Genomic DNA, 143,132 nt, shown 5'->3' with positions numbered 1-143,132 from the left:
TTAAAGTGGAAAAAATCTAGGTACGTACGTAGGGTCAAAACTTAAAAGTAGAGATTGAGTTCTCATTTTCTATTAGAAGTTATGAGTGATCAATCGCCTAGTTAAAACCCGCAATGTCTAACTAAAACTAGGAAAACATTCTTCGTCCTTTAGAAATGGGTATATTTGTAAAGTCTTTTTTCTACGAATAGTAATTCAACTCAACTGCACGAGACCAAATCAACAGTCATGTCCGCGTCATTATTACTACGATGGATAAAATCATGACAATGATCTCTCAAGTCCATTTCATCTTTTGCCGATCAAATAAATAAATAAATAAAATGATTTCAAGTCCATTTCCAAGAATAGAAATGGTACGTTCAAAGTAGAAAAGCAAATGCAACTTGTCCAAGCGTGACCGGCCTTAGTTTCACATCATCACAGGCTACAAGATCGTTGGTGGGGCTGTGCAAAGCTTGGAAATTATCCAAGAAAGGGCACGAAAGATACCAAGACAACGAACTGAGAGATATCTTAGCAAATACTATTCCAAACTTTGAGTCAGTCTTCATCATCGATCATGGTGGGCTCGATCGTTCTGCGAAACCGAGTCTTGAGATTTGTCCTGATCTCGAATCTATTGACTATTACATATGTGCCCAGTCAGTGTTCTTATCATGCATAAAACACCACCAAATACTATAGCCTTTGCATTTCATAGTTTGAACGGTTTCGCACTAAAAAACAAGGAAATTTGTACGTAATTCACAATATAAAGACAAGTACTCCGTATAAGATTGTTCAGTAGGGGTGTGAAACCAATCTCTGTTTTTTGGTTGTAGAAAAATTTTGGTTTTTCCCTAACCCCGACCCGACTTACCACACAAGGTGTATCACGTCATCTTCGTAGAATTTGAATCCACAACCTCGGTGTTTGCTACATATAATAAACAATTCCTAAACCAAGACACGTGGCCTTGTTCGTTTGGGGGTTCTGAGGGAGGTTCCTGAAAGTAATGAGTGAAGAGATAGATAGAGAAAATTTGTCGAAAACCGTGCTAAGAGGATTTGAGTCCCCCAAACGAACAAGGTTGGTGATTAATTGGTGTGCTAAAAGATGGATTATCCACTGGGACAAACAGCCCAAGAAATAGAACTCATAATAAACTCATCAGTTAATTAATAACCCTAGGAAATTTAAGGCCCTTAATTAATTCCGCCGTTATTCACCAAAGCGGCTTGATTAATGTCCCATTCTTTGGATTTTCATTGCACACTGTGATTCTGCTTAAGTCACATCATCGATCTATCTTATGAAATGAATAAGTTTGACCTGAAAATATAGGAGCTTGATAAGTGAATAAGAGAAGATAATTAAGACTTCAAATCAGAATCATGCTCCAGTTACCATTAGCCGCAAATCCTGCTGACTTTTGGGGGCTTTTTTATGCTAAATATTTCCGTACAAAAATTGGGTAAAATTCATAATTTTGTATTTTTTTCGATTTCTCTAGTCGAGACGAGTCAATAATATATAAAAGTTTGGTGCGGAACTAACAAATGCGAATTTCTTTGGATAAGGACAAAATAGAAAAGTTCATAACTTTTAGGTTAATGAAAACATCATCTTAGTCTCAGGTTCGAAATCTTTAAAGCGCTATCAATTTCTTTGGGGCCGGTTAATACTTTATAACTTCTTACTGTAATTGGGACCTTCACAAGTGGGCGGTGAGATTGGTCCCCAGTATCAATCGAGGCGCTTGTAAGATGACCCGGACACTTGAGTTATAAAAAATATAGCTTGGCACCAAAACGGACACATTTTAATCAAATGTAGATAAATATAAAGACCAAAAGTATAAGTTGTACTTGACATTGATTAAAGAGTGGAAATCAGTCTCCGACACCATTCCATATTTCATACTATTCAATTGCCAACCATTCGTCTAAATACCTTCAAAAATAAATAACCACGTGTTCTTATGATGAATTTAATAATGATTTCATGAAATAAAATGGGCCTACTTGAATAATATTCTCGTGCTTTTCACACATGACTAATCAAATATCAAATCATACTCCATTAGACCGTATACAAACCATCAAAGGAGATACGTCAAGAAATGAATTCTTATTATAGTGATCATTTGAAGAGTTATTGTTCCATGATTTACGAGTGCTCTGCTATGTGACATTTTGTCATTTTCTACTCTCAGTTAACTACGTAGCGACAAATTTTACGAGAAGAATATTTACGTGTCCGTATTTCTGTTAAATTATCGATAACTAACGTAATGTACGGTCCTCATAATGAGTTTCACTGGGCAAAAGTATCGCGTAGTAATGCTACATGGTGTTCCGAGTGTAACCAATAATTAGTCTTAGGACTCTGCTACAACCATCGACTAGGGGGCCCCGATTTTGCATCGACCACTGTGCGAGGCCCACTCTAAATCTCACACGAATGATATGAGCCCTTCAATAATTTAAAAATAAAAAATCAAACGGGCTTGCGAAAAATCAACTCAAAACAACTCAAAAGAGAAAGCCAAAAATACAAAAGCAAGTTGCCAATGGGATAACCCATCAAGAAAGTTCAAGTTGCTGAAAAGACACAACCATATAATGACAAAAACGAAAACAGATAAAACGATATCATCAGAACTCTAAAAGGTATTAAAAGTCTTAAACCAGTAAATTAGTAGATTATGAATTGACTTGTACCCATAGAAAAAAGAAAATGATGATTTTATTGATATATCCAACAAATTAAGATCACCCACCATCGATCACTAATTCACTGCCACCTCCCAAATCAAATCCAAGAACGACCCACCTAAATCAAAAGTAAAGAAATCTTGTGGGGCCATAAATAAAGGTCTTAAGTCGCTGTTCTGAATCGTCCATTTGCAGGAAGTTTGTATATGGATTAGACTAAATTTTTATTTTTATTTTGGTTTTTTGGGTGGACTTGGCCCAATAGGTGTTGGACTTGGCCCATTAAGTGTCGACTTTGATTGGCTTCTTGCTGATCTTTGTCTCTCATGGGTTTTGAATTGACATAGAATTGATCTTGTTTAGCGATATGATGTCGTTAAATTCTTATTATTGCTAGTTTTTGTAACAATTTCAAAAAAATTTAAAAAAAAGAGTTGCCTTAGTCACGTCCGTGCGTGAGTGAGTGTAAATTGACGAAAGAGTGAAAGTTTCTTTTGAAAACATTTAGAAATATTTGATTCTTAAAGTGGAAGTGAAGAACGAAAAGCATTGAGCGTGAATCGAGAATGAGAACCCGGAAAAGATTATGGGGGTGGTTTTTATAGTACCGTCACGTGATGTTTCAACACCCCTCAACATCCCGCGTTAATGTTACCGAGGAAATCATATATCAACCGATGCCAAAAATAATGTGAATTTAGCTGTGTGCATGGATAATTTCAGTGGTATGATCTCTATCGTCATCTTAAAAGTCACGTGCGTGAGTGAGTCTGAATCGATGGAAGTGTGAAAATGACTTTTAAATCTAACTTTCAAATCCAGATGATATAGATCTCCTTGGATATTCTTTTTTCTTTTTTCCCGTTTCAATTTTTGTCGTCGCTCAAAAATCCTTAATGACAAGTGATTGACAGACAGAGACAGAAGTTGCATTTGGAATTTAATTTGGATGTTTCTCAAGTAAACTCATGAATGGTATATATTCTTGTAAAAATCCATCTTCATCTTCATTCCAAATTTCAAATCAAAATCTGAATTGACAATTTCTAAAAGCATTTAGCTATCAGGCTCGGCCATGAGTTATACTGTTGGACTGGGCCTGGCTTTGGCTTGGACCAAGCCCATCAAGTTCGCCTGAATCCTGCACCGCGTCCAATTTCAAGAACTCCTAACCGCGTCTTCAAAATGACACGGCCAGGGTTGAGCCTGGGGCTTGGGGGCCAACTTTAGACCTGCACTTTAGGGAAAGTGTTGAGAAGAATTCACTGTGCTTGATTCTTTATTTTGTTATTTTCTTTCCTATTTCTTCTTGAACCAAACGAGCGAAAATAGTTTTCCCTTCCCCTTAGTACTTCATCGGACCACACTTTCGCTTTTGGTTATACCGCAACGTGTCTACCTTAATCATATCTGAAATAGAATTACTTTAGAGGCGAACGATGGACAATGGCTCCCTCAAACACAACTAACAAAATTTTGTCTTACTGTGCTAGGGTCATAGAAGCACAACAAGGGCTGGAATTCGAAAATGAGTGCGAATGTCACATAGGGTAAGGAGCAAAACAAGGAACCCTTCTCCCCAGGAGAGGCTCACATCTAATTATTTAGGTGGTGTGACATGAGCTTATGACCTTCTTTTATGTTGGGTCATAAGCCGCTTCAAAGGAGTAATAATTAGATTTCACGTTCGACTTTGCAAATATACTCTAATCATAATATTATTCATGTTCTTATAATTGATAGAGTTACACTCCCTTCTTCAATTTGTCTGAAATGTATTCCTCTCGGATTCCTTCATGTTTTCCTGGTGAAAGAAAGATCCCTAGGAGCACAAAAAATATGGGCTCAAAATGCCGTTGCAGCCCAAACTAAATCAGTGGACTTGCCCTATAATTAAGCCCGAGAGTATTTTCGCCCAACTTTTTTTTTTTCCCCAATTTTTTTCTTAATTGGTAGTAGAATATTACTGGAGTACGAGAAGTTTTTCAGTGCTGGGTGGGCACGGGCCACGTGGTGCCAAGCACGATCTCGGTCCTCTAAACGTATTTTGGACGGCTCAAATCTGTTTGGGTAATTTTTTACTAAAATACCCCCTTAAGCCCAAACAGATCTGAGCCTTCTAAAACACATTTGGACGGTCGAGATGCGTGCTCGACACCACGTGGCCCGTGCTCACCCGGCATTGAAAAATTTCTCCTCGAGTACATTCACAAGTGGAACAGTGGAAGTTTTTGAAAATTAAACCTAATTCAATAAACAACAATTTTTTAAGTAATAATCTCACAATGAAAGAAAATATCTAAAGAACAATTTCTTAGAGAAAGAAAAGCGATGAATTTTTCCTCCAGGAAAAAATTTTACCGTTCGGCTAAATAAGTCATTTGGTTTTTTTTTTTTGTTTTTATTCAAATTTTTTCGCATTTGTTAGTTTTTTGTCAATTTTTTGGAGATTATTGCTTCTTCATGACAAGAGAAATTTAGAAAGTAAAAAATTACGATTGAAATCCAATTTTTTTGAAAAAAGACTAAAAAATTGGTTTATTTTTGTCTTTATTCAAAAAAATTAAGTTTCGATCGTAATTTTTTACTTTTTAGATTCCTTTCGTCATGACGAAACAATAATTCCCAAAAAATTGATGAAAAACTAACAAATGCAAAAAAAAATTGAATAAGGACAAAAAAAATAAGCCAAGTGGCAATACCTTGTTCTCTTCCATTTTCAAAAAGAATTTTTCAAAAAATTCCCTCTAGATTCTCCATACTTTTAACTTTTCTCTCTCTATCTCTTTCCACTTATTACCCCTACTATTTTTCAAAAAAAATTTCAAACTCTAATCCAAACAAAATAAAAAGCCGAACGACCCAATGCATAAAGATGCATAAACTGTTGGATTGAAAATTCTCATTATTGGAAAAAAGTTCTAATAATACAACGTTCATTTGTAATGCTCTTTCATATAATATGGGTCATGTATATGTGAGTTTCCCTCCACGTGAAAGAGGCAAAATTTTCTCTTGTTGTTGATGTTTCGTAAGTTTATCAAATATATCTAGGCTTTTCCTTGCAAAATACTTCTATGGAATGGACCAATTTTTATGGAAGTGCCAAAAAAGAAAGTTGTAAAATTCTTAACTACTACTCCATTTTTTCAATTTTTCACCGGATTTTGATTTTCACGCTCTATTTTTTTCTGATCGAGCTCCATTTTGTTCATGAAGTTACAAACAGCCCATTAGAGAAAAAAACAAACAGCCCCTTAAACAACGGAAACCGACAATTAACCGAACGTACCGAACGGTCAATGGTGGGAAGTAAGGAAGCACAGTAGGCTTCGAAGTGTAGAGTCCAATCTCTCTCTCTCTCTCTCTCTCTCTCTCTCTCTCTCTCCTGCGTGTGTGTGAAATTTGAGAAGTGGAAGATCGAAAATTTGAAATGACAGAAGGTAAGGAATCAACGTCGAGTAGTGCAGTCGGGGTTCAAGATGAGCATCAAGTCAACGACGATCCCGATAATCCTGAGAAGTCTCCTCCTCATTCCCCTAATTCTTCCACTCGAAAGGTCAATCCTCTCTCTCTCTCTCTCTCTCTCTCTCTCTCTCTCTCTCTCTCTCTCTCTCTCTATTTATAGGTCAAGCTTTGTTCTTTTAATTACCAAAAAAAAAAAAGAAGCTTTTTTCTTTTAATTCTGTAAAGTTTTCTTGCCTTAACAGGAAAATTTGTGATGATTTGTTACTTAACTCTAGAGTTTTTAGGATCAATAATGGCTGATGTATTGTTCCTTGTATTGTTGTTCAGGGGATGCCCCGTTGTTTTTGTAGTTGCCGTGTTTTTTGGTGAAATGAAATTACTTACCAATATGTATATATATGTATGTACATCTATACATACGCATCTATACAGATCTACATATAACATATGTATGTATACAGCTCCGAGAATTTTTAACGCAGGAATGTTTTTTAACTCCCGGTTCTGCTAAGGTTCTTATTTCTTATGTAGTCATTTCGGTTTTACGAGACTGGTCATTCTTTTACAATACATCACATTTAATTCAAAAAATAAGTACTTAATTGAAAAATAAGTACTTATTTTGGTTGGTAGAACACAATAATTCAAAAAAAAAAAAAAACTACTTATTGTAGTTAGTGGTATCAATAATATATATACACACAAAATTTCATATGCAAGTATGAATAGTGTGGTAAAATAGGAACAAGGACAAACATAAAATTTTACAAGCGGATACACTAAAAAAAAAAAAACTACTTATTGTAGTTAGTGGTATCAATAATATATATACACACAAAATTTCATATGCAAGTATGAATAGTGTGGTAAAATAGGAACAAGGACAAACATAAAATTTTACAAGCGGATACCATTGTGTCTAGAGACGTTCGATGGATGTGAGCCATGGGACACAGTTGTGTTCTTAGACTTCTTGATTTTATGTTTGTCCTCAATTAGATTTTATGTTTTGACCAAAGTAGGACTAAAGCGGCGCATTAGCTCACTAATATATTTTTAAGAGAAAATTGTGGCGAATAGGTTGACGCAAATCTTTTTATATATTCTCTTCTTTTCGGTGATATGGAGTTTGATCGTCATTTAGAGAGAATCCAGAGCATGATAGTATCTCTAAATGCAGAGTATGATAGTGAGTTGTTCGATCATCTTCTTGTTTGTGTTTCAAATTGAATGAAAGATCTGTTAGTTCTTTGTTTCTTGTATTGATTTCTGTAATTTCCACATGGTATCAAAGCGGGGCCCATTGCACCCCCCATTTTAAAAATTCACACTCCACAACTCCACAATGACAGATCAGTAAAAAGGCTACACGATGACAGACCCAAAAAGAGGTTACACATGACAGATCTCAAACATGGCTACACGTGAGGGGGATGCTAAGGAAATGTAGTCCCACATTGCTTGAGAATGAAATGGGTGATCACTTATTAATCTAAGTTGGGACCTCTCCACTCATTGCCAATTGGCTTTGAGTTGGATATAAAGTTTCCACGTTATGAATACAAGAAACTAAGAACTAATCGACCTTACATTCAATTTGAAACACGAACGAAGAAGATGATCGAACAACTCAATGAACTCATGGCTCTGTATAATTCTTAGAATTTTCTCTCTTACTGAAGGAAAATACACTTTCCCCTTATATATGGAGTTCACTGACCTAAGTCATGACAGCAAAACAAAACTAGTTCCACTAACTAGAGCCAGCTGTTGCAACAAACTAATGACAGTTGTACAAGAGATTAAGAAATTCTGTTATTTAAGCTACTAAGGACACTTAACTAACTAATTGTGTTTAACATATTCTTTTAAGACAAAATTATGGGGAATAGGTTAACACGGATCTTTTAGATAGATTCTCTTCTTTCCGGTGATATGGAGTTGATCGTCATTTAGGGAGAATGCAGAGTGCGGTAGTGATACCAATTGATCCTTCTTTGTCTCTCTAATTTTTAATTTTTTCCATTCTGAGTATGGACTTTGTTTGGAGTATTGTATTTGGTGTTCAATTATGAACTACCTCATCTGATGGGTGTTCATCATTTATAGTGCTGACTGTTGAAACAGAGCCTAAAATAAAAATTACTAATTGCAAGATGAATAAGCAAAAAACAGTTTAGGGTGTGTAGCTGCCACTGTAAAAAATATGACGTGTTGTGACCGGAATCCATTGATATCTTTGCATTCTAGCAATGAGTGAACACACAATCTGTTTGCAAATCTTTCTTAGGAATAACTCGTGCATAAAACAAATCCAACAATATTGAGGATCACAAAATTCAAATGGTTTAAACGACAACATAATACTGACCCATGGCTTTAGTCCTTGTGTTATGTTGTAAAACTATGAGTGAACGAAGAGGTTGGTATTTGACAACATGACACTGATAGTAAGAGGTTTCAGGTTTGAGTCGATGAAGCAATATCAGCTTGCTGTTGGAATTTCTTTTGGGTAAATGCTGTTGGAAATTACTAATTGGTAATTACTATGAAAAAAAGACACCCTTCAACAATGAGTCACTGTACAAAATCCTAAAATCCACCAGACGTGACAGAATTTGGAGATCCATCAACCCTCAACAACAGTCAAAGCTGCCGAGCAAAAAAACAAACAACAGTCAAAGTTGTGGTTGGAGTGCCCCATAATTCAAAAGTACCAGTGAACGAAGAGGTTGGTATTTGACTTTATGACAATTTACGTTGTAAAATGATTTTGCGACTCGACATTCTCTAGAGTCTTGTGACATGTAATTTTTTTCAGAGATGATGGGAGCCTCAAAACTGACATTCATCTACTTCCGAAAAGAACTCACGGTTAAAATTTTGGTGCACTTGCAAGGTCAACTGCTGATTAATCATGGACCATTAAACACTGACTATGCAAATTCCTCTTTGATTGTTGTCACTATCTGGATTGAAAACATAAAACAAAAAATGGTATCGAAGGAAGAAGAAAATTACAAGGCTTACCACAATAAATTTAGTGCCCCCAAAGTATATCAAAGGAAGAAGAAACTGCCATGTCTTCAATATCTCGATATGCTAAGAGTGAGAGCACTAAGGAGGGTGAGCTGAGAGTGAGAACATATCGGGAAAAATTGGAGATGTGACAGTTTTTTTTTTTGTGGTAAAAAGGGATTTTATACCAAAAACAGAAACAAGATACAAAAGAACAAAAGGGCATACCCCCAGCAAACTGGAAACAAAAACAGAAACCAAAAGCAAAGATGTTTGCCTAACTAACTACTAGCTACAAAACTTTCTCCGAGATGTTCCAAGCTCTACACAAGACTCTATTCAGAGGGCTACGGTCACAGTTTCTCCAAGAGAACACTCTATCCCGCACATCCTTAACAATCTGCTCATAATGGAATCCGAAAAACATTGCCTGTTAAGATTGAATCATTCCTAGCCTTCCAGACGTAATACACTGTCCCCGCCATAGCAAGCTTATAGAGAGCAGAAGAGAACCCTTTCTTCTTGAGGTATTGAATAGCCCAGTTAATCTCATGCTCCCACTCCCCTGGACATCTAGTCATGCCAAACAAATGGAGGATTCTCCCCCAGATACAAGCTGAAAAAGAACAGTTAAAAAAGAGATGTTTGTGGGATTCATTCACACTATGACAAAAGACACACTGAGGGTCCACTCTCATCCCCCATGATAACAGCCTATCCTTTGATATCATTTTCCTTTTTTGTCCTTTGATATCATTTCCTCTTGGCAGTTAAAAGGGCAGTTGGTTTGAGGAAAAACACATGTAGCAATGGAAATATTGTAAGTAAGAGTTAAAGGAGTAGTTTGGTTATAGTGTAAACGCGAGTCAGCCTCAAAATTATGTTCACACCAAATGGGGTGTTCCCTTTATAATAGTAATAATAACTACAAATATATGAATATATACACACACACACACGTATACATACATACATACATACATACATATATATATATATATGTATGTATTACGGGGATTGGTGATCAAAAGAGAGCTCCTCGTCGAGTCCTCTGGTTAACCTTCTGCTCGACCTAACTCCGTCCACCTTAGCCTGCACAGGGAGCACACCGTTACGGCCAAACCGGTCGGAGGCCAATTGGAAAGACACTCCGATGGTCTAGTAAGTATGTGCTCAAGAAAGCTAAAGACAGAACTAGGGTTAGTGAGCCAAGTAGAACGTACCTCTCTAGGGTTTATCCTTGTACCTTAACACAGACTCCCATGACTTGCTCTCCAAGTTGGCGCATGCCTGGCACACACGGTAACCACCTTCGGCCTACATCACAAATGACGTATAAGATAAGGTTGTAACCGTTCATGTGCGTGAGCTGTCATCACATGGCCTCGTGCCCAACTCACTCGGCACGTCCACTATGACGTATTGAGCAAGACGGTTAGATGCACGCGGGTAAGCTGGCGCCAGTCAATTGTCCGAACCAACATGCTGAGCCAATATGTTGCTTCATAGAAGATCGAGTTGTGCCCCAAATGGGCATGTTGTCATCTGAGCCACGGTGTTCGAGCCTTAGGACACGGATGACCGAGCATTGAGAACGTCGATTGTCGGGCTTGTCTCCTTGGCGAACGACCGGCCCGTGTCCAGACCCTGATATTTCGGCCCGCTACACATACATAGTTATAAACACACAACGTGCCACACATGCAGGCATACATAAATGCATGTGCGACTAACTTGCATGCCTATCCTGAAGTGGAAATGTCACTTGCCCTTTCCCCACTATAACTTCGTCAACATTTAACAATCCCCAATGTTCATGGTTCTGCTTGTTTTGAATTTCTGATTATGTACAGTTTAACATACTATTCAATCGATCGAGAACTATTATCTTTGGAAATGTATATCCAGTTGTTTAGTGATGTGGGCTTTATTCTTTTCCTATGTTAATATTCACAGTAACTATGCTAATTGCTCATGTGTCCAATGGTTAATTATGGAAGCATATTGTCATTGAATGAGGTAAATTTCTACCAAATTTTGCAAGTTGGTCAAAATATGGTATGTATCTGGATGATGTTACGTTGATCCATGTGACCTTTCATGAACTCATTGTGTCACGGAGTGGTGGAGCCAAATAAGAGAGTCAGGAGGGGCAAAATTGGTTTGAAACAGCAGTAAACCTAAATTAGCACAATCCCTTATTACGTATGACTCTGAGGATAGCACAAAATGCTTTGACTTAAGCACACGTCAAGCAGAATTTATGATAGGTTTAATGCGCATGAGTCGCATGACCACAAAGAACGATGGATCTGCATGTGAGACCATAATGATGGTTAAATGGGGAGTAGAGAAAGAGAACAGTTGATGGGCCTGAGAGAGTATCAACTTCATTGCCACTCTCAAAACCTTTCAAAGATGGGCCTTAGATCGCCCAGAGAGAGTATCAACTTCATTGCCACTCTCAAAACCTTTCAAAGATGGGCCTTAGATCGCCCCAGTCTTCTATGACACTGCGACTAGAAGGCTGTCAAATGTATTTCATCTTGGTAGCAGAAAGTTCTTACTTTTGCAACCTGAGATTTTGTCATGGAGGGTATGGTAACTGCAACTTGGGGAGTTTTTGATCATCAGCTTTATGGGGCCTGTTATACAACTTCTGTCAGGGCCACTCCAAGGCCTCGTATCTAACCTCTGCGCATTTCGTGACATGATGAGTGCAATTGGAAAGCTCCTTCTGAACATTTCCAATTCTCCTTAAACTCCGTATACTCATATGAGGTTTATAAACATTATTAGCAACAATCACCCTTCCATTGCTATACTTTCTCTATAAGCTATTTCTTTGCTGCACTGCTACATTTCCGGCAAATTATTATTAAGGGCTTAACTAAAGAACAACATCCTGAAGACCTTAGCATTACTTGTATGCCTGGATGAATAGTAAAGAACGACGTCCTAAACAAAATGTTTTTGTGCATGTCATATGGGGTTGATGGTCACGTTTGATCAGGCTTGCTATGCTGTTCTCCAAAGCTGGGTTTCAAAGAAGTTCATGACTGGATGGTAATTGACTCACAAGTGATTGACTACTTATTATTGGAAATTTCATTTTCTTTCTTATTGTAACTTTGGTTTAAATTGTGAAATGGCAGTGTGGTTCTCTTTCCTGTAGCTGTTACATTTTTTGTCACGTGGTGGTTTATTCAGCTTGTTGATGGTTTCTTCAGTCCCATTTATGAAAGGCTAGGTATCGACATATTTGGTAAGCCATCAAAACCATGTTTGATGTTCTTCCTTTTGTGATGTTTAGAGGATTCTACTTCATGTGTTCTCAGCTTTGAATTTTGGGTCCCATCACAATGGCCTACAAATGTAATGGACTGTTTCAATGTACCAGTGCCGAAGAAAATCTATGGTGCACAAATTTATTGTGGTTTTACTTTTTAGTAGATTTGGGTTGCGAAATTTAACTCGACGAACTATGAGGGAACGTGTAGCAAGACAATAAAATAGGGGTTAGACAAGGAACATGAAATTGCAGAGTTAAGCTTGCCTTACTGCCTAAATTGAGTGAACTTGTAATTGATTCATCTGCATTATCATTTGAGGAGCTTGGTTGAAAGTTTACATTTGCAAATGATGAAGCATATTCTAACTTAAAAACATCCTTTTTGAACTTGGGAAACATAATTTCCATCAATGTATATTTAGTCATTTTGAAGGTTTTGATCATTTAAAGGCACATCATGTTATGTATAGTGAATGGCTGAATGCATTTCCCCTAAACTGATGGTATTTTTAAGTTATGTATGGATACTCTTGGTTTGTCTTATTGATTCTTGTAGTCTTGCTATTCCTGGTACAGGCTTTGGATTTGTAATGTCACTAGCTTTCATATTCTTTGTTGGTATGTTTGCCTCATCATGGGTGGGTGGCACTGTTTTCTGGCTCGGAGAATGGTTCATAAAGAGAATGCCCTTTGTGAAACACATATACTCAGCCTCTAAGCAAATTACTGCTGCTATTTCTCCAGGTAAAATCTGTTTTTTTTGTTTTGCAATCCTGTTATCTCCCATTGCTAAATTGACTTGTACGATTTATGAGAGCCACATTGCATTCACTGGTTCCCTTTCCGTAGTAAGGATGTACCTCTGTAAAATGCTGTCGCTGGAGAAATAGTTGGAGTTGGAGTGAATCTCTGGTATAATTGTGCCAGCAAATGTTATTTAATCAACATCCTCATCTTGGATGTATTTATTTAAGATTTGTTCTAGGCTTCTAGTTCATTATTGATTTAAATGTTTATGTTTAGAGGTTGTTTTCAATTAGTAAGTGCCTGGTCAGCCTAGAATCTTGGAGTGATCAGATGATACATATACCATATGGCATATGTGGACAAGTTTGTGGAACTTGGCAGTCTTATTGTTCTATGTTGTCTGTTTGTCTGCTCCAGTGACTTGGTATGTTTATGACGGGGTCCAAAAATTCAGGAAATACATGAGATAAATACAAGGTCCACATATTTATGTTTGTGTATGTTTGCATTTTTTTAATTCATGATTTCGAGATAAAATAGAATTTTGAAACGCATAATTTTCTTGTTCCTAGTTTTTGAGCATCCCCATGGACTCTTCCAAATGTTAAGCGTCCATATTGGACAATCACCACTTGGATAAAAGGTATGGCCTTTGGGGTACATGTCCTACATGAGTAGTTGGACATGTACCAGGAAAATATTTTTCTTTTGTCCAGTAGGCATTATAAATAAGTATGAAACCCCATGTTATGAATTTTTTGTTGCCGTGCCATATTTTGGATGAAACTCTCTTTAACACTATGGAGACACTATTTTCCCCTACAAAATCAAGGGACTATATAAGAAAATAAAATAGAACTAGTTGAATCCAACAAAGAGAAACATAGCTGCACCGGTGCCTGACTCTTGGATTCACTTGCTGTTGTACCCGTTTCAAAAGCTTTTGGATATAATTGACGAAGTATTGAGTGACATCTTTTTTTCCACAGACCAAAATACCACTGCTTTCAAAGAGGTTGCAATCATCCGTCATCCTCGCATCGGCGAATACGCATTTGGTTTTATCACATCATCAGTTGTTCTTCAGGTATCTGAAACTTCTACACACGTGATAATTTACGTTACTCTCTCTCTCTCTCTCTCTCTCTCTCTCTCTCTCTGTGCGTGTGTGCGCAAGTGTGTGTATTCTGTTTAATGTGTCTGTATGTTTGGGAGTGGAGACTCTGGAGTTGGTACTAGAGTGTACCCAAAAATGGCCAGATACTGTTATGGCCTGCCTCTTTTCTTATGTTGCTTAGGAAATTAAAAGGTCCTTTAAAGCATCTTTGGATCTACGAATGTAAGCAGTTTAGTGCTCTCTGTTGTTTAGCAGTGAGACTATGAGACCATTCTTTGCTTCTCGGTCCTGAAGTTTTTTTGGATATTTTGGGGGTTCAAGTTTTCTTACCTTCTCTTCAGAAAAAAGAAAAAAATAAAGTACTTTGCTTTGGTGTACATTGCATGGATTCCGTGATTTCTGGCCTCATTTTGGCAGTCTTGATTGGATTCTGTTCTTGGCAACTAGATGTAGAATCCCACGACAAGGTAATAAAGCAAAATTACAGTATTTCGGATTAGGTTTTGTGCATGGCAAAAAAGAACAAATAACGAGTGCATGCATGTTTCTCTGTACTGCTGACCCGTATATTTTCTTGTGCAATGCTAATGCATCCCTATCTCAATTAATGAGCATGTTACTATCCTGCTCTTATAGCCCTGCCTCTACTGACTGGGATAGCACAATAAACAATAAACAAAAACAAGATAACCTTTAGCGAAAATATCTCCTCAACTAAGGTTGTCTCTTCATGGAGGTTATATCTGTCGATAATTAGAATTTGGCATTGTTTTGCATTTTGATGTGATTGTTGATTTCTCTGCCCATAATTAGCATTTGGCATTTTTCTTTTGCTGCCTTTTATGTGATTGTTGATTTCTTAATTGCAGAGAGATAATGGGGATGAGGAATTATGCAGTGTTTACGTCCCAACGAATCACTTATATATTGGAGACATATTTCTTGTTAATTCTAAGGAGATCATACGGCCAAATATGTCTATTGGAGAAGGCATAGGTGAGTTGCTGCTTTGCCGGAGGATACTAAGCTTCCTGTTTGAGTATAGTTATGTTGGTTGTATAAATTTATCTTATAAAAAAAATATTTCTGTTGGTTGTGTGACCTCCTAAGAAGATTTGATTTTAAGGCTGTCCTTCACATTGCAAATGCTATTTCTTTGTCCACTAGTAGCCCATTTGCCATTAGGAATGAGAAAACTTAAGGAGAACGAGAATCTCTCGCAATCGTTTAAGTGGAGAGATCTATATCTCGTGTTGTGATTACAAATCTGAGAGAATTTCCAAGAAAGGGTGAGAAATGAAGACAAAGAAAACTCTCTTATTTGACCATCTCTCATGCTATGTTTTCTCATGATACCTAGAAAACCTAATTCTTCTCGTTTATCCGGTCTCCCATACACGAGAGACTACCATCCCTTTTCTTTTCTTACCCCCTACACCAGAAGGATTGGAAATCAGCTGGTTTTACTCCAATGTTATGACCCCAAAACTTTTGAGCTTGGGCTGAGAATGAAGTGTGCTGCCTCTATATTTCGCAGAGAAATCATATGGTAGTGGTACATCAAATTATTGACATAATTTTTATTGCCCTATTTTGTTATTTTGTTTGACCTTTTGTTTGTCTATTTCTTTTCGTTCTTGCCAAGCAGAGATCATCGTTTCCGTGGGTATGACAATGCCTCAGGTGATTGCTCCGATAGAAAGGATTCCTCGTCAAGATGATACACTCCCTCTTAATAGAATGTTGTAAAATGGAACAGTGATTTCACATCCAACTGATCCACAATCTTGTACATTTCTTTCCAAGGAATTGTTGTGTAGCTTTATATGATTGGAACATTACTTTTGGGGGACATGCACTCCTACCGTATCATTCACCTGGAATGATGTAATATTAATGAACTATTCCGATATTCTCTCTCTCTCTCTCTCTCTCTCTCTCTCTCTCTCTCTCGTCCAGGTTTTTTGGGTTCGTTTATTATTTTGTTCTGCAGTAGTGTGTAAGAAGAGTTGACTCTGCCGAGCAAAAAAAAAAAAGAAGAGTTGACTCTGCAAATTTTTAGCTACTTGCAATGTAAATTTTTAGCATCCACGGACCCTCTGGTCTAGATTGACACTTTCAGTTGCTCGGTATTTTCCCATGTTCAGGTTTGTGGACAATTCTTTCCGGATGCATTTTGAATTCATGTACAGATGAGGAGGATTCGGAACTAATAGTTCAAGTAGAATTCGAGATTTAAGTTGAAAGCTTTGGACTTGTGGTTTTCAAATTCTATTGTAAATTTGTGAATGCCGGGATGTAAGACTCTATTTTATCTATGAAGTTCTTTATTGTCCAAAAAAAATTCTAATGTAAAGAAGGTAGTAATTTGAAGTCATTCCTTTGTTGTTTTAGATCAATGTTTGTTATGTGTTGCACTCTTGATCAATGTTTTGGGCATCATTTGAGGTGGTGGATAATGAAATAGATGAATAGTTTGTTTAAATTATTTTGTTTTCTATTACATGCCAGAGCAGCTGGAGTAGCTCAGATGGTTAGAGCGTGTGGCTGTTAACCACAAGGTCGAAGGTTCAAGCCCTTCCTCTAGCGTAATGTTTGAGTTTTTTTATTTTTATTATTTTTTTAATTTTTATCTGTAAACACAACAAACAATCAATTGCTGTGTAGCCTCCAAATACAGAATACTCCATATCAATACTATGTTCATTTTATTTTACATAAAAATTCAGTCATTCGAATTTTCGAACACAAAAGACTGGGCAAGTTGATTGAACATCCATGGGATGACATACAACGAAGCAGATAAGGAGTCAAAGGTACGATGTTCGGCAGGGACTGCCATCAGACCTGAACCTCCGCCTAAAGTTATACCCATTAAATTTTTTTTGATTGAAATTAAGTATCCTTGATGTTTTAGGACAGGGTAGAACCAGAGAGGAACCAATTACTAATCAAGGAACTAAACCCAAAATCATTAAGAGATACTGCACCACGCCGGGAAGATAAGACTTGGGGTTGTATTTTTGATGTGGTAACAGGGTTCAACTGCCATCTGGAACCAATCTTCATAAGCATCAATGAGAATCCAGTAATAGCACAGTTGAACTACAACCACCAAACATGAGAGAGAGAGAGAGAGAAAATTGGGTAATGACAAGAACGCAAGGAATTGTGACCACTTAACAAATTCATTTATAGCACAAGCTAGTCTTGGATTACGAGGAAAAAAATTGTTTATCCGACCCTACAAGATACAAACAATGATAAAAAAATTCTCACATGGATGAGAAAACACTCCGTCCCCCTTCAAAATGCAATAATAAAAAGATGCCGCATTTGCAAATGACAGCTTCGCCTGACATTAAGGTAGGTCTAACTGGTACATGCACAAAGAAGAGAACAAGAGTTGAAAGTACAAAAACAAAGAGCAATCCACCACTGACGGAAAACTAATAAACCACAGTTACAAGAAAAGTGAGATTAAAAAAACGTCACCACAGGCACATAAACATCTTTTGATCAACCCCGCGCTACTCATTACCCAATTAGCTGAGCTGCGTCCTAAATGGTCTGCAATTGGGAAAATGAGATCCGGATGATTGCATCTCCAAGGGAGGTAGCATGCTTGCAAACAAGGGCTTCAGTGGCCTGCTCCTCATTTTCAAACAGGACAAGGGCCTGCTTCTTACCGTTCATCTCAAAGAGCTTGGTGTTGACGATGGGGCCATGTTCCTCTAGGTGGGACACAATCTCCTCCTCAGTGACATCCTGGGGGAGAGTGGACAGGTGGATCATTTTGGTTGGTGAACAGCAGTAACGATAATTCTTTGCTGCATTGCGGTTGAAGCGGTTAAGATTTGAGTTGGAATACTCATGCGTATCTGCACCAGTCGTGATGGTTGCATGCTTTGAAAAGTTCACCTCCAAACGTTTCCCAAACAGCATGGCACCCTAGCAAAAAAATTATTTAGTTTTTCCAGGAAGGAAAGTTCCAAAACAATATAGTTCTATAAAAGTTCGAAATTGAAAATAAAGAGTTTATTCAATGGCAATAAGTTTGTGTAGTATCTATTTGCGCCCCACTATGTGAGCCTTCTTGGATGTTATTCAACAATACTCTCGTAGACCTAAGCATAAAAACTGGTGCCAGTTTGAAGTTATATTTTTCCAACAACTAGATGTTTATTTTGCAGTACTTTCTATTTACTCTTTGCCTATTAATTTTAGTACCTCCAATTTTGTATAGGATCTATCCCTAGTATTTCAATTCGACTCGCCAATAGATAGAGATATGATATAGGTACATCTACTCTCTCCTTTCCGTTTTCCTTCTTTGTTTTCTTTTTACTGTCAGTGTTCAAACCTGTTATCCTTAAAATGCTTAATTATGTCTGGTGAGTGTCTGTAACATTTGTGTTATGTTGAATCAGCCATTGCAGTAAGTCTAAAATGAATTTCTACTCCTTACAACCTCTAAAAAATTTCAGCAATGACGGACGAATCACATAGCTGTTGGAGTTTCTCGTCATAAAAGAACCAATGGTTTTATTCCTTGGATTGGTTAATAATGTTGTGTGGTTGCTCATGTTTTATGTTGAATGTAGGAAGAATTAATTGCGCTTGATTGTCACCCCATATAACCTTTAGCAAAATCAAAATGTTACAATTAGAATTGTTGGCTACGAAACCGAAACCAAAACCAAAATCGAAATGCGAACAAAAAAAATATTTCGAAGTTAGCGAAACACCTTACTTCGTAGTTTATACATACTGCTCCCTAGTTATTGTAAAGATGAGGACCCCAATTTCCAAAGGCTATGAAACCGAGGAATAGCTATTGAGCACACTAGATCTCAGAAAACATTGAATGATCAAGACAAAAGTCAACTCTTGTTATCTCCGACACTGACAAACACCATGAAACAGGACTGTCCCAAATCCCAATCACTGGACACAAGGTAGAGATATTCTCACATGCCAAACATCAAAGTCCAGCAAGAAACTGAATTTAATCCCACAAAATAGAGAAACATGAATGATATAACAAACTAATGAAAAGAAAAGCAATGAATATCAGAAAAATCAAACCTTTAAGAAGTGCACTGCTAATTCAGCCTGGAAGCCATCACCCATCTGAACTAGTGCATGATCTGGTTTATTGCGGAGAAGTTTGATTCTCACAATGTTTCCATAGATGGAGAACAAGTTGAAAAGTTTATCCTCATCTACTCTCTGGGATGAATGTAAAATGATAAAATAAGACATGGCCAATATGAAGGTTGGGTGAGTACCAAACAGTTGGGTCAAAAGAAAAGTTGTATCCCTCCCTTGAACCCAAAAACGAAATGAAAGAGGCTAAAGTCTTCACAGTTAGAGAGACTAAGAGAGAATGAGTGAGAACTTACATCCGGATTTAGGTTAGATACAAGCACAGTGCATCTGTCATTTGTTCCACTTATTCCAGGCGGCAAACCTCCTCCAAAAGCAGCTGCAATAGCTGCTGGATCGCCCATCTGAACCAAGAACCAAATAAAATTCAATTTCCATTATTGTCTTGCAGACTTTCCATGCACAACGGATTACCATGGAACAAGAAGAAAATACTTCGCAGATACCAAGCCCCTTAAGGAGAAAATTGTTCCAAGAAGCAAGAAAGATGAAGAAAACCCAAACCAGAGCCAACCAATAACCATCCAACAAGCCGCAAGATCTAGAAATCTCCCAGTCAAAAATCTCAAACTCCCCATTTCCCTAGAGTGCATTTTGTGATGATGAATACCATCACGGTTAGAGCAGGTGTATACCAAACGTGAATACATGGAGCCAAATCCACACAGGGAGCAAATCTTTCAAGGGCTCTGGTCTAAATATCCCATGTGGATGTTTCTCCAGGTACGAGGCATCATATGTCCCTCAAAACCCCTAAGCAATATGGCTATATGCATCCAGAAAGTGGATACGGCATGGTTGATGAACCAAACTAAGCGTTTTAATTGGGTCAACAACATGAATCCTTTTCCAAGAATGGGCGCATTAAGTTTGCTTTCCGCACGAGATGTCGCTATTATTTAGGGATGTAATCTAATAAAATAGATTTCGGAAAGATAAAACAAAGTGTTCTTATTTCCAACCATGTAAGGCTAGAAATATATCTATTTCCATCACATGTGAGCTTCTTCATCTGCCAAATACCCCCAAAAATTTCAAGGACACAAGTGTCCATCGGGTAGCAGTATTGGACTCATAGCCCATACCATTACCCTTGCCACATCGTTGGACAAGGTCCTGAAGATTACACTGAGGGAATTGAGTAGCTTATCTAACACTAGTTTGAGTATGAGAATGGTTTGCCACCAATCAAGAAATCATAGAATATGCTACTTCTTTAGGTGCACGGTTTGTAAGAAGAAGAGAAGCCATCCTGTAGATGTCCAAACAATGCCTCAAGATGCAAGACAATGCCCCATCTCCGAAGAAACATCTCAGAAGGGACCAACAATGATGAGCAATACAAACCTGCGGAAATCCAACTGAAACACAGAAAAAACAAATGTAAGAAGTCAGAATTTTTTTTAAGCATCAAAAAGAATTATCGAAAGAGAACGAGCAAGCAATGATAAAATTTCCAAAGTCAGTACCTGCTCTGTTCCCTGAAGCTTGAAGGGCGTACATGCTTCCTGCATCTCCATATCCACCCTGGTCCTCCATGCAACATACACAGATTTAATATCATTCAGCAACGGGGAGGATGAGACATGCTACATCAACAGAATGGAAGAAAAATAACAGAGATACTGGAACATACTTGTGAGGATCTTCCCTTCTGCTCTGAAGGCAATGATGGATTGGTAAAATCCCTATACAGAAAAAAGATAACTATTTCATTAGCAATGGGATGATGCAATGAGAAGAAATGATTTCAAGCAAAATCCAAAGGAAGGAAATCGAAAATTAATGTAGCTAGTAACGGGGAACCAACCTTGAGCGATCGTTGTTGTAGTTCACTTGTAGCTCATCAAGACTGGACCACAAGGGTCAGAAAGTGAGTGATACAATAACATAAGGAAAATCAAGAGAGTAGACCCTCCAGCACAAACATACAACAGAACAGAAAAATAGCAGGAAGGTCTAGAACCTACTTCGAGAACTGAACATCCAACTGACAGCAACCATCATAAATATTACGCCCCTGCAAAGATTCTCAAATTGTTAACTTTCAGACGACGCCAAAGGAACAAACGTACCTGAAACAATCTTCTCACATCCAAAAAAAGTGGAAAACAGTATACAAGACAGACCTGAAGAGAGCTCCTTGCTGAGATAGCATTTTGCCGTGATTGATACTGTATAAGGGCTTGAAAACCTGCAGAATGTGCACATATCGGATCAAATATAGCTGACAATGTAAAAGTGAAAAGCTTCGCGAAAATCTTTTGGTGGTGAATAGTATCTTGTGTTACTTTAAGGTTGTGATCAAATATACAGAGTTCACAAATTTCAAGAAGTATGACATCCATTAAAACGGTAACTAACCAGAACCATTACACATGCAGACCAAGACAACATGCAATATAGTAATCAAGTTTCAGTCAAACAAATCATACTAACTTACATCCTAATGGTTTAAAATGAGACGTCAAATTAACAAAAAAAAAAGAAGCAAGAGAAAGAAAGAGAGAGAAAGAAAACTTGAAGATGCTGACCAGCTGACTTCTGGAATGTGACGATCTTCTCCACAATCCCATGAGGAGAAAACACTTGATGCAGCACTTCCACGGTTATAGGGTATAGCATGTGATGAATTGTAACTAAGAGAATTCGATTAGGCTGGGAATCCAGAGTGTGCACCACAGCAGACCAGCATAGAGACAAGAGAGAGAGAGAGAGAAGATAATGAATAGAGAAGAATAGATTGAGAAAAGGAGAACGAATTACTGCCGTATTTAATATAACTCCCCACAAACAAAAGTAGAACTAAAACAAATTATAGATGCATAGGGAAAGAAAAAGAAAGCGTTACAAAGTCAAGGGAAAGAAAGAAAGCAAAATTTAGTTGGTAATGTGCATTAGGGGTTGTCATGTGCGGTGTAACTACATTATTATCGTGAACATATGAATATCTAACATCTATCAATGCACAAACATGAAGATAAGGTATTTGCTGAATATGTACAAGAGGCCAGTGTGATAGGTGCACCAATCTAACAAATAGCGAGCCACCAAGGAAAATATTGTGCACATATTGAGCGGTAGAAGTGTATATACTCACCCATTTACACGCCCATCAGAGTATATGAATGATAAACTCAGTCAAAGGAATCATAGTTTTAGTTCATTGTTAGAAAAAGTTCAGAAAAACTAGGATCAGAAGGCGAAAATAGTTCAGATGAAAGGTCATTTGGTCATGCAAAAATCTGCACAGCTAGCCGGAAAAGGTCAAGCACAACTTTTTCCAAAAAGGACGGCTCCTTCTAGACCAACTTTTTTTCACATGTTATGTGATCAGTAGACCAATTCTTTTCACAAATGCCATCAATTCCCAACATCACAACACATCGTACAGATAACTAACCTCATCCGCTCGGCCCTGAGAATTCTGCTCCATAGTTGTAAGTTCCTGATGTGATGAGAACTGGACATAAACATTCCTTCCCCTGTATGTCACCATAAGAAATTTGAACCACTTGAAATTGAATCAAGACAAAGCGAACGATTCCTGTCTCAAAAACTACACAGAAGCAGAAGGTGTTCCCAAGAAGGTGGAATATACTTACTACAGAGCCCAAACCAGAAACATTTTTTTGATACCTTATACTAGGCTGAACATTAGCGTAGAATTGCATTGCAGAAACAGCCGAAGGAATATCTTGCATTTGGAGGAGTGCCTGCAGACATAGCAGTTATCATTACATGTAAGTCCTTTGATTTGCTTAAGTTTGGACATACAAAGCTTTCTCTAGTCTCTACCATATAGCACTGGGAAGATAAGGGGAAAAAAAAAAGACCTGATTTTTTGCACGAAGCATCACAAGCTTGGTGACAACCCCAAATGGCTGGAATATCTGAAGCAAGTCGTTCTAGTAAAACATAGTAAGCTGTGTCAGCGTAAAAAACAAAAAAAAAAAGAGAAATCACCAAAACATAGGGCGCACGCACACTCGAACAAATATACTAGTGAACCAACATGCCATAAACAACCACTCGTTAGAAAACACTAATAAATAGGACAGCAGCGAAACACCATTGAGAATAACTCTATGATCTTTCTAGCAATCTTTTGTGTAACTGGAATCAAAAGATGACCCCAAATTCCTTACCTAAGCAGGTAATTCTCCAATTTTTTTTTACCAGATCTATAATATCCAAAGAAGTTTATGCAATTTTCGACACTATCACTTTAACGTATTTATTTGGAGTCACCGACCAATATTACAGGTGAATAACATAAACAACAGTCTCGTGTTGAGATCCCCGTGTTCAGATGATTTCAATACCTGTCATCTTCTACATTTGTCAATTAGAGAAAGAAAAAACAGTGAGGATAATCTTCGTATTTTAGAATTCTAGCTTTCCTCCCCACACCCCTTCCCTCGGCGTTTCAGGTAGGCACGTTAACTTCTTCGTATAAATTCTTATTGGTCTCTTTTGTTGTTGTAAAACAGATTCCATGCAGAAGAAACATGTACTAGCAAAGGCCTGAGCCGAAGTTCAAAGGTAAAAAATAAAGTTACAAACTTTCGAAAAGAACTTCAAAAATTTTGTGACGGAAACGTCATGAATTTTTTTCTACTTTCTCCTGCTTTCCCCTCATCCTTGGGCCCTCCCAAACTGTTGTATCATCTATCTACTTAAGGTTTTGAAACTCTAAGGATATATCAATCCATGAACCCAAGAGGCAACTGGGGTAACAGCCACCCTAACTTAAAAAAAGCCCACTAATTACAGTAGTACTAGTTGTGTAAATTTTGAATATTTTAAGTTCGCTTTTCCAACGAATTAGTTTTGACCAATTTTATCCTCGCCGCCTCACGGCATTTTATTTTCCAACTATATAGGTTATATCTGCAATCGCCACCCCAACTTAAAATACCACGTCCATCTTTAAGGAGGCTCCCACTACAGGTTCTGTAGAGGATAAGATACACACAACATTTATGGAGAGATTGTTTCCATGATTCGACCCCAAGCCACCAGAGATGCTAACGGAAAGCATTACCTTTCGCCCACACCACCTTTTAGACTAACGGATAACAAATTAACAACGCATATGAATTAATTCCTAAATCTAGTAATCTATCCAGATGCTAAAATGGAAACATTTGTTTCCTGTAACATTCTTTAAAATCCGATTCACGATCTTCCATTCCTGACAAGTGACAACCAAACACACTGCCAAGGGTTTTAGGACTTTTCTGTTGTTCCTGTAACATTGTTCCAACTACTTGGCAAGTTGGCAGTTTTCTTTGCTTAAAAAGGATCGATATGAAACAAATTTAATTGTGGACTAAATGCAGAAGGCTAATGGATACACTCAGGTTTCTTTTTCCCTAATTTGTAGATAAAAATAAAGTGCAGGTCGAGAGGAGCTGTTACTTTCCTCAAGGGTGGAAAACTTACCATATCAGATTTAGTCATCGTGGTTAATATTAGACGAACATGTTAATGAACATTTGCGGGTGTAACACAAAAGCAAGGTATAAGTTCCCAATTGCTAAATGCTAAAACAAAGAACTCAACGAACGCTCTACTTACATACAGCCACAGAGGGAAAAAAGACATCATACCTCAGAAATTTCATGTCCCACATTGCGCACATGAATGACTTTGGATGGCTCTGTCATTTTACACGAAACCTGAAACGAACAGCAATGAAAATAATAACGACCTCACGAGAAACAAATGCTTGTCACCGCCTACTAGGCTGTTGGTTAAGATCACAAAAGTGTGTTGAAATACATGACAAGTGTATAGAAATAAGGTGTATAGCACCTTAACTACCTTCTTGTGCACGGTTGCTAGTATAATCGCTTAGAACTACCAACATCCATTACCATTATCTTATAGAGGGAACACATCATAAAGGGTGCGGAGAAGGAAGGGGAAAAAAAACAACCAGCCCAAATTTCTTTCCCTCCTCTTTTCTATCTTCACGGCACAATTTACACGCACATAGCGTGAGTGACCGGGCGTCTAGTAAAGTACAAGAGAGCAGAAGGAAAGGACAATATATGCCAATTGGGGAGCGAATAGGGACGGAATAAAAAAACGCCGCAAAAGTATTTCATTTTTTTATTTGGAAACGTTGAAAAGATCTCTCAGAAACAAATAGAAATTAAATCTTTTTTTTCCCGTTTTCTAATTCAAATCACAGCAGGCTTACAGCGTGACACAATCCACCAATTAGGCGCGCCAAAGAAATAGAATCGTAACCTAAATCCACGGCAAGTGCTCGAGAAAACGAACGCAGCGGGTGTCAGTGAAGCTCGAAACCCTAGATTCGAGTGAGTGGACAGTGAAGCGTCAATCATGGAACTAGAGAGAACAGAAAGAACTTACCTGAGTGACGGGATGATACGGAGAGAGAGAGAGAGAGAGAGAGAGAGAGAGAGTTAACGAGCTAGCCTAGCCTCCACTGTTTGAGTTATCGATTTGACCTGTTTAAAAGGAAGGAGTAATTAGCATATTGCCCCCTTTACTTTGATTGGTAATGAGTTTGATTCTTCGACTTTGATATGTGACACTTATGTCCGTTTTATCAGATTGAAATGAAACAATGGTGGTGGGTGAGGGCCGTAAACGAGCCAAGCCGAGCCGAGCCTTGTCAAGCTCTAGCTCGGCTCATTTATTAAACGAGTTAAAAATTCAAGCTCGAGCTTGGCTCGAGTTTTAACGAGCAGAACTGAGTCATTTACTAAATGAGTCTCTTTAATTGAGCCAAGCAACTCTTAACGAGCGGAGCTTTTGACGAGCCAAAAACTCGAGCTCGAGTTCGACTTGTTTACTAAATGAACCGAGCCAAGTTTGCGAGTTGCTCGGTTTGTTTACAGCCTTATGGGTGAGTAATTAATGTGGGTTAGTTGGGGTGATTGTGGCTATTTATGTTCAACGATTAGTTTAAAATCACACCCAATTACACACACCACTCACATGATTTGTGACCCTCACATACACTAGGAGGGTAAGTGTGTGTTAGGGGTCACAAATCTCGTGAGTAGTGTAAGAGTGTGTGTAGGGGGCGGGGTTAGATGCACCCGTAACATTAGTGCACATAACAACCATGCTACAACCACACCTAACTTATTCATTCAAATACACACCCACTCACATGTATATTTTGAGGGAAAATTTCACACAAATTGAATTCCTCTCCCGAACTATCCTTCGCTCTCTTTTATGCTAGCGCTCTCTCTCTCTCTCATTGAATCGATACTGGAAGAAGCTCGAACAACTTAAAGGTAAAAATCTCAGAAGCAAAAGTCTTGGTTAAAAATTGGCAATCACTCATTTGCCCTGTTTTTGTTGTCTATATTTATTGATTATTCTTCTCATATATGGTTTCCAAAAACATAAATTGCCCTCATCTTAGCAATACAAAGCTATACTAAAGTTACATATTATAGAGATATACATTTTACTCCAATAATCATATTAATATTAAGATATCACAAAGCTAATTAATAAAACCATGACAAAAGGTGGTTGCCAATTTTCAAACGAGGCTTCTGCTTCAAGATTTTGACCTTTTTAAGTCTGTACCAATGTCATCCGAGTTTCTTCTAATGTCATTCTAACGAGAACAATCCAGCAGAGAGAGAGAGAGGAAGAGGAGGAGGATAATCAGGGAGAGAGGATCTTGATTCAGGGGGGAAATTTGGGTTCAACAATTTGGGGGAAATTCCCTAAAAATAGTCTGTTAAAATTTAGGATCTAAATTAAAATGAAGTGGATTCTTTTTCCAACCCCTGCTGTATATATAAGATCCGTACATTTTATGTACATGGAATTTGTACCATTATCATTATTACCAAAAAATCTATTGATTCCGGATCCTACACAATTTTTACAAATTACAGTGAGGGTAATGTTCACTCTTTTTAAAGCAGGGTGAACATAATTATTCTCCTAAAGGATCTATAGCTATATAACATATAGTCTCATCTATAAGTGACAATGAGTGTCATTGGTTCACTACTAAACAAGTTATGGTGGTTGAGAGCTCCTCCCGAGGGAGTTAAAACTCTGATTTTCCTTTTCCAACCATTATATTAAGCAAAAAAAAAAGAAAAAAAAAACAAACTCTTGAAATGTAATTATTTTTTAAAATACCATCTCTAATCGCGTTTCTTGTAACACTCCGTCCCACATCGAAAGTCTACATCGATTATCTTGGGTATATAACATATCTTGTGAGCTATTACCAATATCTCGAGCTTAATCATTTTGGATCAGGTGTGATTTGTGGATCAAAATCAAGATGCTGGAAGTGATCTCCTTGGGCATTACATTTTTCTTCTCTACCCCCACTTTTAGAGGAAAGATGAATTGTCCACCTTCTTAACTTGGTTATTTTTTCTTGTCTATATTTTCAAATAATTTGAGTGCTATAAATTCTCTGCAAATCTATCCATATCGAAGATAGTTGAAAGTGAGGTTCAAGGGGAAAATAGTATCTCTCCATTGCTACTGTATAATATAAGCCAAAGTGCAAAACAAGTGATTAGAAAAGAGAAGACTGCATTTTATTTGCCAATTTTTGGCCTATAGCGTAGCTTGCAACAGTGATCCTACTACAGTCTCACTAAATGATAACATCCTTTCCTTTTTGGTGGTTCTTTTGGAAATTTTGTGCATTTAAAACGTTTGGAAATTTTCTTTTTTGTTTTGTTTTGTTTGTTTCCCTTCATTTCACGCATATTTTTTGAAAAAGAGATTTTTGAAGGAAAAAAAAAAGTTTATGTTAGAAATAGTTCAAAAAAAAAAAAGCTTTTCGAAACAAAAAACAGTTTTTCAAAAAACACACTTTGTTCACTTAAAAACTATAAATACAATTTTGAAAAAATTGTATTACACAAATAATTTTGAAATTTTAAAAACTATAAATATAGTTTTTAAAAAACAGATTTTGTGTAAAAAACAGTTTTATATAAAAGAGTTTTGAAATTTCAAAAATAGTTTTTTGAAAAACACACTTTATATACTTACAGTTTTTAAATTTTTTGAAAAAATTGTTTTTTGTAAAAAAAAAGTTTCTGGAAAAAAAAACAGAAAAAAAATCTAAAAGTTACAGTTTTTAAAAATTATTTTTTGAAAACATTGTTGAGAGAGAGAGAGAATGTTTTTGTAACGACCCGAATTTTCGACCCAAACTTTTTTTAATATAAATTTATATTGTTAAATTCCCAATCCAATAATTAATTAGATTGAATAATTAAAATATATTATTATGTGTACAATTGATATTATTTGCACCATTGTATAATATATATATATTTAAATTTTAGATATACAGGAAATCAGGGATTCATATTCATCTCTTATCTTTTCTATCTAAACCCTAGGTAGAACTCTATTCAAACTAACTCTCCACTTCTCTCTCTCTCATCATATATATACACGCGTCTAGATACATTCTCACCCTGTACATACATGCGTCCACATACATTAGAATTAAACCCCCCCCCCCCCCCCCCCCCCCCCCCCCCAAAAAAAAAAATTGTGGCACTTGTCCCCTATCCTTTTATCATTATCAGTATTTTTCTCCTTCCCCATTCCACCACTTCTACACTTATCCTTTTACTTTCTTACTATCGTATTCTCTCTTATTATACATACCCACATAAATTCGAAAATTGAATACCAGTATATTATTTCACTCACAATTCTATTGTTGAGTTTAGAATAGAGAGAGAGAGAGTTGTGGTCGTAGGTGTGTGCACACCGTGAGTTTCGTGGGCACACCGCCGCTGCGGGCCCTGTCGAAGTGCCGCCGGACGCTGCCTCGAGATTTCAAAACCACCACGGCGATCTACAGACACCGTACAACACTTATTCGGACTTAGAATCGCGTTTGAGGTAGTTTTCTAGAAACCCGAAACCTAATCTGCATTTTAATGGAGTTAGGACTTAGATTTAAAGTTTATTGAAAATGATGACCTGTTGTTAAATTGTTAATTTATTTTTAGTCCTATTTATATTAAAATTCAGTCCAATTGTGCTGGAATGATTAGTGTTATACCCTGTGAAAATTTATGATCGTTTAACAAGTGTTTGATTGTGAAATTATTATTGATGATGCATTGTTGATTTGTATTTGAGTGGACGTTTACGTGTTTAATAAATTATTGGGGTAGATAAATGTTTATGAAATATTAACAAGAATATTTTACTAGTAAAAATTTATTTAGATTTTAAACAAGAAATATTTTAGATTATATATTAGTTAATCTTTAACTCTAATAAATATTGACTAGAATAGCCTCGCATAATTTTGTTGTTATAAAAATCTCATATTAATATTTAATATAGTTAGTAAATACTAAATTTAGCAATAAAAATTTTTCAATAAAAATTTATTTGTAAAATCTATGAATAATATGAGAGTTAAAGAAAAATGTATAAATAGTAAAAATGTTTTATAAAATTGCTAAACAAGAGAAATAGACTTAATTTTAAGTGTAGTAATTAATTGTTTGCCTGAATATTATTTGTTACTCACATGATTAATTCTATGGCAGGATAAATTTTATCGCAAGGTTATGTGTTGTTGGCATGTTAGTACTTTTAGTTGAAATGTTGAACCGTGTGGTATTTTGTTGTGATTGTAGATTGGACAAATAGGTTCCCGGGGTGGTTACGAGTAGTGAATCATGTAGACGATGATAAGTAAATGGAAAATGGAAAAGTGTTGAAAGTGTGAGTACCGTGTGGATTGTGAATTGAGCCATGGCGATGGTAAGGGTAACCTATGGGGCCCTGTGTTGAAATGGGTTACCTGCGGGGCCCAATGTTGTGACACTAACGTATGATACGCTATGGGAAGTTTCTCTTCGAGGAAGAGAATGAGTCTCATGAGACGGTTATAGTTAGTGAGACGCTAACGTATGATACGTCATGAGAAGTTTCTCTTCGAGGAAGAGAATGGGTCCTATGAGACGGTTATAGTTAGTGAGACGTTAATGTATGATACGCCATGAGAAGTTTCTCTTTGGAGAAGAGAATGGGTCCCATCAGACGGTTATAGTTAGCTTGGGGTAGTGGATGTCCGACCCTAATGTACGATACGTCATGGGATGACTTGATCCTCCTGTTATGGTCTTAAGTGATAACATGCTCGGTACATTAATTAGGTGCGCTCACCTAGAACCCTGGTGCAGGATAAGCAAGAGGAAGGGTGGACCCATGAGATGGTTGTAGTTAGTGGATGTGGGAGGAAAGGATCTGGTGGAGATGATTCTTAGATTACATGTAAGATGATGAATAGTAAAGAAAAAGACGATGTGTTATTATTCTGTACCTTCTGTGTATTATGAATTATTATATTGTTGATCTGCATATTGTGGTATTGAGTTTTAGGATTTCTACTTGGTGAATTATCACTCAGGATACGTTTGTATCATGGCAAATCGTTTGCTTCGGCGTTCAATTTGCCAGAATGTGCAGGATTCCACAGTGGAGCAGTTGATACAGGTGGGACCCCTGAAACGGAGTCTGGGCCAACGTTACTTGGAATTCGTGTCAAAACTAGAGTCGTTCTGGAGTTACTTTTGTTAAATAAATGTACATAGATTTTTGTATTATTTTGAAATTGTAATTTTTGTATAAGGATAAATAGGGGCCTAATAGTTTATAAAATTCAGTGTATTTTAGGGTTAATGCTTCCGAAATTCCTTGGAAAATCGGGGTGTTACAGCTTTTGTGTAATGTTGGTGTACTTGATTGAGAGATAAAATTTGGTTATTGACAAAATATTGCTAGTTTTGATTATTGAAGAGCCAAAATTTAATGAATTGTTCAGAGGTTGCTAGATTTGGTTATTCCAATGTGAGCACTTTTTTGATCCAACATTGCTAATTTTAATAAATTTTTTTTTTGCTTATTCCACTGTGAATGTTCTAATTACAATTAGAATGCTTAAAAATGTGTCCGATGATCATCCTCGGATAAAGCAACATAAAACATGAAAGGAGAAAAATACTTAGATTGGGCAATATCTCTTGAAATGTAGAAAGATAGGTATGCCGGGAAAATTTAAAAAGAGTTCAACACAAATAAGATCTGTGTTGTTAATAATTGGAAATTTAGAGAGATTGTCGAGAATAAAAAAGAATCTTTAAAGAGTTGGCGCATAATTATTGTTTTCATAATTAAGTATATATCTATATAAACACATAAATACAATATAACTTTTTATTTTCTGCCTTACCAAACGCCATAAAATGTTTTCCATGGGAGTGTTTTATTGTCATATTTGTATTGGAGAGGTATTACTTAAAACCAAATTAACAACCATCACAAACTATCCCTTCAAAACAACCCATCACAATTCACAAATAATAATTATGAAAAGTTGAACGTAGAAGGTTATTCAAAAGGTTATTTTTCTATGTTCAAGTGATTGTGCGAATAATTTTTTTTTGGGGGTAAGTAATGGTACAAATTTTTATAATGCCATAACAAATAAATAAGTCTCTAAATATTTCCATCGATGGACCCTACTTTCTCAATAGATTATTTGTTTGTTTACAAAGTATAAACAGCCTAAAAAAATAAATACTAAATCCTCCAAAAATTTGGACGTTACACTTTTTACGACGTAGTTATGTTAGATGTTTAATTTTTTTGTTGTGCTTTTTTTTAGAGGATAATCTGTAAGATGACATTTACTTCCTTTGTCCCAAAATCTTGGTTCTTTTTGAGAGTGAGTATCATTTTTCAATTGAATATATGTTACAATTTATAATCTTTTAGGTGATTTAAAAAACTTTGTATAAAAGACAAAATCCATATTTGATATAAAACATATTATAAATTAGAAGATATAACCAATCATTTTAAACATTCAAAAAAGGAAAGAGGACCAAGAATTTGAGGGATTTGGCTCACCTCCAGTATTGTATAGTCCAATATGCTCCAGTATATGACTGAGATTAAATCAACCCATCCACATTGATATCTACGGCTATACTTTTGACACGTGGACCAGCTTTTTTGCCATCCAAAAAGCCCTCTGTTTTGACCCCTCTGTGGCGACCCCTTTTGCTCCCCGCCAGTCTAATCCCTCCAAAACACACTTTCATTCCCACCGAAATGGTACCTGCACATACACACTTTCATTCCCTCCAAAAAGCTACACACTACCTTTCCGTCTTCCCATTAGATTGTTATGGAAAAACCAGAGCAAAGCAAAGTCCTTTTGACACTATTGTATTTCAACAAATTCAAGAAGAATCTCAGGTATGTATAGAAATAATTCCTGGTGTCATAAAAATAATTTTGTGTTTTGTTAACCTTTTTTTATATACATGAGATTTAGCTGTGCATCTCTTTTCAATTTACCCCAAACAATTATCCTCCTAAACTTGTTAAAGAATAGTACTTGCAGATTTATTCATTCAGAAATGCTATCAGTAATGACCAAAAACCCGATACTCTTCCTGACCTTACGTGTAAAGTAGAGTAATAATTACATTACAGACCAACATTTCCAATAGTTTTAAAACTAATAACAGTACCTTAGGTACAATTCCCCAGAATTTTTAGATATTCACAGTTAGGACTCTCTAGGTTATTCTATGTTTTCAATTTTTATTCCGCATTTATTTTTACACAGTTTACACAGTACCCCAGCCTAAAATTGGTATCAGAGCCTACAGTACTATTTGTTAATTCAAGTAGCCAGATTATCGATCATTATTATTGTTTAGTTTAATTCTTAATTTTGTTTAGTTCGATATTTACTTCTTGTTAATTTAGTTTTATGATTGAAGAACTTTTAAAAGCTATTAGTCCTAGTTTAAGCGAAATCAGATCTCAACAGTCTAGACAGTACATTCAGATTAAAACAGGTTTTCAGTTAATAGAACAGCTTAGTTGTGATTTAGACAAGAAAATCAGTTTGGAGATTAAAAGGAATATAATAACCAGAAATCAGTTTGAAGAGTTTTCGAAAAAATCTCTTGACCAAACTACCCAGATTTTAGAAAAAATTAGTAGATCTAAGCCTCACAAGCAATTAGAAAATTTAGATTACTTTAAGGATTTACATTCAGAAATACTTAAAAGAATAAATAAATTAGAAGAAAAACAGTTAGTTATACCAGATAAATTGCCTTGCAAGCAGGATATAATAGATTTAACCAGTAAATTAGATACTACTCAGCCAAAAGATATTGAAACAGAGATCAGAAATTTAGTTAAAGACCTCAGAGTTGAAGTAGACAGAATAAAACAAGGCACAGTTGAAATCAGAAGAGAAATTGACGAGAAACTCCAGAAGATGGAGATTCTTTTGGAAGAAGTAAAGAAGCTAGCAAATGGAGAATAATCGTGATAGTTTATTTTATAGAATAGCATTAGAAAACTCAGGAAAAATTCAACCTGATCCTATCGGATTGTCCAGTTTCAAACCAACAGGAAGAACAGACGAGACTGTCATTAAGCAAAATAATACTATCATAGAACTTTTAATCAGTCTAAGCCATAGATTAGCAGAGACCTCAGAAAAGATAGACCAGTTATCTACTAGAGTAGATAAACTCCAAGAAGGAAACGCTTTAGAAGCTTTAACCTCTAAAATAAACCAGATTAGTATCTCGTCCCCAACCGGGCACTTAGAACCCAAAAAATCCAGTAGATCTTTACAGAACAATACCCTTTATTATAATATATTTGGCACTCCAGATCCAAACAAAGGAAAGAGATTAGAAATCTCTCAACCTTCAGGAACTCAGTAATGGCATCTAGCAGTAAGACCAAGATTAGTGGAATTCCTTTATTCAATAGAGTATTTGGAAAACAGCCAGTAGAGGAAAATAGAATAGAAGGAATTATAGATCCAGAGATGCAGCTAGACAGATTCAGAAACCATAGCCTAGAGATATTAGATCCAGCAGTATTATATAAGTCACAGAATTTCTTTAATAAAGGAGTCAGAACTTATACCAGCTATCAAGAAAAACCAATCAGTGTGATAACTGAAGATCAGCTAGAAATCTTAGAAATGATTACTCAGGAAAGCTTTAATAAGCTCAAAAAGCTGAGATTAGGTCTTATGCATTTAGGATTAATTACCATAGGAATTAAAGGATTAGCTAGACAAGATTTAGGAACCAAAGTATTAGTTATGATTTTTGACAATAGATTTACAAACCAAGAGCAAGCCTTGATAGGAAGTATGGAATTAGATATGAATAATAACTGCCAGATTGTTTATTGCACACCAGATTTCCAGGTAACCCTGGATGAATTCTACCAGCACATAAGAATAGGTATTAAGGCAAGAGGGTATCATATGATCCCTGATGCACAAAACCTTTTAGCATGTGTAAGCTTTGTAGGAAAACTAAGTAATCACAGTAGCACCAAATATAAACTTAGAACAGATCAAGCTTTAAAAGCTTTGGGTACTAAAGGTATTCAAGTCATAGAAGCCAAAAAATGAGACTCTGAGATGTTATCAGGTCTTGAATGGAAAGTCACGAATTTAGTTCCCAAAACACAGCTTAAGCCCAGTAATAATAGTTTTTACACCAATAGCTCAGGAGAAGTTAATCTCAGATTCAGTAATTACACTTCAGCAGGAGGACATTTAGATGTAAGCAGTTCTATTCAGTCAGAAATAGAAACAGAACACATCTATATGGCATATGAACAGCCTCAGTTTACTTTAGATCAGTTATTCAAATTTAGTGAATCTGACATAATTAAGCTAAAGGAACTCCTAGAACCAGTTTATAGACCAGATTTAGATTATTATGATTACCAGATTTTGGAAGGATATTATACTCAAAAACTTGAGTATGAACATCCAGAAATAGATGATAGTTCTCAGAGACAATATTTAATACAAAATAATATATTTGTCTTAGAAGAAAAGTTTTTAGAATATGATACTAGTAGGGAAAACAATCTTTCAGTCGAAGATATGTTTTGCCACTCAGACCCTAGATCTAGATATTACCAACTACCAGTAGAAAACACAGAAAGTCATATGGTAGAAGTTAAAATGGAAACATATGACAGTACTCCACCGGTATTCCCAAATCAAGTATATGAAATGGGAAACATTCCACTTAGCAGGTCCAGAATTGAGCCATCAGCTCAAGAATTAGAATTCAGAACCTATGGAAAAAGGTTACCAGTAGATAGGGATATAACCCTTATGGCACAAGCAAGCACAGGATTAATGCTAGACATTGCAGCATTTGATCCTCAGTTTCATAAAGCAGTAATAGACAGATGGGAACAGGCCTTAGTTAGAAAACTTTTAGAAATGACCAATTGGCACTCTTCAGCAGAGATGTGGTCATATTGTGAATCATTTTTAGGAGACACAGCAAAAGGAATTGTGGAAGCCTATAAAAGAGACTTTGAAACCCAGTATGCGGCTTTAGTAGCCCAAGGACCAAATGTTTACAACTTCACCAGTTTAGTTAAAACCTTAATTATAGGAGCAGATCCTAATAGAGGAAATACCACGTACCAGAATGTAGCTATTAGACAGTTAGAACAACTTAAGTTACATAAGTGGAAATATATAGTCAGTTTTTGTAATGACTTTATAGCCCTCGCATCTCAAACAGGAAGAGCACTCGATTTAGAAATTAGTGATAAATTCTTTAGAAAACTTCCAGGTCCATTAGGAGAAGAAATATGGGAAAAATGGAAAGTTACTAATGGAGACGAAAACCAGCATTTAGGAATAGGCCCTAGAATTCAGTTTGTTTTTACAGTCTTAAGAGACAAGTGCACTACACTTGAAATCCAAAAGGGCATAAAGAAAAATAGGTTAAACTTCTGTAGCCAGGTCATATATACTCCACAACAGTATGGATATGGCAAAGAAAAAAGAAAGAAAAAGAAAAATAAATTTTATAAATATCAAAAGAAAGCCAGTAAATACCATAAGAAAATAGCACAGACAGGAAAATATAATTATAGATATCAGAAACATGGTTATTATCCTAGAAAGAGATATAGAAAAAGCCAGTCCTACAGTCAAGCACCCAGTAAACAACAATTCAGACCAAGAGCTAGAAAACACTTTAGGAAAAGAGTTCAGTCAACTCAGAATCGTAAATGTAAATGCTTTATATGTGATTCAGAAGATCACTTAGCCAATAAATGCCCTAATAAAGGGAAAAATCAGAGAAATGCAGAAAAAGCAAATCTTATGGCAGAACTAGAAGATTTTGATAATATAGAGTTTATAGAGATAAAGCTAGAAGAGAGTGATACTGAATCAATATACAGTTTGATCAGTACAGAACCAGAAGAGATAAATTTCTTAGAAGAAAGCGATAATAATAGTAGTAGTTCAGAAGATGAACTTCCCAGCTATTTACCAGAATATACTTTTATGATTAAAAGTAGTACAGAATGTATACACCAGTGGCAGCATAATATAGGTTAAGATAGTGAACCTTGCTCAGAATGCAAGGGTTATCCCTTTAGATTATTTAGAAGCATCTGTGAACATTGTAAGAAAAATGTTTGCAAATTCTGTCTCAAGAAAAACTATCAGATAGATAGAGATTTGATAGATTTAAGTGGTAGCATACAGCAACCCGTTTTGAACCAGAATTCAAAGTTAGCACTCCAGGAAGCCAAGCTAGAAGCAGCCACAGTCAGGTTAGATTTAGATAGAACCAAATTTCAGTTTGAAAAACAGGTAGATGAACTAAAAAAGAAAATAGAAATTTTATCCATAGAAATAGAAACCTATAGAATCGAAAACAGCAGATTAAGAAATCAGTTAAGTGAGAAAAACCAGCCCCTAAAAACAGTTGAAGAATCTGAAACTATAGAAGACTACTGCAATATTGTTGAATCGGTCAACAGAATAGGCGAAAATAGTCTCATAGAAATAAATTGCGAGATCTTATTACCAGCTCAAGGAAAGAATCCAGGAAAAATCATAGAAACCAAAGCCATGATAGATACAGGAGCCAGCAAGAGTCACATTAGCCGTGACCTTATCCCAGTTGAATACTTTACTAAACCAGGTTATATAGCTCGCGCAGACCTCATGAATAATACCAGTATTATTTATGATACTTGTCTTATGAATAGCAGTATCAGGTTTACCAACAGACTTCAACAGCAGCATACCTACCCATGGTATGGATAGGCGACATTAATCATAGCTATAAGTTTATTTTAGGATTAAACTTTATAGATAGCATGAATGGCAGCATCACATTTAGCAAACACTTTGTGACGCTTCATAAACGAAGTTTACAGGTAGAAACATTTCATGCCCAGACTTTAGAATCAGAGTTGTCAGCTAAGCGTGGTGGAACCATAGACAAAACAGAAAAAATAGCAGAAGAAAATAGGATAGTAAAAGAAAAAATAGAAGAAGCATTAAGAAACATACCAGACACACACCTAGATTTATATGAAGAAACCATAGATGATACTGTCGAAACAGAATCCGAATGGTTAATGGAAGAACAGCTAGAAGAACAGTTAATCCAGATAGATCAAGATATAATAGACTTTTGTCGAATAGAACATTCTCTATCAGTTCTTGATCACAAAAAGAGAAAAAGAACAAATAAAGATCTGTTAGACGAATTAATCAGGTTAGCAGATGAAACCCAGATTTTAGGAGAAAATCCAATTAAACATTGGAATAAAACCAAGATCTTAGCACATCTAGAAATCATAAACCCAGATTTTAAGATCAGTACTCAGAAAATAGCATACAGTCCCTTAGATATAGAAGAATTTGAAAAACAGATTAAAGAACTACTAGATCTTAAGGTAATAACAGAAAGTACCAGTCCTCACAGAAGTGCAGCATTTATGGTAAGAAATCATGCAGAAGTTAAGAGAGGAAAAGCGCGAATGGTCATAAACTACAAGCGCCTTAATGATAATATTCAGATAGATAGTTACGATATACCCAGCAAGGAACAGCTTATTAATAGTATTCAAGATGCAGTAATTTTTAGTAAATTTGATTGTAAATCAGGATTTTGGCAAATTATGCTAGATCAATCCAGCAGACCATGGACAACATTCACATGTCCTCATGGATGTTATGAATGGATAGTCATGCCCTTTGGCTTAAAAACAGCCCCCAGCATTTTTCAAAGAAAAATGGATAGTATATTTAAAAATTACAATTCTTTCATTCTTGTTTATATTGATGATATTCTTGTTTTCAGTAAGACACAGGATGAACATTATAGGCATCTTAGAATTGTTTTTCAATTATTTTTAGATAATGGTTTAATCATTAGTAAAAAGAAAATGGAATTAAATAAAGAATATATAGAATATTTAGGAGTAAGAATAGGAAAAGGAAAAATTCAGTTGCAGCCACACATAGCACAAAAAATTTTAGAATTTCCAGATAAGATAGAAGACAGGAAAAAACTCCAGTCATTCTTAGGAACCCTAAATTATGCTAGACCTTATATAAGAGATCTTAGTAAGATTATAGGACCCTTGTATAGCAAAACTACCCCGACCGGTCAAAAATATTTCAACCAGCAAGATATTGATCTTGTCAGAAGAATTAAAGAAATTTGCAAAAATCTACCAGAGTTAGACTTACCATTAGAACCTGATTACATAGTAATAGAAGAAGATGCAAGTGAGAAAGGATGGGGAGCAATACTCCTCAGTAAACCTACCAAGTATTCAGCAAAATCAACAGAAAAGATTTGTAGATACTCTAGCGGAAAATACAAAGAAAAAGGAAATTTAGCCAGTATAGATTGTGAAATATTAGGAGTCATTAATGCCATTAATAGTTTCAAATTATGGTTATTCAAACCATTTACAGTTAGAACAGATTGTGAAGCAATTGTTAAATTCCATAAGCTTCTCAATGAGAAAAAGATTAGCACCCGTAGATGGCTTAACTTTGTAGATACAATAACAGGTAACGGATACACAATAGAATTCGAACATATTAAAGGAAAAGAAAACACTTTAGCAGATTACTTATCCAGAGAGATAAGAACTAATATTTCTGATTTTTCAGATGGCATCTTCCAGCAACATAACCAGTTCAACCAGAACAGATCAGAAGTTTTTAACTTTTGGGAGTGTAACTCTCAGAGTTTTCCCTGAACAATCCAGATCTAAATTCAGGTACCTCATCCATAATATCAGTGAGGAACAGAAGTGTCTTTTAGATAATCTTTGGGACTCTCACAAAGATGTTCCAAGATTCTTAGCTTGTTTAAATGCTTTAAATATTTTCTTTAATCAACAAAATGGGTCAAACCCAACCAAAAGATTTTCGTTTTATTGTGTAGCCATAGGCCGTGTTCCAGGAATTTATTCCTATTGGCCAGAAGTTTTAAAACAGATTGATGGAATCCCTTCCTCGACATGGAAAGGTTTTCATACTTTCACAGAAGCAAATCAATGGGCAAATCGCGCCATTGGAAATAATTTTTATATTTCAGAATCTTCTAGAAGATTAAATACTCAAGCAGCCCTTGAGATTGCAGGTTTTGAAAACAAACTTGTTTTCAACCAACCACCTTCTAACCAGCTATTTGCTCAGCAAATAAAATTTTGTGATCATTGCGAAACAATGACTAAAAATTTTAGACTTTTAAATAAGAAAAATCAAGATTTTGAGCAAATCAATCAACAGTTAATCAATAACCAGAGAAGACTTGAGGAAGAAATAACAACTCTCAAAAGGAAGTTGTTAGAATCAGAAAAGGAGCTCAAGAAGATCAGAAGCCCTTTTACCCCACTGGTAAAAGTGAGAAAGCAGTCTTCCCCACTGGAAGATGAAGAAAAGAGTGAGTGGAGTAAGGAATATGATCCTATAGAGCTTTTACAACCAAAAGCATTTACTTTTCTTTCAAAGCTTCCTCCAGATGTTATCAACAATATTCAGCATCTAGCCAGACAAGATAGAGCTCATTTCCAGGAATTCTTATTCTCAGAGCTAATCAAGATCAACCAGAATGAAGGATGTATTCCGGGTCTCACGATTTCCTGGAAAACCCTTTATTTACAAGAAAAAGATGTTGTTCCATGCCCAGAGATCAAACCAACTTGCATTCAAATACCTTTAGAACGGATGACCTGTACTTGTCAACTCATTTACAGCATTCCCATGGCCAACATAGACATGAAGAATTTCAAACCCTTTTATCTTAATTTCAAAGATAAAGTGGTAGAAATTACAGAAGCAACTCTTCTAGATTTTGGATATATTCAACAAATTATATTCCATGACCCAGAAGATACTAACAGATTTGGAAGAAAGATTGCAGCCTGTGTTCTTAATTCCATGGCAGAACAGGGTACAGCAGTAGAAGCGGTAGTGGAATCAAAACTTCCAGAATGGACGTCTACAGGACAACTCATTCCCGCTTACCACAACATTCACATCAACACCAATCCAGCCAATACAATCCTCAGACGCATTTATCACTGCGATAATGACGCCCCATGGATTTGCGAGGCAAATTCAATAAGAAAACAGATCAGACATTCCATTGCCTTTACCATAGCTGAAGGATTTCATTATGATAGTCTATATGACTACGGAAAGGCACCATTAATATGTGAAGATCTATTTCAAAAAATTAGATCTAATGATCACCTCCCAGAATTAAAATTCCATTTTGAAACAGGACATGATAAATTAGTCAGGTATTACTTAGAGCAGAAAGACCAGCAAAAAACCATGATAGCAAAGGAAGATCCATCCATTCCATCTGATAATGGAGAAGAAGAAGATTATGATTTCGATGATGAAGCCATTCATAATCTCAACAACACTATGGAAAGATAAGAAGAAAGGTATCCACCATGACAGACAGCAACCCTGTCATCACATGGGTCGATACTTTATGTAATTTGGAAGTATTTGCCGAAAGCAAAAGATTGACAGACAGCTACTTTCACTATTCCAACCACTCTTCACCAGCTGGACAGCTTTCACTATTCCAACTACTTCTCACCAGCCAGACATAATTAGTTCAGCTACTTTTGGTTACTAGTCTTTGTAATAATAGAAGGACGGTCTTCTTTTTCAAAAAGAAAGTTGAAAGATGTGATGATGCGGGCCAGAGTTCACGCGGCATCTACTATTCTCTTTGAAAAACCGGATCACTTTTCTTATTAGGTTGCCAGTCATGTAACTTTAGGATGGTCTATAAATAGAGTCGAGTCTTTCGATTGTAAAACACGACTCTCCTAGCACTTGAACACTTGCTACCTGTAAGCATTTGTTGCAATTGTAATTGGTCGAGTCAATCTTCAGCAATTGAGTCTTTGTAATCAGCAGTTTGCAATAATATTGTAAGTTTCTCTTCAGTTCTCTATTGTTCTTTAGGGACTCCCGAAAGGGAACACCCCTATGATTATAAACGACATATATACTGTATAAATTATATGCTTGTATTACCCAGAGATTTTAATCCAGTTTTCATATCATGATACCTTAAAATTTAAAATTTTTAAGGAGTAATGACTTCAGGCCTTTAAACCATAAAGCCTTCTTGAGTCTTGTACCCGTTTTGCCAAAGGTGGCGTTGAGGGAGTAGTATTCGGAGGTAGGTTAAGAAGGAAAATAAGAAATTTCTCTAAACAAAATTTTTGACACATAAGGAGAAAATGATAATGAAAAGAAAGATTAATCAATGGGTAATATGATATATAATTTTTACAGTATTCAAGTTGTTTTAAACAGTTCATCTGGATCATGTGGCGGTAAGTACCGAGTAGGATTTACAAATATTTGATCACAAACCTTTTACATACATGAACAAGAAAGAACTTATTTTAATTCATATTCATAGATTAAGAGAAGAAATACATTTCCAGAATTTCTTAATAGGTACACTTTTAAGAACACCCATATATATTCACAGACCTAGATATAGCACCACTCTTACCAGATTTATAAGAAAAGAACAGGATAAGCTTAAAGAATTAGAAAACCAGCTAGCAGAAGCAAAACTCCAGTATCACAGAGCGAGACCATTCCAGAATTAGAACTAAACCATAATAGTTTAAAGCTAAAGGTATAAAGTGTAATTAATTAGAATTGTCTCTACCAGAATCCCTACCAGTGTCTCTACTCATAGCAGAATTGTTATTCATTGCCATAATGAATGACATGCTGAGTATTGATGTTGAATTTGAATCAGAAGCTTCTGCATATGAATGGTATAATAGCTACGCCAAAGAAATTGGGTTTAGTATTCGAAGAGAATATTTGAACAAGGACAAGGTAACTGGTCAGATATGAGGCAGAAGATTTGTGTGTTTTAAAGAGGGTTTCCGGAGTAAAAAACAAGAACCATGCGTGAGGAAGCCTCAAAAAGAAACGAGGACCGGTTGTAATGCAAGAATGACTATTTCTTTGCAAGATGATGGAAAATATCGGATAATTGATTTTGAAGCTACTCATAATCATCCATCAGTAGATCTGTTGTTGTTTTATATATTGCCATCGCACCAGAAAATAAAATGAGACCCAAACAGTTGAAATTAATCTAGCTGATGATTCCGGGATAAAGCCAAAGCTAGCTTATGAAGCTAACTAGTCGACGCGTTGGAGGACGACCAAATCTTTGGTTATCTTCAGCAAGATCATAAAAATTACCTCCGAACCTTGAGAAAGAATGACTTAAAGCATGGGGAAGTAGGGAGCCTCCTGACTTGAAGAATGACTTAAATCCCTCTTTTTTCTTTAAGTTGCAAACAGATGAGGATGATCAAATCACTCATCTCTTGGGCTCATGCTAAAATGGTGGTGGACCCAGAAAGTATTGAGTTTTTGTTGTTTTTTTTCAGTTGTGTTTTGCTCTGTTTTTTCCCATAACAATCTAATTGGAGGGAGAGAAATTTATTTATGGTGGAGCCATGAACAAGTTTTTCTCAGATTTGTGTAATCACAGTCATTCGTTTCTGCAATCAATGGTTGATATTGCTTTTTAATTTTGACCGGTCAAAATTGATTTTTAATTCAGACAGTCTAAAAACACTTTGGACGCACGCAGTTGGATTCCGTAAACCCATTTTCACAGTATTCTTCGTAAAAAGATATTCTCAATTGGAAGACGGTAAGGTAGCGTAGCTTTTTGGAGGGAATGAAAATGTGTATGTGCAGGTACCATTTTGGTGGGAATGAAAGTGTGTTTTGGCGGGATTAGACAGGCGGGGCACAAAGGGGTCAAAACAGAGGGCTTTTGGGGTGGCAAAAAAGCTGGTCCACGTGGCAAAAGTATAGCCGTAGATATCAATGTGGATGGACTGATTTAATCTCAGCCATACACTAGAGCATACTGGACTATACAATACCGGAGGTAAGCCAAGGAGGGAGTACAATATTTGCCTTCAAAGATGAATTTGAAGATTTCTCTTAATGAAAAGGATGAATTAAAAAGAATAAGCTTTTTTGAGAAAACGAAAAATAATATATAAAAAGAATAAGTTTGAGCATAGAGTAATATTGGACAGTAAAAAATTGTGCGTAAGAAAAGTAATCTTATATTGATAGTCGTCTATATATATGAAAATTGTAGATTTGGCAGAACAAATCCATTTGTGGGTGTCAAAACAACTTTGCCAAAATAAATTTTGACCTACAATGTTGTCAAAAGTCAAAAAATAACAATATTGTTGCACCGATTTTGTGCCATTTGCCACAATCTCAAATCATAATTATCGAATTAAATTGAGGCCCTGTTCTGTTAACGATTCTTAATTTTTTAAGTACTTATTTTCCTCCTTACCGGACAAGAATTGATAATAGCCTTTGTTGTCAAATTACTTTTCTGGTAAAAAATGAATTTAAACATTTTAAAATATTACAACTTATCAACAATATTGGCAGACTGACCAGACAATAATTTTTGGAAATTAATCTTATCACTTTCTTTTTTCTCTAACGACATTTTTTTTTCTTTTACATTATAAATCACCAGACACAAAATGGAGTGCCCATAGAGAAAAAGGTTTGTGGCAAAGAACTCACTAATTTTTCCGGGAAACAAAAAATAACTGAAGAAGTGGCAACTGAACAAAGAACCATCATGCGTCGTCCAAGTACTACAACCTTAGATCAGCTAAATCAGGCGGTCTCCGTGGCGATACCCCCGCCATCGTAAGCCCCCCTTCCCTCTCTCTTTCTATCTCTGCAATCCATTCATGTATATATAATGGATCAGAGAAGCAATGCAACGGCAGCCTCTTTGAGCGGAAACTGGAAAAGAACAAGTAAAACTTACTTAGCCCCAACAAAGCGGGCACAGAGCCTGAGCGGGTTTTCAGACCTTCCACATATCTTTCTCTATCCAACTTGCTCAACCACTCACCACGGTAACTTCGCTTCTTCTTAATTCAATTGGGTTTTGTTTCTTTTTAATGCTCTTGGTTTTGTTTCTTGTCAGTTCTTCTGGGTTTTGTTTCTTTTTGGGTTGGGCTCTGTTGCTTCAGATCTGATTTTGTGAGGACCACTTAGTAGTTGGGTTTTGAATTTTTAGCAGAAAAAGTGTGTTTGTTGTTTGGATAATTCTACTTGCACACATCTCAAATTTGGTGACTTCCGCTACACATTTTGACGATCGAAATCGTTCAATTTGTAGGTCTTGGCACGGACATTTTCCATGCCGATGATCGGGTTGATCAGAAATTTGTAGCAATCTTAATATTTTACATTTTCCTTGTTATTATTCAACTAATTTTGTGAGGACCACTTTGCTGATGTAGTAAGTGGGTTTTGAATTTTTAGCAGAAAAAGTGTGTTTGTTGTTTGGATAATTCTACTTCACATCTCAAATACACTTCTCCAAATAGGGTGAGTTCCACTACACATTTTGACTATCGAAAGCGTTCATTTTGTAGGTCTTGGCACGAACATTATCTGTGCCCATAATCAGGTCGATCGGACATTTGTAGCAATCTTAGTATTTTACATTTTCCTTAAGAAAAATGGATCGTTAAAGTTCTTCATGTTATTATTCAATTGGTTTGAATCAACACTTACCGATATCCAATCAATATGACTTTTTGCATGAATGATTTAAGCATCTAGAGCTACAAAAATGAATGGCTCAGATTGTCAAAATAGGTTGTGGGACCTCATATTATTGGTGATGTGTTTGGAAGGTGTGTACGTAGCAAAGCTCATGTTGTTTTGTTTGTTTTATTCTTTTGGAGAGATGAGTGTGTTCTTTTTGGGTTTAGGACTTCGACATAAGCGTGTTTGTGTTGGGTGTGTGTGTTTGGAGTAAAATGTTTGTTTGTGATGTGGGTTTTTGATTTTTTGGAGAAAAAAGTCCGTTTGTGATTTGGGTTTTTGATTGTTTTGGAGAAGTATGTGATTTTGGGCTGTTGTGTGTTCTTATTTATAGATGGATCGGTATCAGAGGGTAGAGAAGCCGAGGGCAGAGATGCCAATTAACGAGAATGAGATTCGTATAACCACTCAGGGAAGGATGAGGAACTACATTACTTATGCTACCACTTTGCTCCAGGTCTCTCTCTCTCTCTCTCTCTCTCTCTCTCTCTCTCTCTCTCTCTCTCTCTCTCTCTCTCTCCATATTTATAAACGAATTGTGTGCATGGGTTGATTTGTGTTTCTTGAGAGCTTCTGTATTTTGTGCTGTTTTTGATGGTTTATATCTACACATGGTCACATGTTTAACTATTTCTTATGACAGTTCCTACATATTCTGTCCTTGTGCAAGCACCTGCCTTTTGATTGGCTGAACATGATTAACAAGAACAAATATCAGCTTTTCTTCTGTTTGATTTGGAAGAGAATGATGAAAATTCCAATCCAAGATATAAGTGTGTGAGCAACTTTTGCGTTTAAAGTTGTCTTTCTTTTTCCTGTGAAAAACCCAAGAAAACACAAGATACTTAAACTCATGAGATAGTTATCTACGAGTTGAACTTCACATTTATCTCAGTTTCTCAATGACTTACTTCTAAGCAAGTTTTTAGGTGTGAAATATGTAGGTTTATTTAGGTAGATTAAAACAACTTTTTCTTTAGGCTTTTAAAAATGAAGAATGTAAAAATGTCCCTCCAAATGTTTAATCCTAATCACACATGCGCAACAATAAAGATCCTTTTGGAAGAGAGAAGAAGGTAAAATCTCTTAAAGATTTCAGTTGCCAATCAGCGAATGTATGGGCACAGGGGGTGATTTTTGGTGTGATAAATATTTTGATTGTATGATTAGGAATGATCACAGCTTGGTAATTACTACTTGGACAGGAGTTGTATCTGATCAATTGGATCTAGATAAGGTAATTGCTAATTGTGACTTAGAGGTAGACTGTTAGTATCTAAGTTACGTAAAAGAATGTAGTTGATTTCTGGTGAGGCACTAGTTTTCTTCACCTTTCTAGAAGAGGTGGTTCGTTGTTTCGTGTTGGTACGCTGCATCTGATCGAGCTTTTGGAGCTCTATACTTATGGAGCTGCTAGAGTTTCACTTAATGCTATTTATGCTTCTTTGATATGCACTTGAAAAATAATAATACAGCACTTCAATTAACTTTTTGACATTTTCAACATTTACCCTTTCGTACATCACAAGCACTTGTCCAGAAAAAGAAGATATTTTGCATGTACCACGAACCAGGAAGGTTAATAGTTGGTCTCTCAGCCTTGATGTGGCAAACTCAATTCCCTTGCGTTGCTTAGTCAAAAAGCAAGCAGGGTGGGGTGGAAGGTGGGGTTTGGGATCTTGCTACAAATTAGGATATACTATGCCCTTGTGTCTGATTCATGTAGTCTTTCAAATCTTAATCGTTATCTATCTTACCTGCTTTGTGTTTTCGTAGGAGAAAGGATCTAATGAAATTGCTCTAAAGGCCATGGGCAGAGCTATCAACAAAACTGTGATGATTGCAGAACTGATTAAGGTGCTGAACTCATCAGTGCCAATTCATGTGTCCTTTTAAATTTGCAATATTCCAGTCCAACTTCCCAAATTTTTTTGTTGCATTCTTCTGCTTATACATGCTCTTAAGACTCAGTTTCTGTATCAGATAAGGATTGCTGATCTCCATCAGAATACATCAATTGGTTCAACGGATATAACTGATATGTGGGAACCGCTAGAAGAAGGCCTCCTCCCGTAAGAAGCGAAACATCTTCTTGTTCTCTTGAACTAATTCATTGCGTATTTCAAGGTTATCAAATTGATGGACTTCTTACTTTGCAGCCTGGAAACTACTCGCCATGTGTCGGTGATAACAATTACGTTGGCAAAGAAGGAGCTGGATACGTCTTCTGCGGGGTAAATTTTACTCAGATTCCTTTTGTAAATTGGTTGCTTCATGTGGTTGTTCTTGAGAATTCTATGAGATAAGTATGTATGCTGTTGACTCGAGGCTTAAGACTGCCTTTTTGCTTTTGGGTAAATCAGCCAAAAAGAAAAATAAAGAGCCCACTAGGTTCGGTTCATGTGGTAATGGCATATATGGTGGCTTTGTTTGCCAGAATAGTAAGCTTTGGTAATTTGGTAAGGCATATCATCTCGAGCCAAATTGCCTATTTTGCCTTTGTGCTTAAAAAGGCAATAGCCCCAGCTCTAAGCCTCTAACAAAATGCAGCTTATGTTATTCAGGTTTGTGATAGAAAATTATTATTTTTAACTACTGGGAGCTGTTAGCGTGGGCTTGCATAGTAGGTTGGGGATATATGTGTGTGGCCGTGGAAGGTTTGAGATATATGTGTATATATGTATATGGCCGGTTCCATGGACACAACAATTAACATAACATTTAACAAAAGTTTTGCGTGGGTTTCATTTTGGAGTCCCACGCAAACGATCGGAACCGTTCGATTTGTTTAGAACACGTTTTTAAGAGTTCCTGTAAAAAATCAACTCATTCGGTTATCGGCAAGCGCTTGATCGGTATTTGCCCCTAAATTTGACAGGATAGAAACTGAATGAATTGATCAAGCCGATCAAGCCCTTGCCAATATCCGAATGAGTTGGACTTTTAGAAAAAAGGGAACTATTGAAAATATGTTTTAAACAAATTGAACGGCTTCGATTATTTATGTGGGACTTCGATTATTCTTGTGATGTTGTGTTATTCGTTGTGTCCATGGTACCTATATATATATGTATATATATATGGGTATGTTTGTTTGTCTGTGCGTGTGTACGTATACATTTATCTTCTTGTTACAACTCTTTGTGGCAAGCTGCTTTAGTTTGCTTTTGCTTGCCCACGAATGGAGCAATGGACATGTTAACTCACTTTACCATTCCACATTAATTGTTGTAAATGAATCAGAGACTGTTCGAATGGGATTAATGAGGTCCTAAGGAATGTGTTTTTCAGTAGATCATCCTATCTTCAAGACCAAGCCCAGCTTGAGGTGTACAGAAGCTTGCCCAAGCCCATTGGAGGCCAACTTCTGGTTCGGGGTATTTCAGGCCTCCCTCGGCACAATTTTCGTTTCGTAACTGCCACTAACTGGGAATATGCTCGGTTTGCCTGGAAAGACTTAACGATTTCTTGTCCTGAAAAAACAAAAGAAGAATGAAATAAACAAAAAATACGTTTTTGTTTTTCCCCTTTTTAGCGTTTCGAGTTTGCATATCTCCAACTGGAGAGCTTAGCTGATACAATGCTACATCATAGCACCCAATTTTAGAATCAGTGGTTCGATCTATGATTTATCATTCATGGATCTTAATAAGATCCTTTCCATTTAGTAGCACCTTATGATGACATAGCCTTAAAGCCTTAAAATGAAGGGCAAGGTTCAAACGAGGAAAGGCTTAGAGAGGATACCTAGGCACCCAGAGACAAGGACGGCCGTACTAAGTGATGAAATGCTTCGGGGAGCTGAAAAGCAGCATAAATTCGGAGATTCATTCTGGTTTTCCTTTTTTCCGAGTAGAGTAGGAAGAAGAAGATCAACTTCCAATTCAAGGCCTCCATGCCCAACACAAGCACTTTGAACACTGCTCTTAGCTTTGATTTGCTAATGGTATATTATCTTCTAACTAAAATGCAGGTATCAACCACCTATTCCAGCTGATCAAGTAAAACCATGGAATGAATATGATTATGAAGGAGGTAAAGCAGTGTTATATAATTGCTTATATTTTATTTCATTCAGGCACTTTTATGATTAGTTCGCTTTGGTGTTTAATCAGAGGGCTCGCCTAATATCCGTGGGAGAGGACGTGGTGGTAGGGGAAGGGGTAGAGGTAGAGGTAGAGGTATATAACTCTGCTTTGTGTTCCTTATTTTGTGTCCTTGTTGTATTCCTTATGTTCTGCTTTGGAGGTAATATCTATGGTGTCTTAAGCAATTCTGTTCATTATTCACTTCTATCTGTGCCAGGCTGCCAGCTTTTCCGTACGCTACAATTGAAAGATGAAAACTACTATGAAATATTTTTATTAGGGATTATTAAATCTTTTAAAGCTTTGAATCAATTGATTTAATGTGTGCATCGCTTTTTCCTTTGTCCTTCCCCCTATTTTTGCCCTCTCAGTAGTGGTTATTCCTAACACAAAGCACCCCTTTTCCATTCATAGAGAAATCCAATTGTCAATTTATTTTTGATGAAATAAATGTTGAACAAACAATAGTCAATATGATTCTTTGAAAGAAAGATCATGAGGTTATAATCAACTCTATAAACTTTTGGTCATCCTACTCGAGGTTCAAAAAATTGTTCATTTTCAACATTTAGTTGTATATAGGGCGGGGTTTAACTAATGTTTCTTTCATTGATATAGACCATAACTTTTTGGAAGTTATAGGTACTCTAGGAGAATAAAAACTCCCAACAAGGCAACAACAATTTAAGTGAAAGAATTTTAAGAGATTGTATGGTGGTAGAATTTAATGAGTTAATTAATGGCTGGTGGGTTAGTTTATATTGTTAGGTAGACTATTGTATGAGACTGAACACTCTTTATGTTGGAGTACCAATCTTGCATCGGGATTAACTTTCATTCATCTTGGGATGGCGTCGACAGCTGTTTTGAAGCATTAACTACATGTAAGTTTAGTTTGAAGGGTTAGAGTAACGCCCAATCACCATAATTTTTGCTTTCCGCAAAACTAAAGGAAGTTCAACTTCAACACTATTTGAGGCTATCGAGTATCAGTGTTCAGATTATTTCAGACCTTTTTCCTTTTCTTTCTTCCATTTTGCCCCAAGATATTCACTTGGTGAAATTGATTCAAATCTTCATCGAGCTAGAATTTTATTTTTCAGTAGATGCAACTCTAGGTGAAACTTCATATGAGTTCAATGACCGGCACTGCACTTAATGGAGTACAGGTGGTAGGCTTGTTATGTGAACATTGCAGGCAGGAAAATAGTCATATGAGTGCGCCATAGTACCATAAAAGATGAGGAAATATTATAAACAAGAGCAACTAGCTTTTTGTTGTCAACCTGTGGCATTAAAAAATAGGTAAAGGCCCGTAAGATATTTGTACAATTGTACCATACCTCCCATTTTGCTTTCTTGAAGTTGAATAAGTTATCCCCCTTTCTCTTTGATGCCAGCAAGATTGCTGAATGCTTGAAGTTGTTCAAGCTAGAATGCGTATTCAAAATTGGCTATTCAAACTAGTTCATTGGCTAAAACTCTGCTCACGTACCTTGAATTAGCGGGTTTGAACTTGAGGGCAACCATGTTGAGCTAAGAATGCCACAATTTCTGTTTCCAATCCTTTTCCCCCTTTTTTTGCTAAGCCTATCCTTCTCTTCTTGACCCCCTTTAAGGGGGAACTAATTTGGATGAATATGTTGACTTAAAAAAAATTTCGCTAAAGATTGGAGAATGTTTGTTTCAGAAGCATTTCTATTTGTTAATCTTCAGTACCCTTTACCAGGCTATATTTCTGCTTTGTGGTTAATATTTCCTTTTCTCGCCGAAATACTTCGACTCTTATTATACAGTGTAACTGTTACGATCTTTCTTCCATAGGTAGTATGAACAATGGGGTGGTAGAGTACAATGGAGACGGTGGGTGGGACGGTGGACGTGGATACGGTGGACGAGGTCGGGGTCAGAGTCGTGGGAGAGGTCGTGGTTACCGTGGTCGTGGAAGAGGATATGGTGGGGGGGACATGCAACAAGACTTCGGTGGTTACAACGGCTATGGTGGATCAGGGGCACTGCCTGCTCAAACCCGGTGTAAGTAAATATACACCTACATTATTGTTTATCCCAGTGGTATATTTTCCTATTTGGTTGAAAAACTTGAGGCATAATTAATCAAAAAAATCTCTGAAAATAGACGTGGGAATCCTGTTATGGGTGGTCTTCCACAAATTCCATCATTCTTGACTTTAGAATAGATTAGATGACAGTGATGACATGCTTCCTGCACCGATTATAACCGTTAGAGCATCGAGATGCTTCAAATGTCAAGAAGTTGAAGGTTTTGTTAGGTAATAAGTACCCCAACACTCTTTGAACACCAAACCACCTATCAAGTTCGTTCTCTCTCTCTCTCTCTCTCTTCAAATTTAACATATGCGTAATATACTTCCAATACGAAATCATACAACAAAGAGTAAGTTGGTATTCAAACAGAAAACGCTATTGGAGAAAACTATAAAGGTAGCAAAAGACTTTCTAATAGAACAACAAAGCTCGAGGAGTCTGTTGTATTGCCCATTAAATCTCTTCAAAATGTAAAGTAAGGTGGCAAAGTACACTTTTTGATTCTACATTATGAGCTATGTATTGGAGATGCTCCTACAAACCTTGTACTAGTTTTGAGGAAGAAGTTTGATACCTTGAGTAAATATTGAAATTGGATACGTGTCGTAGTTACCTATTATCCTCTTGGGTCGGTTATATTTTTGTTTTGTTTGTATGCTATATTAGCCTGCAGGAGGGCTGAATTCTCACTTTTTTGCTTCCTTTCACTGTTCCTTGAAAAAATGTCATCTCTCCAACTTGCTAATGTTAGGATACATGGATTTTTGCAGGGCGTGGGCGGGGCCGTGGACTTGGTTGGGGCAGGGGCCGTGGACGTGGGCGTGGTCGGGAGTTCAGATCAGATGGCCCAGTTCCGGCAGCTGCTTGAGTGGCTGTGAGGTACAGATTTTGGCTTATATCTATGGTTCTGGATGCCTGCTCTGCTGATTATGTCTTGTTCTGAAGATAAAGAGGGGGGGAAATGGAGAAAAATAGTGTATTTCTTTGATTGTAGCGTAGGGACTTTGGTTATAGCGAACTGCTGCGGTTGGCATGTGGCAGCCATGTTTTTGTAGCTTCAAGGTAGGGTAGTTTTCCTTTAAGGCTGACAAAAACGAAGTTGTACAATTTCCTCTGATTTTGGTCGAAATAATAGAGCAGTACATTCTTCTATTCTTGTTTCTAATCTCACAGTTTCGCTTTTTGGAATCAGTAGGTTTCACAAAACTGCTCATGTTACGGTTGATCGTGTTAAATTGTTCTGCGTGTTTGGAATCAGTAGTTTCGCTTTTTGACCCCTAAACTTTTTCAATGAGCAGGTGATAGATCTCTCGATACAATAAAGGGCTCAACTATGAGCCACAATTATGTAAAATCTTAATGGTGAAGAAACTCAAAAGGTATGAAAAGCAGGACTCTGCAAAATCAAAAGGTAAGCAAAGTTATAGGGGAACTTTTTCTTTTTTGGTAGGTAAGTAATGAAGGATTGCCAAACTTTGAAATTCACTGGAGGCATGTATGAACCTAAAAATCAACAAGCTTCATTGGTTCATTTAGCGATCGCTACGTCAATCCAGATTAAAACCTGTTAAAATTCTTTGATTTCTTTTGCACTGACCATATTATCATAATATCAAGTTGATAAAAGGGCGCCTCAACCACCGAATTCAATGTCGGTAAATTAAGACTAGCTTAGGTAAAATGCATGAGATCGAGAGGATTTGGGTGAAGAATGTTGTAGAATTCTTCATATTACATGCTCAATTTCTAAGTAATATTTCGCACAAATAAAGGGCCACTGCCACGCCAACAAATCAGAAAGGTCCCTGAAGTCAAGTCTGTGTTCTTATTATGAATGAGAAACCTAAGATTTTTGAAACTGATTTCCCCACTAAGTAAATTTCGAAAACCGGATGAACAGGACAGAACCGGATGTTTTTTTTTTATTTAAAAACTGAACCGGTTCGGTTTCAATTAATTCAGAAAAATCATTCCGGTTTGATTTCCGATTTTGGGATTTTACAGACCAGACCGAATCAAACCGGACCGGATGTCTACATTTAGATAAAAATTACAAGCCATGGGGCCCGAACTCAAGACCCCAACGTTTATACCCCCTCAGCTTACCACTGTACCATCCATCTAATTGATATAATACGGTATAATATTTATATTTATTACAAACTTAAATGATATTCATATATAACCACAACAAACCCTATAGCCATAACCACCTCAGTTTTCGTTTTGTTTGAAATCCCCAAACTTAGATCTGGTATGAGATGGAGCTCGGTGCTGGCGTTGATTGTTGATGCCGACGAGATGCTGCGTTCTCTCTGGCTCTCTCTCTATCTCTCTCTTGAAACTGAATAAACCGGAAAAACAGGACGGAAACCCGACTGAATTATTTTGACCGGTTCCGATTTTTATTAAATCCCAAATTGAATAACTGGTTCAGTCCCAAAAATTGGTGAAAACTGAACCGAACTGGACCAAATCACCCCTACTAGTTGTCATAAATTATTTGGAAGATGTACAATACTTCTTTACTTACGCGCTTGGCCAAATGATTTTTGATGCATTTTTTATATCACAATTTTCATTTGCAAAATCACAAGGCTCACTCGCGGTGAAGAAATCTATTAATCTATGAATTAAATCACACTTTCAACTGGGAAATAAAATAGAGGGAGATAGCTTTTACTGGTAAGCTATTTTTATGGATTCCACACTTATGAGATAGCTCAAGCAACTATACATGATAGTTTTGTGCATAAGACGTTTCCATTATCTTCACTTGTCATTTGGTAGGGGTATTTAGTGATGGCAATTGACCAACTTACCCCACCGACCTAAAAGTACTTTTGAAAATGACCAGAGAAAAATAAAAATGTTTTCTCAGTGGTGGATCAGTCTAGTCCTCTATGTTTTGTTATTCAAGTGGTCACTTAAAGAGAAAAAGTTCCTTAAATTCATCTGTTGTAGGTCCCGCTCTGCTTTCTTTTTAAATTTTTTTAAAAAAAAGAAGAAGGTAATTTCAAATTTAAATATAACGAAAATAAAAAATATTTTTTTTGATTTTTTTTGTACCGTTTAAAAGATCTCAATGAGATCTATCAAACAAGATCCATATTGATAGTAAAATTATTTACGTAAACATATAATTTTTGAGCTTGAAATTATTATTATTTTTCTAAAACTTTATTTTCTAAGAAAATGGAACACCCTCGTAGTTATTTTTAGACTTTTTTCGGTCCACTTTTCTTCTATTTAAAATTGAAAAAGCAAAAAGGCAAAGCAAAAGTAGACGTCCCAAGACTCAGGTCAAGTCTTTGATCATACCCACCGAATTTTCCAGACAAGGGAACTGTTCTCCATTGAATTTGATGGGCGGAATGAGAAGGGCTATGATACTTTTCGTTTTTCTCGTGTCTCTTTACATTAACGACTTGTCGTCTAATCTGTAAGAGTTTTGTCTTTCATATTTGTGAGAGTTCTCTTTTTTTTTTTATGAGAGTTTTAGTTTCGTCTTTAGGCAAATATTACATCTACAGATCGGGTTCTTTTAGATGATGTTGCTTCTCAACGACATCCATGCCAACAGTGCTCTACTAATCCCGTATGATTTATTTGCTGGAGCAACTCATGGTGGCCGGCTTGTCAAATCTATAGCTTTGGAAGTTCATTGGCGCGTTCATACTTGGTTGAAATTCGTCTGATCGTCTGGGTATTTATATATTGTCTTTTTTCTTGGCTAGCACTTTATCTCTTTTAGCGATTGCTAGGAAATATGAAATTTCTGCAGAATGTGCGTCAGGCGATGCCTGGATTGGGGTGAAAGATATCAACCGCCTTGTTCTTTTCTCATTTTGTATCAATTAGACGGTTAATTTAGCTTTGTTCAAGATATTTGTAATGAATTTTGTATTATAAGTGCAGTTAGGCTTTCATTAATACAATTTCTCATGTTAGTCAATTTTTTTTTTTTTGCATATTTGGGGGCATAGTTCCACGGCTTAGCGTCCCTTGAGCTCAATCAGAAATGAGTGGAGAGCTCATCTAGGCTCATATACTAGATTCGAAGGTTACAACTAACCAATGTGGAACAAACTCTAACACTTCTCTGCATGTTCGATCCTTGACCTGCATGTGTAAAGGTAAACAAAAGATTCATAACATAGGGATCACAACGAATGATGAAATAAGGTGCGCTTAAGGCACAAACAACTGGTTAATCAATTAATAGAATCTTGTTGAAAGTTAGCTCTCATACCATGTTAAAACATCTAACTTAATACTAATTGACAATGCATAAGTGAAGAGGCCGCCTAGTATCATATAATATAAGTTCTAAGAATTACCGAGGTTAGGACTATCTCTACTCACTATTATTGTAACCCATTGATTAGGGATCACTTGGGAACTGTTATTATTGTATCTATAAATACACTAATATTCTCACAAAAGGCACAAAAAAGAAAAAAAAATTATGGTACACTTTTAACCATAGTTTTCTCACATAGAATTTACCTGACCTTTTAGATGTTCCTCTTCCCTTCTTTGTCGTTATGGGATTAATGTTGTTATCCTCCCAGGAGTAACTTAGAAAATGAGGCCACAGAAAAATGAAGAATTTGTGAAATATGGAGGTACGAGGGAAGCAACATATCAAAAACAATTAAGCAATTAGAGAAATGCTAAAATGGCTTAGAAATCTCAATCCTTTTTGTCGATTTTGTGCTCTTGTATCAGTGAATGCTAGTGGGATATCCCAAGTCAAGTCTTCGTATGCTATCGACACAAAAGTCATGTTCGTTTTGGGTCTCAAGTCACAACTTTTTTTCTTTGCGCACAGTCCTCAACAAATTTTTTCTATAATTATTACTTTCATTTTTCTATCTATCTATCCCCACTCATTATCCCAAAAAACATTCCCAAGTCCCAAACATGGTCAAAGAGTTTGATTTAGCAAACAGAACTTGTACACCAAAAATATGAACTGCATCTATAAATACCTCTCCTTTCACTGAAAGCTCCCCACTCCACAACTGCCTATCATAGCTTTTTCTTGTTAAAAACAAGAAAAAATAAACCCAACAATGACGTCCTTTCCAGCAAAGACACTTCCCAACCAGTTCCTTTCATTCCAAATCTTGTTTCTCTTCGTCGTCGTCCTTCCATTGGTCTTTCCCCTGGATTCCACTGCTTTTTCTTCTTCTGCAATTGGGAAAGAAGTTGGAGAAGAAGGAATGCAAGCAATGGTGCTCTTGGCGTGGAAAGCTAGCCTTGACAACCAAAGCCAATCTCTCCTGTCATCGTGGATGCTCGGAAGCAACCACTGCAAATGGATTGGAATTGGTTGCAAAAAGGCTGGCGGAGTCATCACTCATATCGACCTTAAGAGTTATAGTTTGAATGGTAAACTTTCGAATCTAAATTTCTCATCCCTCCCTCATCTTCTCAGCTTTGATCTTCATAACAACTCACTTTATGGAACCATTCCCTCCCGCATTGGTAGCCTTTCAAGACTCACCTATCTTAGCTTGTCCGCCAACCGTCTCACTGGCTCAATTCCTGCTTCTATAGGGAACTTGGTCAACTTAAGAACTCTTTACCTTTATAAAAATCATCTTTCCGGGTCCATCCCAGAAGAAGTTGGAATGCTAAGGTATCTCGTTGATCTCCAACTCTCAACAAACAATCTCACAAGTACAATCCCTGCTTCTCTATGGAACTTGGTCAACTTAACAACTCTTTACCTTCACGAGAATCATCTTTCTGGAGCGATCCCTAAGGAAGTTGGGATGCTAAGGTCTCTCATTAATCTCGCACTCTATAGGAACAATCTTAGAGGCACAATCCCTGCTTCTATGGGTAACTTGGTCAACTTAACAATACTTTACCTTTACCAGAATCATTTGTCTGGATCCATCCCTAAGGAAGTTGGGATGCTAAGGTCCCTTGTTGGTCTCGATTTCTCATCAAATAGTCTCACGGGTTCAATTCCTGCTTCTTTAGGGAACTTGGTCAACTTAAGAACTCTTCACCTTTTTAAAAATCATCTTTCCGGGTCCATCCCAGAAGAAGTTGGGATGTTAAGGTCCCTCGTTGATCTCCAACTCTCAACAAACAATCTCACAAGTACAATCCCTGCTTCTCTATGGAACTTGGTCAACTTAACAACTCTTTACCTTCACGAGAATCATCTTTCCGGGTCCATCCCTGAAGAAGTTGGGATGCTAAGGTCTCTCGTTGATCTCCAACTCTCAACAAACAATCTCACAAGTACAATCCCTGCTTCTCTACGGAACTTGGTCAACTTAACAACTCTTTACCTTCACGAGAATCATCTTTTTGGAGCGATCCCTAAGGAAGTTGGGATGCTAAGGTCTCTCGTTAATCTCGCACTCTATAGGAACAATCTTAGAGGCACAATCCCTGCTTCTATGGGTAACTTGGTCAACTTAACAATACTTTACCTTTACCAGAATCATTTGTCTGGATCCATCCCTAAGGAAGTTGGGATGCTAAGGTCCCTTGTTGGTCTCGATTTCTCATCAAATAGTCTCACGGGTTCAATTCCTACTTCTCTAGGGAACTTGGTCAACTTAAGAACTCTTCACCTTTCTAAAAATCATCTTTCCGGGTCCATCCCAGAAGAAGTTGGGATGTTAAGGTCCCTCGTTGGTCTCCAACTCTCAACAAACAATCTCACAAGTACAATCCCTGCTTCTCTATGGAACTTGGTCAACTTAACAACTCTTTACCTTCACGAGAATCATCTTTCCGGGTCCATCCCTGAGGAAGTTGGGATGCTAAGGTCCCTCGTTGATCTCCAATTCTCAACAAACAATCTCACGGGTTCAATTCCTGCTTCTATAGGGAACTTGGTCAACTTAAAAACTCTTTCCCTTTTTGAAAATCAACTTTCTGGCTCAATCCCCGAAGAATTTGGGATGCTAAGGTCCCTTGTTGATCTCAAACTCTCGCAAAATCATCTTTTTGGCTCGATCCCTGAAGAAGTTGGGATGCTAAGGTCCCTCGTTGATCTCGATCTCTCTAGGAACAATCTAAGTGGCACAATCCCTGCTTCTATAGGGAACTTGGTCAACTTAAGAGCTCTTTACCTTTACAAAAATCATCTTTTCGGCTCAATTCCTGAAGAAGTTGGGATGCTAAGGTCCCTCGTTGATCTCATACTCTCAACAAACAATCTCATAGGGACAATCCCTGCTTCTCTATGGAACTTGGTCAACTTAACAACTCTTTACCTTCACGAGAATCGGCTTTCCGGGTCCATCCCCAAGGAGGTTGGAATGCTAAGGTCACTCGTTGATCTCCAACTCTCAACGAACAATCTCACAGGTACAATCCCTGCATCAATAAGTAAGTTGGTCAACTTAAGAACTCTTCATATTTACGAGAATCGTCTTTCTGGATCAATACTTGAGGAAGTTTGGATGCTAAGGTCCCTCATTGATCTCCAACTCAAATCGAACAGCTTCACAGGTACAATCCCTTCTTCCATAGGGAACTTGGTCGACTTAGCCACTATTTTACTTTCTGAAAATCATCTTTTCGGCTCGATCCCCGAAGAAGTTGGGATGCTAAGGTCTCTCATTGTTCTCGATTTTTCAGCAAATAGTCTCACAGGTTCAATCCCTGCTTCTATGGGGAATTTGAAATTCCTTGAGATTCTATCCTTGAGTGATAACCAACTTACTGGACCTATTCCCCCACAATTGAACAATCTTAAACTTTTGACCATGTTTCAAGTATCTGATAATATGCTCACTGGTCAATTACCAGAAAACCTATGCTTGGGTGGATCACTCAAAAACTTGTCAGCCAACAACAACAATTTCATTGGACTCATCCCCAAAAGCTTGAAAAATTGTAGTAGCTTATACAGGCTAAGGCTTGACGGAAACCAATTTTCGGGAAACATATCAGAAGATTTTGGAATATACCCGAATTTGTATTATATTGATCTGAGCGACAACAATTTCTATGGCGAACTATCTCCGAGATGGGGAAAATGTAACAATTTAAAAAGCCTCAAAATGTCCAACAATAATATTTCTGGAGGCATACCGTCTGCATTGGTGGACGCAGCTCAACTATCTCGAATTCATCTCTCTTCAAATCATCTAGTTGGAGAGATCCCAAAGCATTTCGGTAGTTTGGTTTCATTGTACGACCTTAAGTTGAATGATAACCAACTGTCAGGTAATATTCCTCGAGAACTTGGTCGCCTTGCCAACTTAGAGATTCTAAATTTGGCAGGAAACAAACTAACTGGCTCAATCCCTCAAGAGTTAGAGGACTGCATGAAGCTATTGAACTTGAGTTTGAGCAATAATAAACTTGGGGAACACATTCCTTTTGGACTAGGTCAACTCCATGGACTTGAAAGTCTTGATCTAGGCGATAACTTGTTAATCGGTAAGATACCACAACAGATTGGAGCATTGCAAAGGTTAGAAATGCTAAATCTCTCCCACAATGAGCTCTCTGGATCCATACCATCTTCTTTTGAAAATATGTTTGCTCTTTCATCAGTTGATGTATCCGACAATCATCTAGAGGGTCCTCTTCCTCATATTAGAGCTTTCCAAGAGGCTCCATTTGAGGCACTTAGAGGTAATGAAGGTTTATGTGGTAATACTACTAGATTGAAGGCCTGCCAGCTTGACAGAGTTCCAAGAAAGAAGGAAAAGAAGTTGGTGATCCTAATTGTACTTCCTACTTTTGGATTTCTAGTTCTTTCCCTCATGGTTCTCGGACTTTGCTTGTCTTTTAGTAAGAAAATGAAGAGCACAACAAATGAGCCAAGACAAGTATATAATGAAGATTTGTTTTCAATATGGAGTTATGATGGGAAAATGGTGTATGAAAACATCATTGAAGCGACTGAGAACTTCAGTGCCAACTATTGCATTGGGGAAGGAGGATGTGGTACTGTTTTTAGAGCTGCCTTGCCAAATGGTCAAGTAGTTGCGGTGAAGAAACTTCACGCGTCAACTGATGGTGACTCGGTTAATCAAAAAGGCTTTACGAGTGAAATCAGTACCTTAACAGAGATAAGGCACCGCAACATCATAAAGCTTTATGGCTTTTGTTCACATCCAAGACACTCTTTTTTGGTTTACGAGTTCTTGCAAGGTGGAAGCTTGCGAGAGGTACTAGCCTTGAAGGAAGAAGCAGTAGAGTTTGATTGGAACAAAAGACTTGATGTTGTTAAAGGTTTGGCAGATGCTCTGTCTTATATGCACCATGATTGTTCGCCTCCAATCATCCATCGCGACATATCAAGCAAAAATATTTTGTTTGATTCTGAGTACGTTGCTCACATCTCTGATTTCGGGACAGCTAGATTTATGAAACCTGACTCCGCCAATTGGACTTCATTTGCGGGAACCTTTGGATACACTGCTCCTGGTATGTATATCCATTGCAAGTTTTTCTTCTTGCGCTTTTTTTTAATCTCCAAGTCAACCTTAACATGGAAGTTTTATTTTACTTCTAAACCAATCAAGAATATACCAAGTTTTTGAGCCGCTTATATATTGCTCTATATTCATAGGACAGTGAATTTATGTAATGCATAAAGGTTTGAAGTTTTTGAGCCGCTTTTCTTGTTTTCTCGTATGGGAGTGAGCAAGGTACTAATTTGATAACTGGAATTGACAGGAAGCATATTTTATGGTTTACCCCACTCTCTCATACTTTAGTCTTGTTAATTAACGATTACTCACTATTCGAAATCATGTACCGCCTTTATGATTTTCTTATTCCCAATCAGGTTTCTATATATGTTAATTATAAAGTTTCGGCAATGGGATTCATGTGGCTTATGTTATTTCCACCTTCATGAACTCTACACAAAATTGGAAGTGATTCTGTGCATAAATTTGCAATTTCACCAATGCCTGACATGTAGCATGAGCATAGTTCTCCCCTTCCTCCCATCAAACACCCTTTTTAGTCAAATATTTTCTTCCCCTGGGCATTTTTTTTTGCAGAACTTGCATATTCAATGGAAGTGAATGAGAAGTGCGACATTTATAGTTTTGGGGTATTGACACTAGAAGTGATTATCGGGGAGCATCCAGGTGATCTCATCTCGTCTCTAGCATCATCTTTGTCGTCGTCGTCATCATCAAAAACTGGACATGGGATTTTATTCGAGGATGTGTTGGACCAACGCTTGCTGCCTCCTACAAATCAAGTGGCAGAACAAATAGTGGTTGCAGCAAAAGTAGCATTTGCATGTTTGAATGCTAGACCACTTTCTCGACCAACCATGCAGCAAGTTGCTAGGATGATGTCAAATCCAAGGCCATCTCTCCAAAATCAGTTACACATGATTACATTGGGAGAACTCGTTGGTGCCAACAGCTTCACTTCTTGAGTTTCCTTGGACTTGAGCTCTTGTGAGTTTTTGCTATGACTGCACAATTTCACTTTTCTTTTGTCTGCTTTCTGCGATCTTTTTTGCTTTGTTGATATTGAATAGACATGATATAATGTAAAATAGACTATGTTCATAGAAAAAATAATTGTCATGGAGATGAAAAGAAATACAAGTTCTTTGTGGTTCTAAAATCAACTATTACGGTCAAATAGCCAATTATTTTGGGGTGAAGATTTAAATGATTTGAAATGAAGGGGTGATTTTTTCCCCAGTATATACAGTAAATCAATATACCAAAGAAATACAGTGTAGAGTTTGAAATCAAAACGTCTGTTAGCATCCGCTTAACCCCAAAATAACCTTCCATTCCATTTCCTATTTGACTTTCACCCAGGCACTAAAATTAAGGGGTAATTCAATCTGTCAATATGATAAAGCCTTACATTAGTGGATGTATCCTAAACAATCAACTGGATTTGAGAGGCTCCATTTGAGTCACTCAGAGGTAATAAAGGTTGATATGGTTAAAAAATGGTAATACTAGATTTTACTTTTTACTTCCTGTTTTGGGATTTCCTGCCTCTTTCATTGGTGTTTTTCAGTTTTTTTTTTCTTTCCCTTTGTGTGTGTAGCTTTTTGTAAGAAACTGGTGAACACAGAGAGTGAGCCAAGTCCAATTAACAGTGATAATTTGTTTGCAATGTGAAGCTATTACGGAAAATAGTGTATGAAAACATCATTGATGGAACTTGAAACATCGGTGCCAAACACTGTATTGGGGAGGGGGGAGTACTGTCTATAGAGTTGCCCTACATAATGGTCACATAGTTGCTGCGAAGAAACTTCATGTGTCATCGGATGGAGTCTTTTAGGATTTGCTAGTGAGATCGGTGCATTAACAAAGATACAACCTGAAAATATTATAAAGCTTTACGGATTTTGTTCACATGTGATGCAAGGCACTCGTTTTGAATGGAGGAAGCTTGGGACATATTCTCAGCTTGGAGGAAGAAGCAGTAGAGTCGTTATATTGGATTAAGAGAATGGATGCTGTTGAAGGTGTGGCAAATGTTGTCTTACGTGCACCGCAATCGTTTTCTTCCAATCACTCTTCGAGACTTGTCAAGCAAGAATTTTTTGATAGATTCAAAGTACGTAGCTCACATCTTTGATTGTGGCACCGCGAAAGTCATGAAGAGTGACTCATCTAATTGGACTTTATTTGCCGGGACTTTTGGATACGCTGCTCCACGTACACTTTTGCTGCCTCTATTTTTGAACTCCCTATCTCATTCAGTGTTAATCTTAACTAAACAATAATGCATATGGTAAGCTTCAAATCTCTATACGGCACTGTATTTACCGGACCTTCACAATCGAACTAGGCATAGCCATGACGTCTCTTGAACAGTGATCATTCCTGATGAGGAGTATTGCTCATTTTGTCATGTGGCAATGAGCAAAGTATTGTTAGGGAATTGAACTCCCTATCTCATTCAGTGTTAATCTTCTTAGCTTGGTGTATTTAGAAGTATGGTTCACAGGCTTTTGGATCTCATGACTGAATCTCATGTCAAGTTCTGGACCTCTATCTCATGGCTTTGTACGTCCAGTTGCAAAGTCCAAGTTCTGGATTTCATGGTGTCGTCCATTGTTGAAAACCAGATTACTCTTTTGGATCTCACTTTTGGATCTTAAAGTGAAGACCAATATCGAGAACCAGTTTTTACATTGCTCTGTTTTATTTCACTTTCTCTCTCATCTTTAAACATGGGTCCATGCCATATGTCTTTGATTTCCATAAACCAGTTTTTACATTGCTCTGTTTTATTATTTCTCACTCTCAATTTGAAAAATACCGGCATAATTTGAATTACCCGTGTACTTGATTTGAAAATATATAAGTGGGGATTTTGCAGTAACTTAGTTGCAAATATCCTTTTTGGGCTTTTTCAAATATATGTTTCTTGGTTATGGTGATTATGTGCTAATATATTTCCTTCATAGATTTGTCACATGCTTTATTCACTTTGTAGCTCAAAAGAGATCAAGACATTAATTCTGCTGACCGTTGAGCCATATAAGAGAAAGCATGGAGTAAATGAGATGAACGTTGGTCATTTACAGTAGAAGACTTTGTGGGTTTTTACTCTCGGTTATTTACAGGACAAGTCTTCATCAGAGAGGAAGCCAGATTGATTGAGAAGAAAGAGCCTTCAAAGGATTCAATCGTTCAAACACTCAAAGAATTCAAGTCTGATATATACACTGTAGTTTTATCCTCTTCAGAGAGAGCTTTCACTGTAGAATTTTATACTCTCATTTGTTTGAGCCTACACTTGTAAATCACCCTTCCTTAGAGGGATTGATCATCACCACACTTATCCTACACTTATCCTACCTTGTGAGAGAGAGAACCCAATCCACTGTGTTGCCAGTTAGGATTTGAGTTTCTTGCTTGATTTGAGAAGTGTACGCTCACTAGGTGTGAGTGTGCCAAGAGTTTGAGGAACTGGTCTGTGTGTATCAGTTGGGATTGTGAAATCAGGTCTGCGTGTATCACTGAGTTTGTGAAGTGTCATGGTCTGTGTGTACCAGAAGAAGTATTGTAAAGGGGTGTTGCCTCCTGTAAAATCCAACCCCGTTGTAAGTTTTGAGAACATAGTGGATGCCGGTGATTGTTCAAGGGAAACAATCACTGAAGAGTGGACTAAGCAATTAGCCGAACCACTATAAAAATCCTCAGTCTCTTCTCGTATTTATTTTTTAGTACTTTCATTATTTTGATTATCTGTTTGATTTGCTAATCAAGCTTCTTGGAAAAGAAAAAATTGTCTTATTACAGGAATCGAATCTGTTCACCTCTCTAGGTTTTATCATGTCTAATTTGCTAGTTGCTACCTAGAATTGATCCCACCCTCTCTTTCTCTAATGTATCCCAATCTCTCATACATAAGTTATTGTCAAAAAGATAAAAAGTTGAAAGTTTGAGTTAATGATCTCATCAACTAAAATGCTCTTAGATATTCTTAATTACTAAATTAAATTCTAATGTTGGATTGAAAGGCCGCCTGTAAAAAAACCAGTAAAAAGGAAACAAAGGACCGATGTATGGACACCAAAGAAACTCAATGTTTGGATTGAAATTGTCAAGCAGAACTAAAAAATAAACTCAATGTTTGGGTGTCAAATGGGCGGGTTTGGGCCAAAATGGGTAAGTTGTAAGTGTGTTAGGTCTTTAATAGGTCATTGATCCATTTAGACTCATTAATTATGAGTCTAATTATCCATACCCAACCCAACCCATTTACCTAAAAGCACACCCGACCCGCCCATTAACCCAATTACATACTATATAAAAATGACTAAAATACATATGTACACTAAAATGACCATATTACCCCTGTAAATTTAAAGAACTAAAATACCATGTACACTAAAATTACCATACTATCCCTCACCCCTGTACACTTAATTACCATATTGGTCGCTCTTAATTACCGAATCGTAGCGTATCCAAGTGGCTTATTTTTTGTCTTTATTCAAATATTTTTCGCATTTGTTAGTTTTTTGTTAAATTTTTGAGGATTATTGCTTTGTCATGACGAGAAGAATCTAAAAAGTAAAAAATTACGATCAAAATTAATATTTTTTTAAATAAAGACAAAAAAATTGGCTTATTTTTGTCTTCATTCAAAAAATTTAGGTTTCGCTCATAATTTTTTACTTTTAGATTCCTTCTGTCATGTCGAAGCAATAATCCACAAAAAATTAATGAAAAACAAAAAATGCGAAAAAAATTAAATAAGGACAAAAAACCAGCCACGAACAAGCCAACTTTTCATTAATAAGTTGAAAATTTTCTATTCGATCAGAATCAAAACTAGCCCATTGCGAGATGTATATATCTTCTTCTTTTTTATTCAATTTTTTTTTCGTATTTGATAGTTTTGCGTCAAACTTTTGTGACTTAGTGATTGGTCTCGTCTAGAAAAATCAAAAAAGTAAAAAATTATGATCGAAACTCATAAATTTTTTCAAAAAGACAATAATAAGTAATTTTTTTTTTGTCTTATTGACTTATTTTTATCTTTATTCAAAAAATTGTAAGTTTCGATCAATTTTTTAAACTTTTCCAATTCCTCTCGTCGAAACGAATCAAAAAGTCACAAAAGTTTGACGCAAAACAAAAAAATGCAAAAAAATTTGAATAAGGATAAAAAAAATGTCACTTAACTTTTTAATCCAAACCCTATGCGTGACTACCATGAGAAAAACTTATTCACAGCAGAACGCAATTTCATCAGTCCATTCGCACAATCGATGGATGAGATGTGTTTTTAATTTTGACTAGTCAAAATAATTATTACCGGTCACATTTGGTTTTTAATTCGGACCGTTCAAAATATTTTTGGACACGTGTAATTTAGCACAGAAGAATTGAGAGAGAGAGAGAGAGAGAGAGAGAGAGAGAGAGAGAGAGAGAGAGAGAGAGAGAGAGAGAGAGAGAGAGAGAGAGACCTGGTACCTTCATTCACAATGAAATTTGGTACCTTCATTCCCAGTGAAGTTCGGTAAAGAGATGAGAATTTTTGGTGGGTTACTTTTATGACCCATTGGGTCATTTAATTTGACCCAATTGATATCCAATTAAGACCCAACTAATAATGGGTTAGTTGGGTTTCGACCCATTAATTCTTACCCAACTAATAAATGGGTTGGGTTGGGCGTATTTTTTAGTTGATAGATCTGGGTTTGTTAATGGATCTGAGTTCAAATTGCCACTCCTAAGCTGCAGAAGTATTAAAAATGACAATAAAACACCCCGGCAGTATTTAGTACTAAAATTAATTGGATGTTGCATGGTTTCAATCAAATCTTCAGTAAATAGTAATAAAATCAATAATAACACAAATCATCTTAATTAGTGATTCTAAGTCTAGATGCATGTTTCGACTGGAATTCAAGCTACCTACAAATCGTCTTAAGAAGTTGTTCGCACCATTTAGTTTTAGCGCGGTTTATTTTGAATTCCACGACTTTACTACTCCCTCCGTCCCAAATTGGATGTCAATTTTTGATATCCGTGTCAAAATCAACTCATTATATCTTTTGATATATATCTCAAAAAATAAGCAATATGGATCTTGTTTGATTGTTCTCGATTAGTTCTATTGTACAAAGTTTTCAAACTCATAAAAAACATTATAGATTAAAAGATAAGCGATGAAAAATAACACGGGTTTAAAAAATTGCCATTCTTTTTGGGACGGAGGGACACTCCACTTTATTTTCAAAGAAAGGGAAAAAAAAGATCATAAGAAAATTTTGGTTTGAATACGATTTTCCATCAGGTTGTTCCAAACACTGTTATTAGGCACTACCGAATTACCTAACAAGTAGGCAATTGCTTTCCAAGAAAGTGTATGTACACATAACAAATAGAGTAGTGCTACACATACCGACCACCACCATCCCGAAATAGTACCGACGGCCTTGTCCGGCCCACTCTGGCCACCAGACGACTGATTTGAGCTGTCCAAAAATTCTATAAAAAAAAAAAACCGAGGGGGCCCATGCGGGAATCAACGGCATTTGATGCATGTAGGGTGCTCGATCCAAACACCCCATTTTCGCATATATATGTACACATGTGTTTGGATCGAGCACCCTATACGCATCGAATGCCGTTGATTCCTGCGTGGGCCCTCTCGGATTTTTTTTTTATAGAATTTTTGGATGGCTCGGATCGGCCGTCCGGTGGCCAAAGTGGGCCTGGCGAGACTGTCGGTACGATTTCGGGATGGTGGTGGTCGGTACCAATATCTTTACAGTAACAAATACTTGTATGGAGAAGTACAAAAATCTGCTGATACAAGCACAAGGATAACAAGGCACAGGCTATACTATCTCTGTCCAGTCCATAGAATCCTGTTATTACTGTGACCTCTGACACTAACGGTTGAGAATACAAATAATAAAGTTGTCCCTCTCTAACAGTTTAAGCTTTTAGATGAGTTGGTGGTTAACAATCTCATATGGTATTAGAGCATACAATAAGTCCTGTGTTCAAACCTCACCGCCTACCCAATGATTAGAACTTATACGTGCATGTTTAGCCTCCTTATGGAGGAGAGTCTGGCTATACGTGAGGGCATGTTACGAAGGATAGCTACACGTGAGGGGGTGTGTTAAGAATATAAATAATAAAGTTGTCCATGTCGATCTCTCTAATAGCTTAAGCTTGTAGATGAGTTGGTGGTTAAGAATCTCATTCTAATAAATATAAACTTCTGTAGTGGATTTCGGGTTCCTTGCTGATTTTAAGGATAGAACTTTACACCAAAAGAGAATGTGGACATTAGTTTAAGAAAGTGCTGGTGGATTTCACTGATATTGCAAAAGCTGAACATCCTCTCATGCATGATGCTCCATTCTTGCCTTCTTGGCATAATTAATGAGCAATATGAACTCCCAAGTCAAGTCTTTGCATCAGACAATTACTGACATGGTACCAGAGGACAACGTTTGAGAAATTTGGGAGTAGATGAGAACATGTTAACTGGTCATTTACCAGAAAACCTGACTCTACCAATTGGACTTCATTTGTAGGAACCTTTGGATACACTGCTCCTGGTATGTATCTCTATTGCAAGTTTTTATTCGCCCCTTTTTATTATCTTCAAGCCAACCTTAACATGGCAGTTTTATTTTAGTTTTTAAACAGTCAAGAATATAGCAAGTTTTTGAGCAGCTTATATATTGCTCTACGTGCAGAAACACTGAATTTACAAAATGTATATAGGCTTCAAGTCTCTTGAACTATGAACATTAATGATGAGGCTTTACTCGTTTTCTCGTATGGGAGTGAGCAAGGTAATAACTTGATAACTAGAACTGACAGGTCCCTTATTTTTTTGATTTATCCCACTCTGTCATACTTTAGTCGTGTTAGTGCGTAATTGGAAACATGTACCTCCTTTATGACTTTCTTATTCCCAATCAGGTTTCTATCTTGTAAAGTTTTGCCAATGGCATTCACGTGGCTTATGTTATTTCCTCCTTCATGAACTCTACACAAAACTAGAAGTGATTGTCTGCACAAATTTGAAACTTAACCAATGCCTTAAATAGCAAGAGCATGGTTCTTTCTTCCTCCCATCAAGCCCCTTTTTTTATCAATTATTTTCTTCTGTTGGGAATTTTTTTTTGGCAAAACTTGCCTATACAATGGAAGTGAATGAGAAGTGAGACGTTTACAGTTTTGGGGTGCTGACACTGGAAGTGATTATGGGGGAGCATCCGGTTGATATTATCTCGTCTCTAGCATCATCTTCGTTGTCCTCATCCTCATTATCAATTGGAAATAGGATTTTATTGAAGGATGTGTTACACAAACGCCTCCCGCCTTCTACAAATGGAGTGGCAGAACAAGTGGTGGTTGCTGCAAAAGTAGCATTTGAATGTCTGAATGCTAGACCACTATGTTGACCAACCATGCAACATGTTGCCAGGAGGATGTCAAACCCAAGGCCATCTCTGCAAAATCAGTTACACTTGATTACATTGGGAGATCTCGTTGACACCATCTGTTCTGTAAAATCCTAACTTTTGAAATTTTAGTCGTGTGGTCCGAATAGGAACTGACACTTTAATTTAATTCGAATAATAAGGACAGGCTAAGTGAAGTGTATCGTGGTATAAAAACAAAATGTGAATTTCAATTTATTTCATAAAAACTATGGGACAATTATGTTACATCTGATACACGATACAAATCACGTGACGTTGAAATCTTACGTTTAATATCGGACACCGCTGTGATATTCCTCATATATTTATTAGTCTATGTTGAAATTTTGGGATTTTTCGGAGACTAGAATTCAAACGCCTTCGGACAGAGTTCGCGTTAACAGAACGCGAAGTATGACGTACGCGTGTCAATAAGAGAAGGTAATAGTTATCATTAGGAGTAATTAGCAACTTAAAAGACAAACAAAGCTAAAGAATAAAAAGGGAATGGTAAATAGAGAGAGAGAGAGGGCTTCCTGTACCAATACTCCCATCTGAGATCACCGCTCGCCGTTCCGACCAACGTTGCTGGAAAATTCCATGATTCTCTCCTGGTAATCTTTGAACTCATTCCCTAATTTATGTAGCCAGGAAAATTATTACACATGATTATTGGAGTAATTAGTTCACACAAAACAAGCACACACGCACAGTGCACGACGGGTCGGAAAGTGGTGGCCATGGCTGCAGGCCACCCCGATTAGTCCTCCTTATTCCTCTACCCTATCTCTTTCTCTTCTTGCGTTCACTGCACCCTAACTCCTGGAATTGTCACACAAGCGAAACCTCCTTTTGGCAAAGAGTTTGGTTTCGGAACTCTCCGCCATTAACTGATTCAAGTAGATTATTTGTAGATGTTACTACTACTGTTATAAGCCCTAAATTTAAGAGATTGAAATAGGAATTTGATTAAGCTAATTAAAGGCCCAACTAAAATCCTACGTGCCTATCCTAACAGATTGTAGGAATTCTATCTTAAACTTGTGCGTTTTTGTACCCATGGCTTCAGAGGAAATAATAGGTTAAGCATACATTACTTTCATATTAGAACTGTAAAAACTAGACCATATGCCAACCCGACAGACTAATTGAGGAAATTAAGATCAAGTACTACAACAAGTTGAATTGTGGCAAGTAGTAATTCGTAATACATTTTGTATAGGTTCCAGAGCATTGGACTAGCTCAGTGTGCGACAAGTTAGACGCAATCTTTTTGGTGAGTTGCGCATACCTTAGTTACATGTATTTTCTGAAATTTTGGAATGAGATGCCATTGCTTGATTTTGTTGGAAAATATGGAATTTGAACGTCCTACTTGGTTTAATTGATGTTAATGCATGCGATGGCTGGTTTATAAATCTTTTGAGTTTCAGATAAATTAGACCATGGCAATATGTTTTGGTAACTTGAATTTTACCCGTTGCTAGTACATGCTCGTGATAATATGATTAATTTGAATGTTGTCCCGAGCGCTAGGGGACGGGTAAAGATACTAGTGGCGTGAAGTAATAAGGTAGGAGATGCAGCCAGACATCACCGGGTAATGATATCTTACCACTCTTCAATGGGGTCGCTCCCCAACCGACTGGCAAAAATACCATTGAATGCTATTATTGCTCAAAGTGCAAAAGTTGAAAGAGAAATAAAATGAAAAGGGTCCTTCTCTTGGACCGAAGAAATGAGCTTTAGAACAAAAATGCATGTACTGGATGGTCAATGAAATATTTGAATTGTTGCTTTGAATGTGGGGTATTTCCATGGTCAAACTTGTAACTTTGGTATACGTTTCTCACCCGAGCTTCGGCTTATGAAAACCTTTTCCAATTTTTCAGGTTAAGGTAGATAGCAAGTTGTGGCTGAACAAGGTATTAGAATAACAGTGGAGAATCGTGTATTGTCTAATGGTTTGTAATTATTATACTTGTACACCTAGAAGCTCTGGGATTATGTTATTTATTCTACGCTTCCGCATACTTTTGCTTATATGGTTTAAAATGACAATGATGCTAGAAATCCCTAAACTAGAATATGAGCAGGCCTTCGGCGGCTTAACACCCGCTTGGCCGGTCACGCCTTACAAGGTAGGTTTTGGGTTGTGACAGAAGTGGTATCAGAGCATTAGTTTACTAATTTTCTTAAAACCCAGAGCTATTGGAGTCGTCTACACAATAGTTTCACTAACTTATGTGTCATATGTGCTTTATTTGCTCTACCTTTAAGTTAATCTCATGTTCAGAAAATTTTATGGTCAGTGAACGTTATTAAGTGAAATGACCCTTAAGGGAGGTATTGCATATGATTCACTCGATAATGGCAAATTCTGACTGATCTCTGGAAATGTTAAGTTACTCTATGATGCTAACTAACTTGTAGATGGAGAGCCGACAAAAAATAACCTAGAATACTTTTGGCACTATGCCTTGATTCGCCAACGATCCCAGACTTGGCTCCATATGCTGAAGAAGGCTCTTGCGAATATGGATGATGTGAACCATTAAAAAGTAATCATAACTTACATAGAAAGGAAGGAATAGACTACGGATAATTATAAGGCGTGGGTCTTAGAAAACACTCAGAGTTGAGATGTTATTTTATATCCAACACAAGATATGAGATAGAACATTAAACTGTTACGTGGGCCGAAGTTTGAAACTAATCGATCAGAGTTCTCAACGGAAGCGTAGGTATTGAGTGTACCTCTCCCAAGAATCTAGAGCTACAAGATCACAATCATTATAGATGAAGCCTATTCGCTTTGCTCATTGTGTCAACTGTCAACATTATTAGTAAGTCCTCTTGACATAAGATATTTTTGTTCGATCTTTTTTATGACATACAATATTTCTCTTGATTGATGAATCTCATTTGTTTCATTGGCTTCACCTCCTCCTTTGGGTTCTTGTGATCAAACATGAATTTGGTGGGCACAAGTCTTTGCCCTCTTGATTTGTGCAACTTACCAATACTGTGGTGCACTGATAACAACTACGGGAAGAATCGAAGGACAGAGCTATGTCTCAAGTCAAGTCTTTGCCCTCTTGATTTGTGCAACTTACCAATACTGTGGTGCACTGACGACGACGACGGGAAGAATCACAGAGCTATGTGCAAGGGTGGGGTGCCAGCGGCCATGGCACCAGGTAGCTTTCAGATAACATGATTCATACATGTATTTGATACATAGACTAGTCTACCTTGTGATGGAACGGACAAACGGCAGTTTGATGTGATCTTTTCATTGTGAAGAACTTAATATTTCAGTAATCAGAGCAATATTGTAAAAGTATAACACTTAGTACTACTTAGCCAGTAGCCAATAAGAAATTACCGTTAGTCAAGCTAGATTTATTAGCTTGGCTGGTGGAGTCAAGTCTATATCACAACATAACCTTGAAGAAATGGAAACAATTGTATTTCTCTTCCTTAGTAAAAACCTTACCCAAACCTTTACCTATTCTCGCCAATCTCCGATGCTCCCCGAGCTTCTTCAAGATCTAGTAGATGCACCATGGACTTCACGCCTGATCTCCGGATTCAACCGGCTCCGAATCAATCTCCAAAAGATTCGGCCTCAGCAGCAAATGGCATAAAAAACCACAAACAATGAATAGATGAATGATATGATGTGAACGTGATCTAAAGAACCGGAAAGGCGTTGAAAGATTGCGAGAACTAAACAAGAACGGGGGTTACAATGCAAACTGTAATCTCCCTCACAAAAGTGTCATGCCCCGCCCCTTTATTTCTTTACTAAAAACCAAAATCTCTCTCGCCTCCACAGAGAACAAAAAAAACAGAGTGCAAGCCTTTCTTTTGCTCTTTAATAAAAAAACAAAACTCTTTACGGGGGGTAATGGCCTCCCTGCTATCCAGCCCCTTTTTTATACCCTATATATATCCCCTTAAACGAAAGTCTTTAAACGACGCATAAAAGGAAAACCAATTTTCGGACCCTTTTAAAGAAAATTGATTTAGGATTACATATATAGGGAAAACGAATTTTCAGAGAGATTTTATACGAAAGACAAACGTGTAGAGATAAGATTTCTAATCTTGGAAAAAATATGCATGATGTGCTGTGTAATGCTTTTATCTCTCACGCAATTGGATCGATTTTGCCGCGGTCAACTTGGCGTGGATAAAGGGAGGAGCATCAAGCAAGAAACTACCCCATAAGAACCTACCCATTACAATCAAACGGAGTCGATATAACAAAGATACCAATGAAGGTTTTGTACAACCCCGGAAAATGTCAAAATATCTAACATCTCCGGCTCAATACCACCTGGAATAGGCCAATTGTCAAATCTCAAGACCTTGGAGCTGAACCAAAATCAAATAGGTGGCCCCATCCCGAAGGACATAGGATTGCTCATTTCTCTTATTGAGCTCACTATACATTCAAACAATCTCTCTGGTCCAATTGCTACTTCTATTGGGAACTTGTTGAACTTAACCACTCTTTTCCTTCACCGCAATCATCTTTCCGGGTCAATCCCCAAAGAAGTAGGGATGCTAAGGTCTCTCATTTATCTCAGACTCACAAGAAATGTACAATCTCACAGGTAGACTCACAAGAAATGTACAATCTCACAGGTACAATCCCTGCTTCTATAGGGAACCCAAAATTCTTTGTGTCTTTGACTATATTTGATAACCAACTTACTGGATCTATTCCCCCACAATTTGAAAATCTTACATTTTTGGGAGCTTTTTACGCAAGTGGTAACATGATCACTGGTCCTTTACCGGACCTATGCATACTTGGATCACTTCAAAACTTTACAGCCACACATAACAATTTCAATGGACTCATCTCCAAAAGCTTGAAAAATTGTACTCCCTCCGTCCCCTTTTTAGAGTCCATTTTGTAAAGTTAATAGGTAAAAGTTGGTGCATTTTCTATTTTGCCCCTAAAAGTAGATTCCATTTTGAAAAGTTAGTGAGTAAAAGTGTAATGATGATGTCTCTATAGAGGGTAAATAGGAAAAGTGGAGGTAAAAGTTGATGTGAAAGGTGTACTGATGATGTCTTTTTAATAAGTTAGAGTTACAAAGCAGGACACTTAAAAAGGGACGGAGGGAGTAACAGCTTATACACGGTAAGGCTTGAGGGAAACCAACTTTCGGGAAACATATCAGAAGATTTTGGAATATACCCGAATTTGGATTATATTGATTTGAGTGACAACAATTTCTACGGCAAACTCTCACCAAGATGGGGAAAGCGTAAAAATTTAACAAGTCTCAAAATGTCCAACAATAATATTTCTGGAGGGATACCCCCTGCATTGGCAGAGGCAACTCAACTTTCTAGACTTGATCTCTCTTCAAATCATTTAGTGGGAGAGATCCCAACAAAATTCGGTAGTTTGGTTTCTTTGTTCGACCTTAAGTTGAATGACAACCAACTATCAGGTAATATTCCTCCAGAACTCGGCCGCCTTCCAAACTTAGTGACTCTAAATTTGGCAACTAACAAATTAAGTGGCTCAATCCCTCGAGAGCTAGGGGATTGTATGCGGCTATTGAACTTGAGTTTGAGCAATAAAGGACTTGGGAAAAACATTCCTTTGGAACTAGGTCAACTCCATGGCCTTGAAAGTCTAGATTTGGGTGAGAACTTGTTGTCAGGTAAAATACCCGATCAGTTTGGAGCACTACAAAGGTTGAAAATGCTAAATCTCTCCCACAATGAGCTTGATGGTTTCTTACCATCTTTTTTTGATTGTATGTTGGCTCTTTCATCGGTTGATATATCTAACAATCAACTGGAGGGCCCTCTTCCTCATATTCTTTCAAGAGGCTCCATTTGAGTCACTCCGAGGTAATAAATGTTTATGTGGTAATGCAACTGCTTTGAAGGCCTGCCAACTTCATGGGGTTCCTAGAAAGAAGGAAAAGAATTTGGTGTTACTGATTTCTCTTCTCTCTTCTGGTTTTGGGATTTCAAGTTCTTTCCCTCATGGTTCTCGGACTTTGCTTGTCTTTTCGAAAGAAAATCAAGAGCACACAAATGAGCCAAGCCAATTAAATAATGGAAATTTGTTTGCAATATGGAGTTATGATGGCAAGATGGTGTACGATAACATCGTTGAAGTGACGAAGAACTTTAGTGTCAAATATTGCATTGGGGAAGGAGGATGTGGTACTGTTTATAGAGCTACCATGCCAAATGGTCAATTAGTTGTCGTGAAGAAACTTCACGCATTATCTAATGGTGACTCATATAACCAAAAGGGCTTTAAGAGTGAGACCAATACATTAACAGAGATAAGGCACCACAACATCGTAAAGCTTTACGGATTTTGTTCGCATCCAAGACACTCGTTTTTGGTTTATGAGTTCTTGCAAGGTGGAAGCTTGGCAAATGTACTTGCCTCGAAAAAAGAAGCAAAAAATTTAGATTAGAACAAAAGAGTGGATGTTATTAAGGGTTTGGCAGATGCTCTATCTTATATGCACCACGATTGTTTGCCTCCAATCATCCATCGCGACATATCGAGCAAGAATTTTTTGTTTGATTCACAGTACGTGGCTCACATCTTTGATTTCGGGACGGCCAGATTTATGAAGCCAGACTCTTCAAATTGGACTTCATTTGTAGGAACCTTCGGATATGCTGGTCCTGGTATATTTCTATATTGCACTTCTTTTTTCTCCTTTTTATAAATTTCCAAGTCATCCGTAAAATGTTTATAACTCCTTTCCGACTAGCAAAGCCATCCTTAAAATGTTTATAACTCCTTTCCGACTAGCAAAAAAAACATCCTCCTTCATGAAGGGTATAACTATTAGCTTTTTTATTGTAGAGTTGAACAAACTAGCTAGAAGTTTGAATATAGGAGAAGGTTCTACTCACACCATATTTCACACAATTTTTGACACTACATCTCAATCCTCTCTCTCTCTCTCTCTCTCTCTCTTTTTATTTTAAATTTTATAATGTTTATAACTTTTTTAGTACATGTATATTTTTTACAAAATTTATATTTTGAAACTTACTTGTGAGTGGAACCCTCCCTTGAATATATGCGTAAATGCGAAACTTAATTAGCCAATGCCTGAAATGCGGCATGAGCACGGTTCTCATTTCTCCCGTCCCATCATACCCTTTTGGCAAGCATTTATTTCTATCTCTTGGACTTTGTTAAATTGTGTATTTGGTGTTGGAATCAATTGTTTCTCATTGAAAAATAAAGTCAGGATACAACCACACATATATAGGAAAATGACACAACCTATTAGGAAAGAATAAATATGAAAAGAGAATGATTATACGCAATCCCAAGATTATGGAATTGAGATCTTGATTGATTGTTTCATTGTGCGGTGCTAATTGATAGTTGCCCTCTTTTGCATAGTGTCCGCTAATACTCCCCCTCAAGGTGGAGCATGGAGGGACAAAATGCCCAACTTGGACCGTAGATGACCGAACTGGTCGACCCCCAATGCCTTGGTGAAAATGTCTGCTATATATCTGTTCAGTAGAGGCAACGTGACTAAGGTGAAGGAGCCCTTGTTGTACCCTTTCCTGAACGAGGTGGCAGTCGATTTCAATGTGTTTGGAGCGCTCATGGAAAACTGAATATCGGGCAATGTGCAAAGCAGCCTGATTGTCGCAATATAAGGTGATGGGTGATGAGAGGGAAACTGCTAAATCACGGAGTAAAGTGTGAAGCCACAAGAGCTCGCAAGTGGTCGAAGCCATGGCCTGATATTCAGCTTCGGCGGAGGATTGGGAAATGACACTCTGCTTTTTAGTGCGCCAAGAGACGGGGGTGCCACCAAGAGTAATAAAATAACCCGTAGTCGAGTGACGAGTCATAGGACAACTGGCCCAGTCGGAGTCAGTGTATCCAGTGAGAGTGAGATCAGAACCGGTAGGAAAGAGGAGGCCATGGGAAACGGAACCTTTGAGGTAGAGTAGAAGAAGAGTGGCAGCATCAAGGTGAGGGACCCGTGGGGTGTGCATGAATTGGCTAAGCATATTAACAGCGAAAGTGCTATCCGGCCGCAAAATGGTGAGGTAGATCAGGTGGCCAACAAGACGGAGGTAGGAACTCGGATCCGAGAGGGGTTCACCAAAATCGGCTGTGAGTTTGAGATGCTGCTCCATCGAGGAAGAGGCCGGGCGGCAACTGGATTGACTGGCATCATCGAGGATGTCAAGAATGTATTTGCGCTGATTAATAAAAATTCCTGTTGCAGAGCGGGCGACTTCGATGCCCAGAAAATACTTAAGCTGTCACGCCCTCGATTTTCAACATAAATTAACAATACCATTTGAAATACAAAGTCCTCCCAATCGTACGAACAATACCCCAAAATACAATACAGTGTACAATTCCACAAACTGGTCTACAAATAGCATCTTCTAAGATAGGAATTTCATAACAAAGCGGTTTGTTTTACAAGAATCATAAAGTACTCTCCAAAATAGCTTTACTCGATAACGTCTGCATGCACTCCAAATATTCCATGACCATGACCTGCAATGAACCTGAAATGGTAGGTTGAGCAAACACGCGCCCAGTAGAGAATTCTATGCGCAAACTATATGTAAATTTGATGAATCATGCGCCGTGAATGAGTGAATATTGACAGATTGGCCTATAGTACAAGTGACTACCTACAAGCGGCAAGCTACAGTCGAAGGGTCCTAGACTTCATATAAAGGTCACTAACCATTTGGTTTTTTAACTAAGTACATTAGCAAACTCACGTCGTTCCACATTTGTCTATAATCAATTCATAAACATCTTATTATTATACCTACGGTACTACAATCTTTCTCGTGTCCACATTGATATTAGTCAAATCCTTTTATTGCAAAATCTTTCCTTTTAATCAGATATTTCCCTTCGATAATCACTAGGGTCACCTCGGGTCTAGTTCCCTCGAGCGCAGGGTCACCCCGAGTCTTTTCCCTCAATAACAATAATCAGTGGGGTCACCTCGGGTCTAGTTCCCTCGAGCGTAGGGTCACCCCGAGTCTTTTCCCTCAATAACAATAATCATGGGGTCACCTCGGGTCTAGTTCCCTCGAGCGTAGGGTCACCCCGAGTCTTTTCCCTCAATAATGATCACTTGGGTCACTTCCCACGTCTTTCATAATCAATTTTATCATCAATCATCCCAGGTGTCCATATCATTTCCTAAACATAATGCTACGTCCTACACAACACCTTAACCCATAACGTCTCTGTGACATTTTACCCACAATGCTCACCATGTCTTACACGTCGTTCTAACCCGTGAGTAACTCTATAACCTTCCACCCACTAGTATCGACATTCAAACGTAAAAAGACAAACGCCATTTGAAACTAATTGTTTAACGAATCAAGAGGACAGATGGTCCTGCTAGACATCCTTACATTTACCCATAATACTCACTACGGCGCCCATATAGTCTACGGTACTCCTAACCAACTTAACGGTATGTTTTCCATTTACAAGGAAACTAACGATGCTTAACGATTGTTCAATGAGTGGAAAAGTTCAGTGAATCATTGGAATGCAAATAGCCAAGTGATCAAAGAATCTTAGAGACTCAAATAACTGTTTTAGGCCGTTTTACGGAAGTACCGGAAGTGAACGAGGTTCGAATAATAATAACAGAAGCAGAATAAATCAAGTTGTGCCAAAAGACTCAGAAGACTGTGTAGCACATTGGAAGGCCGGGCGATTAAATATCTTGCCCTACGACAAAACAATATGCCGCACGAATCAATCAATATGTCGGACAAACAAAAATGCCGTACGGCCATTCGAATAGTTGGTTTGCTGTACGATAATATAATATGCCGTACGACGGAATGGAAAATGCCATTCGGCCCTTTGAGAATCCTGATGAGCAGAACAATTTCACCATATGCCTCCCTTTTTCTTTTGAAATCCAAGAAGCTCTACCGGTAGGAGAGGAGTCCTACCGGTACAAAATAAATCCAGAGAAGCCACCAAATTTCATCGCCAGAAAACACCGAAGTTCTACCGGTAGGAAAGTGGCTCTACCGGTAGGAAATGAGGTCAGAAGAGACACGACTTGAACACAAAGATTTCTACCGGTAGGGAGGGAGTTATACCGGTAGGAGGCCATTTCTACCGGTAGGGAAGAGGTTCTACCGGTAGGAACCTGGAAATTTCGAACGACTTTTCTCAATTCAACAGATTCTCGGAAAATGCCAATAAATGATCTTAATAACAATAATAAGCACGATCTGACCGCATAAACATCGTATTCACGCATAACTTGTGCAAGAAATCCCTACTTCGAGTTTGGAGAGCAAGATCCCCAAGATTAATCAAGCTTTGACTCCAAGATCTTCAATCTCAACCTTGAACAGCTCCCTCAAAGCAAGACCCACGAATTTTTAAGCTTGAATCGCGTTTAGAATACAAATTGGAGGTTGGATTATAAAGGTTCCAAGTGATTTTGGTGGGTTTTTGGTTGAGAAATGGAGAGAGTGAGAGAGAGCCGAATAGAGAGAGAGAGAGAGAGAGAGAGAGAGAGAGAGAGAGAGAGAGCCGGCTGAGATGAGAAAAAAAAAGAATGAGAGAGTAAAGTCTCGCCTGGAACAATTAAGAGAGTGAGATGGGAGAATAATTTCCTACACTCACACCTAACACACACACATGCACCTGTCACCTAATTACCCTTATATATTCTCACTAGTTCGCGTTTAATTCCAAAATAAACATCTACGACATTCTCTCACGTGTAGCCCGTATTCTAACATTTTATAAGACTCCGGAAAAATTAAAAATAAAAAAAAATAAAAAAATACAGATCTCTACATAAGCTTGCCAAGATCTTTTAACTGAAACTGACTTAACAGGAACCCCTGTAAGCGACGGATAGAAGCCAAATCGTTGCCTGTAATAAGTAAATCGTCAACATATACGAGAACAACGAGAATATTAGAACCAGTTTGCCGAGTAAAGGAGTGGTCAGCTTGAGATTGTTTAAACCCAGCAGAAAGAAGGACGGTAGACAGTTTTGAATACCAATTGTGGGATGCCTGTTTGAGCCCATAGAGTGACTTTTGTAATTGACAGACACACGTCTCCCCCTGTCGGCCATATCCCGGAGGAAGGGACATGTAAACATCTTCGTCGAGGTCACCATGTAAAAAAGCATTGTTAACATCTAACTGGTGTAAGGGCCAGTTGCGAGCAGTCGCAATAGCGAGTACACAACGGACGGTGACCAACTGTGCAACAAGAGCGAAAGTGTCATGATAGTCCAACCCCTTGACTTGAGTATAACCTTTGGCTACCAAGCATGCTTTGTAACGTTCTACGGATCCATCTGCTTTTAATTTAGTTTTAAAAACCCATTTACAACCAATCGGTTTTTTGCCAGGAAGAAGAGGGGTAAGAACCTAGGTGTTATTGCTTTCAAGGGCATGGAGTTCGTGAGAAATGGCATCGCGCCAGTGTGTTTGCTTGATGGCTTGACTATAGGAAGATGGGTCATGCAAATGCGATAAAGCCGAAGGAAAAGCAAAGTGAGATGGGGAAATATGTGAGTAGGAAATAAAATCACTTAACGAATAGACCATACCTAGAGATTGTGGTGGAGTAGTGGTAGAGGTAGCGGTGGCAAAGGGAAGTGTAGGACAAAGGTTGTCCCGAAGATAACCCAGAGGGCGATGAGCTCGGGATGGTCTAAAGGGAACAGTTGAGGAGGAGGGTTACAAGGAGTTGGCGTGGAGGTCGGATGGGATGGAGTGGGTAGGGGGCCAACGAGGGGTTGGACTGAGGGGCTGGGGACGGGTTAGGGGAGCTGGATGTGGAGACCCGTATTTAATTTAATTAGTTTTAATGTTTATAAATTAGGAAAATGAGAAAAGTAGCATTTATGTGATTTGGGGTTAAAGTGAAGGAATTGATTGTGGAGGGGTACAATGTGTAATTTACATATATGTGAGTATATATAGGAGGGTGAGAGAGTAGGAGATCATTTTCTCCTCTCATGCCTCTCTCCCGCCTCTCTCCTTCTCTCTTGCTCTCTCTCCAAATTTCACTCAAAACCTACCAAAACAACCTTCAATCCTTCACCCTCTACGCATATTGTGGTCCGTATTTCGCCGGTTGGAGCTCGGTGGAGTCGAATCACTCTCGGTTTTGATTTCGAAAAGCTAGGGCTCGTAATTTCTTGGGTTTCATTTTTTGGCCTCGAGGTAGGGATTCTACCTCTCAATATATGTAATAGTAGTGTTTTCCTTGCCTTGAATCGTGTGCTTGATTGGTATAGTTGTTGTTGTGGTTGAAATCCTCGAAATCTATTGTAAATCTGCTTGAAAGCCATCTGTATCGATACGGCCCTTAATTTGTATCGATACAACACTCTCTGGACTGCTTTGAAGCTCACTCGTATCGATACTTATTAAGCTCGTATCGATACGGAGAGCTTAGTGACAAATTTTGCTGTTTTACTCCAAACCCTATTGTTTTGACCCCCGATCATTTCGAACTTGTTCTTAACATCACCAAATCACTCCATAACATCGTTAATCATATTCATTGAGTTCGTTGTGTATCTTTACATCCCTTGCCACTGTTCGGTAAACTTTGACGTCGATTATCACATGAGCTTCGATTGAAATGAAATGACATGTTATGAGAAGATGAGAAGTTTGAACCCTTGTCGACACAACGATGAACATTTAGGACCTATCGACGGGTAGGTGCCTAGCAGGGGATATCGGGGTCCCATAATTAGCCCAGCAGAAGCTAATGCTCATGTTGAATACTCAAGGCCCAACTTTCTAGGTGGGCACTTGGCAGGGGGGATCGGGGTCCCATAATTAGCCCGGCAGGAGCTTCGGCTCATGACACACGATGCGAAATGACATTGGACACACAGAAAGTTGAAACGGTTAAAGGTTGAGGTGTATACCAAACTTCGTATCGAGTACGTGGGATTGTTAAGCCTTGGCTATTGTCTGTTATGCGGTCTAAATCCCGTTCTTGCCTTGTGATCATTCTTGCACTTCTCTTGCATATAATGTTTGAATAGAATTTCCTACTGGGCTAGTATAGCTCAAGCCTATTATCAATTTTAGGTACTAGCACAGGGCAGCAGCGTGCATGGTTGAAATGCTTGGATGTGGAATCACCTTTGACAGCTAACGATTGAGGAGTTACTTAGTCATATTTGTAAACTTCTTTTGGAAGATGTATTTGTAACTCTAATTGTAAATCTTTTGACTATGGAATATTGTAACCCTTAACTCTTGGATATTCGATTCTTATGTTAATTTGGGCCTTAGAGCCAAAGATGTAATATTTTGGGAACTATTGATTGATGGAAGCGTGAGTAGGGAAAATGGGAAAGCTACGTCATTTTGGGTATCATACGAATTATCGTGAGGTTTTATTTATGGAAATCATTTATGTTTATGTTGAAAATCAAGGGCGTGACACTAAAGGTGGGTGTATTGGAAATAGGAAGAGTGGGTAGTAGGGGTGGATTAGGAGGAGTGGTTAGTTGGGGTGGACCAGGAGAGGTGAGAAGTTCGAGTGGGTAGAGCTCAGTGAGACTATGGGATGGGTTTGCGGGGGGTGGAATATAATGGGGGCTAGTGGTGTGGAAGGGAAAAATATTCTCAAAAAAGGTGACGTCCCGAGAGATAAAAAATGTGTTCGTGTCGAGATTAAAAAGGCGGTATCCGCTGTGGCAGGGAGGATATCCCAAAAACACACAAGGGACACCGCGGGGTTGAAATTTGTCGCGGTTGACATGGGATTTCTGAGCATAGTAGAGACATCCAAAAACAAGTAAGATTTTGTGATTTGGGGCTCGGTGATAAAGGTGTTCAAATGGTGAGACATTTTTAAAAATTTTGTGGGAGTGCGATTAATAAGATAAACCGCTGTTAAGACACACTCACCCCAAAATTTGATGGGAAGATGGGCTTGGAAATGTAAGCAGTGTGCCACATTTAATAGGTGACGATGCTTACGTTCAGCAACGCCATTCTGTTGAGGGGTATCAACACAAGTGAGTTCTTGTAAAATTCCATTATCATGAAATAATTTTTGAATGGGACGAGATAGAAATTCGGAGCCGTTATCAGAACGGAAAAATTTAACTCCGGCATTGAATTGTGTTCTGACCATGTTGAGAAAAAATTCGATTTTGGAAAAAGCATCTGATTTGTAACGCAATAAATACACCCAAGTAGTACGTGTGCAATCATCAACAATTGTAAGAAAATAACGTGCCCCACATGTAGCCACCCCAAATGTCAATAAATATTCGATCAAATGGAACAACACTTTTATTGAGAATAATTTCAAAAGGTAATCTAGTATGTTTCCCACGCAAACAGGTGTCACAAGGACAAGCATTATTAGTAGGGTTTTTAACAAGAGAAAGAGGTAAACTAACAGGTGCGGGATGACCTAATCTTTGGTGCCATAGGGTGGAGTCATCGGTTGGAGCTGTGAGGGCAGTGGAAGGTGGTGTGCGGAGGTAGTACAAGCCATTGCGTGCCTCACCCGCTCTAATCACAGTCTTCGACTTCAGGTCCTAAAATAGGCAGAAAGTAGGAAAAAAGAAAACAATGCACTTAAGGTCATGGCATAGTTTTTGTACAGATAATAAATTGAAACAAAAACTAGGGACATGCGATACATCAAAAAGAGTAATGGAAGGGGTGACAGTTATAGTTCCTGTATGAGAGACAACATGAATAGAGCCAGAGGCGGACCGGATTGGCAAAATTTGATTGGTAACTGTATATGAGTTACAAAGGAATAGATGGGGCGTCATGTGAGAGGAAGCCCCACTATCAATAATCCAATCATGTGAAATAAAATTGGTATTACCGGAAAAAAAATGCAGATGAATGTTCGTAAAAATCATGTGCTTGGGATGCTTCTGTGGGGCTCAAGTGGGGATTGAAATTCATGACAGACGATTGTGCTGCATAATTGGACTGGTTAGATGGTGGACGCGAGGGTCAGTTGAAGAACTAATCGGGGTACCCAATGAGTTGACCCCGTCTGGTTGCAATGTGTACAGTAGGCATTGGGATCTTTGCTTCCCCGAGTGTGTGGTTCCTGCTGGATGTCCCCTCGTGGAGGATAAACCCCACAACGGCTATCTCCCCGTGGCTGATTGGAACGAGTTATAGGTAGTTGCCAAGGGAATTGTTGTTGTCGGATTGGAGGGCCTGCATAGGGAGGCTGTCGTGCTTGAGGAGAGTTGAAGTTTTTGGGTTGGTTTTGTTGGTAGGGCCACTAGTCATGAGAGTTCTGCCGTTGGTTATTGTTAGAGATGGACCGAGACGGCTGAGGCCCAAACCTTTAACTCATCATCGCGGAGTCCGCCTGGATTGGTTGAGTAGTCGTTGGAGGCATCTTGGTTTGTTCTTCCGAGATCAATACGCCGTAGACCTTCCCAATGTCGGGGGGCGGGTCCATGGCAAGGATATGAGTGCGAAGGACATGGTAGGGTTCATTGAGGCCCATTAAGAGTTGATAGACTCGTTCGTTTGACACCCTTGTTTGCCATGCAGCAGTGGTGTTGCATGTGCAGGCTGGAAGGGGAGTGATTGATTGCATCAAGTTGGTCCCAAAGAGTTTTGAACTTGTTGTAATAGTTGGTAATGTCAAGATTAACTTGTTGGAGATTGGTAATCTCCTTCTTAATTTTGAAGATGGTGGCGTTGTTGCCTTGGGTAAATCTGGACTCAAGATAACGCCATAGCTCATACGGTGTGCGGCAACTTGTTAGGCTTGGAGTGATGGTGTTGTTGATGCTGTTCAATAACCATGAGAGGACCATTATAGAAACTCGTTTCCACAGAGGTTGAATATCGGGATCTGCGGGATAGGGTAGGGTGTTATCAATGAAACCCAATTTATTTTTGGCACAAAGGGCCATCGTGATTGAACGGCTCCAGGACCCATAGTTGGTATGGGTTAGGGCAATATCAACAAGAGGTGTGTGGGGGTGATCGGCTGAATGAAGAAAGTAAGGAGAGGAGATATCAGAAATAAGTTTCTGAACCTTTTCTTGTGCCTCAACCATGTCGGTAAAGATGACTTTGAGGCTGAAGCTATCGAGTTCTTCCAGTTCTATGGTGGTTTTAATTTCGTGGGTAAGGCAGAGTAAGAGAACGTAGACCACACTTTGATACCTTGTTAAATTGTGTGTTTGGTGTTGGAATCAATTGTTTCTCATTAAAAAATAAAGTCAGGATACAACCACACATATATAGGAAAATGACACAACCTATTAGGAAAGAATAAATATGAAAAGAGAATGATTAAACGCAATCCCGAGAATATGGAATTGAGATCCTGATTGATTGTTTCATTGTGCGGTGCTAATTGATAGTTGCCTCTTTTGCATAGTGTCCTTTTTGCACAGAACTAACATATACAATGGAAGTGAATGAGAAGTGCGACGTGTACAGTTTTGGGTTGCTAACACTGGAAGTGATTATGGGGAAGCATCCGGGCGATCTCATCTCATCTCTATCATCATCATCATCATCTGCGTTGTCATCATCTAATGGATAGGCGATTTTGTTGAAGGACGTGTTGGATCAACGCCTCCTGCATCCTAAAGATCAAGTGGCAGAACAGGTAGTGGTTGCTGCGAAATTAGCATCTGCGTGCTTGAATGCTAGTCCAGTGTCTCGATCAACCATGCAACAAGTTGCTAGGAAGCTGTCAAGTCCAAGGCAATCTTTGCAAATTGAGTTCCACCTGATTACATTAGGAGATCTTCTTGGTACCAAGTGCTTCACTTCTTGAGTTTCCTTGAACTTCAGCTCTTGTTGATATTTTTAAACGCCGGTTTTTATTTTTATTTGTATTTTGACGACTTTTCAATTTCACCCTTGTTTAGTGTGCTTTCTACGATCTTTTGTGCTTTGTTGATGTAGAATATCAAGATATGATGTAAAATAGACTTTCATTCAATAAAGGGTAAATTTCACTGATCTCCGCTGAGATTTCTGAAGAAAAAGGAGACCTCCCTTGTAGTTTCTGAAAATGCACTGAACTCATATAAGAAGCTCCCCAAACTACTTTCATAGCCTCCTCTTTAGTTATATGCCAATAATTACTCAAAAAAGAAACGAAGGGTGAATGAACAAAAAGAGTCATCGGTAATTTTTGGTTAGTTTGAAGATAGAAAAGGGGGTGAATGTACAATGTATGCCTCTTCCTTGCAGACTCTTCCTATGCTTCTCTTGTTAAGGATGAAAGAATCCTTTACCAATCCAAAGTTTGTAAGAAGGTGAAAATGATCCAATGTACACTCATGAAGATGGTCTTCGATGTCTTTGAGCTACTACAGGAATCCAACCACCATTTAATCCTCTTGAAACGCCGCAACAGTTCCACAGTTGACCTGGATCTCTATCAAGTGTGCCTTCTTCTGCTTCAATCCCTTCATTTTCGTAATCTGCGACATCCCACAATCACAACGAGCATACTGTAATCCAAGTGTCTCTAGAAATGCTAGAGTGAAAGGCTTCCTGTAAGCACAAAAATACAGAGCAAATGAAGTAATGTCACGCAGATGTTGAAGCAAGACATCAGAATGTACATCAAAACTTAACCAGAAGGTTTAAAATTCGACAAGGAAATAGGCTATGGGGTTCTTAACATTGCATGATTGTATCCAATTCAGTTTCTCTTTGTTTTTTCTTGGAACAAGTTGGTTGCAGCCAACTCTTAATAGAAAACTATATTTCTTTCCCACGGGCAACACTGTGTTTGTCAAAGTGATTTATTAGTTTGATTTGATTAAAAAAATAATAATCGCATTTGTTAGTTTTGCGTCAAAATTTTATGAAAATTGCTCATCACCTATGTTTCACAAATCTAAGGCAAGAGTACAAGCGGGCTGTTAGCGACAATAATTGTAAAGCAACAATCACATTGTTAGAATATGCTTCTGACGGTTTTGGTGTCGCGATTTTCTACTTGATAAAAGTAAAACAAGAACAATAGTAAAAAAAAAAAAATGAAGAAGAAGCAGGGCACTTCAACGAATTGCTGTCCTGATTTTCTTTAGGACCCAAACATTTATCCGACACGAAGAATTTTTCAGTCCTGGGTGGATACCACGTGGTGTCTGCTCAGTACATCCGGGCCGTTCATTGCGGTTTTTGACGGTTCGGATTTAGAGAGAGAAAAAAGACAGAGAGAGTGGTAGGGTGAGGAGATAGAGGGTTTCAATATGTGTCGTCCAAAAGTGCATTGGACGGTCCAGATGTGCCGAGCGGGCACCACATAGGATATATACACCCAGCACCGAAAAATTTCTCGACACAAAGAGTTGCATCAAGTCTGAAACAGGCCCCGACTTTCTTAATGTGTAACATTATTGAGAAAGCAAAATTAATTTCCAGAGAACAAAATACAGGACCCCAAGTGATATTATTATTAATTTTTTTTGGAAAGGATCGATGTCATGGATATTAAAAAAGATTTGAAGATCAAAATACAGAGATACAATACACAGAGAAACATAGAGGGGCATGTACCCGACTCCATCAAATAACTCCGTAAACAATCCCGGAAAAATAACTAGTGAAGTTGGTTGCTCACTTCCTCCTCTCCCCCGTGGTGACCAGGGTTCGAGTCCCAAGAGGGGGAGGGCTTTGGGGGCCAGGGCTATGGATAGCCTCTGGATCCTCCTGTGCTAACCTAACACCCCACTAACTATACAATATGGCCAAAAAAAAATAAAAATAGATGCGATTGTCTACACGGCAGTGAATGTTGGTAAACTGTTAGGGGTAAGTTGCCATTTCTGGCCATTACTACCCCACAACAAACTATCTAGGACACATCCACCGAAAAGGCCAATTGCTACATCTTACAGAACAGCCATTCAACCAAACAGCTGCCGCCGCCTCCGCACATGACGAGGAAGAAGAAACAACCGCTGACGAAGACTGCCGGCGACCTGCATGCACGACCACGGCAAAAGCTGGAAAACCACTCCGAAATCCCAAAATGCAGCCGAAAGCAAGCAAATTTATTATCACACCACCGTCACCCACCAGATGTGGAAAAACCAGACTGGTACAGACACCGGACAGGGGAGACCCCTTGAAAGGTTCAGAATTGAAGGATCAATAATGTTGAAGATTCCAGTTCTTCCCAACTGCCGTGTAGTATGAGTTGTGGAAACACTTTCTTGACTAAGACCTTTCTTGCACAATGGTGTTTTGGATCCCGTTGTGGACTTACGGAAGACCCACTAACGCGTAAAATCGGAAGGGACAGGAACGTGTAAAATTGGATGGGACAAGGAACAGGATAGATTAGGACTAGACAGGGAGCCTCTCCCCGTTGGAGGGGCACCAACTCTTCTCATGCCCTTCCTTAGTGCGGATTATAGCCATCGTATCCTTTTGATTATCGATTCTTCCGCGAGGAGGACACGTTGCTTTTTGCTACGAAAACTAAAGCATCGGGTATTTGAGTAGTTACAAGCTCTTCAAATGAGTAGTTCCATCAGTATTGTTCTGTTTCTGTTAGATTACCTCCTTAATTAAGATACAGTGACTTCTGGCGTTATATATTCATATAGTACGACATAAGAATGACAACTTTCAGACATTTTTCTTCCTATGTGCATTTAAAGTTACTGCTGTACAAATTTGATCATGCCAACCTTAAATAAAACCACAGCCCGAATAGCAAAGTTGTCTATTATTTTGATTTCCACTGGGAAAAATTATAAAGCCTAAGGCCCTAAACTCGCTTCCAATGTCTTGGATGGGAAGCATCTAGTTTTAACTATTAACAGTCTTCTGAATCAGACAAATTCTCAAGGTAGTTTTGGTTTGCCCATTTGTGGATAAATATCGTGTCGTAGCTTCATTCCACGAATGAAACTCTTGATAGGACTGAATAAATGGTTTTCCTACCTGCAGTTGTCAAAAAACAGTTTGGTTCAAGTCCAAACCTCTTCCCTTCCGCACCTCTTTTCCGATCGAATTTCGATGATCCGAGCTGCTCAATGTGATCAGAACGTGATTTTAAGGCACAATCAAGAAATCGGCAAAAAATATGATCGGAAAGAGCTTCATTCGAACAGTTTTTGTTTGTATTTTATTGAACGGTTCAATAAAAAAACTGCTCAAATCAAGCCCTTCCCAGTGTTTTTTTTGCCAATTTCTCACGTGTACAATTAAAATCACATTCTGAACATATTGAGCGGCTCAGATCATCGAAATTCGATTGGGAAAGGGGAGGTGTGGACGGGTGTGGACGGGAAGAGGTGTGGATAGGAACCGGACTATGTCAAAAAATGTCACCAATGGTTGGTGAGTAATTTAGTTTTACAACAATAACAGTGATGCATCTCCTTACCACAACTTGGAGTACGCATTGTTCTCTTGCTAGAGGTGTACTATTATCTATGGTGCCAAGGAGGGGAACTTGTGAATGCCTATTTAAAAATGCATTATCACGAGTAAAATAGTGAAAGGGTCTGTATTGTCCCCCAAATCTGAATTCTTTGCGAGGGGTTTGGAACTCTCATTAACCCGACCCGATTCTGATCCAGTCTTCAGGTTGTGCACAGATTCCTCCATGTTGATAGACTGACAAAAGTGGAGACTGAAAATTCATTCATAAATTTCAGGACATGGGAATATGGGCACAAAAACGCCAAACTTCCATTTACACCCTGTGATAAGATCGTGGCTCATCCTTCGTGTTCTCTCCCTTGAAGTGATTTGCCTAGGCCAGATCATTATGAGTCATTTTTTAGCTGTTTTACCTAGCTGGGTTGGGCATCAAGAACCAGATTGATGGGTGACTTGTCTGGTTGTCAGGGTCCAAATATGCCAAGGGATTGATAACTGCACGATCGAACTATGGCTAGGCAAGGGAAGAGTGGCATGGACCCTTTCTAAGGGGATTGAATCAAGTTCAAGTGCCTGATTTGGTAGCTTGAGCTGTGCGACTGATCTTGCCCGCCTTATCCCTCCCTAGAAATCTTCAAAAGAAGACCGTAGATGCGGTCAAAATCGTCAAACCTAAGGTTGGGAAGACCTTTTGACTAAGCACTCATGGTCTGACACGTGGCAAAGGCTTACAAGATTAGGGGTTGCCCAGCTGACCTTTAACTCAGAATAGGACCCGTTGACCGACGAACCCAAAGGAGACACCCGGCAGGGGTCCCGCGGAATGTTCCCGGGAGCGGATCCCGCCCAGGGGAAGCCGCATAATCACGCTAGAAAAGCACTGGGGGAACATCTAAGGTTCATGCAACATTTACAGAATACAACCTAAAGTTCGTCAGCCCTCATCTTGCGGCATTTTTCAGTTATGTTAGAACACCAAGCTCTCTCTCTCTCTCTCTCTCTCTCACACACACTTGACTTCATCATTGTCATCAATATATCTCAATTCGACCTATCATTAACATTTTGTAATTTTCTTTACGTTTTTGCCGGAGTGCAAATTTTTGTTTGTCTCTACGCGTCTCACAATTAATTTTAAAAACTTTCTTCAGTCAGTTATATCATTAGCTTTTCATTGTCTACGAATCTTGTCAACCCATCTCTTTTTTTGTAACCTCGTATGACATGTTATTTAGCCTTTGAAATTTCTCGGGTTGGACCTTAAAGGCAATGTTCTAATCGTCATTTTTCAGGGCTCTGTCTGAAAAGCAGAACGATGATCAGGGGCTGTCCAAGAGACAATCCGTCTGGGGAAAAATACCCTCATGTATATATTTTGGACACGGACACCTCCTAACCTTTAAAAACGCCCACAAACACCCCCTCATGTATTACCGTTACCCAAGTGAACCCATTCCGTTGGATTACCATTTGTTTCAACGGCACATGCCAGTATTTTTGGCATTTTTGAGACAAAAATACCCTTGAACGGATCTATATCTCTCTCAACCCTTCACTTATGCTCATTTGTCATCTTCACCTTCCCCCAACCCCGCTCTTCTCTCTCTCTCTCTCTCTCTCTCTCTCTCTCTCCACCTTCCCCCGACCCCGCTCTTCTCTCTCTCTCTCTCTCTCTCTCTCTCTCTCTCTCTCTCTCTCTCTCTCCCCCTCTCCCTCTCCCTCTCCCTCTCTCTCTCTTCCCCCAACCCCGCTCTTCTCTCTTTCTCTCCCCCCCCTCCCTCCCTCTCTCTCTCTCTCTCCACCTTCCCCCAACCCCGCTCTTCTCTCTCTCTCTCCCTCCCTCCCTCTCTCTCTCTCTCCACCTTCCCCCAACCCCGCTCTTCTCGCTCTCTCTCTCTCCCTCCCTCTCTCTCTCTCTCTCCACCTTCCCCCAACCCCGCTCTTCTTGCTCTCTCTCTCTCTCACTCTCTCTCTCTCTCTCTCCTTCCTTACGACTACCATGGAAGCTGCCAACAGCAGCACCAAGGGCATTGGCAACCTCACAGACATAAGACCTAGTTTCACTCTCTCATTCGCACACTTTGAACATCCTCGCTTCTAATTCCTAGGGTTTTCATTTTCAGCAACACTCCCATGTCTTTCGAATGGAGATTGCCGCTGTTTTTATAGCCCTATCCAGGCCCCACTCTGTTCCATCTCCACCCTAAATCCTAACTTTTCTTTTAAAAAAGAAGGAAAAAAAAAGTAGTAGTTTAGTCACGTGGTTTGAATAGGAACCCGACACACTGTATGAGTTATACAACGTTGGGATTTTACCTTAAAAATCCGACACCGCCACAATGACCCTTAAATTATTATTAGTCTGTGTTGAATTTTTGGAATTTTTTTCGGAGACTAAAATCCAAACACGTTTGGTCTAGTTCGCGTTAACGGGACATGAAATTTAATTTGCTGAGTCATGGGGATAGTAACAGGTGTCTTATTTTCATGTTGTACTTCCATGTTCCACCGAAGTACATATATATATACTAGTAAAAAAGCACGTGTGATGCACTTGAAAGCTTGGCCAAATAATATCATAGAATCTCAGTATTATTGTTTTCCTATTACTACCTTTTAGTCTAGACAATGAAAATTTTCTCATTCAACCTTGGTGTGAGAAGACACCTCTTTGATAGTGCCACAGGTGTAACGGTGTGAGGTTTTCATATTTTTCTAATCTAATAATTCTCAGTTTCCTATCCAATTAACCTTTCCATCTAACAATTGTCTGCTCCAATTAAATAAGATGCTAATGGAATTAAAAACTTTTGAGCTATAAGTCAGATTCGGAAATCTACACATGTAACAAACTGTGTGTAAGAAACTATGGAGTAATTAATTAACCCAATGTATAAACAGATTCGGGAGAAAGTAAGTAGATAGGCAAACAACTCAAACAACTGCTAATTTTTTCCTAAGTAACGTGCAACCAGATTAGAACACGAGTAGTAAACGGAAAATATAACTCACAAATGCCGACACCAAAGAATACGAAGTAGATCGAGTCCAATGATGAATCACAGTGTCCTTAAAGCAGATTTTGCCCTCGCCAAGGTGCTCCCAATTCTGGACGTCCGCTTCCTAGGATGCAGTGATCTTTACGCATGCAAATTCAGCACTTTGATTGCGTGCCCACGAACTAAAACTGTGCAGAACTCTCTCCGACTCTATATGCAAAGTGTATGTGTGCTCTGTGGATTTTGGATGCATGAAATGGCCAGATACAATCTGTTTAAATAGGCAGACAAGTGACTATCCGAACAGGTACGACTTTGTTCACAAAGGGTCACGCTTGAACAGTTGCACTGGTTTGGAAACTGACTGTTGCAATGGTTCAAAACTCACATTGGTTTGGTTTGCTTCCGAAAAACCATGTGGAAACTAACTGTTGCAATGGTTCAAAATTCGCATTGGTTCAGTTTGCTTCCAAAAAATCATGCACTGGTTCAGTTTTGGAAGAGAAATGAGGAGGAGACAATTGTTCGAGTATTCCATTTCTTCATAGGCTTAGTTTTTCATTAATAAGTTTTTGGGCTTATTGCAATCACGTCCAAGAAAATGGAAAAATGAAATTGTAAAAAATGATCTCTCGCTTCTTTCTTGTTCGGGTTTTTAATATGAGAAATAAAACTGTACATTAGTGGTTAGAAATCGTTTTCAAACTATCAAACTATATGAAAAAAAGTTAGAGGATCGAATAGAAACGTACTTGGCCAATTTCAGGCGTCCGTTAATTAGCAATCGAGGCTTATAGGTTATATATCCTTAAAGCAATTTCATCCCCAAAACTGGTGCTCTTGGAATACTCGAACGATTGCTTCCCCGGGTTACTCAATTGTCAACGACCAGAAGTAGCACGCCAATCTATCTGAGTGTTTTTACTGTCAGGAATCCGAAATGTGGTATGCGGTTGTGAGCAAAAAATGTGAATGAAAAGGTAAGGCAGAGCCTATTTATAGGTAAGAAAGTGGAAGCAACTGTATGGAACGGACATGAAGGTTAATGACGAACTGATGCCATTGGAACAAACACAACTGATTGCATAACATCTTTACCGTTGGAAACAAAATGAAATTAAACTCAACAGGTCCAAACCTTTTTCTTTATTCCTTTTCCCAGAGTATCTCCGATGAGGTGCATCCTTTGGGAAGCCAGGGATCTATTGGAGTTGTTGTATATATTGTGTCGTTTGAGGAAGAGGTGTAGGGTGGGGTAGGAATTAATTGAAAGTGCTAGGGGTATTTGTGGAAAGCAAAAAGTAGAAAACATTTTCATACATTTAAAAGAAGTAGTATAGATGTATTGGGTAATTATTAAATTAGAGAACAAAACAAAAACGAGAGAGACTCCTGCCTAGTCTTTTTTTTGCCGAGGATCCACCGTCGGGCCGCCCGTTCCGTTTGTTTTCACCGAAGGATTTCTAAGCCCCTTTTGGTAATCCTTCTAACCCATTAATCTGTTTATCATTCTCACTCATTAATCTATTTTATGGTTAGTAATAGGACATATGTATCTATTTTTGACTGAGGAAATAGAACTGGAGCAAAACTCTTGCAACACTCGCACACGCACGCGTACAGCACCGAGGAACGGCGGCCATGGCTGCCGACCAACTCGATCGACACCACTTCGGCCACTCTCTCTCACCTTTTTATAGCATCTTTTTCTCCTCTCGCATACGCAGCACCCGAACCCCTAAAATTTTCACACAAGCGAAACCCCTATCGCGTTTAAGTAAATTATTTGCTGATTATTCACCGACTGATTATAAGCCTCAATTTAGGATAATGAATAGCAATTTGATTAAGCTAATCAAAGACTATGCTAAATTCCTACGCATCTACTTTAGTAAACTGTGGGAATTTTATTCCAAACTTGTGTATTTGGTACCCATATATAACTTCAGAAGGGATAATAGGTTTAGTATGTAATAATTTCATTCTAGAACTATAAAAAAAAAAAAAATAGTCCTTATGCCGACCCGATGGCCTAATGAAGAAATTAGAGTTGATTCCTAGATCATGCTCAAACAGTTGTGGCAAGTAGTAATTCATGATGCGTTTTGTATAGGTACTAGTGCCTTGGGCTAGCTCGGTGCCACGTCAAGTTAGACGCATCCTTTTTGGTGAGTTGCGCATACTTTGGTTATATGTATTTTTCTGAATTTTGGGATAAAATGCCATTGCTTGTTTTTGCTGAAAAATGTGGAATTCGATCCGCTTACTTGGTTTAATTGGTGACGGTGAATAAAATACATGTGATGGCCTGTTTATTAAATCTTTTGTGTTGTAGTTAATCTAGACCATGGCAATATGTTTTGGGAGCTTGAATTTTACTTCTTGTTAGTACATGCTTGTGATAATATGAATAATTTGAACGGTGTCTCGAGCGCTAGGGGACATGTAAAGAAACTAGTGGCATGAAGTAATAAGGTAGGAGATGCAGCCAGGCATCACCGGGTAACGATATCTTACAACTCTTCAATGGGGTCGCTCCGCAACCGACTGGCAAAAATACCGTTGAATGTTATTATCGCTCGAATGTGCAAAAGTGAAAGGGAAGAAGAAAAGTGTCCATCTTTTGGACCAAAAAATTGAATTTATGGATCGAAATGCTTGTTATTGGAAAATTTGATGAGAATACTTGAAATGTTGCTTGGTTCTTGGATTGTTTTATTAAGTAAGGTATTTTCATAGTCAAACTTGTAATTTTGGTATACGTTTCTCACCCGAGCTTCGGCTTATGAAAACCTTTTCTAATTTTCCAGGTTATTGTAGATAGCAAGTTGAGGGCTGGTTGCGTTTTTTTTGGTTAGCTCTTGTAAATAGCACGTCTGTAAAAAGGAGCAGAAACGTTGTGTAGTTTTGAGACAAGTGGTATTGTAAATTAAGCTTAGCTATGTTGTATAGACACTCTGGAGTTGTATGAATAGTCGCTTCCGCTGTTTTTCTTTTTATGTTATTTAGTGTGCTCTGAATGGGAAAAGTGTTGGAGGCCTTGGTGATTCCGTCACTGGTCGGTCACGTGACCCGTATTGGAGTTGGGACGTTGTCACGCCCTCGTTTTTCAACATAAATAACAATACCATTTTGAATACAAATCCTCACAATAGTACATACAATACCCCCAAAAATACATTACAGTTTCCAAATTCACAAGTATGTCCACCCGATACAGTATTCCAAAAAAAAAATAGAGAAAACAATACAATGCAATTTGTTTTACGAAAGATAGACAAGTACTTCCAAAAATAACTTTAGTCTGTGATATTTGCACGCACTCCAAACTCTCCATGACTGCGCCCCTGTGATGTACCTGAAATTGATAGGTTGAGCTACACTAACCCAGTAGAAAAATCTATACGCAAGTTATAGGAAAATATGATGAGTTATGCATCTAGAGTGAGTAACGACAGATAAGCCCAAGTACACAAGACTGTCAACAGCAGGACCCTATGATCAGGGATTCTAGACGACCTATGTGAAGGATCTATCTACTCACACGTCAACAAGACCCATCAATATTCCTGCATCATTCCAAGTAAATCAACAACAGCTTTAGTACCGTTTCATTACATCTCATACAATTTCACAATCTTTTACATTTTCCCATTTCATCACCAAATCCCATTCCTCATTATCATCAGTCATCAGAATCTCTTTTCATCAACTTCATAAACCAATTTCGTGTCATGTGTCTGAGCCTAAGCTCCTGCCAGGTACTTACTCGAAAACGAGCCCTGAAAACATACAATATGAGTATTTAGCTCCTGCCAGGCATTTACTCATTTAAGAGCCCTGAAAGCAAATGATATGAGCATTTAGCTCCTGCCGGGCTAAATATGGGACCCCGTTATCCCCTGCCAGACATCCACCCGTCGATGGGCCCCGAGTGTTCTCGTTGTGTCTGATTGTTATTCACATTTCAATTCGCGTTTCCAAGTTGCAAGCACCAAATCATCCAGTCATTTCTCAATTTAATCAAACAAGTACTTCTCTACCAATTACGCACGTCACAATATTTCTTATAGTCTACGATGTTCACAGACTCTTTTACGCTACTATAGCCTTTACGACGATACTCCAATTATGCTAACGAAAAATCAATGGCACAGACACGTTCAACGAATCGTACGATACGATCTTTCAAACTTAGGAATGATTTTCAGATATTCTGATTTTCAGCAGAGCAGTCCATGTTCAAAAATTTATTAAAAATAGCATACTCAATATTTTTTAATGATTCCAACACCAAAACATCTCCAACTTACCCATCTTTAAAACCTATAAGGACCCATCACCAATAGGGTCGCTCAACCATAACAAACGATGAAAAATGCAGCTCTGTACGCTGCCTAAATTTCCAGATTGCAGTCCAATCTTCTAAAAATCACTATAAATCGAGTTCTTAATATTTTTGAGTGATTCCAATCTCAATAGTTGCAAGATTGAACGAAGCTTATAAGTCACAAAGGAACCCTTGTCAAATCTGCACTCCAAGGGCGGTTAAACAGGGGTTTACCGAGGCTACACGAATCTGTCACGCAGCATGACAGATTGACACGCCTCCATTCAAACAATCATAACTTTCCGTGTCCTAAGAGTTTTAAGACGATTCCGGTGGCAAATGAAAGCTAACTTCAAGACCTTCGAACCGATACAAAGTTTGCATAAAACAGACATCGGACGAGGAAGTTATGACCATCCGAAGTGGGCTGAAACCCAGAAAACGAGACAGATTACAGACCAGTATGCTAAAAATCACCATAAATTCAATTCTCAACGGTTTCGAGTGATTCCAGCGGCATTAGAACGGGCTTTAAGCCTACTCTATTTCATACGAAGGAACCAAAATTCAAATCTAAGTTTAAGAAGGCGTAAAACCCCAAAAACGCAGGCCCTGTTCTGCTGATTTTCGGAAATGGAAGGAACAAGCTTAAACAACGAAGCAAGATACGATCTAGGTACATAAACACCGTATAAATGCATAACAAGAGTAAGAAAATCCCTACCTCATGGGTTTCGAGCAAAACCCGACCCTTTGACCAAGTCAACCGAGCTCCCACGTTGTCCAATCATGATTTTTCTTGGATGGATAGGAAGCCCGAACTCCGTATAACGACTTTAATTCTTGGGCTTTGTTCGGAATCACGCTCTAAGTAAATGAAATCGAGGAGAGAAGTGGAGGGAGGGTTTCGAAGGGAGAGGGCCGAGAGAATAGGGAGAAAGAAAGAAAAAAAAAGTGAAAGGGAAAATGGGGTTTTCCCCTGTACGTCCATATACATATATATACACTTATCACACTTTCACTCTTGCACTTGCAATTATATCACGTTGATCCCCTAATTTTATAACCATGCCATTATTCGAATTTTCACAATTTACGCCATTACTCAATAATTTTAATATTTAAAAAAAAAACGGCTCTAAAATACGGGTCTCTACAGACGTGACATAAACCCGGAGGAGTCACTTGATTATAATGATAGGGATTGCAATTGCATCCTAGATTCCCTATCCGTGATGGCAACCGCAACAATGACGACGGCGGAGCTGTATTTGAATGGGAGCAGCGATTGCGACGGGGAGGTGTTAGAGAGGACGTAGCCGGCTGCGGTGGTGGTCGTATCGAAGCGGCAAACGACGGGTGCATCCATGATGGAATAGTTGGTGCCGTTGATGAGGAGGGCTGCTGTAAAATCCTGACTTTCAAAATTCTAGTCACGTGGTCCAAATAGAAACTCGACACTCTAATTTAATTCTAATAGTAAGTGTCACGACCTAAAACATACCTTGGAAGTCGTGACCGGCCAAGCGGGTGTTAAGCCGTCGAAGGCCTGCTCAAATTCTAGTTTAGGGATTCCCACATCATTGTCATTTTAAACCATATAAGCAAAGTATATATGCAAAAGCGTAGAATAAATAACATAATCCCAGAGCTTCTAAGTGTACAAGTATAATAAATACAAACCATTAGACACCACTTGATTTTCCACGGTTATTCTAACACTTCAATCGGCCCACGTACAACTTGCTATCTACCTTAACCTTGAAAGATTGGAAAAGATTTTTATAAGCAAAAGCTCGGGTGAAAAACGTATACCAAAGTTACAAGTTTGACCATGGAAATACCTCACATTATAAAACAGTTCAAAGCAACAATTCAAATATTTCATTGACCATCCAGTACATGCATTTTTGTCCGTAAGCTCATTTCTTCAGTCCAAGAGATGGACCCTTTTCATTTCATTTCTCTTTCAACTTTTGCACTTTTAAGCGATAATAGCATTCAACGGTATTTTTGCCAGTCGATTGGAGAGCGACCCCATTGAAAAGTAGTAAGATATCATTACCCGGTGATGCCTGGTTGCATCGATCTCCTACCTTATTACTTCATGCCACTAGTATCTTTACCCGTCCCCTAGCGCTCGGGACACTGTTCGAATGAATCATATTATCACAAGCATGTACCAGTAACAATTCCAGTTTCCAAAACATATTGCCATGGTCTAGTATTTAACCGTAAGACATAAGATTTATAAACAAGCCATCGCAAGTATTTCTATTTAACAACAATAATTAAACCAAGAAAGAAGCTCAAATCCCACTTCTTCTTTTTTTTTTTTTGCATAGTCAAGCAATGGCATTTTATTCCAAAAATTTAGAAAAGACATGTAACTAAGGTATGCGCAACTCTCCTTAATGTTGCGTCTAGCTAACTTGTCGTGAGATTAAACTTTTCTGAAAAGCTTACACCTAACATAAAAATATGGACAGTTACTCACAAATTTACTCATATTTTTAATCTAATTAAAGTTAGATTAGTATCGTCATTAGTACTCAGATCGAAGCATAATTCCTGTCACTCAACTTAGAGAGTAAAACTCATAAATTGCGGGCTGTTTTTATAGTTCTAATATGGAAGTAATAGTATGTAATTAACCTAAGTCAATCAACAACAAACGGAAATTTCAAATTAGGCTTTTAAGATCCTACTTTTAGGGCTAATTCCATTACGGCGACGAGTCTCGAATTCGAACTCTTTGCCGAAATGAGTTCTCGCTTGCATGAAAATTCCAGGGGTTAGGGTGCGGCGAACGCAAGAAGAGAAATAGATACGGTGGAGGGGTGAGAGGGAGTGGCCGGAGTGGTGTCGAGTTGGACGGCAACCATGGCTGCCGTTTCTCGGCGAGGTGTGTCATGTGTGTGAATGTCCTGTACATATGTGGATTGTATGTGATTGCCTCAATTCTACTTTCTTTGATATAAGTACTATACATATTATAATATCGATTGCAAATAAATTAGTGAGTGAGAGAGATTACCAAAAAAGACAGTAGATTTTCCCCCATGAAATTGACCAGAACGGCAAGCGGTGGTCTCAGATGGGAGTCTAAGTACAGGAAGCGGTGGTCTCTCTTTACCATTTCCTTTTTATTCTTTAGCTTTGTTTGTCTTTTATGTTGCTAATTACTCCTAATGGTAATATATATATAGCAGTGGAGATATAGGTGAACAGGTAAAAAAAGTACACCTATTACCTTCTCTTATTGACATGTAATACTTCGCATTCCGTTAACGCGAACTCTGTCCGAACACGTCCGAATTCTAGTCTCCAAAAATTCTTATAATTTCAACATAAACAAATAAAAATACGAGGATCATCGTAGCGGTGTTTGATTTTTAAGGAAAAATCCTAACATAGAATAACTCTTACCATGTATCAGATGTAACTCAATTGTCCCTTAGTATTTAGAAAATTAAATCAAAATTCACACATTCATTCGGATCACAATACACTTCGCGTAGCCTCGACACTCTAATTTAATTCTAATAGTAAGTTAGGCTACACGAAGTGTATCGTGATCCGAATGAATGTGTGAATTCTGATTTAATTTTGTAAATACTATGGGGCAATGGAGTTACATCTTATACACGGCACGAGTTACGCGACGTTGAAATCTTTTCTTTAAAACCGGACACCACCATGATAATCCCCATACTTCTATTAGTTTATGTTGAATTTTTGAGATTTTTCGGAGACCAAAGTCTGAACGCGTACGGATCAAACTTGCGCTAGTGGAACACATAATACGTTGTGTTAATAGGGGAAGGAAACAGGTGTAATCACTTTAACCTGTTTCACCATTCACCGTTTCATATAGCAAACAAAAGGGAATAATTAAAGCCCTATTTTACTATACAAAGCAAAGGAAGAGATTAGGAACCAAAATAAAAAGAGAATAGAACTTCTGTACTGGTCCTCCACACTGACGGACACGCCGTTCGCTGGAAGACTCCATTGCGGAGCTTCCTTTTCCCTCTCTTCTGGTAATCTCACATTCCCACTCTCTGAATTTATATTAAAATACGTATTTCACGTATCTATATTAGAAAGAGGAGTGAAAAATACAAGACAGCCAAATCACACAATACACGCACACCACCACAAGCCACCCTGTGCTTCTTCCTCTCACCTCTACACCGTATCTCTTTCTCTTCATGTGTTCGCCGCACCCGAACCCCTAATATTTTCACACAAGCAAAACTTCTTCCGGCCAAGAGTTCGAATTCAAGACTTGCCGCCGTAATGAAATCAACCCTAAAAATAGGATCTTAAAAGCCTAATTTGAAATTCTTGATTGTTATTGACTGATTTTAGAGTAACGTTCAGGGAATATTGGAAAAATTAAGGTATCCACGTGGATTTCTAAAATTTACGTGAAAGAAATAGAATATCTAAAATTAGTAGAGAAATTAGACTTTTAGTGCACTGATTGACCCTAAATAATATTGTGTAAAGGAGTGTTTTGACTTTTAAAATAAATGACACTACCCCAGTTATGGATATTACTACCTAAAGTAACTAGTTAAATTCCGGATATAGGAATCTTAGCTAACATCAGAACATTACGTGTTTAGGTGCAAGTACTGGGAAGTGAGGTGACGCGTTTAAAGTGACTGCTACTTCTTTTTGGTGAGTTGCGCATACCTTAGTTATATGTATTTTCTGAAATTTTGGAATGAGATGTCATTGCTTGATTTTGAGTTTCAGTTAAATAAGACCATGGCCATATGTTTTGTAAACTTGAATTTTACTGGTTGCTAGTACATGCTCGTGATAATATGATTCATTCGAACGGTGTCCTGAGCGCTAGGGGACGGGTAAAGATACTAGTGGCGTAAAGTAATAAGGTAGGAGATGCAGCCAGGCATCATCGGGTAATGATATCTTACCACTTTTCAATGGGGTTGCTCCCCAACCGACTGGCAAAAATACCGTTGAATGCTATTATCTCTCAAAAGTGCAAAAGTTGAAAGAGAAATGAAATGAAAAAGGTCCATCTCTTGGACCAAAGAAATGAGCTTACGGATTAAAATGCATGTCTTGGATGTTCAATGAATATTTGGATTGTTGCTTTGAACTATTTTTATAATGTGAGGTATTTCCATGGTTAAACTTGTAACTTCGGTATACGTTTCTCACCCGAGCTTTGGCTTATGAAAACCTTTTCCAATTTTTCAGGTTAAGGTAGATAGCAAGTTGTGGACTGAATGTGGTGCTAGAATAATCGTGGAGAATTATGTGTAGTCTAATGGTTTGTAATTATTATACTTGTACACTTAGAAGCTTTGGGATTATGTTATTTATTCTACGCTTCAGCATACTTTGCTTATATGGTTTAAAATGACAGTGATGCGAGAAGTCCCTAAACTAGAATATGAGCAGGCCTTCGGCGGCTTAACACCCGCTTGGCCGGTCACGACTTCCAAGGTAGGTTTTGTCACGCCCTCGATTTTTAACATAAATAACTAAACCATTTCAATAAATGATCCTCGCATAATATAGACAATACTCAAAAGAGAGTTTCCAAATAACCACATACAAACTAAATCCCCAAGTTTAAAAATTTACAACATTGGCACTACGGCCCAAATTTCATTGTTAGTTAAAGATAGTAAATTTAGAGGTTACATAATATCTGAAATTAAAAGACTTCAAATGAATTTACAATTTCATCTTTCCAAGAGATCATACAAAGACGATGAAATTACTTCTCAGGCACCGTGGCTTTCAAAAGAGATGAGAACAAGTATGCACACCATGCACTCCGCGTCAAAATCCTTGAGGTGTAGGTTGAGCTACACTAGCCAAGTAGGAAAATCTCTACAAACTTTATATGCAAATGAGAAGTTTTGAACATAGAAGAATGAAGTCTGAGACAACGAAAGAGAATGCAACTAATGCAACTTCATGGAGGGAACTCAAGACTCGAGGGGCACTTCACTTGTCATTAATCAATCAATTAGCCATCTTCTATGTGTCCTCATTGACCAAACTCCATCTCGCACGCTTCTACATTAAAGGACTTACATTATGGGTCTTGAGAACTCTGTACATCTCCCAGAAATCTCCAACATGAGACCAAGTAGATCATTCTCCACTGACTCATCAATAGTAAACTTAAGAAACTTTCCGGGTCTTAGGGCCCCATATACCCATAATACGTTCCAAGTACTCATGACCCCATACATCCATTTCACATTCCGGGTCTTAGGGCCCCATATACCCATTGTACATTCCGGGAGATCATGACCCCGTACATCCGTTTCACATCATTTGTATCATTTTTCATCCTATGTATTTCCAAGACTAATTTCAAGAATGTTGAAGAGAGAGAGAGCTATCGATATTAAGTAGGTGGTTCACCTATGAACTTGCATTTCAGTTTTATTCCCTGACTCATTATCTCAACTCGCTCCTTGTATTGCATGGCATCAATTGTCAAGTACCGAACCCAATAATAATCCCATGACGCACCACCCGCTAAGTTCTAAACGAGAATCTATAGAACGAATGCCAAAGGAACATAAGATGATCAATCAAGACGAAGCATGAAGATACGAGTTACCCTATTCTCTTTCGGACCACCAAGCAAACCCCTATCGACCACCCAAGCGCCCACGCCATACCTTTTAGCTTACGATATTTAATAACGACTCCATGGTAAGTCCACCAATCACTACGTCACGCCATAGCGGTTAATAAGTCTATATCATTCATTGAAACATGCCACAACATCTATTTCAATCGACAAAGAGCATAAATAATGTACGAGTATCCTAATTATTTAATTCTACACATTTCTAAGCTACGATGAGGGCCCAAAGTGATCGATTGGTCAATGAATCTTTCGAGGTACGAACAATCAAGTTTGGAAGTGATTTGAAGCTATTCAAAAGGTATTTGAAGTGTTCGGGGTTCAAACGGGCACGAGAAGAAACAAATGAACCAAATCTGTCCGGAACAGAAAAGGGGTATGATACCCTTGATTAAGGTATCAATACCTGGTCAGAGTCTAGTCCATAGAAGAGTGGGGTATCGATACCCCTTTTGAGGGTATCAATACCACGGAGTTTTTCTGCAGATTTTCAGCTTTTCAACAACGAAATCCTAACAACAAATGACGAACCAAGGCATGATCAAGGCACATAATCAACCAATAAACACATAAAAAGAGTAAGAAATCCCTACCTCAAGTGGTTTGAACGAGACCTAAGCGATTGATCGAAGTCTAAGCGATTTCTAGACTTCAAAAGCTCTGAAATCGACCAAGAACTTCCCTCCAAGCTTGACCCATGAAATTTTGAGCTTGAGAACGCGATTGGAGGCCGAAGGGTGTTTGATCTTTGAGGTTCTTGAGGTCTTGGAGGAGTTTTTGAGTGAGAGGATGAGAGAGAGGAATTTTTCGGTGGAGAGAGGGAGAGAGGGACAGTAGAGAGAGAGAGAGAAAGGATGAAAGATTATAATCCCCTACACACACACCTACCCTATATATACTCTTATATCCTATAATCACACACCCACTCCCTCAAGTTTCAATTCCCTCATTTCAATCCCTAATTCAAATAACCATCAAATAAACCATATTCTCCTAATTAGCCAATTAATAAACATTTTAAATAATTAAAATTTTACGGGTCTCTACAGGTTTTGGGTCATGACAGCTGCCAACAATGACAATTCGTAGTTCGGGTTCCACACACCTCCGTCAATCGGCACTTGCAACATCTGTACACCTCCACCTCCGTTGTCGATGGGTCTTGGTGTGTTGAAATCTTTTGTCGCAACCACACAAGAACAAAATGGTTTTGATAAGATTTTTCAGGTCTGTGATTCTCGGACAAAACTCGAGCACAGACCGAAAAGAATGGGTGGGGACGGTGGGGGAGTGGAGGGGGTCGAGCTAATGTGGGGTTCGCAGGAGATGAGGCTGGTCGAAGTTTGGAATTGCCCAGAAATGGAGGTGTGTGGAGAGAGAGAGAGAGAGAGAGAGAGAGAGAGAGAGAGAGAGAGAGAGAGAGAGAGAGAGAGAGAGAGAGAGAGAGAGAGAGAGAGAGATAATGTGTGGGTTTGGACAGAGAATGTGTAGGTTTGGACAATTTTCTGATTGAAATGAGGACTCTTGGTGCGTGTTATTATAACAAGGGTAAAATTGTTATTTCAGCCATTCTGTTAACAGAGTTTATTATTTTTGAGTTTCAAGTAGATGATGGGATGTCTGTGGGCGTTTTTAAAGGTTAGGGGATGTTTGTCTCCAAAATGTATAGATTTTGGGGGTATCCATATAATTTTACCAAAAAAACAGGGGTAAACCGAATAGGACACATGACCCGGCATAAAGGTTCGTGAACCGGACCGGCATGGAGGCCCTAAGTAACAACCAACTTAAATACGTACTATATATAAATGATGAAATTAAATAGGTATCCTAAATAGAAGACTTATTTAGGTGCTCATCCGTAGGAGTTTGAATACTTATGTTCACATCCTCAAAATGTATTTTTGGCCCATTATACCCCTAGTGTGTGTGTATATATATATATAGCTATTTATTTATAAATATTTTATACCCATTATTATGTTCCCAGGATTATCGGGATTGGGTAATCCCAATTGAAGCAAATCTTTAGCCTATTTTCACGTTTCTCTCACCCATAAAACTCTCTCTCTCTCTCTCTCTCTCTCTGGAACCAAATTTTATGCCCACCGCTTCTATCTCCTCCCTTCAAACAGCCTTTCTCACTCTTTCTCTCTCTCTCCATGGACGACAAAACCAACCGAGATTGCATCTATCGGTGATGGTTTGGTTGCTGAAGAAGAACAAAATCAGCGGTGGTATTGGATGAATCAGAGAACACGGTGGTCGTGAGCCAAGACGACGCCTACGACTAGAAATTGTCGCCAAATATTCCGGTGACATCCAATCTGTTTTTTCATTCCTTCGAGCGAAGTCCGTTCTTCTGTTTCTCATCCCGATTACCCGACCTATTTTTTGGCACCAAATTTAACCGTGTAAAGTTCTACTCATCCAAAAATCTTGGTGGGGTTTACTCTCTGTTTTTTTATGTTTATTCCTTACCTAAATTCCTTGTGCTATATGTTATTTTTCATAATCTGTATGGAAGATCACTCGGTCATATTTTTTAAATTTCATCATGACTTTAAAAGTTTATTATGCGATACAAGTTATTAAATTTTTTTGGTTTGTTTGAGTTTAATGGTAGATTGGTACAATTTTTTTGTCGACAGTGCATATAAAAAGGGATTGTTTGAGTTTCAATGCAACATTCTTTTATTCTGAATGGGTAGTTATGGTTTTAACAAATTTTTCATGTTTGTAAGCTATTGATCATGTTCGGGATAGCTTAGTTTTTAAATTGATCTTGTTTGTTGTAATGTACGTAGGTAACAAACTTATCATGTTTGTCGAAATGTTCACATATTGTCGTGTTTTTTATTTGATCATGCGCGCTTTGTTCATCTATCTCGATCGAAATCTACACTTCTCAAAACTTGCCATATTTTCCGACTTTGTCATGTTTTTTAATTGATCTTGTTTTGTTCATTTACATCGATTAGGTTTTGATCATTTTTTTACACATTCGTTTTTGTAAGAGTCATGTTTTTTTTTTAGATTTTAGCGGAATGAAAATATGAGAGAGAAGATTAGAAGAGAGAAAAAATTCAAAAGATTAGGTAAGAGAAATGTTTGAAAAAGGAGACAGAATTGAGAAAATTAGAAAAGATTAAAAAAAAAAAGAGAAAGATTTGAAAAATTAGGAGAAAGAAAAGATAGTTTAGGATTTAATTAAATTTGAGGATGAAAAGATAAGTATTTAAACACATTAAGATGAGCACACCTAAATAAGTAGGGTAAAAATGATGGCTAATTAAGTTTCCCCGGGAAATTCCACACAAATCTCAGAAACCCTAAAAATCTATTTTCAGATAATTCCCTTGGAGAGAAATGATGAGAGAGATGGGGGAAGGTGGGGCGTTCGCAGGGAAAGCAAGATTGACGGAATTAGTGAAGAAATTCGAGATGGTCGCCGGCACCACAGCCACCACCAGCACCAGAAGCAAGAGAGTATCCACCGTTTCACAGAAGAAGGAAGAATGCGACGATCGAGTTCCTTCCATATAAGTTCGCACAACAACGGAAAGTTTAACGGCCGCCGCCTGGTTCTTACTTAAGGCAGGAGGACCACCAGAGCACGGAGTAACCCTAAGTCCCGTTTTCACCGAAGAACCCGTCGTTTTGCGTGGTTATTCTGGCTGCGCAGCAGTGGGCTCCAACATATACTTGATGGGCGCTCACGATCCACTCCCCTACCACGAATACACGCCTGAGCAACTGAGCGACGTGTATTGGATCGACACCTCTCATCCCGAACTAGGGTGGAACAAGTTAGACAGTTCCCTGAATCATCCCAGGACCTCTGCGCACGTCGTTTTCGACGGAAAACGTCTATACGCTATGGGGTGTTGTTTCTCTGACGATACTCGTAGACCTTATCCGTACGACGCAGAATTGAAGCCCGAGGTTTACGTCGTGTCCTACGGCGGCGGCGACGGTGGTGGTTCTTGGCACGTGTTGAAAGATCCTCCGATCGGATCAGACAGAGCTGTAGATGTGCCTGGTAGAATGGACGGGCACGCGGTCCTCGACCTTGAAGACGACGGTGGCAAGAAGAAGCGGAGGATTGTCGTAATGCATTCTTTTGGTTACGAACAACTGTATTCGTACGATGTTGATGCTGATTCTTGGGATGTTTACCACCACCACTTCCAGCCGTGGACTTACGCGTCCGCGTTTGTAGACGGGATCCTTTACTATATGGACCACGACCATCTCGGGGTTATGTTTGGCCTGGATCTCAACAAGCCAAACAACCAGCCTAAGAGAGTGGTTTTAAAAAAGAATTTTAAGGAGAACAAGAATCGCCGCTGGATACCCCAAGATATCCCTGGCCCCCCTCCCTATAATATGCCGCCTCCGCCGGAGCCATTTTTAGTCTCACTGGGAAGCTGAAAGTTGGCTGCTCTCTGGATAGAAGAAGGAAGTGGTGTGCCTGACCATATCAGTGTTTATTGCTCCATAATCAAGATGTCTCAGGAGCTAGACTGCAACGGCAGAGTTAACTTCGTGGCCAATCCTCTTTCTTCCTCTAGCTACCATATCCGGGCCTGCACTATCTTTAACTGTCTTGCAGTGTAAGTGCAATCAATTAGAGAGCAATTTCGTTCACCCTCGCTTTGGGTATGCTCTCACTTTTCTAATCAAAACTGTTCAGTTTTTCTAGATTCATTTTCAATAGAAACATTAAACTAAACGCCCATACAAAATGAGCACTCAGGAAAAAAAGGCCATATGCAGATAATGAAGAACCATAAGACTGAATTACCTGGGATGCCAGAATACCCTGACAAATTCAATTCAATCGAATATCGATAAGTGCTTCATCTATGAGTTTATTTACTTTCTTGCATAGTCTCCTAACAAATGAATTTAGACAACATAAACAGTTGTGATCATGATAGTGAAACACGGAATGAGCATACTCTCGCGAGGGTGAACAAAATTGCTCTCAATTAACTACTCCATTAACTTAAGAGAATAAGTTTCTTGTTCTCTTTTCCTTGTAGTAGTATCTCCTTTGTTTGTGTGTTTTAGATTAGTAAACATTCTCTTGCATGTGTTGTTTTGTATCTCATATTGTTTTCTATTTTAATGGCTAGTTTTCCACCTGAAACAAGGCAGGGGACACTAGAGAATGCCACCGCAGTTGCAGCCCAGCGGAAGCAATGAGCGTAGGGTTTGTTGCCTTCCTCGTTTTTATGGAATGTTAGCTTTTTACATCCCTCTCTCCTCGTACATTAGATTGTTCTTTTTGGATTACTACCTTGCCTCCTTTTTTGCCTTTGAGGAACTGTACCTCAGTGCACTTGCTTGGTTTTTAGGAACATGTTGTCTCCTCAAGACGCAAGGAAATTTTGGAGATTTTTTTTAGCCTTTATTTTGGGAAATGTTTCCCTTCTGTGTGTTATTACTTGTTACGCTGTTTGTGACTAATTGTCACTCCTTTTAGTGCTTGGTGTCGGACATTCTTATGGTGAAATCAATGGGGATATGACGGTACCTTAGCATTCCGCCGCATTGTGTGCTGGGACTATTAGTTTTCTTGTTTTTGGAAGTTAAAGTAGAGGCTCCATTGGTGGTTGTTAAACACATTTTTGGAAGTTAAAGTAGTGGCTCCACTGGTGGTTGTTAAACCCAATTTCCTAGTTGGATGTTAAACGTAGTTTCTGGCAACGGGCATTTCAGAATACTTGTTATTTGTCTCCCTATAAGCGTTTTAAGATATAGCTTTCTTGTTTTTGTAATAAACCAGCCAGGCTAGTTGGATGTCAAACGCAACTGATGGTTTGTCTTTTTCTTCTATTTCGCAGATGGGATGATGCAGATGCATACTTGACCAAGCCCCAACTTGTAGTTGATATATATGATCTCCTGTCAGCAATCAAGAACTCTTCTTCTAGTGTTAAGTTTGTATGCTCTTTCCCTGCCCTAGTTATTCTTCTTCTGATGGTTGCACTAGTGAATTTGTGCACTCTAATATGTTGATAGACCAGCTACTACAAATAGCTTGTTGGGTGTCACAACCCAAAACCGATCCTGGAAGTCGTGACCGGTCAAGCGTGTGTTCAGCCGCCGAAGGCCTGCTCATAATCTAGTTTAGAGATTTCTAACATCATCGTCTTTTTAAACCATAGAATTCCAAGTGTGCGGAAGCGTAGAATAAATAAGATAATCCCAAAACTTCTAAGGGTACAAGTATAATAAATACAAACCATTAGACACCACTTGATTCTCCATAGTTATTCTTGAAACCCATTCAGTCCACAACTTGCTATCTACCTTAACCTGAAAAATTGGAAAAGGTTTTTCATAAGCCGAAACTCGGGTGAGAAACGTATATCAAAGTTACAAGTTTGACCATGGAAATACCTTACTCAGTAAAACAATTCAAGAACCAAGCAACATTTCAAGTATTCTCATCAAATTTTCCAGTAACATGCATTTTAATCCATAAATTCATTTCTTTAGTCCAAAAGATGGACCCTTTTCTTCTTCCCTTTCACTTTTGCACATTCAAGCGATAATAACATTCAACGGTATTTTTGCCAGTCGGTTGGGGAGCGACCCCATTGGAGAGTGGTAAGATATCATTACCCAATGATGCCTGGCTGCATCTCCTACCTTATTACTTCACGCCACTAGTATCTTTACCCGTCCCCTAGCACTCGGGACACCGTTCGAATGAATCATATTATCATAAGCATATACCAGTAACAATTCCAGTTTCCAAAACATATTGCCATGATCTAGTCTTTAACCGTAACACGCAAGATTTATAAACAAGCCCTCGCAAGTATTTCTATTTAACAATAGTAATTAAACCAAGTAAGAAGCTCAAATCCCACATTTTTTGCATATTCAAGCAATGGCATTTTATTCCAAAAATTTAGAAAAGACATGTAACTAAGGTATGCGCAACTCACCTTTAAAAAGTGCTTAATTCATCACGTATGCAAGATACTTTATTGAATTGGTACCTACTCCATTGAACTGGTACCTAAGTAGAAATGCACTGATTATCACTAACCCATAAATATTGCTCAGTAATTTGTCTAAATTAGTACACCCTTGGAGGACCCGTAACAATACTAGCTTTTGAGGTCGGAGTATGACCTTTTAGGACCTCAATTGAGGGTAACCAAAATCACCATATCGGCAAAAGAAGTTTATGAAGGTTAGGGGACTGAACAAACACAATTTGAGGAGTTGGGCGATTATAGAATTCCAATTGGCTACACTACATCTTTTTCCACAACTCAGAGGCTAATAGTATAGATATTTCAAGACCCAAATTGAACAATCAAATCACTGGGTTTGGTTCGGGAGTTCGTAGGTGCTATTCCAGTAAGCAGCCGAGAAGTTCAATTGAAGTTTCTAAGACTCTCATTTGGGGTTTAATTCATTGTTAGTCTGAACCCCAGCGACAAGTCCCTATTCTGAAAATAATAATTCTAATTTTGAGACGCAAATGGTTATGGGTTACACTACAGATACATTTATTTTTCCCTACTCTTATGTAAACTAGGGACTGAGAAATGAAGTTTACCGTGAGAAAGAGGAGAGAGATTCTGATGAAATATGAACGGAAAGACAGTCGACAGTCAGCATGAGAGGTTGGACGAACAGGAGTTGTGCTGCTGCTGCTTCTTTCCCTTTCTGTTTTCCCTTTTTTTTTCTTTAGTTCCCATAAATACCCTAGAATATATCATAGTTATCACAAATTAGAAGCTTGTGCTGAATAACCACCCACACATTCAATTTGAATCACATGAGACACGTGGCATTGTGCATCAAATTGTCACGACTTCTATCCGATCGCGTCCAAATTCCAGTCTGTGGAAATTCTCATAAATTCAACATAGACTAATTAAAATATGAGGACTATCGTGTTGGTGTCCGATTTTTAAGGAAAAATCTCGACTTCGGGTAACTCGTACCATGTGACAAATGTAACTCAATTGTCCCCTAGTATTTACAAAATTAAATCAGAAATCACACACTCAGTCGAATAAGGACACACTTCGCATAGCCCAACTTACTATTAGAATTAAGTTAGAGTGTCGAGTTTCTATTCAGGTCACATGACTAAAATTTTAGAAGTCAGGATTTTACATTGGGCCTCAGTTATGATGGGAGAGCACAGGGGCAGACACCATCGGGCTCACGACAGCAGCTGTTTCAGCCCAAGTTCCAAGCCAAGGTTTAGCCCAACAACTCAGTCCAGCTCAGTAGTAGTCCAGTCAACCCAACAGCTGTTAATTATGCTAAATTAAGTAGTTAAGTGGTTGTTTATAATAATGGCCGAGATTAGTTAGTTTGTTGCGTGAGATTAGCTAGTTATGGTATAAATAGTGAGAGGAGCTGAGAAGGAAGACAGAGAATGAGAATCCAGTAAAAATTTGGGACGAGTGTTCCCTTTTCTGTAACCGTTTCCTCTCCAATCAATACAATCCACCATTTTCACTCTATTGTTCTTGCTTCCTGTACCAAATTCAATCTAGTTATCGTTTCATTGGTATTAGAGCTCCAGTTCCTTGGACCTCCCATGGCTGAAACTCACGCACAGGAGCAGAAAAGGATTTGAGGATGCAATTCGCCAGCTTCGCGAAACCACTGAGTTGTTATTCATGAAAGATGACAAGCAATCGAGTTCCATATACCAACTAAAGGAGATGGTGTTAGCCCTCACCGTCAGAATGGACCAGAGCTCCGACAAAAGGAAATCCACCTCGGCTGCAGAATTGATCGAGTCCTTGAAAACTTTACAAAAATCCCCAATCAGTGCATCCAATTCGGTGCAAACATGATATGCGCGAATCGATTTTCCTCATTTCTCAGGTGAGGACCCGACTGGTTGGATTTACAAGTGTGAACGTTTCTTTGAATTTAACCATATAGATGAGGATAGCAAAATTAAACTAGCTGTGATGCATCTGGATGATAGGGCCATCTCATGGTTCCAATGGTTTGAGAAAAGCCAGAGTACTTTGTCATGGTCAGAGTTTACTTATGGAATTCAAATGCGTTTTGGTATAAATGCTTTTGAGGATCCTATAGGAGAACTGTCTAAATTAAAGCAAGTGACCTCTGTCAAGGCGTACCATGAAAAGTTTGAGGAGTTGGCCAATAAAACTAAGGGACTCACTGAGGAGTTCTTTATTAGCTGTTTTCTAATCGGCCTCAAGGATGAGATTAAAGCTGGTGTGCGGATGTTTCAACCTACAACCATCACCCAAGCTATTGGGTTGGCTAGACTGCAAGAAGAAAGTATTGAAGCTATAGCCCGTCGCTCTAGAATTTTGCCTTCCCCTATGTTACACCCCATCTTTTCTAATTCCTAATAATTATATTTCTATTGTAAAAAAAAAAAAAAAAGAAGAGAATTTTATGGTTTGGATCTTAATTAATATTTTGTCTCTCTCCACATAGTATAACTGTTGTCGGGGGTATAAGTCTAAATAGTTTTAGTATTTGGTGTTGTACCGTATTAAATACTTTTATCAGGTAGTTGCCTATTATTTAGGGGAGAACGTGGGTAAGAGGAAGTCATTATATTAGACTAGGGTTGTTTATTTTGAGAGAGAGAAGTCGCAGCAGCCAAGGGTTTTGTCTGGTTCGGAGATAGCCTCAAGTAAGTGGTTCTTCTTCTCTTCATATCTATTTCTTTTTCCCTTCTTTTTCACCTTCCCATGCTGGGGCTGAAATTGTGAACGTGGGTGTGGAGTGAAATTATTGGTTGTGTTGGGTTTGTGGCAAGGCGAGAGGGAAATGGACGAACACGGTGTCGGGTTGTGCGTGGTGAATTGTTAAGGTAGTTAAATGTTCATTGCTATGTTGGCAAGTAATTCCCTTCCTATAATATTATTCAAGTTGTGGTTTTGTGTATAATAGTGGGTTGCTGTGGTGGATTAAGAGGTGGGTTATGATTGAAGAAAGTGCAAAACTAGAATTACGAGCAGAAAGTTAGTCATGGTGTGTACATGGAAAAATGATTGAATTACTTAGACTTGGGAATTAGAGTTTTGGGTTTGCTAGTTTGGTGACTTGGGTAATTAGTCTAGGTTAGTTAAACACCTTTTTAGGCAGTCAGTCCTACATTGGTAATACTTGATATACAATTGGTGATAATACTGCTAAATGATTCTTTGTTCAGGTTATGATCGTTTTGCGTTGTTCGATTGCATTTTTTTTGGACCCAGGTGAGTGGTTAAGCATGTTACGTATTTTCGAACTTCCCCGTGTCCCTTAAATTATTGTTTAGAAGATTTTATGATTGGAATTGGAAACCCGTAACTATTTTATTTGGTTACTTAAATCGGCATGCGGTAAAACATTTGGTGAAATCTTTTATTGTTTGAATAAATCTTTTTGGTGAGAACTTTGTGGATATTGTTGGGAACATATTTTGGAAAGTCCAGGGAAATTAATCCTCTGTGTGCGGGTGACTCTGGCCATTAGAGAAGAGACTGGGTTAGGCCGGTGACTCTAATGCTCAACGGCTTTCTTTTGCCGGATCATTCTTAGGGAAAAGTTCCACGGGCTGCCTACTCGTGGTGACTCTAAGTTTTGATATTGGATCCAATTATGAGATATTTATTCACTGGCACTTGGTACTATTGATTTTGGATGTGGTTCCCCATTGTTGTTGGAGGTTGTATTGTGATCACCGTTAAGACTTATTGGATGAATCATTAATTGGATTAATGGATTATTTTGTTGTTCACCGCATATGCCAAATTTATGTTGACATGGTAAATTATTTTGATCCATATTTTGGAACTGTATTTAATATACATGCTTTGCTACTCACTGAGCTCGTCAGCTGACGGATTTATTCCAACTTCTTTTCAGGCAAGTTGGGGAATTAAGCAAAGACTTTGGTGGCATTTCGGGGATTTCTTGTATTGATCTCCTTAGGGTGTCTCATCATATTTATATTTTATTAATCGCTTCCGCATTTGAAATATTTTGTCAGACATCTAGATTCTTTTATTACGGTTGGATCACTGGATTTTATTGGTTCATGGGATGTTTGTGCCCCATTCTTTTATGGAATTTATTGGTTGGGAATGTTCTAAATAAAAAAAAAATGGTTGGCTGTTTGGTGGATCTTTGCTTGGGAGTTTTTATTAAATTTCTTTTTAGGCTACATGTTCTACGAGCTTTGGTCTTGTGGTTCATGGCCGGTCACTTCTCAATTTGGGGTGTGACACCCTAAACCAGCCATCAGTGGATGGCCCCTTTCTCCTGCCCCCTCCAGTTCTACACTACCTAAACCTTCTTTCCTTGGTGGAACCAAACCTGAGACCAAACCACATATCACACCCACCACCAACCTAAATGCCCAACCAAACAACCCCACTCATTCAGCCCGACATAACCCTACCTTTCCCATTAAGTGACTAACCTCGAGGGAAATGGAATTGAGAAGAGAAAAAGGCCTATGTTACGATTGTGATGAGAAGTATGTCAGGGAGCACAAGTGTCAAAGCAGCAGTTGTACCTACTTGTGGGGGATGACAATGACCCATCTATAGCTCAACCATGGGGGGAAGTGGAGGAGGACCCATCATTAGGGACTGATATGCAAATTTCAATGCATGCTCTCTCTGAGAGTAATTCTTTCAGGACAATGAGGGTAGCTGGAAGAGTTAAGGGCAGGGCTATAACCATTTTGATAGACTCTGGTAGCACCCACAATTTTGTGGAGCCCGGAGTGGCCAAGAGTTCAGGCTGTTGGGTGGAGCCAACCTCAGTATTGCTAGTCACTGTGGCAGATGGCACAAAGCTGAGCAGCAAAGGAGTGTGCACAGCTTTCACATGGGAGATGCAAGGAGAAATTTTCACTACTGAGGTGTGAGTCTTGGCTATAGGGGGTGTGACATGGTGTTAGGAGTGCAATGGCTATCCACTTTGGGCCTTATACTCTAGGATTTCAAGAACCTCCAAATGCAGTTCCAAATTGCAGACCAACCTTTCCTACTCAAGGGCAACACCAGATGTAAAGTGGAACATGTGGGCTCAAAACAAGTGGGCAAGACTTTACAACAAACCAACCAGGGTTATGTTTTTCAACTGTACAGCCTCACAGCATCAATAGAAGAACCAGAGGTACACCCTGACATGGCTGCTATCCTACATGATTTTGAAGATGTGTTTATGAAACCAAAGTCCCTACCACCCCAAAGGGACATTGATCACAGAATTCCCCTCCAACAGGGCAGTGAACCTGTACATGTGAGACCATATAGATACCCATACATTCAGAAGAATGAAATTGAGAAGATAGTGAAAGAGATGTTGGACTCTGGCATTGTGAGACCAAGTGTTAGCCCATTTTCTTCACCGGTTCTCCTAGTCAAGAAAAAGGATCACATTTGGAGAATGTGTGTAGACTACAGGGAGTTGAACAAACTAACCATAAAAGACAAGTTCCCCATCCCCATCATTGACGAGCTCTTGGATGAACTTCATGGAGCTAAGGTGTTTTCAAAACTGGACCTCAGAGCTGGTTACCATCAGATTAGAGTGCACCCTAGGGACGTGGCCAAAACTGCTTTCAGAACTCATGAGGGCCATTATGAGTTTCTAGTCATGCCATTTGGGCTTACCAATGCTCCATCTACTTTCCAAAGCTTAATGAATTCGTTTTCAAACCTTATCTCAGAAAGTTTGAGCTTGTCTTTTTTGATGACATTTTGATCTATAGCACTATTGGGAGGACCACCTGACTCACCTACAATCAGTCCTTCAGCTATTAAGGGCCAACCAATTGTATGTCAAAAAGTCTAAATGTGCCTTTGGACAGCAAACCATGGAATACTTAGCTCACATAATCTCAAGGGAAGGTGTTTCTGCAGATCCAGTCAAGCTAAAGGCCATGCAAAATTGGCCTACCCCTACAACCATCAAGTCACTACGAGGTTTCCTAGGCTTAACATGTAGAGACCCGTATTTTAGGCCTATATTTTTTTTTTATATATATAATTGTACGGCTTGTCGAGATAAACGGTGTGGATATATGGAATGACGTATTTGCAAAAGGATATAAAGGTAAATGGATGAGAGGTGCATGTGTGAGTGTGTGGTGTGAGGACATGGGATTATTTCCCCCACCTCTATTATTTCCAGGGAACATTTTTTTCCCCTTCTCATTTTTGCTCTCGGTTGTCTCTCTCTCTAATTCTCTCGCCTCTCTCTCCGGCTCTCATCTCTCTCTCCCGACCTCTCCACCAAAGCCCACCAAATTGGTGCAAAACCCATACAAACCCACCTCCATTTTGACTTCTATACGCGACCCCAGCCTTGAATCTCGTGGGTCTTGCTCGGAGGAGGAGTATTCAGTTGTTTTTCGAAGTTTGGAGAGCTAGGGCTTCCTCAACTTGCGTGGGTTTCGCTTCTCGACTCGAGGTAGGGAATTCTACCTCTCTTTATATGTTTTGTGAGTGATTTGGTACATGAATCGTGCTTGTAATGTCGTATTTAAGTTTGGATTGAAAATTCGTAGTTGCTGTCAGAATTGTCTGTTTTTCCTGAATTCCTACCGGTAGGCCCGTCCTTTCTACCGGTAGAACGTCGTTACTTTACCAGAAAATCGATTCCCTACCGGTAGGAGCTTTTTCCCTACCGGTAGAATGATTGAGAAATTTCGTCAACCAGCTCAAACGTATAGCAGCAGCTCAAAAGCTGCTCAACGTACCTTTCTTCTACCGGTAGGAATTCCTTACCTACCGGTAGGTCAAGCACGAATTTGAATGTTGACCTTTCTGTTTTCAAGTTCTACCGGTAAGAATTGTTCACCTACCGGTAGGTTGCGTGAATTGGAGTTTCTATCGATAGGACTTGTTCACCTACCGGTAGGTCTGGGTAGAATTGGAGTTTCTACCGGTAGAACTTGCTTGCCTACCGGTAGGAGATTAGGAGTTTCACCTGCTTTTGCGTGAATTGGAGTTTCTACCGGTAGGACTTGTTCACCTACCGGTAGGTCTGGGTAGAATTGGAGTTTCTACCGGTAGGACTTGCTTATCGGTAAGCGTGAATTGGAGTTTCTACCGGTAGGACTTGTTCACCTACCGGTAGGTCTGGGTAGAATTGGAGTTTCTACCGGTAGGACTTGCTTGCCTACCGGTAGGAGATTAGGAGTTTCACCTGCTTTCACCTGCTTATTTGAGCTGCTGCAGTATCTTTCAGCTGCTTTCCTATATCTTCCAACTTACATGTCGAAGCCTCTCATCGACTCTAATGAGCTTGTTTGTGTATTCTTCCAAGTGTTTTGGTGAGTATTACTCGTTTCTCACTTAGAGTGGCATTCAATGGACTAGAGTGAACATGTCTAGGGATTCGACGAGTAGTAGTGCAATCCGTTCTCTCTCTCGACTCGTAAAATTCTTAGATTCCTTTAGTACATGCTTTTACGGACTCCGAGTATAGAAACTAGATAATCGGGCATCGTAGAGTCTAGTCGTGGATTAATATGTGGCTTGTAAAGCTACGGGAAATGTACTTAGAGGTACGGTGAGGACGTGTGAGATTATGGTGTACTTGAAGGAAAAGGGCGTGTATTAATTAATTAGTCAGAGTCTTGACATGGATGACAGTTAGGAGCGGTTTGAGATGTAATCAACGTGGTGGATTGGTAGATTGTTTAAAATGCTTGAAGTGAAAATCGATGGGAGAAAGAATTGTTTGAGATGATAAAACAACTTGTGTCCTCTCGACTCGTCAAGCCTTTTAATCCTTTGACACTCTCTCTATGAGGCTCAAGTGTAGAAACTAACGGATAAAGTATGGTAGGATTATATGTACGGGCTTAGTATGCTATGTCAAACGTGAGTGGCTAAATTAATGAAAAGGCATGAACACGTATATTTGTGGAGTCACGTAATGATTAATTAAAATTCAGTGGTATAACCGTCAAAGGGATGATGAAATTGATTATGAAATGATGTCGATTATGAAAGGCGTGAAAGGTGACCCAAGTGGTCGTTATTGAGGGAAAAGACTCGGGGTGACCCTACGCTCGAGGGAACTAGACCCGAGGTGACCCAACTGATTCATATTATTGGAGGAAAAGACTCGGGGTGACCCTACGCTCGAGGGAACTAGACCCGAGGTGACCCCAACTGATTATTATTGTTAAGGGAAAAGACTCGGGGTGACCCTGCGCTCGAGGGAACTAGACCCGAGGTGACCCTAGTGATGATTGATGGGAAATACCGGATTAAAAGAAAGGAAAGGTTTTGCAATAAAGGGATTTAATGAGGATCAATGTGGACACGAGAAAGATTGTACAACCGTACGAAGAATGATAAGATGTTTTGATTTGATTATAGCCAAATGTGGAATGACGTGAGTTTAATAATGTAACTAGTTGAAGAAGTAAACGGCTAATGATATTGATGTGAAGTCTAGGACTCTTAGGCGTTAATTTGCAGCTTGTTGGTAGCCACTTGAACTATAGGTGTATCTGTACATGCTCATTCCTTCTCGGTGTATGATTCATTCAAACTACATATAGCTTGAGTTTAGAATTCTCTACTGGGCTAGTGTAGCTCAACCAAATCTTTCTTTTCAGGTTCTGATGCCGGGCAATAGATTGCATGCATTGTGTGCTTGACAGTAAAAGTCTTTTGGAAGCTGACATCACTGGTTATTTCGTCATCTTTGTGAAGATCTCATTTTGTTAAAGGTGGTTTTGTAACTAATTATTACTAAATTTTCTTTTGACTAAAGTTGTAATTATCTAAACTTAAGGACTTGTTTGTAAATTAAACAGGTGGGAAACTCATTTGGGTAACGTACATGATATGCGAGGTTTCTCTTTTATTGAAATGTATTACTTAATTATGTTGAAAATCGAGGGCGTGACATAACAGGTTACTACAGGAGGTTTGTACAAGGTTATGGGAAAATTTGTGCACCATTAACCCAGTTATTGAGGAAAGACTCCTTTGGATGGAATGAGGAAGTTGAAAGGGCTTTTCACACTCTAAAAACAACTATGGTCACTACCCCAGTCCTGGCCTTACATGACTATAACAAGAGTTTCATTCTCGAATGTGATGCTTCGGGGAAAGGTATTGGAGCAGTGTTAATGTAGGAGGGCCACCCCATAGCCTTCATTAGCAAGGCATTGGCCCCTAAGCACTTGGGGTTGTCCACCTATGAGAAGGAGTTAATGGCAGTAGTCTATGCTGTTAACAAGTGGAGTCACTACCTATTGGGAAGACATTTCATTATTAAGACTGACCATTTCAATCTCAAATACCTACTGGATCAAAAAATTTCAACCACAATGTAGCAAAAGTGGCTCACTAAGCTGCTTGGGTATGACTATGAGATCATGTTCAAAATTGGGCAGGAGAACAAAGTGGCTGATGCACTGTCAAGATATGGGAATAGCCAGGAACATAGTATCTTTGCTCTATCTATGGTTCAAATAGATTGGCTCAACAGTCTCAAACAAGGGTGGCAAACTGATCCAACCTTAAAGGCCATCATTGAAGAACTAACTAATGACCCAACTACTCATGCAGGGTACTCTTGGTCTCAAGGAGTGCTTACGTACAAGGGCAGATTGGTGGTGAGCTCTGATTCACAACTCAGGGCACTTATGCAGGTGGTCCATGCCACTCCTGTGGGAGGACATTTTGGTACTGAGAGGACCTATAGAAGAGCAAAATGGTCTTTTTATTGGAAAATGGATGAGGAAAGAGCTGTTCACCTTTGTGGCAAACTGTGACACATGTTAGAGAAATAAGACTGAGACAGTAGCATCTCCTGGGTTGCTACAACCTCTTCCCATACCTGACAGAGTTTGGTCTGACATATCCATGGATTTTGTAGAAGGGTTGCCAAGTTCCCAAGGCAAAACCGTCATATTTGTGGTGGTGGACAGATTGTCGAAGTATGCTCACTTCATTGCCTTATCCCATCCCTACACAGCAATGGTGGTAGCACAGTCCTTCATGGACACAGTTTTCAAATTGCATGGGATGCCCAAATCCATTGTTTCTGACAGGGATCCAGTGTTTACAAGTGGGTTTTGGAATGAACTCTTCAGGTTGCAAGGCACGAGGTTGAACATTAGTACTTCTTATCACCCCCAAACGGATGGCCAAACTGAGGTGGTCAATAGATGCCTCGAGGTTTACCTAAGGTGCATGACAGGAGAAAGGCCTAGGGCCTGGGTTCAATGGCTTCCCCTAGCAGAATGGTGGTTCAACACAAATTACCACTCTGTTAGACAGCTAACTCCATACCAGGTGGTGTATGGTCAAGTGCCACCCTCTCACATTCACTACATTCTAGGGGCTTCAAATGTGGCAGCAGTGGACCAGTGGGGGAGTGATAGGGAAGTCACACTTAAATTATTGAAGGAACACTTATCCCAAGCTCAGAACCGTATGAAGCAGCATGCTGACCAACACAGATCTGAGAGGCAGTTTGAAGTTGGGGACTGGGTTTTATTACGCTTGCAGCCCTATAAGCAGATCTCTTTGCAATGCAGGTCAAGCATGAAGTTGTCTCCAAGATTTTATGGGCCTTTCCAGGTGGTAAAAAGGATTGGGCAGGTGGCTTACCAATTGGACCTACCCATTCACTCCAAATTACATCCTGTCTTCCATGTATCCCTTCTCAAGAAGAAGTTGGGATCTCATGTTGTTCCCCAACCAACCCTCCCCCCTGTGAGTGATGATGGGATTGTTGAACCACAATCAGTGACCGTTTTGGACAGACGTTTGGTGAAGTACAAGGGAAAACCTGCTACTCAATTTTTGGTACAATGGTCCAACTCCTTTCCGGAGGATGCAACATGGGAATTTTATCAGTAGCTCCAAGCTAAGTTTCCAACATTTCAACCTTGTGGACAAGGTTCTTCTCAAGGGGGAGGGAATGATTGACCAGCTACTACAAATAGCTTGTTGGGCCTCAGTTATGATGGGAGAGCACAGGGGCAGACGCCATTGGGCTCACGACAGCAGCTGTTTCAGCCCAAGTTCCAAGCCAGTCCAAGCCAAGGTTTAGCCCAACAACTCAGTCCAGCTCAGTAGCAGTCTAGTCAGCCCAACAGCTGTTAATTATGCTAAATTAAGTAGTTAAGTGGTTGTTTATAATAATGGCCGAGATTAGTTAGTTTGTTGCAGCTAGTTCTGGTATAAATAGTGAAAGGAGGTGAGAAGGAAGACAGAGAATGAGAATCCAGTAAAGATTTGGGACGAGCGTTCCCTTTTCTGTAACCGTTTCCTCTCCAATCAATACAATCCACCATTTTCTCTCTATTGTTCTTATTTTGTTCTTGCTTCCTGTACCAAATTCAATCCAGTTATCGTATCATATGTTGTGTAATCTCGAGTTGATATATGTTGACATGTCCTTGATGGGAATTATGAATGCTTAATGACTATTTGTATATGTAAGTCCTTACTAATCATGCAGATGTGGTGTTTTCCTTTTTTCTATTGTTCTCCTAAACACACCTAGTAATTTGAGTGGATACCTTGCTTGCGCATCACAAACTTATTTTCACAGCAACAAGTTAGTTACCCTTGCAGTATACCTTAAGCAATCTTAGTAATCTTTCTGTTTGAGCTTTTCGGATTGTTGGTTTCCTGTTTTGAGCGTTCTCTTGTTGCGAGCTTTTCCATGTTGGCTTTCTCTTGTTGATGGCTGTCAGAAGTACAATTAGCAATTCAATACATACAATATGTTTTGGATATGCTCGTAATTCAAACCCTAGATATGAATTAGGATATATGGAAGAGTCAAGGTGCATGAATCGTATAATTCACCCAATGAAATGTTGTATCAAGTAATCATACTCTTGACGGCTAATTCGGTTCGGGCTACACTATCAAGCTGACAGTGTTGGATATTTCATACCCTGCTCTCCAATTGTGGAAATCTTTGTTCTTTTTCCACATTTTTCGAGAATGATTGGTCATTTGCGAAATTATAGGAAAGGTTTGTGGTGGTTTTTATTCAAGAGATGAACGAGTAATTTTTTTTTTTGAGAGTTGAATGAGCCATTTCATAAGAATCATAATCCTCCATACAAATATCTCAAACACGGAGTAGTTAATAGTTCTCAAAATGCAATAATGATTGTTATCTTCTTAGAATAACCTTATCAAGCTAGTTGGCTGTTTGAGTATTCTTCTCTGGATATTTTCCACTTGTTGGCTGTTTAAACAAGTTAACTACCCTTGCAGCATACAGTGCATACCTTAAGCAATCTTGTTTTCCCTTCTTTTTATATAGCTGGACTATCACTTCTGTTTTGTTTTTTTTTTATTCAAAAGGAATTAGAGTCCATACAATGTTATGGGGTATTCAAACCAATTAGCATCATCTTCCATTTGCTTCAAAAACGGAGGATGATGAATTCTCTAGGATTACTTAACCATTGCAATTAACAGCAGATATATAAGGTAATGGGTCCACTCTAGGATTCACTTCTGCCTTCAACAGCACTAGGAGAGACTTGCAATCACAGATGGAGTAATATTGTTCATGACAATATTTTCCAAGACGGGCCATCATTAATCAATCAGAATCATCTGTTTCTATTTTAATGCCAATCAGATTCATGTCGTGAGCTATTTGGAGGTCATCTAGTAAAATCCAACATTCTGCTATAAGGTTCGATGCAATTCCTATTGTGGGTGGAAATGAGCCACCCAATTTTCCGTTTCCACCCAATTTTGAGCATCATTTCGAGTGATCCTATGGAGCCAGATCAAGCAACACACTTGAGGAAATAAAATGCGCCAACTCACCCCAAATTGAGTAAATAAGTTTAGATGAGAAGTTAGAGAAGAGTCAGAAGACCCAAGTGGTGAAATCTGGCGAGCAAATACTTAAGAAGACGAATACCAACTACCTCCCAGAATTCTTTAGCATGGATAGCTGTTTGATTCGGTACATCCACAACCAACCAAAAAAAAGAGTGCGGGTCGGGGGTTATACCACAGGAGGAAGACCAAATTCAAGACATCAAGCAGTCTTCGATTACTATATGTTTCACCCCTTGCCGTAACAAATCAAGACAACTTTTCCCTCCAAAAAATGGTTTGCATTTCCCCTTAAATTACTTGTAGCTCCTATTTATTGGGGAAAAAAACTTTGCGGAGAGGTCATTAGATTTGGTCTAATCACTATGCCAAATTTTAGTATTAGCGGCATGAGAAGACTGCCGTTAATAGTCCCAAAACCGCCGGTAATACTCAAAACCGCCGGTAATAGTTCAAAAACCGCCGGAAATAAACCGCCGGGAAAACAATTGTCGGAAAAACAAAAGCGGCATTAGAAAACCGCCGGTAATACTAAAAACGGCAGTAAAGAACCGCCGGTAATAATACCGCCGGCAATAAAATCGGTGGTTAATTTTTTTTTGCTTTCCCAGGAATCGAACCCGGAACCTCCGGATCCTATAGCGCGCGTGCTACCAACTGGGCTGACCCGCATATTGCGTCATGTAGGATAAATAATAATATTTATATTATACGGGTCGGTATTATTATAAACGGCGGTAATAAACCGCCGGTATTAAAAAAACCGTATATTCTATTATTTCCGGCGGTATTTTATAAAACCGCCGGTAAAAGTTTGTAAAAACGGCATTTTTAAAAATACCGCCGTTTTAGGTAGTTATTCCCGGCGGTTTTACTAATGCCGGTAAAAATAGCTTTTAACGGCAGTTTTTTTACCGCCGGTAATAATACCGTCGGTAAAAGCAATATTTGGCGTAGTGAATTGATCAGTTGGTGATAATTTTTTCTATAAAAAATTGGTCTAGGATCCACTATAGAGAACTTGTAACCCAGTTAGTCCACTTCTAATGTTTGTAATCCCTTTAGTCCACTAATATAGTTCAGTAAGGCCTTAAGTCCGCTTCTTTTAAAAAAGAAATTAAACCAAGACAAAAATGCCCTCCTATATAAGCTGTCATATAAAAAGAAACCCTAGACCAAAAATAAGTCTGGAGCACAGCCTCCTCTCTCTCTCTCTCTCTCTCTCTCTGCAGTCGGAGAAAAGTTGTGGACAGATGCCACAACGCGCTCGGCGCGGTCAAGGAGTTTGTTCATGGGCACAGCGACCTCACTGATGTCCTTGTCGCCCATGGTCGATCGGACCAGAGGCGGAAGACGAGTGGGAGGTTGGGGTTCTGCGCGAGGGTGGTGGCGTCGATGCTGAAGTTGAGGCGGTCGTTCCAAAAGCTATGGGACATGAGATGGTGGAGCTTTTGCTCCAGGAAGCATTCAGGTAAATTAAAAATACGTGGGTGTGGGGGCATGAATCACGATGGAGCAGTTCATCGTCCCATATTCCAAGAACACAAAGGATGACAATCAACTAGCACTCATCTTCTGATTTTTTAATGATAGTATGCGAGAATGCGGTGGAAATTAGAATAAGGATTTGGCCAGGTATCTATATGATCGGACACACGCGATTGGAAGGGGATGGAGAGAGATCAGGGGTAGGTGCTGCGACGGCTACCGGTGATGGATGCCCGGCGACGGATGCCCGGCGACGGCCACCAATGCAGGGGAGAAGAGAAGGGGCTAGGGGTTCATGGTTATATGTCTCAGATCTATCTTTGTTTTTTATAATGTACAGAGAACAGATTGAAACATATAAGATTATATGTGCATTTTTGTTAATGTATTAGCAAACATAAGGCAAGAAAGTAGATTGTGACATATAAGTTATATGTGCACTTTTTCAACATGCAAAAAACATATTTGGTATGGTACAAAATTCAGATATACACATAGAATATTATATGTGCTTGCGTTGTAAAAAAATACGTTTCAAATATCAATAGATAATCTTATATGTCCCAAATCTATCTTCGTTTTTGATAACATATAGATAGAGGACAAATTGAAATATATAAGATTATATGTGCACTTTTGTTGATGTAGTACCAAACATAAGACAATAACGCAGATTGAGACAGATAACCTTATATGTTAAGGGAAGGGAAGAGCTCAAAACAGGTTAAAAAAGAAGAGAAATTTTTGTCACATATATAAGGTTATATGTTAAGGGGTGGCGGGTTCAAGAAGGGAAGAGCTCAAAACATGAATAAAAAAAGAAAATAAAAATATTTATCACACATATAACGTTATATCTTGGCGTGGTGGTGGTGGTGGGTGTGGTGGTGGTTCCGTGGTTGCAATAAAATCGAAAAAAAATGGAAAAATACATTTTTTGTGTTTGCCAAACAAGGCCCTTGTTCTTTTACATAGGGTAGTTTTTATCATTGCAATTATTAGTAGACTAGAGGGGTTAAGAACTTTAGAAATGGACTAATGGGGTTAGAAATATGTTATAGTGGACCTCCCAAAAATTCTCTCTTTTTCTATCAGCAATCATTTGGTCATTGCATTTTATGGTCATATAATGTGTCATTAATGTATTGATTGACAAGTGACGCATGTTATATCACACGTCATATAATACCCAAAATTTGGTTGACATAGGCACCATAACATTAGTGGTGTGGTTTTACCTCGTGAAAACAATTACATTGTATGTGGACGAAAATGAGGATGGAGAAGACACAATGATTTACAAACCCCAAACAAGCCCTTAGAGAAAATGAGGAAAAAGTGGAGAAAACAATTAACAAGGAAATAGAGAAAACTTTAAGGAAAAATTCACTTGCCTAACATTTTAATTTGTCATTTTATCCACTCTTTCTTTGTCTCCCAGTCCGGTTTGGTACTGTTTCGGGTCTCCTTGGATCTGGTGTGGTTGTGGTGGTGGGTAAATAATTCCTTTGTTTTGTTCTTGTTCTGGTCTGGTTTGGCCTCATCGGCTTTTGGGCTTCTCCGGCAGTGGTGTGTGGCCAGAGGTGTTCATGAGTAGCCACTCCTTGGTGATTTTCCCCTCATCTGGATCTCTAGGGAACGTAATGACTCAGCAATGGCAACGTCCCTTCCTCGGCTTGGCGGATGTCTCCGCCTCACGGGTCAACCGCTCGGGCCTCTATCGTGTTCTTACGCTTATTGTAATCTAGGGTTTTGATTTTTGGTGATTTGATGCTTGTATTCTGAGTTTGTTCCCCGCTTGTGTGATTCCCTCTGTAAATCGATCCTCTGGATCCTTATTGATATTGGCAATGAACATTACCCTTCAAAAAAAAAAATCCACTCTTTCTTTCCAAACCAAACAACAAATGACCAAGTTATTTATCAGGGTTTGTTTGGAATCTAGGGAAAGGAAAGAAATACAAAGGGAAATCTAAAAATTATCCTCTCTCGTTTGGTTTGAGAGGGGAAAAAAAATGAAAAGGACAAAATAGAGTATTGGAATAACAAAAATTTTTCTCTAATTTTCTCACACTTTGCTTCTTTATTATTATTTTTTTCCTTTCTCTCATTTTTCACAAATTCCAAACAGGCCCTATAAAAAAAATTCTCTTCTCTTCCCTTTTTTTCCCAACTTCCAAACAAACCATCGGGTGCGATAGACGAACAGTCTGTCTCGTACCTATGAAAAAGAAAAGAAAAGAAAGGAAAAGAAAAGGAAAGCTTGAGAAAAGTTTATAGAAAAATTTGCTCTTCATAGGCCTTTGTTTGATTATTTCTTCTCAAACCAAATAGAGGAAGAGCAAAACTTTTCGTTTGCTCCCCCCCCCCCCCCACCAATGAGTACCAAACAAACCCAATGAGTATTTTAATCTGGAGTTTTATTTGTTTGGAGAGAGACAAAAGAGGGGTGTTGTTAGAAGCTCCCCTCAACTCGGGGGAAAATTATTCAATACTCAGGAGTATCACGTCGCATGTTTTATGTGGTGCTATAAGAAAAAATTATTCAATACTCAAGAGTATCACGTCGCATGTTTTATGTGGTGCCGTAAGAAAATTATTCAATACTCAAGAGTATCACGTCGCATGTTTTATGTGGTGCTGTAATAAATTATCGCTACCTCTCATCCCCCAACCGCCCAACAAGAGAGGATGATTATGTGTCACTCGTAAAATTTTTCGTTACATGATTGATTGGCATGGTACTCCAGGACTATTGAATAATTACTCACAAACTATTGAATAATTACTCACGAACGGGAGTTCTAACTTCCAGGTGTCAATGCTACGAAACCAATCAAATGGTACCAACCGGAGCCACCGACGGATGTCATTGATTTTCACATGGACCCACTTGTTTTTTTGTAAATTTTTTTTGAACGGCTCATATCAACTTTCTGGTGGCCGGAGTGGGCCCTGCGCGCCGTTGGTGGCTCCGGTCGGTGTGCCTCGTCGATTTCTTTATCTTTATCATCGATAATACTCAGAGTGAGGAGCAAAGCAATTATTAGTACTCCAAAATGGACATACTAATCTGCACACCCCTCGGCCTCTTCTCTCCGACTCCCCCTCTGTAGAGATCCGTATTTTCTTTAATTATTGAAATATTTATTAAAAGGCTAATTCGGAAAATGTGACTTATTGGTGATTAGTTAAATTGAGGCTTATATGGAAGAATAGAGAGTTGAGGGCGTGTTGGTATGATAAAAAGATATAGGAGTATATAAGGAGTGTGTGTGTGGTGTAGAGAATCATTTTTATCTCCCCAGCTCTCTCTCATCCGTTCTCTCTCTCTCTCTCTCTCTCTCTCTCTCTCTCTCTCTCACACACACAAAACTCCACTCCATTACACAAAATCATCAAGAATCAACCTCCCTCCAACCTTCCGATCGTGTCTTAGAGCTCGGAAATCCTTGGGTTGAGCTTGAATCGAAGATTTGAAGTTCAAGAAAGCTAGGACTTGTTCTAATCTCGGAGCTCTTGATTATCGTCTTGAGGTAGGGACTTCTTTACCTCTTTTATGTGTATATATGTTGACTTGGTGTAAGATTCATGCTTTGATCGTCCCCTTTTGGTGCTTTGAAAGTCTGTCGAAACTGCAGAAAATTGCCTCAGAACTGTGTGGTATCGATATCCAAACAAGGGGTATCGATACCCCTTCCTTTTCTGGAAATCTACAGCCAGGTATCGATACCCAAACATGAGGTATCGACACCCCTTCCCTCTCTGGACATTCTGCCCGTCTTCTGGTTTTCAGCCCAACTTCAAACGGTTATAACTTTCTCGTCTGACGTCCAATTCATGCAAACTTTATATCGATTCCAAGGTCTTGAAGTTAGCTTTTCATTGCCACTAAAATCACCTTAATACTATGAGTATACAAAAAGTTATGACCATTAGAGTTAGGGTGTGTCGGCTTTCCAACATCCGTTGGCTACCCTTGAGATCCTCGTTCTATCGTTTCGACTTCCTATGATTTGTGGATGATATTTGTGACCCATTGGCCTTCCGTTAGTGAGGAACGGCTGAGGAATTACTTAGTTAAAGCTTCATTTAAATGCTTTCTATTGATTGTTGGCACTTGTGAATGTTTATGGCACATTTGTGATAACGTGACATGTTGTATGAAGTCTCATCTATGAATGTGAACATGGAAGAGTCTTAACTTGCATATTGTGTGAGAAGGTAGTTGTTTGAGTCAGAAGCTGGTTTGGGGAGTCTCGTAACGTAATGGATGGTAATACGAAGACTTAGATGGGTCTCATAACGCAAGGGGTAGTAATATAGTGACTCGAGTCGTTTGGGATCACCGTGACGCAAGAAGTGGTAACATGGTAATCCTCGTAATATTATACGGTAATGGAAGGGGTGGAAATACCGATGGTGGGAGTTTGGAATAGTGAGTCGTGTTGAGTTGGTAAAGTGCATGTGTCTTGAGAATTGTGTGGCTTTTGTGATAAAGGCATATCCTTGAGCGATCGTAATGAGCGTCGATACACCTATGAGTTCGTTGTTACCTCTTGATTGAACTACATTTCCTTGTCATCTCATTTTGCACTCGGCTTCATATTTAAACATAGAATTGGTAAAAAAAAATTCCTACTGGACTAGTGTAGCTCAATCTAATGTTTCTTTTCAGGACCAAATGCTGGACAATAGATTGTATACATTCGTGTGCTTGGGCATTAAGACTTTTGGGAGCGAATTCATTAGTTACTTAAATATCTTTGTAATCGACTCACTTTTGATAAAGATGATGGATTTGTAACTATTCATGCTAGTATTTCTTTTTGACAAAACCGTTGTAATTTAACAACTTGTTATTACTCGTACTTAAGTTTATTTGGGGCCGGAGTGCCGAAGTTGTAACTCTATAAACTTGGGGAGTTGAATTATGAATTAAATAGGTGTGAACTTTCTTTTGGGGTATTATATATAAATGAGAGGATGTTTTATTAAAATTGTTTATTAATTTATATTGAAAATCGTGGGCATGGCACCCTCCTCTCCACCCACCTCTACACTCACCTCAACACCCTCATATCCACAAGCCCATCCAATCCCACACCCAAACCACACCAAACCAACAAAACCCTTAGGTTCTGTTTGGAACTCAGGGAAAAGAAAGGAAAATTAAAGAATTTTTCCTCCTATTGTTTGGTTGTAGAGAAAGAGAGAAGAAAATAAAGATTTTGAGTGTAGTGAATAGTAAATTTTCTCTCTAATTTTCCTCTCATTTTCCTTCTCTTTTATTTTCTTTTCCTTTCTTTTCCTTTCCCTAAGTTCCAAAACCCACAAAAACCCACATCCCAGAATTGCCCAAAACCCGCCACAAAAGCCTCCCCGAAGATCCAGACCCTAACCATCCTCGAACGCTCCCTCATCGGCGCAGCCGCCGGCGGCATCGCCGGCGCGTTCACCTACAAGGGGCGTCAGAAATCTACAGCAGCGCTTTAGACGCCGTCGGTAAGACCGTCCAGAGTGAAGGCATCCTGGGGTTTTATTCTGGTGTTTTTGCTGTTATCGTGGGGTCTACTGCCTCTTCTGCTGTGTACTTCGGTACTTGTGAGTTCGAAAATCCGTTTTGTCCAAATTACCCAATTACCCGTCCGTGTTGATCACTCCTACCGCTGGCGCCATGGGCAACATCATATCGTTGGCAATCATGGTGCCGAAGGAGTTGATCACGCAGCGAATGCAGGCCGGAGCGAAGGGTCGGTCTTGGGAGGTTTTGTTGAGGATTCTAGAGAGGGATGGGGTTTTAGGGTTGTATGCAGGGTACTCTGCTACATTATTGAGGAATTTGCCTGCTGGTGTGTTGAGTTATTCATCTTTTGAGTATGTGAAAACCGCGGTGTTGTTGAGGTTGACGAAGCAGGCCCATTTGGATCCTGTTCAAAGTGTTTGTTGTGGTGCCTTGGACGGGGTGATATCGGCATCTTTGACTACCCAGTTGGATGTTGTTAAGACTAGGTTGATGACTCAAGGTCATGGGGAGGCTGTGAATAAGGTGGCTGCTGCTATGGTTACTGGGGTTTCTGCTACCGTGAAGCAGATTTTGAAGGAAGAAGGGTGGGTGGGGTTGACCCGCGGTATGGGGCCGAGAGTGCTTTACAGTGCTTGCTTTTCCGCGATTGGATATTTCGTGTTTGAGACCACAAAACTCGTGATTTTGAATCAGTATATTAACCACAATGAAATTTCTGTGGCTCCAACTTGATTCAATTGGTATGATTGTGTTTTCAGGTGTAATGAATTTTTGTAATTTGCTGTCATTAGCTAGGATTCTGAGTTGATAATCGCCTACACTGGCTATGAGAATTCATTTTTTGTATTCAAACGCTCACTGTAAGGCAGTTCAATGGTAATTAAAATTTATAGTAGCCACCCGTTGTGCCCCATGGGTGTCCTTGCCTTGTCCCTCCATATCTCAGTTGTGTGCCTGGTGTTTCCCACCATGAAAGATATTATAGTTTAATGGACTTGCCACATGGCATGTCCATGCTGTTTGTTGTGTTAAAGATAATTGAGAAACATAGAAAACAAACATGAAAAGCAAAACAGCGATGCACTACAAAGAACAAAACCAATAGAATCAACGTGCAAGGGGAAGCCATTTACTGTCGCAATACAAATGGGGGAGACATGGAAACACAGAGTTATTGAGTGAGACAACGGGAGTCATATGATGGGAAGAATCAGAATTAAAAAATCATGTGGTAGGTGAGAAGTGAGATACCTGTGGTATAAGAACCATGTAAATTGTTGGCACCACTGAAGCTTGTGGATGATTCCTTGAGTGGTAGCCACGAATTGCTCAAACAAAGGAGGTGAAACACCCCCGGAGGCAAGAGCTAAAAAAGGGTGAGAAAGCTAATCTGATTCTGACCTCTAGAGGATGACACAGTAATCAAGGAAGAAGAACGGCATCCCTTTGACTGGAAAAGCTTCAGGCACGCATTCTTTCAATGTCCCTTTTGATGGTAAAAATTGCGCTCATCCATAGTAACTCGAGGCTTGGTCTTACCCGTGACACTAATAACATGAATTTGTTAGTCCGACATGGCGTCCAAGTGCAAATACAAATCTAAATTTGAAGCTGACACATATTTGAAGAAGATGCAAATGGAGGGAAGAAAATGACCATAAGGTAGTTGGCGACAAGATAATAACTTGCAGGGACAGCAGTGACAGCGCCTAGTGCAAAATGAACGAGCTATACGAATACCTGCTCTGGTACCATGCTATAACGCAAAAGAGAGAACCAAAAGTAACTGTCTACAGCAAAATGAGATTGGTCTTGTGTAAATACAAAGCCAACCAAACCATAAGTTACTCTAAGAAACATAAATCCAAACTATCCTCGCAGAACCAGATAAATGACAAGAACATAAACGTTAATCACAATACGTGCACAAACATAACGTCATACATTAGGGAAAGTCATAAGTGCAAAACGAACTCTTGTAGGGTACCAAACACCTAGGTCAGAGTTTCCACGTACATTTAAATAGTGTTAAGAATAAGTTTGGCTGATTCTTAAAAACTACTTAACCATGAACATGAGGTTTGAAACAATTGTCCTCGAACAGAGTGCTATAGTCAGAAAAGATTCAAAACTTGAATATTGGAGGATAACCAGACATAGAAACTAAGCTCGTAAGTTGCTCGTTGCTTCACTGGTTGGAGATAGCTTGCATTCCAGAATGCTACAAGCTTGCTTTCTCGGTCTTTGCGCAGTTTAGGAAGACTCTTTGGTGTGCTTAAAACTTCATATAGTAACTCAAATCTAGTAAACTCTGCTCGTTTTTTAGCTGACCGGTGAACTATGCTAATAATGAAATGGATGCATGATACAGGGAGGTGTGTCGAAATAGATCGAAGGACGCGCAACAAGGATAATCATAACAGACTTATGATTTCGTCCTCCCATTTTTAGCTATTTAAGATTCCGTCCTCCTCTTAGTTTTTATGCCATTTCTGCCCTTTTTTCATTGTTTACCTATTATATATATTATATATATAATATAGAGAGAGACTCGAATTTGGGGACGAAACCATAAAACTTTCCGTCCTCGCGAGAGTGCCGTTTCTTCTGGGTTGCAGTTCTGCGAAATCCTCGCGTCCTCGTCCCGAGATTGTCGTGATTGATATCAATCGACTTATCCATCCTAAACGGAAATAATCCATTCGAATTTGGGGCTGAAATTTTTTGGAAAACCCTTCTCTGTATAAACCCAAACCAGTCAAAGAACCAAATCCCGTTCGTCCTCCATTTTTTCAAATACCGTCGGCGCCCAACGGCGAATGCACTCCCCCGTCCTTTCCGAATGGGGTTTTTACCGGAAAACTTCGCGACGGAAAAAATCAATCAAGTCCTACGCGGTTGAAGAATCTGGCGGAGAAGAAGGTGACGAATCCGACATGGTCAGATTAAGTAAGTATATCCCTTAAACCCCCTTTTGTTCTTCGGTTGATTTGATTGGTTTTCCTAGTTGGAGCGAAGTTACGCTTATATAACTGATTGGTTTACGGCCATTGTGCTAAATTTGTTGTCGTTTTTCACGATAAGGCATCAATCAGTTGGGTAATTGGCTGGGTTCAGTAAGATTGAAGCCGATATACCCAAAAATAACCTACTATGATATCTTCTTTATCCTTTAGTGTGCGTGTTGCATTCCATGATTTCAATGTTAACATTAATGTATTGTTGTAATCGGCATGGTAATGTTACCGTGTATTGTCGTGGTAATTTAACCATTTAACCATGTAACGGTTTGATTATGTTATGTTATTTCCGGTTTTGATGGTAATTTACCCATGTTTTAAGAAACAATAGCAATGTGAAATATGACCATGTGTTGTCCGGTTTGCCAAATTGATCATTGAAGAAGTCAAACAAATATGTGGTAAACTTATCATATTAATCGTCAATATTCATCTTTAACAGAATCCATCCATTCGAATTTGGAGCTCAAAATTTTTTGACAAATGGGAAAAAATGCAAATATGTGGTCAACTGATCATGTTAAATTCATAAAACTGTTTGTCATGTTTTTTTTAAAATCGGCTCGAAGTTATAATAGGCATGGTAATGTAACATTGTAATCGTTATGGTTATTTAACCATGTAATACCATGGTAATTTAACCATCAAACTGTTTGATATATGCATTTCTGTCGTTTGGTTGGCCAACTTGGTGAATGAGTAAGGCATGCTAATATGGGGCCAAGTTATTATGTAACAATGGTCAACCGTGAAGTAAATTTGACAACCTGAATTCATTGTCAAGTGATGCTAGTAGCCAAGACCCGTCTACTTGAAACTAGCCAATAATTATTTATTAGAATTTCCTTAAACATGGTCACTTTATCATGCACACTTTTAGCAAGGTCAGCGTATCATGTCTGGTTGGACAAAGTAATCAATTATTGGAAAAAAAATATAGTCAAATTAAATTTTTTTTTTTCGAAATAATTGATGTTGCATGACTTAAGTTTGGCCAATACAAGTTTTGAGTGTAAAAATTTCATGTTTCATACATTATCCAGACTTGTTTGATCATGAAAGCTTCATGAACACTCTCCATATTTGCCTCCCTTTTAATGACCTAATGGAATGTCCAACATTATTTCAGGAGTTAAGCCTACTAATGTGGAAGGGGGAGCTAGGGTGAAACAAAAAGAAGTGGATTTAAATGATGCGGCAGTTGCCGATACGCCACCCTCAAAGTTAAAAGGTATAAGACCACAAGCAAATCATGATGTGGAAGGGTCCTCGAAGGTTCGCACAAGATTTGGGAGTGTAGCACGAGGGATTAAGGCAAAACATCCTCGACTGGTTGTGGAAGAGTCTGCGCCGAAAAGCACAAGATCTGGGAGTGTAGCGCAAGGAATTAAGGGCAAACATCCTCGTGCGAGGAAAGATCGAGATGTAAATGTGGGGGAAATACGTGAGACAGCGTATCGTGCAAGCCTAAATGGCATAAAGACATTAATTGAGGAGCTGAATTTGAGTGAGGATCACAAGAAAATCATGAAGAGAACTCCATTCTAGAAAATTTTCAAGTCCATTATTGATAACAAGTTGACATCCGCGCATTGTCGAAAAAGCGACAAAATGATTATCAAGATCATCAACGCATATGATCCTGACACTGGTGGGTTTACATTGGGAGGCAAGACTATTAGGATAACACGGGATGACATATTTAGTATATTTGGCATAACAGGGGACTCTGAAAAGGTCAGTTTCAAGTATGGATCTAGAGAAGGAGTTGAAATGGCGAGAAGAGGTTTTATCGAAGCAGAACGTTTATCGAGTTCATCGCTAAAGGAACTTGTGAAACAGTATGCGGTTAAAAACAACAAGGCCGGAAGGCAAGATTTTGTACGGCTACTGTGTGCCTACCTATTACATAGTCTTTTTTTCCCTGCCGGGACAACTGTGAAATGGGTATATTTGGAACGTGTTGAGGACTTGGAACGGTTACGAAACTATGATTGGTGTGGGGCGATTCTGGATGAACTAATGACATCAATAAGACAGCATCATGACGACCCAAGGGGGGTGTCAAGGTGTGTCGTGGTTCTTCTGGTAAGTAGTTTGCTATTTTAAACTACTTTTTGAAGTTGTGAACAAATATGATGCATTTACTATGTTTCTTCTAAAATTTGCAGTACTGGCTATGCGAGCACACCAATCTGGTGAAGCCCTTCAATACCGAAGAATCACTGGGTATAATTAAGTGGAGGACAATGGATTTGGTAAATGCGTTTAGGGAAATAGCACTCAATGAGCTTGAATCTGATCAAGTATGTGTTTTATTAAATGTACTTGGCAAAATCCCTTTTATTGGATGTTAGATTCGACGCTTGTTCAATTTTTTTGGTTGTTAGATTCGATGCTTGTTCAATCCTTGTTTTTTGAAAATGATCATGTTTGCAATCTTGTAGTCATTGAATCTTGGTACTTTAATCATAACTGTAACCTGCAGTGACATGTTTGATTTCCAATTCATCAGGTGGTTTCACAACAACAAAATGTTCATGATACCAATATGGTTTCTGGGAACGTAGACAATGGCGATGCTGGAATGTCGAGGGAAAAGATTGGAAATGAGGGGAGAAATGGTTCAGCAAAGTATGATAATGGGACTCAATGTAGTAAGCGTAAACATGCATTGGTGATCGAAAAAAAGGGGGATTCAGCGAGAATGATAAGGACTCAGGAAAGTGAGCACACGGTGGAGGATTTCTTGAAACAGGGCAGTTTGCACATGGAATATGGTGCTGAAATTGCATCACGAATCAGTTATATTCGGGACAGTGGTCCTAGTGTTGAATACATCGGTAATCCAACAGAACATGATCAGAATTCAAGGCTAATTGGTGAGCTCCGTGACCAAATAGCGAATATGAAGGACCATATGAAACAGATTGAGGAGATACATGCGAGAGAAATTGCAATTAAGGACAAGAAGATTGAAAGCTTGGATGAAAGTGTTTTGGTCCTACTGAGTGAAAATAGTAATCTATGGGATCAACTTACGGAGACAGCGGTACACGAAGTGACACAGAAATACAGACCCATGACACCGGAGGAGCAAGAGCGTTCTATGATTACCCGTCTGAAAGCGAGGATGAGGAAGGACACCGAAAAAGAAGAGTACGAGTATGGACAGAAACGTAAGAGACATACATCAGAATCGTCAAAAGTAGATGCAGAAGTCGACCCCAAAGGAGTGATCGATGTTGACAATTTTATCGCAGGGCCGGAAAAGGGACCTTTTAAGCCTAAACCGATTAGAAACCTTAGGACAAACGCAGTGCACCGTCTACTCTCGAGCGAGGAGAAAGCTAAGATTAAAAAAATGTGGGATGAAGCCTATACTAGGTAAAATTCAGCACCTGAGCTCTTATAATTTGGTATTTCATTCTATATGTTCTAAATATTCTAAAGAACAAATTGACCATGTCACTCCCTCGTTTGTATGCAGCACGATTATATGGTCAAGGACCGTTCTGGGATGTTCCGTGTTTGTTGAAGATATCCGTCAACTCATTGTTGATCCTGCGATATCAGGGAATGTAAGTGATTAATGGAATGTCAAGTTTATGAATTTTATTGCGTTTAGTCGTCGGTTTAATGATCTTCATTAGTTTCTGACTTGTCATGACATATAATGATAAAATTCAAATGCCATATGGTTTCATAGGTTATTGATGCATACGTGGAGATCCTATCAACTGAGCAAGGAGGTGTGGCAGATCAGATGCAGGGTGATTGCACACAAGTGAAGAACAAGACGGTTTATGTATTCACGTGCAATTTTTTGGTAAGATGCGACCTTGCTGAGTATTCACTGACACGTGATGAACTTTTAGATCACATTCATCTTGTGTTTATTTTACGTTAATGTCGGGTGCAGACAATGCTAGGGTGTAAGTGTCCTATAGAACGCAAAAAAATACTTGAAAGAATGATGCCACAAACGGCTTCTTACCGATACTTGATGTTTCCAATCCACTTTGGTTATCATTGGACATTACTTGTCCTCAACAATGAAGAGGGGAGCTGGAAGTTTTACAATTCTATGAGGGAGAGAACCGGGGTGGATGCCCACTGTAAGGCAGCGGAACAACTGATAATATGTTTTTCCATAACTTGTATGTCATGAAAAGTTTTTCCCTAACTTTTATCATTATACGTGTATGGTCAACATATCATGTTATATTCACCAACTGTTCACGATGGTTTTGTGTCAGAAAAATCAAGTGGAAAGTTATTGGAAAAGCACTAGAGATGGATTGCTAACCACCCAGGATTGCGAACCCACAGTGACAGTCCCCAACAGGAAGATAGTAGGTGAGCTTGGATGAAACTGATCTACATGACACACGATTTCTAAGAACGCTCAGCGTAATATGGTCAACTTATCATGTTAATTTTATTTTTTGGTTTCAGCCTCGATTGCGGTGTTATTGTGTGTTATATCATCCGGCAATACTATCAAAACGAAGAAATTGCGCCGATCCTAAGGAAAGCAGCATGTCATAAAATCCGGTCTGAAATAGTTAAAGCATTCCTAAGTGGTGCAGCCCATTTGTGGAGTTAGGATAGTAGTAGATGGTATTCCTGACGTCGTCTTTGCTAACTCTTTGAACATAGGATGATGTTAGTTGTTTATGGAACGTTTTTTGGGATAATTGGATGTTTAGTGTTTGTTTTAAGGATGATGTATTCATATTTTGCATGCACCAGGCATGATTGTGAATAAAGTTTTGGGTGGATGCTTTGCAATTGTTGGTACAACATGTCCAGGTGGTTTTCGGCGTTTGGTTCACTATTATTTTGATTGCCATTCAGAATGTATTCTTTTGATTGTGGTCATTTGGAATTGTTAAGTAAAATTGAGCACAGATTCGGGCAACTACACATGAATTATGTTTGCCTCAAGATACTTTTTGAATCATGTAAAAGTTGGCCAACAACTCATGGTTTGTTGATAATATTCTGCAAGGTTAGATCATGTTGAACGGTTCATGACAAACAGGACTATGGCCATTTTCTTTGCGGAATATACTGATCATGTTATATTGATACCCAACAAGGAAAAAGGAATAGGTATTGGCCAACTTGAAATCATTAAACCGGTTGTGTAAGATAACCAAACTTGTGTTGTAATAGTTCAAGTTGCATTGTATCATGGCCAGTTTATAACATAAAAACTTTAGAAAACATTTAGAGAATTGAGATTCGCCACATTATTTCATGAGACATGACATGATAAGTTGACCACCATTGCAAATCAAAATCGAATTGAAAAGTTGTTCCCAAATATCTTATTATTTTCCTGGTCATATTCTTCAGTGATCTATGTCATGAAACATGATTTTATTACCACGAAAACAGTGCCACTTTACTGAATCATAATTCGCAACCTTTTCGAATGAGATATGACATGATAAGTTGACCATAAATTATAATCAGATTCGAATTGATTAGTTGATAAAAAATTTCTTACTTGTTCTTTCCCTGGTCATATACTACGTTGATTTCATTGCAAGAAAACATGATTTTATTACCATGAAAACAGTGTCAGTTCAGAAGCATAAACAATCATATCAGGCCAAATAAATCTGCACCTTTGACATTAACATAAAACTCCTAAAACAATGTCTTGCTGCGTAAGGCGGAACATGAAACCACAACATAAATAAAACTTGCTTCCTACGAATAAACGAAAACCAACATATCCGGGTTAACCGCACGTATTATTTAATAAAAACTAAAAAAAACTTGTATGAGTTCCGTGCTAAAGGCACTTATTTAGAGTTCCCAAGTTCCTTCGCAACACTTTTGGCAAAGCTACATAGCATCTTTGCATGTTTGGCGATTGTGTTTCCCCATCTTGCCACACCTCCCACATCTAATAAAAGTTACGTTCTCCCCCCTTGAGGGAATTCGCTTATTCTTGGGTCGTCCGGGTGGCTTCTTGCAAAGTGGAGGAAGGAGAAAATCCTCAACAACCGGACGCTCGGGCATCCACACAGTTGGTATCGGGTGGATCGAGGTGGAGTAAGAGGCACCGAATGTTTGTGAAAAGTAATAGGGGTCCACATACTCGGTCATATCCTTCCCACTCGAAGAAAGCACGATAACAGTGTGGGCACATGGAAACCCAGTAAGTTGCCATTTTTGGCATGAGCAAATGCGCCTAATAATGTCAACTGTTACGTTAGGAAAAGAGTGCACCTCATAGACACCATCACCGGCTGCGCTGACTACCCATGTCCTCGACTCATTGAACGATGCCCTCATCCTCTTGTCCATTTCTGGGCAAATTTGGCACCCCCATTTGCTTGCTTCTTCTCTCCTCTCTGACATTAGGTTCATGATCTTCTTTCTCAGGTCATCAACAAGAATTGTGATCGGAAGGTGCCTCTCAGCCTCGATCCACGCATTGAATAATTCGGCAACATTGGATGTCATTTCGCCGTACCGTTGACCCCGGAAAAATGCATTGCTCCAATTTTCATGGCGTAAATTTGTTAGGAATTCTTCCACCTTACCATCATCATGACTCAAAAGCTTAGTCATATTTTGGTGGAAAATCTCCCGTGTAGGAGCATACGCACATCGAACAAACTCACTCACCACCCTCTCTTTATAAGCTCTGGTTGTTCCTTTCAAATGATCTCTCAAATTCCTCTTCAAGTGGAGAAGACAATACTCATGACCGGACTCTGGAAATATGTCCCGCCTAGCCATAAGCAACCCCGTATGACGGTCCGATATGAAGGTGATATCCCTCCCAGGCGCAAGTATTGATCGTAAATGCTCCAAAAACCAACGCCAATTTTCGTAAGTTTCACCATCAACAATTGCAAAACAGATTGGAAAAATTCCTGCAATATATCACCAAAACAGAACATGATAACTACATTAATCACAACATTATAGGAGTAAAATCCACCATCATACAGATGAATACGACATGTTACACTAAATTAATCGCATATTTGAACTGTATATACCTTGGTTGCCGTTCTTCCCGGTGGCTGCCATTATTGTCCCCCTATACCTCCCTTTAAGATGGGCTGCAACAAGGAAAATTAGGGGCCGACACTGATTGAATCCTTGCACACATGCACCGAAAGCAACAAACAACCTTTTGAACCGTTTAGTTTCCTCGTCAATTTGCAATTCGATGTGGCTGCCCGGGTTTGTGCTTTTAGCTGCGCCAACATACCATTTCAAACACGAGAAAGATTTCACATAGTCACCGAACACGAGACTCCTGGCCTTCTCAATTCCCCACCATGCCTGGTGGTACGAGATATTTAGTCCATAATCTCTTTTGATTCCTTTAACAACATCAACAGGCTTTGTTTGGTGTTTGCCCCGAACATCATCGCCAACTAAGTCAGCAACCAACTCTGCGGTGGCATGCGGGTTTGTAAGCGTCCGTACGGCAAAACCACATGTGTGAGCTAGGTCCATATCTAAGATATGGAAAAACTCATTCCCCGGCATTATTCTGGCATGCACATGCCACATGCATTTTTTGACCGTTCGATATTTGCACTGGGCAGTAACACGAACCTTGTCATTTTTTGACAAAGTATATTCGAACCCCCGCTCGATAGCAAACTTTCGCAACACGTTTTTGAAATCCAAAGCGCCACCCTCAAACCTTTGACCAACCGTTGTAATACCATCTGACCAATCAGAAGATAGCAACTTCACTTTTTTGTGGGAACAGAACGACGGAATGACGTCGTCATCGTCGACAATCATGGTCTGCTTGCCCTTACCGGTATTAGATTTTGCAGTTGGGGTAGCTTGAACGGCCTCATCCATGAAAAACTTTGCACCATCTCTCACCGTGATCATAATATCATCGATACCAGCAAGCTCAGCATTTTGGAACATGGTTGTCAAATCGTCATCGTTGTAGAGACCCGTAAATTTCCTTATTTTAATTTTAATATTTTATAAAGGGATAAGTGATGGTTTAGTGTGGAATTTGTGGTTGCGGGTTAATGTGCAAGAGTATGAAAAATGTGGGTGTTAGTGTAATATAGTGCATGTGTGTATATGTGTGTGTGCCAGGAGAGAAAATTCATTTCTCTCCTCCCTCTCCATCTCTCGGTTCTCTCTCTCCTCTCCCGGCTCTCTTCATCTCTCTCACTCTCTCACCCAAAAACTCGCCTCTAAACTCAAAACCCAAAACTATCAACCTCAACTCCATTTTCTACTTGTGTAATCGGGCTCGTATCGCATTGGATAGAGCTCGGTTCGGTGTATTTAGCTCGGTTGGGATTCCGGAAGCTAGGGCTTGCAGAATCTCTTTGGTTTCGGCTTGGATACTCGAGGTAGGGAATTCTACCTCTCTTTATATGTTTTATGGGTGATTTGGTGCATGAATCGTGCTTGTAATGTCGTGTTTAAGTTTGGATTGAAAATTCGTAGTTGCTGTTAGAATTGTCTGTTTTTCCTAGATTCCTACCGGTAGGCCTGTCCTTTCTACCGGTAGAACGTTGTTACTTTACAAGAAAATCGATTCCCTACCGGTAGGAGCCTTTTCCCTACCGGTAGAACAATTGAGAAATTTCTTCGTAACCAGCTCAAACGTACAGCAGCAGCTCAAAAGCTGCTCAACGTATCGAACTTCTACCGGTAGGAATTCCATACCTACCGGTAGGTCAAGCACAAATTCGAATGTTGACCTTTCTGTTTCCAAGTTCTACCGGTAGGACTTGCTTGCCTACCGGTAGGTTGCGTGAATTGGAGTTTCTACCGGTAGGACTTGTTCACCTACCGGTAGGTCTAGGTTCTACCGAAATGTTGGCCTTTCTGTCTTCAAGTTCTACCGGTAGGACTTGCCTACCTACCGGTAGGAGACTAGGAGTTTGAGCTGCTTTCAGCTGCTTCCTTGAGCTGCTGCAGTATCTTTCAGCTGCTTTCCTATATCCTTCAACTCGCGTGTCGAAGCTTTTCATTGACTCTATTGGGTTCGTTTACGCATCATTTCTAGTGTTTGGAGAATAATACATATTTCATACCTAAAAACATGCCCGATGGACTTGAATGAACTTATTGAGTTAATTATCACGGAAACTAGGATCAACGGATTGACTTTAATGGATTACGAATATAATGTGATATGCTACCGCCTAATTTGAACTGAAAACCGCAGTGAGTAGTTGATGCGTGGGTCATGG

At 38.7% G+C, this 143,132-nt stretch overlaps 7 protein-coding genes, 2 long non-coding RNA genes, 1 other non-coding gene and 2 pseudogenes across 29 annotated transcripts; 8 read left to right on the top strand and 4 right to left on the bottom strand.

Annotated features, from left to right (window-relative positions):
• The first annotated feature begins 5,993 nt into the window (after nt 1-5,993).
• LOC131306528 (protein LIKE COV 2) lies at nt 5,994-16,254 on the top strand. Of its 4 annotated transcripts, XM_058332812.1 has the most exons (10): nt 6,135-6,259; nt 8,784-8,899; nt 8,990-9,067; nt 9,957-10,006; nt 12,200-12,252; nt 12,342-12,451; nt 13,055-13,222; nt 14,215-14,312; nt 15,212-15,338; nt 15,991-16,254. In XM_058332812.1, the coding sequence occupies exons 3-10, from the start codon at nt 8,992-8,994 to the stop codon at nt 16,089-16,091; spliced, it is 783 nt and encodes a 260-aa protein (XP_058188795.1). In that variant the 5' UTR covers nt 6,135-6,259; nt 8,784-8,899; nt 8,990-8,991; the 3' UTR covers nt 16,092-16,254. The 4 variants fall into 4 exon arrangements, with proteins under 4 accessions (XP_058188794.1, XP_058188797.1, XP_058188795.1 ...); XM_058332814.1 differs by lacking the exons at nt 8,784-8,899; nt 8,990-9,067; nt 9,957-10,006 and adding an exon at nt 11,143-11,205 and having other exon boundaries at nt 6,128-6,259; XM_058332813.1 differs by lacking the exons at nt 6,135-6,259; nt 8,784-8,899 and having other exon boundaries at nt 8,928-9,067.
• Nucleotides 16,255-16,857: 603 nt separating this feature from the next.
• Nucleotides 16,858-16,931, top strand: TRNAN-GUU (transfer RNA asparagine (anticodon GUU)). Its single transcript has one exon. It is a non-coding gene; the product is annotated as a tRNA-Asn (tRNA).
• Nucleotides 16,932-17,511: 580 nt separating this feature from the next.
• Nucleotides 17,512-25,991, bottom strand: LOC131306527 (polypyrimidine tract-binding protein homolog 3). 3 transcript variants are annotated; one of them, XM_058332806.1, is made up of 15 exons: nt 25,899-25,991; nt 25,127-25,195; nt 23,348-23,419; nt 23,151-23,227; nt 22,915-22,996; nt 22,046-22,169; nt 21,641-21,705; nt 21,482-21,531; nt 21,322-21,363; nt 21,148-21,199; nt 20,981-21,044; nt 20,859-20,872; nt 19,748-19,855; nt 19,431-19,574; nt 17,512-18,293 (listed from the first exon to the last, which is right to left on the bottom strand). In XM_058332806.1, the coding sequence occupies exons 2-15, from the start codon at nt 25,181-25,183 to the stop codon at nt 17,904-17,906; spliced, it is 1,341 nt and encodes a 446-aa protein (XP_058188789.1). In that variant the 5' UTR covers nt 25,184-25,195; nt 25,899-25,991; the 3' UTR covers nt 17,512-17,903. The 3 variants fall into 3 exon arrangements, with proteins under 3 accessions (XP_058188789.1, XP_058188793.1, XP_058188790.1); XM_058332810.1 differs by having other exon boundaries at nt 20,981-21,038; XM_058332807.1 differs by lacking the exon at nt 25,899-25,991 and adding an exon at nt 25,773-25,796.
• Nucleotides 25,992-41,735: 15,744 nt separating this feature from the next.
• LOC131306526 (glycine-rich cell wall structural protein 2-like) lies at nt 41,736-53,615 on the top strand. Of its 5 annotated transcripts, XM_058332802.1 has the most exons (10): nt 44,668-44,876; nt 45,911-46,033; nt 47,353-47,433; nt 47,560-47,648; nt 47,736-47,810; nt 49,550-49,611; nt 49,692-49,757; nt 51,489-51,698; nt 52,502-52,610; nt 53,030-53,615. In XM_058332802.1, exons 2-9 carry the CDS (start codon nt 45,911-45,913, stop codon nt 52,597-52,599), a joined length of 804 nt encoding a protein of 267 aa, XP_058188785.1. In that variant the 5' UTR covers nt 44,668-44,876; the 3' UTR covers nt 52,600-52,610; nt 53,030-53,615. The 5 variants fall into 5 exon arrangements, with proteins under 5 accessions (XP_058188784.1, XP_058188786.1, XP_058188785.1 ...); XM_058332801.1 differs by lacking the exon at nt 53,030-53,615 and having other exon boundaries at nt 41,736-44,876; nt 52,502-52,883; XM_058332803.1 differs by lacking the exons at nt 44,668-44,876; nt 53,030-53,615 and adding an exon at nt 44,516-44,661 and having other exon boundaries at nt 52,502-52,883.
• Nucleotides 53,616-56,645: 3,030 nt separating this feature from the next.
• On the top strand, nt 56,646-64,912 carry LOC131306505 (probable leucine-rich repeat receptor-like protein kinase At1g35710). 4 transcript variants are annotated; one of them, XM_058332782.1, is made up of 4 exons: nt 56,646-61,151; nt 61,736-62,720; nt 62,795-63,379; nt 64,164-64,912. In XM_058332782.1, exons 1-2 carry the CDS (start codon nt 56,810-56,812, stop codon nt 62,122-62,124), a joined length of 4,731 nt encoding a protein of 1,576 aa, XP_058188765.1. In that variant the 5' UTR covers nt 56,646-56,809; the 3' UTR covers nt 62,125-62,720; nt 62,795-63,379; nt 64,164-64,912. The 4 variants fall into 4 exon arrangements, with proteins under 4 accessions (XP_058188765.1, XP_058188767.1, XP_058188766.1 ...); XM_058332784.1 differs by having other exon boundaries at nt 61,736-62,146; nt 63,087-63,379; nt 64,164-64,910; XM_058332783.1 differs by having other exon boundaries at nt 61,736-62,146; nt 62,836-63,379; nt 64,164-64,910.
• Nucleotides 64,913-75,716: 10,804 nt separating this feature from the next.
• LOC131306515 (MDIS1-interacting receptor like kinase 2-like) lies at nt 75,717-86,763 on the top strand (annotated as a pseudogene).
• On the bottom strand, nt 78,029-98,335 carry LOC131306519 (uncharacterized). Its single transcript, XR_009193926.1, has 2 exons — nt 98,111-98,335; nt 78,029-78,201 (listed from the first exon to the last, which is right to left on the bottom strand). It is a non-coding gene; the product is annotated as an uncharacterized LOC131306519 (long non-coding RNA).
• Nucleotides 98,336-107,355: 9,020 nt separating this feature from the next.
• On the top strand, nt 107,356-122,612 carry LOC131306517 (uncharacterized). 3 transcript variants are annotated; one of them, XR_009193925.1, is made up of 4 exons: nt 107,356-108,657; nt 109,183-109,259; nt 109,894-110,049; nt 122,409-122,612. XR_009193925.1 is itself a non-coding variant. In XM_058332799.1 (3 exons), exon 1 carries the CDS (start codon nt 107,750-107,752, stop codon nt 108,473-108,475), a length of 726 nt encoding a protein of 241 aa, XP_058188782.1. In that variant the 5' UTR covers nt 107,356-107,749; the 3' UTR covers nt 108,476-108,657; nt 109,894-110,049; nt 122,409-122,595. The 3 variants fall into 3 exon arrangements, 2 of the variants coding, with proteins under 2 accessions (XP_058188782.1, XP_058188781.1); XM_058332799.1 differs by lacking the exon at nt 109,183-109,259 and having other exon boundaries at nt 122,409-122,595; XM_058332798.1 differs by lacking the exons at nt 109,894-110,049; nt 122,409-122,612 and adding an exon at nt 109,730-109,874 and having other exon boundaries at nt 109,183-109,683.
• On the bottom strand, nt 110,163-111,746 carry LOC131306523 (uncharacterized). Its single transcript, XR_009193930.1, has 3 exons — nt 111,630-111,746; nt 111,007-111,080; nt 110,163-110,368 (listed from the first exon to the last, which is right to left on the bottom strand). It is a non-coding gene; the product is annotated as an uncharacterized LOC131306523 (long non-coding RNA).
• A 2,141-nt stretch (nt 122,613-124,753) lies between the features above and the next one.
• Nucleotides 124,754-131,790, top strand: LOC131307054 (protein MITOFERRINLIKE 1, chloroplastic-like; annotated as a pseudogene).
• Nucleotides 131,791-136,603: 4,813 nt separating this feature from the next.
• LOC131306516 (uncharacterized) lies at nt 136,604-138,571 on the top strand. Of its 6 annotated transcripts, none has more exons than XR_009193924.1 (5): nt 136,604-137,492; nt 137,621-137,740; nt 137,834-138,029; nt 138,171-138,270; nt 138,370-138,571. XR_009193924.1 is itself a non-coding variant. In XM_058332797.1 (4 exons), exons 1-4 carry the CDS (start codon nt 137,154-137,156, stop codon nt 138,441-138,443), a joined length of 633 nt encoding a protein of 210 aa, XP_058188780.1. In that variant the 5' UTR covers nt 136,604-137,153; the 3' UTR covers nt 138,444-138,571. The 6 variants fall into 6 exon arrangements, 2 of the variants coding, with proteins under 2 accessions (XP_058188780.1, XP_058188778.1); XR_009193923.1 differs by having other exon boundaries at nt 136,604-137,298; nt 138,370-138,527; XR_009193921.1 differs by having other exon boundaries at nt 136,604-137,298; nt 137,621-138,029; nt 138,370-138,529.
• Nucleotides 138,572-139,728: 1,157 nt separating this feature from the next.
• Nucleotides 139,729-141,846, bottom strand: LOC131306509 (uncharacterized). Its single transcript, XM_058332789.1, has 2 exons — nt 140,943-141,846; nt 139,729-140,813 (listed from the first exon to the last, which is right to left on the bottom strand). Exons 1-2 carry the CDS (start codon nt 141,838-141,840, stop codon nt 139,774-139,776), a joined length of 1,938 nt encoding a protein of 645 aa, XP_058188772.1. The 5' UTR covers nt 141,841-141,846; the 3' UTR covers nt 139,729-139,773.
• Between the last annotated feature and the right edge of the window lie 1,286 nt (nt 141,847-143,132).

The sequence above is a fragment of the Rhododendron vialii genome, chromosome 11a (assembly GCF_030253575.1).
Source record: "Rhododendron vialii isolate Sample 1 chromosome 11a, ASM3025357v1".
Lineage (NCBI taxonomy): Eukaryota > Viridiplantae > Streptophyta > Magnoliopsida > Ericales > Ericaceae > Rhododendron > Rhododendron vialii.
This window is presented reverse-complemented; position numbering and strand designations above follow the sequence as displayed.

Coding starts and splice junctions, on each gene's coding strand:
- LOC131306528 (XM_058332811.1), top strand. CDS start 6,134: ATGACAGAAGGTAAGGAATCAACGTCGAGTAGTGCAGTCGGGGTTCAA. Junction 12,452..13,054: donor GCTAGGTATCGACATATTTG/GTAAGCCATCAA, acceptor TTCCTGGTACAG/GCTTTGGATTTGTAATGTCA. Junction 13,223..14,214: donor TACTGCTGCTATTTCTCCAG/GTAAAATCTGTT, acceptor TTTTTTCCACAG/ACCAAAATACCACTGCTTTC.
- LOC131306527 (XM_058332806.1), bottom strand. CDS start 25,183: ATGACAGAGCCATCCAAAGTCATTCATGTGCGCAATGTGGGACATGAA. Junction 23,228..23,347: donor TGCTTCGTGCAAAAAATCAG/GTCTTTTTTTTT, acceptor CTATGTCTGCAG/GCACTCCTCCAAATGCAAGA. Junction 22,170..22,914: donor CTCAGGGCCGAGCGGATGAG/GTTAGTTATCTG, acceptor CTGGATTCCCAG/CCTAATCGAATTCTCTTAGT.
- LOC131306526 (XM_058332802.1), top strand. CDS start 45,911: ATGGATCGGTATCAGAGGGTAGAGAAGCCGAGGGCAGAGATGCCAATT. Junction 47,649..47,735: donor CTAGAAGAAGGCCTCCTCCC/GTAAGAAGCGAA, acceptor CTTACTTTGCAG/CCTGGAAACTACTCGCCATG. Junction 47,811..49,549: donor CTGGATACGTCTTCTGCGGG/GTAAATTTTACT, acceptor ACTAAAATGCAG/GTATCAACCACCTATTCCAG.
- LOC131306505 (XM_058332782.1), top strand. CDS start 56,810: ATGACGTCCTTTCCAGCAAAGACACTTCCCAACCAGTTCCTTTCATTC. Junction 61,152..61,735: donor CTTTGGATACACTGCTCCTG/GTATGTATATCC, acceptor TTTTTTTTGCAG/AACTTGCATATTCAATGGAA.
- LOC131306517 (XM_058332799.1), top strand. CDS start 107,750: ATGGGCGCTCACGATCCACTCCCCTACCACGAATACACGCCTGAGCAA.
- LOC131306516 (XM_058332795.1), top strand. CDS start 136,619: ATGATAAGGACTCAGGAAAGTGAGCACACGGTGGAGGATTTCTTGAAA. Junction 137,299..137,620: donor TGGGATGAAGCCTATACTAG/GTAAAATTCAGC, acceptor ATGGTTTCATAG/GTTATTGATGCATACGTGGA.
- LOC131306509 (XM_058332789.1), bottom strand. CDS start 141,840: ATGTTCCAAAATGCTGAGCTTGCTGGTATCGATGATATTATGATCACG. Junction 140,814..140,942: donor CGGGAAGAACGGCAACCAAG/GTATATACAGTT, acceptor GATATATTGCAG/GAATTTTTCCAATCTGTTTT.